The 110,793-nt window shown below is 40.6% G+C and overlaps 4 protein-coding genes and 1 long non-coding RNA gene across 9 annotated transcripts; 3 read left to right on the forward strand and 2 right to left on the reverse strand.

The window, feature by feature from the left end:
* Nucleotides 1-310: 310 nt before the first annotated feature.
* NDUFA5 (NADH:ubiquinone oxidoreductase subunit A5) lies at nt 311-3,589 on the reverse strand. 2 transcript variants are annotated; one of them, XM_065862546.2, is made up of 5 exons: nt 3,461-3,589; nt 2,965-3,009; nt 1,837-1,953; nt 1,071-1,136; nt 311-511 (listed from the first exon to the last, which is right to left on the reverse strand). In XM_065862546.2, exons 1-5 carry the CDS (start codon nt 3,479-3,481, stop codon nt 410-412), a joined length of 351 nt encoding a protein of 116 aa, XP_065718618.1. In that variant the 5' UTR covers nt 3,482-3,589; the 3' UTR covers nt 311-409. The 2 variants fall into 2 exon arrangements, with proteins under 2 accessions (XP_065718618.1, XP_065718619.1); XM_065862547.2 differs by lacking the exon at nt 3,461-3,589 and adding an exon at nt 3,187-3,302.
* ASB15 (ankyrin repeat and SOCS box containing 15) lies at nt 3,307-26,403 on the forward strand. 4 transcript variants are annotated; one of them, XM_071803368.1, is made up of 11 exons: nt 3,307-3,390; nt 14,141-14,245; nt 16,295-16,436; nt 16,910-16,962; nt 17,049-17,180; nt 17,570-17,728; nt 19,793-20,038; nt 20,670-20,841; nt 21,209-21,779; nt 22,337-22,490; nt 23,958-26,402. In XM_071803368.1, the coding sequence occupies exons 3-11, from the start codon at nt 16,321-16,323 to the stop codon at nt 24,128-24,130; spliced, it is 1,776 nt and encodes a 591-aa protein (XP_071659469.1). In that variant the 5' UTR covers nt 3,307-3,390; nt 14,141-14,245; nt 16,295-16,320; the 3' UTR covers nt 24,131-26,402. The 4 variants fall into 4 exon arrangements, with proteins under 4 accessions (XP_071659469.1, XP_065702093.2, XP_071659471.1 ...); XM_065846021.2 differs by lacking the exon at nt 3,307-3,390 and adding an exon at nt 11,149-11,235; XM_071803370.1 differs by lacking the exons at nt 3,307-3,390; nt 19,793-20,038 and adding an exon at nt 11,149-11,235 and having other exon boundaries at nt 23,958-26,403.
* A 9,113-nt stretch (nt 26,404-35,516) lies between these two features.
* On the forward strand, nt 35,517-42,355 carry LMOD2 (leiomodin 2). Its single transcript, XM_065856956.2, has 3 exons — nt 35,517-36,354; nt 40,217-41,563; nt 41,917-42,355. Exons 1-3 carry the CDS (start codon nt 36,082-36,084, stop codon nt 41,941-41,943), a joined length of 1,647 nt encoding a protein of 548 aa, XP_065713028.2. The 5' UTR covers nt 35,517-36,081; the 3' UTR covers nt 41,944-42,355.
* Nucleotides 42,356-53,679: 11,324 nt separating this feature from the next.
* On the forward strand, nt 53,680-62,446 carry LOC139826926 (uncharacterized). The gene is made up of 3 exons (XR_011737044.1): nt 53,680-53,746; nt 56,753-56,880; nt 62,381-62,446. It is a non-coding gene; the product is annotated as an uncharacterized lncRNA (long non-coding RNA).
* WASL (WASP like actin nucleation promoting factor) lies at nt 59,359-110,437 on the reverse strand. Its single transcript, XM_065843006.2, has 11 exons — nt 109,981-110,437; nt 83,139-83,273; nt 81,844-81,930; nt 81,203-81,299; nt 76,980-77,003; nt 72,309-72,477; nt 69,244-69,286; nt 68,683-68,836; nt 65,089-65,609; nt 63,499-63,607; nt 59,359-62,079 (listed from the first exon to the last, which is right to left on the reverse strand). The coding sequence occupies exons 1-11, from the start codon at nt 110,098-110,100 to the stop codon at nt 62,018-62,020; spliced, it is 1,521 nt and encodes a 506-aa protein (XP_065699078.1). The 5' UTR covers nt 110,101-110,437; the 3' UTR covers nt 59,359-62,017.
* Between the last annotated feature and the right edge of the window lie 356 nt (nt 110,438-110,793).

Raw genomic sequence — 110,793 nt, forward strand, 5'->3', positions numbered from 1 at the left:
ATGGGCAGGGACACCTTTCACTAGACCAGGCTACTCAAAGCTCCATCCAACCTGACCTTGAACACTTCCAGGGATGGGGCATCCAGTGTCTCTGGCCAACCTGCTCCAGTGTCTCACTCAAAGCACCTACAGACACTCAGGACTCTGTCAATAAACACAAGGCACAAATAACCTGTTAATAATGAAATAAAACAAGAAAATAAAACAAAGGTCGTACAAGAGCTGAAAAGAATTTGCTTAAAACTATTTTCACAACAAATTGGAAACAGTCTTTAGATTGCTAAATGTAAGTGGACACTGGGACAAAACATGTTTTTATGAACTAATCTCTTTAATTTAAAGACAATTGTCAGCAACAACAGATTAATTATTAACTTTTTTCTTTCAAGAGGTTACACCCTCTTGAAAATTATATTGGCCATCTCCACTGGTCAGAAGGAGGTTCTTCAACTAGAGGCTCCCATGGTTTCCACTGTATCATTTTTCTTGCCAGGGACAGCTCATTTTCAGCCTGTTAATAAACACCATAAACAAATTCTTAAATTCTATACAACTGCCAAAGTATTAAATTACCTCTATTTCAGTTCATTGTCTCAGTGATGTCACAGACTGCCACAAATTTCATCTATCCATATCAAAAGAAACTCTGTGTTTTGGGGTTTTGTTTTTAAAGAAAAAATACCAAATCACCCCCAAATACCCACACTGTTCACTTTGCCATTCCCAAAACAATTTCATGATATTTTCCAGTCTATTTGGATTATTCCTCAATATTATTCAATCATCTTCTGCATTTTCCACTGATTTAGACTCTGTAAGAAGCAATGTAAGTACACATGGTATATATGTAAGTGTAATACAGTAAACACACGTTAATTGTGTTAGCTTTCAGTAGGGTCATCCTAATCACCACATGATATTTCATTCTCAGATTTACTTTTCTGCAAAACAAACAATCAAACAGGAAAAAAAAGTTATGGAAAACTGCCAACTTTCTAAACAGCTCAGCCAAAGCAGCACTAAAAAACACTGCTCTCATTTGTACTTAACCTTTCGTTTGCCCACTTTACCTGTAGAATGACTTCTTCTATGTGACCACTATTCAGTTTGTCCTGTAGTTTTTCCACATCAGTCTCCTGTGTATTTGAATACATATAAACAAATGTTAATTTATACTGAGAAGTAGAAAGCCCAGATAAAACACAAAAACAATAATTCAACCAGATCACACTCTAGTCTTCCTCAGAACTACCGTCAAATTAGCTGGCTGCTGTCATTTTACGTTAGTAAAGAAATCTCACACACTTTTCATATTTGAAAACAAACATCAAATTTCCAGTGATAAATACAAAAGCCAAGTACTACTTAATGACATCCAAAGAAGCATTAGCAGCAAAGGACTTTAGTATGTATCTTGAAAGAAAATTCTGATCATAGCTTTTTATGAAATACACAATATCAGTATTGCATAGCTTATTGTACCAAAAAGTGCTCTGAAATGTCAAAGGCACAGATTGCGCTAAGATACTACACTGATAAGAGCACATGCATTTTTTTGTGCAAGATTGTGGAAATTACCACTGTCTACAAATCTTAAAAAAACTGTTTTCTTCTAATTTTCACCAAAAACACCAGTAAGAAGTTTACAATTCTTTTTAATATACCATCAAAATATTCCATTCAATAACAAAATTAAATCTCAAGACTTCAATTATTTCTGAACTGATATCTGAAAGCTACATCTACTTCTGAAAAACAGGTATTTAAAAAAAAATAATCTTTCTCATCTTAAAAATCTTTTCATGTGTAACATTTATGAACCAGACCCGTACTTACCGTTTGCACCAAATTAAATCGCTGATTTACAATATCCTCAGTGTATTTCCTATATGCTGCATCTTTGGGAATGTTTTGCAGGACACCAAGGATTTTTGTGTACAGTATCCTCAGGCGCTGAAGTGATTGCAAGACATGGTTAAAATACACAACTACAAGTATTTAACATCTGGTCTGTCTTAAGCTACTAGCTACAAAGACACAAAATATAGAGGGTTATGGTATTCAATCCAGAAATGCAGGATTAACAAAATAACTAAGTCTGAACCAGAGAACTCTGTCTTGGGCAAAACTGGCATTTATCAGGACTGGGAAATTTATTAATTTTACCCAGAAGGTGTCTGACAAAGCTGTAGACTGAGCTATAATAATTTGTACAGAACAATAATGATTTTTTCAGTGGTCCTTTTTGACACTATTCCTAACTTTTGGCGGCAAAAACATTTTTGAAATAGAATCGTTGCACAGTGGGAAATTTCAAAGCACAGAGAAATTAAATAAGTCCTTTCAAAGCTCATGCCTCCAGAATAAGCAAGCAAGATGACGCAAACATACTTTCATTACTGAGCCTGACGAGGTAAAAACCAAGCGCCAAATTGCTACAAGAAGCACCTAACATGGTTCCCAAGAACCACTGAAGTATGCCAGCCTCAACAGTGCTTGCCATCACAGGGCCTTGATGTGGCATTGCACCACACCTCCCCTATTACATAAGACCAGCCTGTCCCCTTTGTATGGTATGTCAGTACTTGATGGAAACATGGCATAGCAAGGCAGAAAAAACCTGTATGTTTGTGAAGTAGAAATCACATTTATGAAGAACTGAATTTAAAGAGTTTTTTGCTTTTGTAATGGAGATGAGAGAAATATTGCTTCATAAAAGTACTTACACAAAGGAGGTTTTTTAAATCAGCACATACAACAAAAACTACATGTCCAAAATAACCCCTAATTATATGAATTAAACTCTTAGGAACTAATTTTATTCCTTTGTCATTTTGGAATATTTTTACACCTTCATTAAGCTGGCACCACTTTAAGGTGCACAGTGTATCTACATACGCAAACACGTAAAAAAAAAAAAAAAGCATTTAATTTCCATTAAATACAGAACAAGACGTGACATACCTCATGAGGGTTTTCAGTTACAGCCAGTCCTACAAGTCCAGTGGTCTGCACAGAGAGCATGAACATATTTAATACACCCAACCATCTACTTCCATGCTACCTAAACATACACCTGACGGGGACCATTCCGTGACATGATCTCCACCTCCCACCGCACACACAAATCTGCAGAGTTTTGACCAGGGAACAAGAAGGTGAGAGTGAGGAGAGGGAGCAGCTCACAGTCCACATCAGCCGCCGCTCAGCAGTCCTGGAGGGGTGACCCTGGGCCTACCCGCATCCTTCCTCCCCACACGATGGGCTCGCCCCCTTTGCTAACGGTCGCTGCTGCCCCGCCAGCAGCTGCCGCCGGGCCCGCCGGGCTCCCCGCTCCCCTCGGCCCTTTCTCACATCCCCCCGCCCCGAGACCCGCCGGAGCAGCGCAAGGTGAGATCCCACCGCGGGGCGCGGCCACCGGGAGCTGCTCGCTCGGCTCGGCTCGGCCCCCCCGCCTCACCTTCCGCAGCGCCCCCGCCATGGCCGCGCTGCGCGAGCCGCCCCACGCCGCTCCGCCACCCACCGCCCGCAGCGCCGGACGCGGGGCGCATGCGCGGGCGTCGGTTAGAGGACATGGCGAAGGACGCGGAGCCGCGCATGCGCCGCTGTCACCTCGGCTCCCGGTCTCGGCGGGCGAAGGATGAACCAGGCCGGCGGCAGCACGCGCGATCCCGCGGCTCATGCGCAGCCTGCGGGTGGCGTGGTGGCGCGTGCGCTGAGCTGCGGGGGCGGCTCGGCTGTTGGGCCCTGGAGACAGGGGAGTGCTTAAAGATCTAGCACTTTGGGAGCTACACTTAACCCACTAACCCTTGACCCATTAACTTAGAGTTTTGTGTAACTTACTGTATGAGAAATAACAGTTCACTGAGGACTTCACAGGCCCCGCAAAGATTAAAAAAAACACCCTAGCTGCGTCCTTGGGTGAACTAGATAACAGAATCTTGGGCACGGGACGAGAGATGCCAGTTCTAACCAGCTCACCAGTTTGAGTCCCAGCCAACCCAACACACCAGGCCAGAGGTAAAAGTGTACAGTGAAGGAGACCCCAGTTCACGATCGCTGCACAGGCGCAACCAGGAGGGCCGGAGGTAGAGACTGTGGAAATGACTCCCCAGAACTCACTGTAATAAGAACCACCTTCTCGGGGACAGGTTATGAATATGTACAGGCACTCCTAGAACTTTTGTGAATATGTAATACTTTACAGCATTTAACCAAGCTCGCAGCTGCTGGAAATTTACACACATCTTAGGCGGAGCTATCCCTCGTGTGTCCAGTGCTGAATAAACATACCTTCTTTAGAACCTCACAGGCTGTAAAGTAATTTCTGCGCCTCACCCTGGGCAAAGCTGGGCCGGCCCAGGCGGGAGGGTCTCCTTTGCTGGAGAAACCCCATCCCTGCGGTGGAGAGGCAGCCAGGTTCCTGTCCCGGAACCGCCCAGGCTGGCTGGGCACTGTGGTGGCCCAGGAGTGGGTGACTGTCCAAATGCAGCCCAAGTTTCGGAGCCCGGTACTTTTAGGTGGGCTGGGTGTAGCATCTCCATACTGCTGTTTGCTTTGCTGCACTTAAATACGTTTGAATATTCCCTTTTCAGCATAAACACGTTTTCTGTTAGTAATGCTGTCTACATGCAATTGCTAAAGGCAGCTTATGATCAATTTGCAGAACTTTGCAATTTCCAAATAAGGAATACTCTTTGTTGCTAGAAATGCATCACACACAAGTCCTACGTGCCATATGTTGCAGTTCGATTTTCAGCATGTCTCTAGTAAGATGGAATACGCATTCTGCTGGTGGTCAGTATGGCTGGTGAGAGTACCTGAAACCAACTGATATTTGCCAAGTGATAGCTAATTAACTGCCAGTACTGAGTTTTCAGAACTATTTTAAGTCCATAGGGGTTAGGGGGTCTTTTTTGTTTGTTTTTCCAAAGTGTTTTGCAGAATCCAATCTTACTGCAAGCTTCAGAGTTGATTTCAAACCTCCCTTTCATGAGTCAAACAATTGTGTCAAGCCTTAGAGCTTCAGAAGTATGTTTGGCTGCTACTGAGAGCTGTCTTGTGTGTTGTGTGCTTGGAATTAACACAGCTTATGTCCACTCAGAGTGAGATTTTGGTGTAGCAGATGTGATTTGAATATGTGTCAGTTTCTGTCATTTTTTCACAAAACATATTTAGGCTTTGCAGAAGTTTCTAGTACATCAATTCTAGTTTTCTGCAAAGTATGTGTAAAAAATAAATACCTTCCAATTGATAACTGATGCAGTGTGTAACTAAGCATTTTATGTCTGTTCCATATGTCCGGGAATAGGGTCTAATTTAGAAATAATGCCCAGCTTATAAACAATTTAATTTTTTTGTTAAGAAAAAAAAAAAGAGTTGTATGTGCATGTATTTATCAGTCAAGTCCTCCTGAGGTTGGTAACTTTCTACCTCAGGGAACAGTCATAGGAATGAGTGTTCTGGAATTTGAATAATAAGCAGAAGCATGCATATGCTGCCTATGAATTTTAGCTGTGAAATTGGCTTGACCAATGAATTCTGTTAAAAGTAGCTAATTTACAGCAGATTAAAAAATAAGGATTACTATAGTAGGCAATGGCAAATAGGTAATTTCTGAGTTAATGTGATCAGTTAATAAAGAAAAAAAACCTAAAATACTGATGGAAAATAGAAAGCTTAATTAAGAGACTTGAGATAGATAGAATGAGAGAAATAAGCAATAAATGGCAGTTTAAATCAGTGGGGATAAACGTGATGTTCATTTGAAAATCCAGTTGACCTTGTATTAAGTCTTATCTTTATGACCTAACTACTGATTAAGGCTGAGTTTTGCATAGTGAGTAAGATTTGATAATAATTGTGTTTTAACTTTATATTGTATTTGTTCTGATCTTTTTTTGTTGTTGTTGTTTATAATTCATTTGGACTACTTTTGAGCTACTTTTTTCCATAACAGGTAGGCAAACCCAACAAACTGAGTCTCAGAATATCGTAGAGTTCTCACTGAAAGCCAGTCTTTTAATAAGATATGTACTACCTCTGTTCCATAACTAAAGCAAAGTGATTACTACAGTTTATATAATAATTTAGGGTTTATGCTCCTCCACTACTGAGTGTTCTTTGAGATTACATCAGAGAGACCTGGGATTTCTTTCCAAGGCATTGAGAATCTCTCTTTCCTATCAAAATATCATTCTTTAAAAAAATTGCCCTTTTTTATTGGGTCCTCCCTGTATTTTTCCCTTCTCTGTGATGGTCAAGCCAGATGATGTATCTCCTGATTACGCAAACCGACCACGGCACAAATTGTTCTGTGCCTGGCAATCTTCGTTAGCCAGATTAGCTCAGCACAATTCAAACAGTAGTTCTAACCATCTGTTTAGACAACCCAAACATATAGGTATCCTTGCCACATCCTACTACAAAGAGTAAAAAAATAGTAATATATTTTGATTAGACAGTTCATTAAATCAGTTGGAAAGTCATACTGTAGGAAGTTCCCCAAATTGCCAAACAGTTTCAATACATAGTTTAACATATAAAACTCCAAAACCTAAGAAGTACATTCAGTAATTACCTGCTTTTGAACAAACAAAAAACTCCAAACCATCCACATAGCATTTCATGGTTTATAATATATTTAGCACTGGGGACTCTGTGACGGGTGGTGTTCTGTGTGCTAATGTACAGCATGTAGGCACCCTGAGAAGGTCTTGGTATAGCTGTGGTTTCTCTTCCCTTTTTTTGTCTCACCAATGGATTTATCTCACTGTGAAGTCTTGCAAATAGACATATGATTTGGTATCTCGACAGGAGTCTTATTTATTCTGGCTTTACATGTGTGAATCATTGACCGGTGGGTTTCTAGTTAGTAACTATGTAAGAGTAGAATTAGTGTTTAAATAGCAATGCAAATAGTATTAAGAATACCTGAAAAGAAAAACAATACTGTGCCTGTAATGTGGATATGTAGTAGTTCTGCTGATATCCTGGTTGTGTAAAGGAAAGGAAAGAACTCAAGCAATTGAAACATTTGTGTTCTTTATATATTATAAATGCATATTGTAGATTTTTAAAAATTATGTAAGAATATATTTCTGTTCTTATAATCCCTTACCTGACAGTAAAGCAAGGTCTCAGTACTTTTCTGTCTGCTTCTTATTGTACTGGTTTGGTTTTTTCAGCCTCACAGTATCACACAGTATGTTTGGGATTGGAAGGGACCTCAAAAGATCATCTAGTCCAATCCCCCTGCTGGAGCAGGAACGCCTAGGTGAGGTCGCACAGGAATGTGTCCAGGCGGGCTTTGAATGTCTCCAGGGAAGGAGACTCCACAACCTCCCTGGGTAGCCTGTTCCAGTGCTCTGTCACCCTCACTGAGAAGAAGTTCTTTCTCAAATTTAAGTGGAACCTCTTGTGTTCCAGCTTGATCCCATTGCCCCTTGTCCTATCATTGTTTGCCACTGAGAAGAGCCTGACTCCATCCTCATGGCACTCACCCTTTATATATTTATAAACATTAATAAGGTCACCCCTCAGTCTCCTCTTCTCCAAACTAAAGAGCCCCAGCTCCCTCAGCCTTTCTTCATAAGGGAGATGCTCCACTCCCTTAATCATCTTTGTTGCCCTACGCTGGACCCTCTCCAGCAGTTCCCTGTCCTTCTTGAACTGAGGGGCCCAGAACTGAACACAATATTCCAGATGGGGTCTCACCAGGGCGGAGTAGAGGGGAAGGAGGACCTCTCTCGATCTACTGACCACCCCCCTTCTAATACACCCAAGGATGCCATTAGCCTTCCTGGCCACAAGGGCACAGTGCTGGCTCATGGTCATCCTGTTGTCCACCAGGACCCCCAGGTCCCTTTCCCCTACACTGCTCTCTAATAGGTCATGCCCCAACCTATACTGGAACTTGGGATTGTTCCTGCCCAGATGCAGGACTCTACACTTTCCCTTGTTAAATTCCATCAGGTTATCCCCCGCCCAACTCTCCAGCCTGTCCAGGTCCCGCTGGATGGCGGCACAGCCTTCTGGCGTGTCAGCCACTCCTCCCAGCTTAGTGTCATCAGCAAACTTGCTGATAGTACACTCAATTCCCTCGTCTAAATCATTAATGAATATATTGAATAATATTGGCCCCAGTACTGACCCCTGAGGCACTCCACTAGATACTGGCCTCCAACTGGACTCCGCACCATTGACCACCACTCTCTGGCTTCTCTCTTTAAGCCAGTTTGCAACCCACCTCACTACTGTATTGTCGAGACCACACCTCCTCAATTTAGCTGTGAGGATGCTGTGAGGGACTGTGTCAAAGGCTTTACTGAAGTCAAGGTAGACCACATCCACCGCTCTGCCATCATCCATCCACCTTGTTACATTCTCATAAAAGGCTATGAGGTTGGTCAAGCATGACTTACCCTTGGTAAAGCCATGCTGACTGCCCCTAATGACCCTCTTATCCCTGATGTGCCTTGAGATGGCACCCAGGATAAGCTGTTCCATTACTTTCCCAGGGACAGAGGTGAGGCTGACCGGTCTATAATTACCCGGGTCCTCCTTCTTGCCCTTTTTAAAGACTGGAGTGACATTTGCTTTCCTCCAATCCTCGGGCACCTCTCCCGTTTCCCAAGACTTGGCAAAAATGATGGATAGCGGTCTAGCAATGACTTCAGCCAGCTCCCTCAGCACCCGCGGATGCATCCCATCTGGACCCATGGATTTATGGACGTCCAGACTACTTAATTGTTCCCTAACCCAGTCCTCATCGACTAAAGCAAACTCCTCCATTAACCTGGCTTCATCCGGGGTCTCAGGGGTACAGGGTTCCCCAGGACATCCTCCAGCGGAGTAGACAGAGACAAAGGCGGCATTCAGCAATTCTGCCTTCTCTGTGTCTTCTGCCACCAGGGCACCCACCTCATTCATCAGTGGGCCTACATTGCCTCTGGTATTAGTTTTATCTGCTATGTATTTGAAAAAGTTCTTCTTGCTGTCCTTGACCCCTCTCGCCAGCTGTAATTCTAAGGAGGCCTTGGCTACCCTAGCTGCCTTCCTGCATCCTCTAACAGCAGCCTTATATTCCTCCCAAGTGGCCAGTCCCTGCTTCCATGACCTGTAAACTCGCCTCTTCTGCTTGAGCATACCCAACAGATCCCTATTCAACCATGCAGGCCTTCTGGCTCCCTTCCTCGACTTCCTACGTGTGGGGATGCTCTGATCCTGAGCATGGAAGAAGCAATCTCTGAATGCAATCCAGCTCTCTTGGGCCCCTTTTCCTTCAAGCAGTCTTGCCCATGGGGTTTCCCTCAGCAGTTGCTTGAAAAGGCCGAAATTAGCCCTGCCAAAGTCCAGGGTTGCAATTCTACTTGCTATTCTGTTCCTGCCACACGAGATGCTGAACTCCACCATCTCGTGGTCACTGCAACCCAGGCAGCCCTCAACCTTTACTGCTTCAACCAGACCCTCTTTGTTAGTGAGGATGAGATCCAGCAGTGCACCTCTCCTGGTCGGCTCCTCCACCATCTGCATGAGGAAGTTATCATCAATGCACTGGAGGAACCTCCTGGACTGTGGCTGGCTGGCTGAATGGTCCTTCCAGCAAACATCAGGGAAGTTAAAATCACCCACAACAACCAGGGCCTGTGACTGTGAGGCCACTCTCAGCTGCGCATAGAAGGCCTCATCAACTTCCTCAGTCTGATCTGGTGGCCTGTAATAGACACCTACAACAGTATCACCCCTACCAGCCTGTCCCTTGATCCTGACCCATACACTCTCAACTCGTTCCTCATCTGCTCCTGGGCAGAATTTAGTACATTGCAGTTGCTCTCTCACATAGAGAGCAACTCCACCACCACGCCTGGCTGGCCTGTCTTTCCTGAAAAGGGCATAGCCATCCATGACCACATTCCAGTCATGTGAACTGTCCCACCACGTTTCTGTAATTGCCACCAGATCATAATCTCCCGACCGAACATAGGATTCTAACTCCTCCTGCTTATTCCCCATGCTGCGCGCATTGGTGTACAGGCATTTCAGGGAGCGAGCAGAGCACACCAATTTCTCCCTAGGGGCACAGGAGGCCACCCGGTCCTCATCTGTTTTAGAATGCTGCCCCTCTGGGGCAAGCCCAACTACAACCCCATCCCCCTTCGAGGCTAGTTTAAAGCTCTCCAAATGAGCCCAGCTAATTCCTGCCCCAGCATCCTTTTGCCTCTGCGAGATAAGCCTTTCCTGCATAACACTGTCCGGACTGGAGTCTTATAAAACCAGCCATTATCAAAAAAACCAAAGCCCTGCCTGTAGCACACTTATTTGGATCGCACTGGCAAAAGAAGTTTCAATAAATTCCTGATCTTGTCTCCAAAGATGAGATGCATGTAGTGCCTTAGTTAAGCTTACAGTGTTACGGTTCTATACATGCAAGTGAATCATAGAGCACAGAAGTGTTCACAGTGTACATGTTAATTTCATCAGATCAATTAAAGATATGTTGGAAGTTTGTTGTTTCAGTTTGTTATGTTCCATTATTGTCTGTTTGTTTTGGTAAAGACAGCTAATTGGTTAAAACCAAAACAAGACAGAGGTTTTGCATCAGTGATATGTATCTAGCTTCTCCTTCATTTCATGGCTGGGATTTAACTTGCTGGGTACTGCTATTCTTGGTGTTACTTTTGGGCTGTCACTGCTGTCTGTGGTGTCATACCTTCTGCTTCTTTGTCTAATTTCTGGTTATTAAATCTAGTCAAATAAGAACCATAATTGGCTGTCATTGACTCTATAAAGCTTTGCATCTTATCAGCCTCAGAGAGAGAGAGAGAGATTAGTGATTGGTGATGTAATATTCCAGGATGTACAACTAGTTAAAGGCTAAACCTTCTCAGATTTGTGTAAATTTATGTAAATATGTTACTGGATTTTGTTAATGTAGCCCTTGAGACTAAGTTGGCAAATAACTTATTTTCTTAATGAGAGTTGTTGAACCAATCTTATTATACTGTCCAGACCTCATGTTACATTTGACAAGATTTTAGAGAAGTCATGTGTAATACTTTCCTGTGGGGCGAGTCTGCTTATGTTACAGTTGTACAAGGTCAGACCTTAATTTATCTAGCAACTGCGTATTTAATTTTAGAAGTATCACAGGACACATCAGCTCGCAGGGCACCATTCCTGGCTGTTCAAAATGCAGGCCCCAGAGTAACAGTGGCAAGATAATGGGTTGAAAAGGTGAGAATATATGGTATGCTTGCCAATTAGACTAACAGAGAAATAGTTTAAAACTATAATATTTAGTAGACTGAGTCCAAATTTAGACTGCTATTATTTTATTGCTATGAATAACCTCTTTGCATGCCTAGGGGCCTTCTATTTATAGACAGTAAAGCTAGGATTGTCTAGTTTATTTTAAGGATAAGAAATTAGAATAACATTAACACTCACATAACTTTAACTTTATACCTATGTGTTTCAAAGTGAGGAACACTTGACACGCTTCTTTCCAAGGAAAGATGCAACTTCCGTGATTAGCAAGTAGATGAGGTTTTTTTAAATTAAAAAACCAGTAGCTTTATTTAAGAGAGAAAAACTTTTTAATGGAAAAGAGAAAGAAGTAACATCTAGTTTTTCAGGCATAAATGGAAAAAAAAAATCAGAAAAATATTGGACTATTCAAAATGTTGTTTAAGGAAAATATTCTCGGTAATATAAAAAGTAAAACTTGTTTACAGTAAGCATTGGCAATTGTGTCTAGTGATCTAGTGCCTGGGTCTGGTAACTGCAAAATTTCACAGGTGAATGAGAGAGGATTTTGCTGCTGAGCTTTTGAGCCTTTTCATTGCCACATCAGGTAGTGTGGCAGGGATGTCTCTGCTGCTGCTGAGTATTCCAGCCATGCCGTTATGTTCCACTGTGGTCCGAGTGGAACATCCACGCTTCTGTCGGCCCATGTCACCTCAGCACAGTGTATTACCAGCAGTGATATAGCAAATCAGGCTCTCGAAGCATGTGTAGACCCCTGGCAATGTGTCCAGCACTTGGGCTGTGGTGAGCTGGTCGCCCTATACTTACTCTGCCATGTTGCAGTCACTTACTACCTTACTAACTTTCTCATTTTATAGTATATTACTAACTTTTGTGGGATGAGATAGTTTGAAAACAGTACACACAACAATTCTGAAACAATGCTTATCTGAGACCTTTCTGGTTAAGTCTGTGTTAAAGCAGAGCTTTATGGTGCCTGTGGCATAACCAGTCTGGGGAATGCAGCAATGCAGGAGATGATAGCTGACCAAAGGGGTATGCAAGTTATGTGAAAACAAAACAAGTTTCTGTGGTGCCCTGTAAACTGATTTCTTCCAGTAATCTTTAGGAGAGAAAGGAGAGGTAGAAAGGCAATACATATTTCTGAATATAAAAGGATGTTCTTATGAAATTACTATACTGCAAAGTGTTCTGTGCTCTTAACTCCTCTTGGAATCAGTGATGTTGGAGGGTGTTGATCACCCCACAGGACTAAACCTTATGTGACCATCTTCATAAAGATACTGTAATATATCAAAATAGCCTTCTTTCAGATAGTTTGCAGTGTGAGGGTCTAATCTAAGGCCTATGTGAGTCTTCAGGAGTCTTTTTTTCGTTCAGGCTCCAGGGTAAGTATAATACGATGGACTGCAATATAGTAATTTTCAGTTTCAGTTCTAAGGACAGCAACTTCATTAGGGTTTGCAGGGCAAGAAGGTCCATCCATGCAGATCTGATATGTTGAGCATGATTCATAAAAAACATGCTTCAAAAACTTCAGCCTTGGCATAAAGTCTTCAAAAGGAAGGTTTTCAAAACTTAGGGAGAGGTGGGAAGAAAGGGACTGTAGCTTCTGTTTGCCTTTAAGCTGCTGTGGAGGAAACAAGAGAATATGAATGTTACACATTTTTCCTTAATAGATTATCTTATGTAAATAAACTGTTTGGTCTCATTAGGAGCGCCTCTCATCTGCCAGTGAAGTGTTAATATATTCTAAAATATACTTTCCTTTTAACTAATAGCAGGAACATGCTGTAGATATTTTTATTGAGATCTACTTCTAAAACTGCCAGTCCAAGAGAGATTTTGTCTCTGCTGTTTAGAAGGTTTGTCAGTTTTCAGAACAGCGTATGTTTGTGGATTAAATGAAAGAAGCTTTAAGGTGCCATCAAAATTAGAAAAATGTTTATGAAAATGGGAAGATAAATGCACCTTGACTCAGAATTTCCCCGTCTGTCAACCAAGTACCAACAAGAGACGAGGAAGAGAAGCTCAGTTTCACGGCCTTACTGCTGATGAGGAAAATCTTACATTCTGGTTAATAAGAAACTTGTGGCAGCATTTAGATAAACATATGGTCAGCTGCTTTGTTTTGTTTAGCTTTTTGAAGTTTCTACGGTTTATATTATACCTTGGAAGTTGTTTGATGTGGGATGCCTTCCTTTCTGCATAAACCAAACTATATTTAAAACCCCCCGCTTCTTATTAATTTGTTTGGGTTTTTTTTTGCTACAACAAACTTGATAGGCTTTCCTAAGCTTGTTTTGATCATAAGAGTTTCAGAACATCCTTATCTTTGTTTTTTAGAATTATGGGGAAGTTTTTATTGTCTATCATGTCCAACAGGATGTCAGTCACTCAATATTCTCAGTCATTTCTGAAATCCTTTTTTGCATGAGAAGTTCAACCTAAACCACAGTATGCCAAAACATGACTTCCCGAACTTCTGCGCTTTAATGTGATGCACAGCAGATTTAATATTAAGTAGTATGTGAAAGATTTTGTTATCTGTGACTGCATTGTGCTGACCAGTTCATCAGCGTAGCTTGTGTATGAAATCTGATTTTGTAGTGTTATGCTGAAGCCTTGATTAGAGACTCAAAAGGAAGGAACAGAGAACACTCGAGAAAAGCAGTTTGTTTTGAACAGGTCTGTTGTTCTACACCAAAAAAGAAAATGTATCAGTTATTTTTTTTAATTTTAACTTTTTGTGGAAGATTTTTGGCAGTCAGAGGTTGCAATCAAGACCAAAGTTGTGTATTTTTTCCTTTGATGAAAATGAAACTGAAGTGGGGATTATTTCCACTTTCCTTTTCCTTGTCCTTCCTTGCAGATAAACACCTGGGCCATGGTTCCAGTACATACTGAAAGAGGTGGGAATCTGCATTATGTGGGAATCTGAATCCAAGAGACCTTGAGCTTCTGAGTGAATCTGACTGTAAGCCCTTACTAATTTAATTTTGGTTTGCAAGTTTTATTTTTTTAATAAGTAATAAAGTATTTGTGAATGTGATTATAATGTAGGCTATGGTACTTTGATTGATTTATTGTTTACTGGAATGATGCAGAAATTAGTCCAAAAAGAAATCTGGTGAACACTTTCCTTTGAAGATAATTTTCAGCAAATGGCCTCCAAATGATTTCTACAATGTTCCTTGTCTATTTGCAAATTTACTAGGACACCCCACAGTGATTGTTCTGTGAGAAACATAAAAGAGATGCTTAGTATTATATAATTGTTTAGTATTTCTGCAATACTTTGACAATGACAAAGTGTTCTATGTGGTAAATACAGTAAACAACTGCATAAACTGTGGGAATACTAGTTTTATTGTCAGAAAAAAATTCAGCATCTGGTATCCACAGTCATGAAAGCCACACGTGTTAGGCTACTGAGATTGAATCAAACAGAGAAATTCTGGCAAGATCCAAAGCTCACCTGGAAAAAGTTAGGTAGGCACAGTCATACATATATGAAGTTTTTATTCTTTATATAACTTTTGTGATAGATAAATACCACATTTCACTCTTCAAGAACCTGCAGGAAGATGGTTCAAAAAGCAACATTCCTGACTTTCCAATTACAGTTATAATTTACTGGCAAGGCATTGCATTGTTGGGATGTCTCTAGCAAAAAGCCTAGAGAACCTAAGCCACAGTTAAAGTTGGTGATATGAGCAGTCTGAATTTAAGCTGGTGACTATAATTAAAGGATTTGACATACTCTGTTGTTGATGCACTGATCCTAACTACTCTCACCGCTTGAGAACTGTAACTGGCACAGCTTGACCATCACCTGGGCTTGTGCACTGAGCTCCTGTGAGTGGCCATTAATCCTTGTGACTGCAGATGCAGCAGAGACTCAAAGTCTTTAGTCTGCTTTGATGGACCATGCCTTAGCAGTGCAAAAATGAGATTTGCAAGGAGGTTTGGGGTTATTTTTGTTTGGTTTGCTTTTAATCTATTGAAGTTGACTAGAAGTGATAATGACACAGGACTGTTGTAGTGTTTTGTTGTACAACTACCTATCCACAAAGTCCAATATCTTGTACATTATTAAATTAACATAAAATAGGATTTGCATTTGGTATCGTCTCACATCCCTAGTTTATCCCACCCACCCATACTGGGTTCAGCTCCAGGAGAGGAGGGGTGGATACAGGTTACAGCTGGAAACTTTTCTAGTAGAGTCTTTTTTGTAATTCAGAACTGAATGTTGTGTCACCACCTAAACCGTAGTGACATGCCATGGGATTTGTCTTGCTGAAATCCTGTGTCCAAATGGTGCTAGTTGGTGGATCCATCCTATATCTGCTCCCAGTGCCCTAGTGGGTGAAGGAAGTGGGGAACAAAATGCTTTTTTCCCATGCAAGAGTCAACTTAGTTCATAGCTTCTCTGAAACCATGTGATGCTTGTTTAAATACTGTGTAAGTACGATGTGTGATCGCCCTTAGAACTGATCCTGTGTTCCTTCTAAACTTCAAACCCTCTCTATAAATATTTCTCAATTTGAGTGGTTTTTGTTTCTATAATTATTTGGATGTATGTGTGTGTGTTTGTGTTTACATTCATAAAATCATTATGAATGCCTGTGTCTGATTAGGAATCATTCATGAGGCGATAACTGTTCATTGTTCACGTTTGTGTGGAAACCATATATTCACTGACTTGATGACCACAGCTTTCTAATGCAGCAACGTCTCTTTTTATGGTTCACAATTGTCCAGTATTTTTCTGTAGATGACAAACATAGCGTGTGAACAATAAAAAGAACTTTTCCTAAACGGTATGTGTAGTACTAAATGTTTCCAGGATTGTTTTCTGTCACCATTCAACAGCAATTTTATCATTTTTAAATAGGAATAAACTCATAGAAATGTTATTGAATTAGGCAAAATTGATGGAAACACCTGGTTTTAATTATAAAAAATACCTTAAGTGGGACATGATCCTTCACAGTATATTTTTGTGTGTATTTCAAAATAGGTTATCGTTATAGTTCACCATAAAAAATGATGGATGAAAGGGAAGATTTGGTTGAAGATCTGCTCACTGAGTATGCCATACAGCTTAGCATTCAAGAATCAAATGGAGCCAAAGCACCAACATCTTCCAGCTATCATGACAGGTACTCTAAATTCAATAGGTGTTAGAGATTATGCCTTATTTTAACAGTGTTTAACATTGATGTTTAGTGCCTTATATCATGCTTAAAGCAGTTCTTAGTTTGGCTGTTATGCCGCTTTCTCAGTGAAGCACATTACATTCTCATTTACTGTCTAAGGTTTCTGAATCTCAAGGGCTCATTTCTGTACTGTGGGGCAAATACAGTTTTTTAGTCCACATCAGAAGTCTTTACTAAATTAGGAGATTTATCAGGTCAACCTGCAGCAGAAATTGCACCTTGCTTGATAACTTTGCATACTCTGAATGTACACAGTACAGGGATAACTTAGGAGGTCAAAAGGCTCATCAAGATTGTAGCTGATATATTGAAAGAAAAGTTGGCTCAGATGAGAACCTAATGGAAAATATTGAATAAATAATATAATGCATCTACTTTTTGTTTATATTTACTATTTTCTGCTCTTTTTTGGGTAGTTTTTTACCACCTAGTGAGGAAAACAGGAAAATTGTAACAGCCATAAAGCAAGGTAAAAACCCTAAAATAAAATAGTCCCTTTGCTTCCCTTATATTATTTTTCCAACTGCATCTTACGTATCTACTGCATTTTTTAAGGTCAAGTATTTGGGCTCCAAGAACTTGTGAAACAGAAATATGCTTTGGATGAAGCTGATGAAAGAGGGTGGTTTCCACTGCATGAGGCTGCAGCTCAACCAATTCAGCAAATACTTGAAATAATTTTAGATGGTGAGTAAAGTAAAAATATCCCACAAGATAAGGGGAGCAGCAAAGAAACATAGAACAATAAACAGCCATCTGCGACAGCAGGCTAGAACTGGTTACTGGAAAAAGTAGGATCCAATCCTCCATGGAGCATCTTGCTTATCTTGGAAAAGTTGTGTCAATTTACACCAGCAAAGAACTTGGACCATTTTTAACATTTTATTCAGAAACCTACAGACAGAGCAAAAACTACTGTTGAGTATTCAGTGTGTTTGACAGTGCTAGTTAGGTTACGTTAAACATAATTGCAGGTAATTTTCATAAAGATGTAGCATTTAAGGATTTCTAATATATGTGCATCTGTTAACAGCCTTGTGCTTTAATTTTATCTTTTCTCACTTTCTTACTTCTAGCATCTTATAAAACAATGTGGGAATACAAAACATCTGATGGAGAAACACCATTAACTTTGGCAGCAAAAGCTGGCTTTGTGGAAAATGTACGAACGTTACTGGAAAAGGGTGTTTGGCCCAATACCAGAAATGATAAAGGAGAAACTCCACTTCTTATTGGTAATTGCCTCCTCTCCCTGGGTTTAAGCAAAGCGAATGGCAGTGCTTCACCTCCACTGAGTGCTCACCCGAGTACTCCTGTTGGTTGTGTGGTTTAGATGCTGGTCATCTTTTTAGATTAAACTAAGTGCTGAGCACTTGGTGAAATGCACCCAGCATTCTGTTCAGCTCAGCTCTCATTTTGCTTTAGGTCATCACTGAGCTACTGTTAAAGATGTTCCTTGTGCTTTAGGTGATTGTTGAGCTGCTCCTAAAAAAACCATGGGACCTATTGTTTTGTTCAAGGTACCTTCTTGGTATCTTCAGGTGCTGCAAGACCTTTAGCAACCTGGTCCTTTTTTACCATCTTAAGGTAAAACTATGACACAAGAATAAGCTGTTGCTTTAGCTTGAATGTACCTTTTCCAGAGATCTGGAGATCATTGGACATTTTTAGTTTTATCAAATTATTTCTTCAGGAGTAGGGCAGGTATTTTCAATTTCAAAATCTCCCATCTCATTTGGTTCCCCTCTGGCATTGAAAATAAACTTCAACGGTGTTTCTAAGTAATACCCCAATCTAAAGAAAGATAATTCCTTTGGAAGATTTTATGCTGTTGGTAGACTTAAATGAGCTTTTCTATACATGAGTAATTCAGCTATATCAGCTTTTAATTTCTGCCAAATGTGAAAACATCTGCATTCTTCTGAAGAGAAACCATCTGTGAAATTAATACAAGAAAATACCATATAAGATAAAGCAATATATAATACAATTATCAGTATTAAAATATTCAGTTATCTGAATTTTTGTTAACTTTCATCAGATGCAATTACTGTATTAACATTTTAAGGCCCTGAGGCAAATGTCTTGCTTTGTGTTGTTTCAGCTCTTTTCAATAATTTTAAGTCTGTGAAACTTTTAAGCCGTTTTCAGCCTTTGCTTTTAATGAATACTGCAAAGAGTAACTAGAGCTTATGAAAAGGGTATTTCCCCCTTATAATGACAATTTATTTTCCTAAATATTTCTCTATACAGACTCCTGAAAATGAGGTTTGTCAGCTATGTATTGTGTATGTATTGTGATGCTTTTTATGTTTTTGTGTCACTTGGCACTGAAAATGTGGATGTAGGTGCTGCTGTGTATCGTACATTTCCATCTTAGTCTCAGTGAAGTAGAGGATCAAGTGCCTGACACTTAATAGGTGATGTTCATGATTTAGTTGCTCTGGAGTAAAGAGCTCTTCACTACAAAGGTAAATGCTGAAGAAGTACCTAGCTAGTGGGATGATTTCTGCTTCCAGGTACATTTGATAATACTCTGCTTGAAAACAATTTTGGATAATTATGAAGATTGTTGCATCTTAAAAACCTTCTTACTTGTATAATGGGATATTCACAAAAGTTAAATTTGCTAATCCTATAACACTGATATCTCTCATCTGCCTCTTCAGTTACTGGAGAGATCTGCTATTCCAAAGGGCCATTCAGAAGTAAAATTAGACTCTTGCTCAGGATCACTATTTTAGATGTAAATAATTTGCAGGTGTAGTTACCCGTGAAAATTTCTAGCCTGGAACCTCGAAAGGGCAGAACATGGCCTTTAAAGGTGACAGATGTCAACTGCGCTTTGGCTAACGGCAGCCACTGAGTACATGCCTGGATAAGTGTTACCACGTGACAAAGTCACAAGTGAAATTTTCTGGAGACACTGTAATGTTTGCACCAACTTTAGAAGTAAGGACCATTATTCAAATACTATGCTTTTATTGTTGCTTTTCATTGTGATACACCTGCTTCTGCTTTCTCAGCATCAAAGCAGTGCTGCTTTTGCGATCCGTGCTCCAGACTGACATATTTTCCAACTTGTGTTGATTTACCTTGTTTTCCTGAGCAGCTGACATTACTGTTTATTTACCACTACATTGGATTCCCAGATTTCTAGGACTGCAAATATTTTTAATTTCTTCATATCAGTACACAAGGAAAAGCTTTTCTAAACTTACTAGATGCCTCTAAATTTCAAGATAACATACCTGAAAATGTAATCATATTATTCTCTTCCTTTTTAAAATATCTTCAAGCTGTAAAAAGGGGCTCTTTTGAAATGGCGTCCATTCTGATTAAACATAACTGTAGTATCCACCAGCCGTGCGTAAAACGTTGGTCAGCAATGCATGAAGCTGCAAAACAGGGACGCAAAGACCTTGTTGCTCTTCTTCTGAAGAATGGTGGAAATGTGAACCTTAAGGATGGATATGGAGTAACACCATTAGGTGTTGCTGCTGAGTATGGCCACTGTGAAGTGCTGGAGCATCTTATTCATAAAGGTATATACTGGGGTAAAAGGGAAGTACACCTCTGCCCTGGCATACATCTTGCCTGCTTGCTGAGGTGGTTTAGGGTAATCATGTAAAAGGAAAGAAAGAATAGTGATGAGTTAGAAGATTTGGTTTCCCATAAGACAAGGAAGCATATATGGGTGTTTCTGCTAGATTGGAGTGATGTTTACATGTTTCCATTATGCATGCGAGAGGAGCGGCAGAATTTATACCAAGCCATTTCAATCAAGGAGAGACTTACTGCTAGACATGCCTTTCTTGCCCTTCTTTATTTCTCTTTACTCCCCTCTCCTCCCTCCCTCCTTCGATTCCTCCCCTGGACAGAATTATATTGGTATTAATTAGTGAAATTAAGTATTTTTGTAATATGCCAGAATTTAAAAAATCCTCAGTTATAACATGGTAAAAGCAGATCTTGTGCAGTTGGGCATTTAAACTTGTATCTGTACAACTCTTGTTTTGCCTTTGAGTTTTAAATTTTCCACAAGACGTGTTTACTGTTTTAGCAGAGTTTTAACTTATTTACATTTGAAAACTAAGAGGAAAGTACTCTGGGCTTGTTTTTAAGGTGATCTGCAAATCATGCACATAATTTATAAACTCTATATCTTCCTCCAAGGTGGAGATGTCCAGGCCGTAGCAGATGATGGTTCATCGATACTGTTTGATGCAGCAGGAGGAGGTAATCCAGACTGCATCAGCCTTCTCTTGGAATATGGAGGAAGTGGCAATGTGCCTAACAGGGCAGGACTGCTTCCCATACACAAAGCTGCTTTTGAGGGGCATTACCTGTGAGTATGAGCTCAGACTTCACATTTTCATTAAGACACAGTGTGGTACAATGTCACATTGAACAAGTTTGTGGTAAACTTGCGAATATATAGATCATTTCTATTTCAGAAGTGCCTATGTTACATTAGTTTGAAGTAACTTTTAAGTATTTTTTAGCATAAACAAAGCAAAATGCAAAACATATTCCTTAGTGAAAACAACTGAAACAAACACAAGATCCTATTTAACAGTGCTCAAAACTGGTGTTTTGTGTTTGATCTTGTTGTGTAAAGTGTCTGGCTGGTAATTTAGCATATAGTTGTACGAGGGTCATTTTCTTCATGCAGGGAACCACTGCCTAATTAGTTTTATTCACTCTTCTTTTAGGGCCCTGAAGTATCTCATTCCGGTCACATCCCAAACTGCAATCCAGAAAAGTGGGTTAAGCCCTGTTCACTCAGCAGCAGAGGGCCAGAATTCACAGTGTCTAGAGCTCCTCATTGAAAATGGTTTTGATGTCAATACTCTCTTGGCTGAACACATGTCAGATAGTTACGACGATGAAAGGAAAACTGCACTTTATTTTGCTGTCTCTAACAATGACATTCTTTGTACCGAGATATTGCTCAAAGCAGGGGCAAATCCGAACAAGGATCCTTTAAACTGCCTCCTTGTGGCAGTGAGAGCTGGCAACCACGAAATTGTAAGGCTGCTCCTATCTTACGGAGCAAACGTCAATTGCTACTTTATGTTGGTTAATGACACACATTTCCCCAGCGCCATTCAGTACGCTTTGAATGACGAGGTGATGCTGAGGCTGTTGCTCAATCATGGATATAATGTCGAGATGTGTTTTGACTGTATGCATCAAGATATCTTTGGAAATTCTTTTGTGTGGTCAACTCCAGAGGAAGACATTCTCCCTGGGTGGACTTCTTCTGTAATAAAGGACAATCCAGTAAATACATAACCTTCCTTCCTTCTCTCCACTGTTTTCTTTTCCTTAGCCAGATTATCATGCAGAATTAAGATTAACACACTGGCAAAGTCCTTTTTTAGAACACCCTAAAAATAAAGCAGCCATTTTTCATTTTCTACTCTGAGATAGTGAAAATTATGTACATAGAGTTGTTTTAGTTTGGGTTTCATATATTGGAGATTTAGGAAGGAAGTTTTAAGAAATCATGAAGCAGGATTTTGGAATTTCTATTCCTATCCTAACCGATGGAATAGATGTGTGTCCAAAGAGATATCGCTGTCAAACAAAATAGTGCTGCAAATTATAGCAATAGTATGACAATTATTGGCCTTTGGGCCTGTTAAGACAAATTAAGGGATGACAAAAGTTAAACGTGGAAGAAAATGGTTTTTAAAGTAACCTACTTAGGCATCAATTTATGAGTGTTAAAGGTAGTTGCTAATTCTTTGTTTAAATGATCTTGAGTAATTGCTTTAAAATGTGTTCTTCCTCTGCACAGATTTCGAAATTATGACTTGATGTGTCTTCCCTTTCAGTTCTGTGACTTTATTGCTGTTCCTTGGTTGAAACATTTAGCAGGAAAAGTGATTCGTGTTTTTATAGATTACATGGACTATGTTCCTCTATGCACAAAAATTAAGCTTGTCTTAGAGACACAGAAAGAATGGACAGAAATACGTCAGATATTGGGTAAATATCTAACTTCCAGTTAATGTTATGGTTTATTATATGATAATTTAATTGCTTGTGTCAGGTAACATCCAAAGTGTTTCAGCAGTGCAAATGTGTACTAGCTAAGAACCAAGCTGTGCCTGTCATTCAGTCCTCAGGTTGAGACAGATCTTTATGTATTGTCACTCATCAAAAATGAGTCAATTGGACTAGAATATAGAAAACATGCACCTGGTAAGAATTAATCTCATAAGGAATGTCATTGTGGTGTGGGAAGCCTTTTTAGTTAAGCACCCTCTGAAGTACATCTCAAACGCCTTATTAACCCCTGTGACTCCAGTCATCGCACAGCATTGGGACACAACTTTTTTCATTGAGCAATATTGCTCACATTTCCCTCCTTCTTTTTGTCCCCTTGATCTCTGAAGTCTATTAGTCATTCAAAGATTATCGTAAGAGCACGTTTTAAATCCCATTGTGTTCAAGGCAGTAGGCAGCGACAATGAGTGTGCCTTCACGATCTGTGTACCATCCTTTCCTAACTCTAATTCACATGATAGACATCTAGAGTTGCCATTGCTAATAAATGAATAATATTTCTTTTGTATGTTTTACTTCTGAAGTTCTGCACTTTAGCCTGGACCCTCCACCACTGGTGGCACCAGAGATAGGTTTCACCCGCCTTAACTTAAAAAAAGCTGTTGGGGAGTATATTAAATGTTCTCTATGCATTAATTATTTTTGTTTGACTTTTGATTTTTAAAATTTTAACTAGAGTTTGATATAATATGTTAAAAAAACAGGTTTAAAACTGGTACCTTATGTTTAATTTTGTTTCAATATTTTACATGGGCATGCAGAGGAACTCCTTTTTTTTCGTGTCACAGGAACATCCAAATAATTTGGTAGTCTTTACTACTGATATTTCAAGTATGTTGAAAGTTTTTGTTATGTTCAGGAAGGCTAAATTAAACTGAGCTCTTTGATTGACATAAATTCTGATAAAAAGTATTTGTTCAGAAGACTCAGCAGGCCCAAGGTGGCAAAGTCTGGTTCTTGTGCCTTATTCATTCCTGAAATGGAAGGTGCTGTAGCTGACCTCAACATGCAATTTTTATAAGATGCACATAGGGAAATCAGAGATCATTATCCAATTACCATTGATTATGCTAAATGAAGTCCTAGTTTAGGTATTCAGATGACTGCTTTGGAGACAGAGTACAGTGTGCCTGTTTACAAAAGTGAGACAATAATGTTACACAGATATCTGACAGAAGGAGTTTAATTGATACCAGCATTGTGTATCGTCACAACTCTGAAGTGAAAGAATGGTATTTTATTCAGAAATGGCAAAATAATAATGCCCCAAGGTAATAGACTTCAATATTTATTTTATTAGAGCATGTTCTGAGGTTGTGAACTGGCTTATGATCATTGTTAATGACACTGATTTTTCCACTATTTATCTCTCACTGTTATTTTCAGATAATCCTCGCCCATTGAAACATCTGTGTCGCCTGAAAATACGTAAACTCTTGGGGTTAAGGAGACTCCAGAACCTCTCGTCTCTGAAGAAGTTTCCACTTCCACCAGTTCTCAAGAATTATATCCTATATAAAGAGTATGATCTGTATGGAGAAGGGATACGTTTAGAATAATTTTTAAAAATGACTGTGTGCAGTCTGTAATTTGACTGATTTCCTCACTATTTCTTTCTAGCTAAAGAGCTGCTTAGTGTTTCCTGTACATTCACAACATTCTGATATTTGTTGTTAATAGCTCTTTTATGGGAACAAACATTTCTTCAAAAATAGTATGTTAAAGCTTATGTTTTAACACAACATTGTGCTATCCAAATATAGGCTAAAATCAGAATAATGACACTATAATAATTATGTAGAATAGTGCGCTTGAAATGAAAATTCAGAAGAATAAAGGATAAAATAAGAATTTTCGTGGCAGACTTCCTAAAGAAGATGAGAAATAAAATTGCTGCTCTTGGTTTTTGGCATTAGTTTATCTGTAAAAGACAATAAATGTCTAATTTAGCTTGGCAAAGAAAATTAAACCACTAGATGCACATCTCTGTCAGGTAATTAGCCTGAAATGTAGCACATTGAAGATCATGGTGCTATTATAAAATTCCCAAAACACTTAAAATATTCTTTTTAGCTAGTTTTGCAAAGTGCTTGCTACCAGGTTTGACTGCTGTGGGTACCTGTACTGCACGTTTCAAGGGTTGGCAAAATTTGTAGGACTTTAAGTAGGCTATTTTGAAGAACGAGTAGATTTTGATGGACAAACAAACCAGGAAATCAAGCAGAATATTCCCTTGGTTGAGAAACATTGCAAGGTCATAAATTTAATTATGGTTCTTATAGACATTTGGCAGATCACTTCTCGACCAGACTGAGCAACATCCTGAGTCATGCCGTGATGCACTTGGCAGTATGCTTCTGCACGTCTAGAGAAAAGCACATCTGATTAAATATTCTTTAAATTATTCTGTTAAAAGTGAATTGCACTTACACCTTTTGCTGTTTCATCCTTTCATCTTGGGCAGAAAAAGAAAAAAAAAATAATCCAAACCCCCTAAACTAAGAAAATATTTCAGTTGGTGGATGTCAGGACTACATAGTGCATAGTCAGAGTTTAGCTAAGCATGTGATTTAAGAGATACGCTGGTTATCACACACATACACACACAAACCAAAAGCCAGCTCAAGCATCCTTTGCCCAGCTCCCTACACTGGATGTCCCTGTTCTTCTGAATTTCTCATTATTTACTGGATGTCATTGTCATGTTTAACTTACTAACACCTCAATCAGAGATGTAAATTCCACTGTGACGGCAACTGTATCAGTCTTTTGTGGGTCTGTCCTTCCTCACAACAGATTTACAGGAGCAAATGAAAGGAGTAAGAATTACTGGTCTGGGACATGTAGAGGGTTGAACAGAAGGCTTAACTGCTGCTTCTGCTCTCGCTAGGGCTACTATTTATGCGGCTTTCCAAGACATGGCCTCTGTTTTCTTGCCAGAAATTTTGACCAGGATGAAAAAGAAGAATTTCTTCGTTTGTGCAAAGTTTCTAGATATCTGGCATCTGGGATGGATCCCTGACAGGAGGATGTCCTGGGTGACTGGTGACTCCAGGCATCAACTCAACACGGTTGACCACAGTCAAGGCTCCACTGATCAAAACACCCTGGACATACCAGGCTAAATGCATGTATGCTGCATAACCTATAAGCTGATATTTCTGTGTGGGAATTCCTGAACAGAAATGTGAGCTTAATAATAAAAAGTCTTAAATAGTGGTAATTTTAGTGAATACAGTGAGCACAACACAAGAATCTGAGTGGTCACATATCTGATACAGCATGCTGCAACCACCAAAGGAAACATGATCAAACAGGGCTTTAGACAGGAGATTTTAAACCCTTTCTGTGGCTAGAGCCAAATTCCATTAGTAATTTTAGTTCATGGGCCAAGGTTTATATTTAGGACTTTATACACGCCTCAGGCAATAGTTACATTGCCTGTGGCATCAAAGCATGCAGCTCTAGGACAGACCATCACCCCAAGTGTTTAAAATACTGTGGACTAGTCCTTAAAATATCATTAGGTAAACTAAAAAGGCATGATATTATTGTGTTTATCTTTTAAACAATACATCGGGGCTCTTTTTGTTGTTTGGTAGTCTGTTACAGAAGGTGGCCTAATCCTGTTTCAAAGCTTTTCTGTCCTTCAGCATTCAAGTTGTTTATTTACTGCAGACTTTCCTGCCTTCCCCAGACGCTAAAGAAAGTACAACACCATGAGAAAGCATCTTTAATGCTTGCAATACACATGTGAACTGCATGGAGGCAAGAGGGACAAGATTTTATTTTAAATAGAAGATAAGGCAAGATAGACAGGGAAAGTGAGCTGTTTGCCCCATGTCATGCTTATGGCACAGCTAGGAATTGAATGCAAGTCTTTCAACTGCTGTGTTTTGCAGACAGACCACTGAAAACTACTTTTATGGAGCTGAGTATGTGCCGGTGGAAGCAGGAAATGTAACTGGTCCAGGACTGGTGGTTGTGTGAAAAGAGGCAAAGGCAACAGCCCCAGCTGGAAGATGAAATTGGTAGGGAAAAACTACACCTTTTTTTGCCCTGCTTGGACTATGATTGAACCCTTGCAACACTGAGATTTAATTTACTCTGCTATTTGGGTGTGACCCCTGGGGTGTTCCACCGCAACCCAATTCCATGGCATGTCCACCCCATGGGCAACTTTGGCTAAAAGAAATTGAATGCCCTGGCAGTGATTCAGGCATACTCTGGGGTAGGGACTCCTGTCGGTCTGGGGACAATACTTGAAAGCAGAGGTATCATTTGGTCTCTGTTTCTCATAAAATCTGACACAAGCAGCTGCACCAGCCTGATGAGCTCTCTGAGGAGCCAGACATTCAACAGTGGTTACATCAGCCTTTGCAGCACCAGTGAGATGGACTTTGTAGCTGTGTTTTCATAGCTCGGTGAAGGACCAAAGCGTAGCCATCAGTTCTGTATTTGAGCACCTGTTCCCTGTAGGGCCCATAAAGTCATGTGTGCCATCCATAAAACTTCAATACACTGGCTACCATCTGATCTTGGGGGCTGGCACAGCAGATTCTTGTTCTGGGTATCAAGAAGGGATGATTCTACTGTTTCCCTGCAGCAGTCAGTGTTCTGGCTTGGTCTCTGTGCCTGAGCTGCCCTTTCTCAAACTGTTGCTGATAGCCTGGGAGTCATACATAGAATAACAGTTGCAAAGACACAGACTCTTTTATCTCTACCTTGGGGTAGGGCAAAACGATTTTTCCTGACTCTTACTTGGGGCAGAAAAAGGCTTCTGAAATATCCAGCTGTGTAGTTATGGTTTGCATGAAGAAAAGTTGCATAAATTCATGATCGCTTATCTCTGGAGAACAGGTCTTGTCTCTTTGGCTTTTCCATCCCTCCTGTTAATGCGCAGCTAACCACCTCTCTCTTGCCTCCACCTCTCCCGTGCAGCCAGATTTGCCTCCCTGGTGTTCTGTTCTCTGCCTGATAAATCAGGCCGTTTAAAGCCTCCTCCCCACTTTTTTTTTTCCTATCAGTCTTAGGATGGATAGATCTCTGCTCAGGAAAATGCTATGAAGAAAAGTCATTCCAGCCATAGTGGAACACCCTTAGCAGCCCTATTCTGGTTTATTCTCTCCCTGACCTTTCCACGGGAAATTATTTGTTTAAGCTGCAACAATTAAAACTAACACCTTGCCACCCAAGGTGTCTATCCTTCAGAGCTGTCTTCTGCACCCTGCAGATAATGATCTTGATTCAAAAATACACTGTGTGTCTCCAAATGCATGGAACAGTCTTCATAGAAACCTATCCCGATTCTTTACCAGGACAATTGCTGGATAAATAAAAAATAAGTACATGGGTAAGTGCACCAAATAACTGTATAAATATTTAAAAGTGTATATTGCAATGGGAAGCATTTTCTCTCACACCAGCAAAATAGGTACTTAGACCAGCAGAAGTATTCTCCAAGGAAGCTGTGTTTTGTGGTTCTCCTGAAAAGCTGCAAAAAATATATCAGTAAATTGTTAGTAGTTATAAGATTGATAGAACAGTGTAGTTCTGGTGACATGTACAAGGTAGTTACACTTAACTATCAAAATTCACATTTTCAGTAGAAATCTTTACACTTGATTGAGTCTTTGGGCAAAATTGTTGCCTTCATCTGCATATTCTGCTCATGGTAGATATGGTGCCCAGAACTCCCATTGCCATGAATATGGGCCATTTGAAAAATAGACATATAGACAATAAAGCTGAGAATTTACTTAGTACTGCTGCTTTTATTTAATTCCCTATGAATTACATCATTTGTTTCTACTTCTGGGATCTACTTAAAAAAAAAATCTTAATAAACACACCCTGTTTAAAAAACTTGACAAAAAACAACAAAATGCTAAGTATAGAAGTAATACCTCTATTGCTGTCTGTGTATAAAGAAATAGAACATTTTTTAAATCTGAATGACAAACTGTAGGTTTGGCCAAGCTGCATGAGAGCACTGTCTGGGACTAAGGCATTAAAAAGGGATTAAATCCATGCACTTTTTAGAACCACTTATAGTTTAATAAGTACCTGACCTGGACATACAAATTATAGTGTATTTGCAAATACCACCACAAATAATATAATGCTTACACTGGCAGATGTTACCTATTTTGTTATGCTTTTTAGGGAAAGAATAGACTAACTGCAGATTCCTGAATCTCATCCCATTCGAACTGCACCACAAACCCCCACATTTTTTATGCATGCAGTAGTTCCTCTGCCACTTTCTTCTCTATACTGTGGCCTCTATACTTCCTGTCCAAACCCGTTGAGCAATATTGCGGTGTATTTCCAAACAGCTGCTGTGGTCACCCTATGTCTGTACATCAGTAGCGGGTGAAATGATTTCTATATATAGCTTGGAAATCTGTTGGCAACATTTGTACAGCACTCTGAGATTCTTCCTGAGGGATAAGAGCAGCTATATGAAAGCAAGAGCATTAGGATGATCACTGCATACAAAGCAGTTTATCTTTTTGGTGTGGCAGAAACTGGTAGTGAGCAAATGAGCGGCCTGCAGGGATGTGCAGAAGCACTTGCTTTGAGCAAAACCTGGGCAAGACTAGCTCGTGCTGTCTAAGATAAGCACGTTCATCTCGTGCTGTTTTTACAGAACATGACATTGTACAGACACAAGATGATTGAAAAATACTGGCGGTGTAGGAAAGAAAGAAAACCGGGGATAGGAGTGACGTTTGTTCAGTAAAATGTATTTGTCTCCCTCACCTTCACTATTTTAATGTGACTCAGGTAGGCAAAAGCAGCAATAAACCCCGAGCCTGGTGCACCCTTGGCACCCAGCTGCATGTCTCTCTATAACCAAACAGACCTTCAGGATTCATGGACGAAAGGCACACTGGGTGCCTGTGCAATGTGCACAGTGAGTCTTCCTTCTTTTATTCAAAGACTGAGGAATTTGGTAGTCCAGAAATGTTCTTATTTGCACCCAGATTATGTTTTCCTTGCTGCTTCCCTGCAGCCAGGTCAACCTCTTGCCTCCCAAGATGCATCCTAACGCTCTTCCCACCAGCAAGCACTGTCAGAGCCCATTCAGTTCTTCAGTACGTGTGACTCTTCTGTCTTCTTCTAAAGCAAGGCAACCCAAACACCCAGGCTGTCAAAATATGTTAGATTAGCTGTTACCCCATGGCTTGTTGGTATACAGTGATGTATATAGTCTTGTGATGATGTCCCCAGCAGCTGTTGGGAATCCTGTTTTCAAAACTAATCTGAGTAATAAGGCAACCCACATGCACATGTTTTTCTGTGAAATCTGATCACTGTTTGTGATGGTTCAGAGTTGTTAAGCTACAATCTGGACCTGGAATCTGCCCTCCCAGTAGCCTGGGTCTGCTGCAGGGGATCAGCAGGAAAAATCCATCTTTGAGTTAGAAAACTGAATCCAATTCCCAAGCGAAGACTGGTTTTGGATCAGGGTCATCTTTAAACTTCCCCTGCTTTTTGTTTCCCCAACGTGGATGAAGGGAAGGATCTCTTTCTCCCGTGTGACTCCCTGTTTATGGCATCACCAGGACACATGGGCTGGACAACAGAATCATCTGGCGTAGGGAAAAGCAGCTGAAAAATTGTTCCTTCAAATGCCTTCAGTGCATGCTTTATCCCGTTTGCTCCGCTGATACCGCTGTTAAATGTAGGTGATGACACATCCTTTTCAGGAACAGTATGGTGTCCACAATTTTCACAAGTTACGCTAGTCTCCCTGGGGGAAAGAGCTCCAGCTTGTCCCATCAGTCTGCCTCATGGTCCTGTTTCAATGCCAGGTTGCTGACCCTTTGTCTCTTCAGGCCAATTTGGGCTCTGCATTCCACCTGGGCCTGTAGAAGCAGCATACAGAAATTGAGATACATGTGTATATATATATATATATATAAATTCAAATTGTAAATAGAATGTCTATATGTGCTATATATAATTATTACATCTATAATTACATATAGTAGTTATATATGCAATGTGTGTGTGTATATACGTCTATAAACATTGACAGAGGCAGGAGGGGGAAGGTAGGCAGCGGGGAGCATGGGGCAGGACAGGGGATATGCAAGGAGGGGAGGGCAGGAGAGGTGAGGAACCAGGTGGGGGTGAGGGCAGCGAGGGGCTGTGCAGGGACAGGTGAGGGGTCCTGCATGGCCTGCGATTGCAAAGGCAGCACAGCAGCAGGGAGGTGGGAAAGGGGCAGGTGGGAGAGCTCAGAGGCTGCAAGAGGGGGCAGTGGGAGGGAAGGGGCTGGTTGAGGAATGAGGGGTGCAGAAGCCGTGGGGGAGACGGGAGTGAGCTCTGCAGGCAGAAGGGCAGCGGGAGAGGTGGGGAAAGCCCAGACATGCTGTGGTGCATTGTTTTTAACCTGCTCTATGGAAATTAAACCTGTTGCTGCAGTGTGGGACTGCAGCTTCAGTACGAGCCAACGCATCTGTCTGACAGGCTGTCCTCAGGAGCCGTGACTGAAATAGCCACCGTCCTGGGGCCGGCTGTGTCCCACGCTTGAGGACAAGGTTGTGCAGCCCTCTCTTTGCTTGCCTGTAGTTTTCCCTGCTCTCACCCAAGTGGAAGTAAAATCTAAGCTGTGGGGTTTGCTGCACTGGGGGCTAAACAGCATCCCACAGGTGTTGCTCACACCATGTCAGCAATTGGGCCAACATGCTCAAAGCAAGTGTTTCCTCTTTTAAAACCAGAAAAATAGATCACCCAGGCTGGAAAAGATTGAAAGTCCTGTCTGCAATCTGGCCACTGGTGAGTGAGCTCTGTCCCAGTCAAAGCCAGGAACCTGAGTCACAAGTATGGCAGAGGGAATCCTGCTCCTGTTAAATGGGTGCTTCCAGTTCTTATTTTCTTTTGGTCTTGCCCAGGTCACAGAATCACAGAATCACAGAATGTTCGGGATTGGAAGGGACCTCAAAAGATCATCCAGTCCAATCCCCCTGCCAGAGCAGGAACGCCTAGATGAGGCTACACAGGAAGGTGTCCAGGCAGGTCTTGAATGCCTCCAAAGTAGGAGACTCCACAACCTCCCTGGGCAGCCTGTTCCAGTGCTCTGCCACCCTCACTGAGAAGAAGTTTCTTCTCAAATTTAAGTGGAACCTTTTGTGTTACAGTTTGTACCCATTACCCCTTGTCCTATCATTGGTTGTCACCGAGAAGAGCTTGGCTCCATGCTCATGACACTCACCCTTTATATATTTGTAAACAATAATGAAGTCACCCCTCAGTCTCCTCCAAGCTAAAGAGACTCAGCTCCTTCAGCCTTTCCCCATAAGGGAGATGCTCCACTCCCTTGATCATCTTTGTTGCCCTGTGCTGGACTCTCTCCAGCAGTTCCCTGTCCTTCTTGAACTGAGGGGCCCAGAACTGGACACAATATTCCAGGTGTGGTCTCACCAGGGCAGAGCAGAGGGGAAGGAGAACGCCTCTCTAACCTACTAACCAACCCCCTTCTAATACACCCCAGGATGCCCTTGGCCTTCCTGGCCACAAGGGCACAGTGCTGGCTCGTGGTCCTGAAAGGACCTTTTAATAATTCTGTTGACTGAGTGATGAGTTTTCATGGCCTATATGTGAGAAGATGTACTTGCTGCATTCAGGAATTCAGCAGGGAATTAGGGAGGTGAGGTTGGGTTTTCTGTTAGGAGGTGATGAAGCCCTTCGGAACATTCATCCTGAATAATGGTCAATGAATCTGGTATAAACCTGCTCTCATGTACTACATAGAGCTCATGGTCTGCTCTTCTGCCTTCTCTGATGGAAGATCACTGTACCACCTCTCTAGCACAAGGTCTCTTCCTAAACTCTTTATAGTGGTGCCACGGTTGTGTGACCAAGCGTGTAGCCTGGGTTGTATACCAGGATGCTATGGCTGCTACTTTTTGCTTGTTTTTCTGCAGAAATCCAAACATGTAATGCCTGAGAAATAAGGCTGTGGAATGAGAACAAAAGGTTTCAGGCAGGAATGCTAATAAACACAATCAGCCCTTTCTTTCCAGTACTGTTCCTCTGGGAAGTTGGACAAGACAATTTAATTGTAATTAAATTATTTGAGTGATGATCTGTGATATGAACTGTCGAAGCAGTGGGCAGCTTCACCAGTGGCTGGTGCCCACAGTAGCTGAGCCCTAACCAGCTGAAGTGCTGCGTAATGCCAAATACTCCCCCAAAAAAGAATCTTAAACTCCTAATTAGTGGGTACATTCAATCTCAAGTTCTCTGTACCTCTATTCTTCCTCCTCACGAAGGTGGTAACACCTTCACATCTCCTGGGCTGCTGGACAAATAAAGCCACGGGTAGTCTTGATATGCTGAAAACCAGGTAAAACCAAATGCTGAAAGTTTGTTTATTAAATGTGCATGATTGCTTCTGTACACTGAAAAAGAGTGAGGGTCCTGAGGACTCATGAGTCCAGGATTAAAGTATACGATTACAGAATTATGGAACAAAGAACTGTATTTCAGCACTCATGAGTAGACAAGGACAAATATTATACCTACATTTTCTCACCTGTGAGTGCTTGGCTTTACAGCTTTAGCAACTTTGGTGCATGTGTAATTTGCCATGTGCTACAGCCTTATTACCTTTATGAAAATTGTTGAAGAGAGAGTTCATGGGTCTTCACCCTTGGCCTTCTCCATGTAAAGAATGGGTCCTAAATTACCATGAGTGACATGTACAGGATTAAGAAAGGACCCCAGCCTTTCTTAACCTCTCCTAACTCTGCCAATCTCCGCTCTGCTTCAGGGGAGACATTTACAATAAAATACCTTGTCCATATGTAGTAACATCTTAAAATTCTCTTATGTCATGGCTGGAATGGTCATCACGGCATTTTATATATGGAAAAATATCATCACTGGGCCAGTGTTGTATCATGCCTCAGCAAGGAGTAACATTGAAAGTAATATTCGTGTTGCTGCGAGGACTGGAATAAATTTTGCTTTGAAATACTGTTTAAAAAGTGACTAATGCGTGTTGGTTTTGAAGCTCTTTTGAGTTTGAAAAATTAGAATTATACATAGAAAACAGTAAACAGATATGTCAGGTAGCTTTATGCCTGGACTCTCGACCTAGGAAAATTCAGAGACTTAAAAATTTTGTTGTATCTGAGGAAAAAAGGAAAAGCAGACAGCTCAGAATTGTCTGTGAAACATTATACTTGAATAGATTTCATTTTTATCAGCATATTTTCAGTTTTAATATTGTATATCTCAATGCCGTACATGTCAACATTGTACTAATAAAACGTAGCACATTTCTAAAACCACTTCATTTTCAGTTAGCATTTTCAACACAAAATCTGTCCAGTACACATTTTCTAACCAACTCCATCCAAAAATGTTTGCAACAAAATATTGTCTGCAAAAATGCACTCAAGAAAAATAATTTTATCATGCTGCTTTTCCAGCTAATTTGAATGATAACAGAGTGAACCATTGTCCTAGACACACTGAAGAAATAAAATTGCTTGGAGTTCTCTTATATGTATTTAATTAATGCCAACATCAGCATTCACAATGCAAAGTTAAAAGAAGAAACACACTTATTTCTTCCTGCTGTTTCACATTTTACAGAATTTGGTCTAAGCATCATTTCTTCAAGTGCAGCTGAAAGAGTGAACAGAACCTGTACTCACACACTGACTTGTCCAGACACAGGTAACCCACGTTTTTTTCACTTATCATCACAGTGTCTCATACCATGAAAGTAACACTCTTAGCTCCATAAGCCAAACTATGTTGCATATTCTTCCTTTTTATTTTATGCAAATATTTGATCAATGTAAATGACCTGCAAATATTTATTTAATTTCATTACAGATGCACAATGTTCTTTAGTCTGCTTTATTAATATGCTTCATGTATTAGGAAAGCCTAAGTTTCTAAGTTTTCATTCTACCTCTTGAGCAAGGTAAACTGTGTGAAATTCATATAGAAAAATGATCAAATGAAAAATACATTTCTTTGCCAAATCTGTTCATGAAAATCACGCTGTCTCCTCTCCCCATTGCCAGTAAAGCAATATGCATAATAATAAAACTAAATTAACAATTTGACTGAACATCACACATCCGTTCTAGTGTTGAGTCCATACTAACCAAAAAGAGATGGTGCTGGACAAGAACAATAGTTGAAATTATTTCCACTTACATTTTTCATTAAATACCAACTTGACTAACTAAAAAATAAAACCACTGTGCCTTATAATTTAATAAGGTTGACATTTATCACCACAGATGTGTACCTACCTCCCTGTACCAAAACAAACCTTTTCTCTGTTTTTCTCTCTTCCTCCCTCTCTCTCTCATGACACAGGTTTGCAAATATTGTTGGCCTGTACATTTCAGAAAGCATCACTGGTTCACCATCATTCAGTGCTAATAGAAAAAAAAAAAAGTTAAAAAACCCAAACCAGTGTGAAGTTTAACCTTTTATTCTGTGGTTTCTTACACTGGAAGATAATCTGTCTATAAAAGTAATATCAGAATAATATATCATTTATTAGTGGACATGGTAATATAGATGTACTTTTAAAATTAGGCATTGAAGGACACTCTCCAGCTGCACATCACTCAGCTACAGCAAGCAACAGCCATTATCTAAAATAGCCACTAGAGGCCTTCATTTGCCAGGGGCTGTCAGGAGTGATGAAGACGGAGCCTCACTGCCCACCCAGGGCTGGTTCTGCGGCAGCTCTGGGTTCTCTGCTCACTCCCCCAGCAAAGCACAATTCTCCACTTGAAAATAAACCTCACAGGAGCTTCAGATGGACATGTCAAGTTGAGTCTTCCTCCGATCATCCTCAAAAAAAAAAAAAAAAAAAAAGGGGAAATTAATAAATAATCCAGTTGTGTGATTTGTTACAGGGGAAGCATGACAGGAGCCAGCAGACTGACGTCCTGCCTTCCCACCAACCCCAGCCTCCTGCCTTCCAACGCCTCAGCGGGATCACAGCGCGGTTCCACTCAAAAACCGTGAAAATGAGAGGAAGTCCACTGAAAAAAAAAACAGTGAGGGTGATTTATTTCCAGCCCCTACGGCAGCTCAGGATTAAATGGATTTGCAGTGTTCTTTCTCTGCTGCAGTTTGGACACGAACTTGGTGTAAATGCGCTCAGGGTTTTATTTGCTGCTGTCCTTCCAGCCGCGAGGCTGGTATTCTCCTGCGAGCCGCCTGCTCTAAATATGGCCATGGCCAGTGTGTCAATAATCCCCCTCTTTAAGGGACCTGCAAACACTAGTGTTGGGACATTCTTGCTGTTCAGATGTCTAGCTGACGTCTGATACTTAAAACGGAGCATGCTTTCATCGCTCCATGCATTGTCGTAAGCCCCCGATGATTACTCTTAAAAGGGTGCCTCCGCTACACAGGGAAACAGCTGCTGACCAAACGAGACACCGCTTGCTTGCTTCAGCCTTCTTGAATGCCCAGTCACTTCAGGTTTGTACCAGCCTGACCAAGCGGGACCATGTCTACCTTTGGCTACCGAAGAGAGCTCAGTAAATATGAAGACATTGATGAAGATGAGCTCCTGGCTTCTCTCACTGAAGAGGAGCTGAAGGAGCTGGAGCGAGAGCTGGAGGACATAGAGCCCGACCGAAACCTTCCGGTGGGACAACGGCAGAAGAGCCTGACAGAGAAAACACCGACAGGGACTTTCAGCCGGGAAGCGCTGATGGCCTATTGGGAGAGGGAGACCAAGAAACTCTTAGAAAAAGAGAGATTGGGTGCGTGCGACAAGGTAAGACGCTGAGGTATTCGCAGTTCCCTAGAAATATTTTGGCTTGTTCTTTCCTGGCATAATCTTGCTCCCTGCTTTCATTTTCTTTCAGTCTTTTGTAGCATTTGCAAGAACACTGTCAGCCATACTTTTGTGTCTGCTAAAGCACTTCCTGCTAGCTCAGGGAGGTTTTGGTCTCTCTCTGGAGGTACCTTAAAAGCTTAGTTGAGAACAGAAAACTATAAAAACTCTTGCTAGCGATTAAAATAGGAATGAATTTTAACAGGTACGTTAGAAATTATTGCCAGGTAGTGATGCAGACTTTGGGGTAACTTTTGATTTTGTTTAAAAGCTAAAAAATCGACTTTTCCTTTGCTTCAAAAAAAAAAAAAAAACACAACACAGTATTGAGTGCTGAGAAGCATGTCAGGAAGATAATTTTGAATACATGTTATGTCAGAAGTCAGGCAAGCGGCTGCCTGGCTTGGTGCTCGCTGGAAGGACGCTGCATTGCAGTGGGCAGCTGATGTTGCTTTGTTCCTGCTGAGGATCCCTGGCACAGCTTGGGAGTCTTCTGGAAACTGCTGTCAGAGGTGCACTGTAAATTATTTAAAAAGTGGCCCGGGGTAGAGTGATCAACCAAAACATTTATCTGTAATCCAAAAAAACCCCAACCGATAGTGCTTGTTACGCAATTTGTCCCCCCGAATAACAATTTTAATAAGAAAAGCTGTTCCCTGAACTGCAGATGAACAGGACAGCTGGGCAGGATGGAAGGGCTCAGTCCCCCCAGGTGATGAGTGCTCCCAGCCCAAGCTCACATACACATCGGCGTCCCCAGGGCCTTGCTAAAACAATTTGCGAGACTGAGCTCTATCAAAAAGCAACTTCTGTTTTCACATACATTGGCTCCATGTTATTTCAAGGCAAAGTGGGGACCTGGGGATGTGAGCAGCTTTTTGATTTTCAAGAACTGCTTCATACCAAGTTCTGGCTCTCCTTGAAAGGGCAAGTTTTCCCATGTTTAAGTGGAAAATAATGCAAAAAAGGTAAAGACAGCAAAACTGGATTCAGAACTTCTAACCGCCTTGTTTCAGGAGCTTGAGTCATTTGCAAGGCAATAATTGCCATTTGTACATTGATTAAATACTCTCTTTAAGAAAATTCACCTGGGTTAAATTAGCCTGTACTAATAATATCCAGGATTTCTTGACACTGAAGTGTTCTCTCCTACTCGTGAATGGTGGTGTAATGTCTTTGCAGACAGGCGCACAGACCACTAGCTGTCATCAGACCATTAGTATCGGCTTGCAGACGTTGACTTCACTCCCTGTTTGTCAAGTCCTAGGGAGGCAATGGCAAGATTAATGTTTATTTCCAGCTGATCCTGGAACTCAAACCTGGACACTTCCAAAAACCCCTCTGAACAGGTCTGGTTGGTGTCTTATGTAAAGGCACGGTTCTTTTTTTCTTTTTCCATGTCTATGCAGCATTAACAATGGGTACAGGCTAAAAATCAAAGTGCTAGAAAAAGCCTCTATAATTTTTGATTTGAGAAGAAACTTCCTAAATGCATGAAAATGCTGACACACTGATGTAGTCGGCACAAAGTCTCTCTCCACTGGAGGCAGTAAGAAAGCTCCTTATGAGTTTCTTGAATGCAATTTTCTTCTTGCCCTGAACTGTCTGAAAGTTAGACACCTTATCTAAGGTGTTTGTTTGTGCTCCTTCTATAGTTAGTGGTGAGAGATCAGCCTCTCCAGAAGGCAGACATCCTACCGATAGCCTTTTAGGGTGAATGACTTGCCCTCCAGAGATATTTACTTCTCTGCATTGACAATCTTAGTTCTAATTTTTCATCAAAAAACTACAAAGCAGTACTACAATGTATGTGACAGGAAACTGAATTCCCCTTTTAACCCCAGAAAAGCCACTCAAAATATAAAATCAAGTATTTTTTTTTTAATTAACCTAGTGTCATCAAGCATATTAGCAGTTCATTTAGAGACACCAACTTTTTCTTATCTGCAGCTCTGTTGAAGGCCGTAGTATGTATTCCTGGATAGGTAGAAGCATAACCATGATGGTGGGCTCCTGGATGCCTGGTGTTTTCAGCTTGTAAAAGTCTGCATATATATATACATATATGTAACCTACAGCTGTAAATCTTAGTCCCACAACAAAGCTAACTTAAACACAGCCCTGTTTCTGTATGTAGCACGGCATCTCTGAGGAGAAGGGCCTTCCCGCACATGATCCACAGGAGAAGCAATGGTGCTGGACCATGCAAGCCCTCCATGCGCAGGACAATGGGGACAGTCCCCACAAGTCCTCTGTGTGCAGGGCGATGGGGACAGTCCCTGCAAGCCCTCCAAGCACTGAACAATCAGGAACGACAGGCTGGAACAGCTCGATGTCCTTTCTCATTGCAGTCCTGCTCCTGCAAACATTGCAATTACCATCTGTTTTGCGTGTGTCCCAAGACAGAAGTCTGCTTAAGATTGTGAAACAGTGCTGTGCAATCTGTCTTTACAATGATTTTAACTTTTCCCTGCATTTTTAGAGCCAAATAATTAAACAAACCTGAAACTGCACCGGTTTGCTAAAAATAGGCTGTCATGTTTGTAACACTTTCGTTTTCCAGAAGCACAAAACAGGACTGCTGTGTCTCTGCAGAGTGTACGTGCTTTGCAAAATACCTTCTAGTATTTTACAAAGACTAAAACATGAACGTTGCTAAAGTTGTGGATACAGAACAAGTATATTTAATCCAAGATTTTAGAAACATTTACAAATGTAAACAAAAAGGCATGCACTATGGCTTGTCCAGTAGACAAAACAGGACATGGGAGATCTTTTTGGGTTGTTCATAGCATGTGTGTTCAGTCATGGCCTATACAATGCAGCCTGGCTTCTGGAGTCCTCCAGATGGAGACAGACTTCCCTGAGGCACAGGCCTTTTGCTGTTCCTGCACAGAGAATTGTCCTCTGCCACCATAACTGCTGAGGGCACTGGGCAGAGCTTTGAGAAGCAAATCCAAATTTGCTATTTTGGGACCCATCAAACATACTAAAATTACCTTGGGGTTTAGAAAAACAGCCAGTTTACTCTGTAGGCAATAAGTTATAGCAAGTTACCGTATGGCAGCTATCTGTGACAGCTGTTGGTGAGCACAGTCCTAGCTCTTGGCAAACATTTGGAAACTATTGACATGATTACTTGTTACCTGTGGGAATGTGTCTGAATCTTTACTTCACAAAGAGCTTCCCAGTGCATACAGCCCATACAGTGCATCCAGAGTCTTCTCGACATTACTCCTGCAATTCTAGATTATTTTGCATGTCCATATGCATGTTTACATGTGCAAACACTATTTGTATTCTAAATTATGGCAGTCTTTAGCCTTTTTAGATGTACTAAATATGCAAGGGAGTTTGAACATTGACACAGACGTCTAATCCTTATGAAATCAAGAAACTTGCTGCTCACAGATCACGTCCATTCTGAAAGTACAGTCTTAGGTTTCTGCTGGCAAGGATCCAAATAACATCTCCTTGTGGAGATGCCAACACACAGAAAACATGAAGTATGTCCATGTTGCAATATCTTGTATCAAATTTTCTCATGGTAGAAATCATTGACATCAGTAAAGCTGTTGCAATTTATGCTAAGCATTTGTCTTCTAAGGAATATGAAAGAAATGCTGTTTAAAGAGTGTTAGGTGCTGAAACATTTTCTGTTCTAAGTTTCTCTGTTTCTGGTGATTTATTTTTAGCTTTCAATATTAATTTATATAGTTTCAAGATAATTGTTTTTGTGCGAAAAGGCAGTAGCTACATTACTGCAATCATGTTTAACACCCACACCTACATTCCTGTTCAGGACTCTGAGCAAGAAGATGACAATTCAGAAGACATTCAAGAAGAATATTTCACAGAAAGCAATAGTGAAGTGTCTGAGGAGGCGTGTACTGAGGAGGATGATGATGAAGAAGTAGAAGAAGAAGAAAATGAGGAGGAAGATGAAGAAGACAGCGATGATGAAGAGGAGGAAAAGGAAAATGCTGCAGCTGGTGAAAGATCTGAGGATGGCAGGAGTTCTGACCACATCAGACGCAAAAAGTGCAATGGTGCAAAGGACAATGAAAACTTACTCAATGGCCATGATGGAAAAGACGCTGATAATCTGAGCTTAAAAAGCAGTGCCATCCACCCTTGTGGAAATCCCACAGTTATTGAGGATGCTTTGGAAAAAGTTAGAAGTAATGACCCTGACACCACAGAGGTTAATTTGAACAACATTGAAAACATCACTTCACAGATGCTTATACATTTTGCTCAAGCCCTGAGGGACAACACGGTGGTTAAGTCATTCAGCTTGGCTAACACGCACGCTGATGACAATGTTGCAATAGCTATTGCTGGTATGCTAAAGGTAAATCAGCACATAACTAGTCTGAATATTGAGTCAAATTTTATCACAGGCAAAGGAGTGCTGGCCATCATGAGAGCTTTGCAGAACAACAAGGTTCTAACAGAACTGCGATTCCACAATCAAAGGCACATCATGGGCAGCCAGGTGGAAATGGACATAGTTAAACTGTTGAAAGAGAACACCACTCTCGTCAAGCTTGGCTACCACTTTGACCTTCCTGGCCCAAGAATAAGCATGACAAGTATCCTGACAAGAAATATGGATAAACAAAGACAAAAGCGCATGCAGGAGCAGCGACAACAAGATTCTGGTTGTGATGGAGCCACCAATCCAAAGACCAAAGTCTTGCAGAAAGGGACGCCTCGGTCCTCACCTTACGTGTCACCTAAGAACTCACCTTGGTCCTCTCCAAAGCTCCCTAAGAAAGCACCACCAGTGAAAAGTCAACCTCCAGCTCCTGCACCACCACCTCCGCCCCCACCCCCACCTCCTCCACCTCCTCCCCCAGTTATTCCAGAGAAGAAGGCACCAACCAGGAATATAGCTGAAGTCATCAAACAGCAGGAAAGCTCAAAAAAAGCCTTACAGAATGGACAGAAAAAGAAAAAAGGCAAAAAAAGCAAAAAACATGAGAACAGCATATTGAAAGAAATTAAAGATTCTCTCAAATCGGTCTCTGACAGAAAATCAGAGGAAGGTTCACGACCCTCCACCCGTCCCTCCACCCCACAAAGGTCTCTCCATGATAACCTTATGGAAGCAATTCGGGCAAGCAGCATAAAGCAGTTAAGGCGGGTAAGCAAGGGGTCCTATTTCAGTAAATGATGGTGGCTCAGATGCAGCACAAGCTTAACTAATTTTAGTATATATATATATTTAATTAAAAAAAAAAAAAAAAAAGAGTTCTTAGAAAGGTGAGCATAAGAAGGCACTTGGGGGGAGGGTTTCCTCTGAGTGGGCTTTTCTCAGCACGCTGATATCTGTTCAACTGTGATTTTGACAGAAAGTGGGGAACTTTCCCAGGTTCAGGCTGGTTGCGGGAGATGGTGTGTAGCGGGGGGCTCTTGGAGGTGTGTCCCTGGTAGGAGTTTTGCCATCCAGACTGTACAGCAAATGTAACGAACGCCCTCCCCGCTCCCCTTTCATAGGTTGAGGTGCCAGAAGCCCTTCGGTGAAAGCCTGGGCAGCAGGAGGAGCAAAGCGCTGCGGTGGTCGAGCGGAGGCTACTCGTCTGGTCACTGCTGGTAACATAGACTGTTTAGCAAGCTGCTGTCAAAGTGCATTCTTAGTTTCAAACAATTTCTCTTTTATTTCAAAGAAATAAACCTGCTAAATACAAAAGAATGCTTTAAGGATACATTTACCTGGTAATCTGTAAATATGGAAATAATTTTCTTTTTTATTTAATGAGATTTCTATTGAGAAATTGCTGCTCATTGAGATATTCTTTTCAATATCTGATTGCACATCACTGGACAAGTTCTTCACACTGAGATGTAATAGTTTATCAGCCTGTGGTTTCTTCTTATTTTTTTCTGTTTTTTTCCATGAATTTACAATAAATGTGGTTTGAAGCTTTCAAGCAGACACATAGTCCTGGCGTTCTGTGAGTGAAAACCTACCAGATTTTTGTGTCAAGTTAATGAGCATCAGGGAAGTTCCCTGGGAAAGAACCTGAGATCTTTCTCAGCTGCAGTTGTCAAGTCTGCACATAGGATAGTACCTGAGCCCATATATTACTGAAGTTTCATACTAACATGGGAAAAAATGGTTCATAAGGCTATGTACAACTAAAATTAAGCTGTGGGCCGTGTCAGGTCACTGGTGTTGCGTATCAGGTCCTAAACCTTGGTCTAACAGAAGGGGACATGGGTGATGAATAAAGCTGCAGTTCATGTTGACTTAAAGGTTAAAAATTACTGTGGATATTTTAAGGATGCAGCAGAATTATTCAACCGAGATCCATTCAGCACAAATGCACGCTGCTGTATCTAGGCAGAGCTAACCCCAGTGCAGACATTCAGTCAGTCAGAGAAACCTGAAGAGCAGTTTAGCATTCAGGTGGAAAAAGACTTTCATATAATATCAGTTGAACAACAAGCAGAGTGTGAACTGTCAATATGATATGGTGGAAGCAGAGCCAATATCATTTGGAGCTGCATGGCTGGAGGTATCACATCACAGGCAATGGCACGAATAACCCTTCTTCATGTAGTACCAGACATCTCCCTCTCGTCACATCAGCTGTGGTTCTGGGCGCTTCAGCTAGTGCAAAGGCAGCGACAACGTGAAGAAAACTGATCGGTGGCCAAAATGATGAAAGGCAAGAGGAGACACATGTTTTGAAGCACTACTAAAAATATTAGTTTGCTCATTCCAACAATAAAGAACAGAATTAGTATTTCTTTTCCATAAAACCACATCAAGGAGAATTACTTAAGGTTACCCAACACTGCAATGGTACTGAAAAAATACAGGTAAGCTTGTAGCTAGAAGTGTTAATGAGACAGATTTCCCTAGAAAGAGGAATGAATTACTGGAGGGAATTGAAGCGTAATGGAGAGGGGATCCATTAGTGAATTGTCAGGAATGTTACTGTTATGGCAAGTAAGTGGTGAAGATACTGTTTTTGCTTTTGTATTTATTGACTAAAACTTATCAAAAGCAATTTATAACCAATGGGAAGACTTTGCAACATTTTTTCCTCTTGCCTCAGGATCCCAACAACTCATGAGTGTTTCTAGGCCCAGTGTCACAGGACATGTGGTATGTACAATTAGTCTTTAGCTGATTTTATAACCGTATAGGCTCCCATAGCAGAAAAATCAACCTATGGTCACTCTCCCATGAGCGAATGGAAGCTGGAGCTTGGGATGTTCTGAGGACAGAAGTAATGCTGGAATGTAGACCGCAGTCAAGAGACCTGTGACCTTGTTCCTGATAGCTTTGTGAAGGATGAGCAACAGCAAAATGTTTAATCAAATGCCAGAAGCAGCTGAGCAATTACAAGGGAAAATGAAAGATATGGAGGGAACTCAAGGAAAGCACAATGGAGAGGATTTGGAGGAAGACAAGTAGATGTTTAAAAATACTAAAAGCAAGCCTTTAAGGAAAGAGAGAGGTGAGAAGTGAGGAAACTATCTGTACGGGAGGTGAAAATTGATATAGAAAGAGATGAATTAAGAAAATGAATACTGAAAAGTGGCAGATGAGAAGAGAGGAGAATGTGGAAGAAGAAAACCTAGAAAAAGGAAAAAAGGAAGGTAAGATTCATCTTTCAGGTCAGTAGGAGCTTCTGTAGTTACTGTTTTGCAGAAGGAGCAATGGGCACAGCCTTTGTGAAGGCTCGGCCGGAGCTGCTGATTGCGGTTGCTGACAAGTGGCTGATGGGTCCTCTCTGGTGCTGGGGACCACTCTGATGGTGGAGATTAGTATTTCAGCTAAAATGTAAAGTCATGGAAGCAGCGGTCCTGTGGGGTTATTTAAGGTCCCGCAGCACACATGAAACATCAGTCCTGCACCTTAGCCAAAGTCTAATCTGGGTAATTACCTTCTGCCTACATAAATTTCTCACTTGGAGACATTTCAAGGCCTGTCTCCTATTTGCAGAGCCACGAGGAAGAGTCCTAGGAAACACCTTGTCAAGGTTTTGATGCCCTGCTGAAGGGAAAGGCAGCCTCTTCCCGCCTCAGGTGGGGGTCAGCCCTGCTGCCAACAGCACCAAGTTCCCTCCAGGATGCTTCTGAGGACCAATCTCCTTTCCTCTTGAATAGTCAAGAAAGCTCTGTATGACAACAATATGAAACCCCTCTGGGAGGTACTGTGCCACCTTCCCAGACTGGAGGATGGTTTAGCAGGAGTCAGGAGGTGCCCCAGGTTCCTGCCTGTGGAACAAAGACCTGCAACTGTGCATTTTCCCGGGGGCCTAGGGCCTGCCTGTAAGCTCAGTTTACTTTCCGTACCCTTCCCTTGAGTCACAGGGAGGCAAAACACCTCCTTGGAAGGCCTGACTGCCTCTTGTTTGACCTGTAAGGAAGGTGGCCCTTGGGGCAGCTCCTGCACATCCAGTGCTATGTCCCCATCAGTGCTGGATGTGGAGTGTGGACAAGGGAGCCTGGGATGCAGGTATGGTCCTTGTTTGGACTCACAGGGCTCCTTGCAGTGGGCAGCCATCCACCTTCTCCCAAACACCAGTCAGAGAAACAAGCATATCAAAATCTGTCACAATGAATTGGTCAGCAACAAAAGAGCTGCTAAGGATAAGCCAGTGCTTGCTGTCACCGAAGAGGAAAATGGACAGGAGAGAACAATGGGTTATAACGTCTTTAGGAACAGCCTGTATGTCCTTAGAACATTATTTATTTCCTCACGAGTTGCAGAAATGACCAGCCCATTGAAGAGCAGAATACTGTATCTTCTCAAGGAAGAAAACCAGCGAAGCCTGCGTCCATGTTTACACTCAGTCAACTCTCTCCCATGAGTGTTCCTCCGAATTCGGGCTGGGGGGGAATGGGTACTGCACAGACCACACAAGCTTCACACCGTGGTTGAGACTGACAGGGGGCCATCCCGCCGCCCCCCCAGCTGCCCTGCCCCATGTGCCACTGCGGCCCTTCCCCATAACACGCATCCATGTGAGCACCCATGCTGGATAACACAGTGTGAAAGAGCTGACCTACTGAAGCACCAGAAATATCAGAGTTTGTTACCTATAATTCCAGTATTTGGCCATTTATTTTGTGCCTTGTCACCCAGGGAAGTGTCTGAGCTTATAGAAAGAGCGGGAGCTCATAAAAGCCCAATAGATTTTTATTTCCATGTGTTCTGGAAGTTTCCTGCCACATGTTGAGCCCCCTGTTAGATGTTCTGGACAGTGACCCATGTTGCTCTGCAACTGGGGGCTTAGCTGGGGTAGAGGTGCTGGTCTGGCAGCCCTGCAGAGGTGCTTCCTTCCCAGCAAACAGGGCAGATGGCCAACATGGCTTCTTCCAGGTGAAGCCACATGCATTTCTGGAGGTCAGGTGTTCTGCACACAGCCGGGAAGCCGGAGGAGCTGGTGCATCTCAGTCTCAGCATGGCGTGGTGGGATGAGGATGTCCTGGGCCCTGGGAGGCTGTGAGGCGAAGGGGAGCAGGAGGTTATGGCCAAGGTTTCTCCTTGCCCACACACCAGCACAATACAGGCACAACCCTCCCAGCACAGAGGAGAAGCTGTGGGTTTTTAAGACCTCCACACCACTACTCATAGTTTCCTCAGAGGTTCATCAGATATATGGAAGTAATGATTAAGGCAGAGCAGCTCCACAGCCAAAACAGAACTTGCCTGTAGGTTGTTTAGAGAGTAACACATCCTAACTACCATGAGTTAGCTATGGAAGGGGGTACCTGCAATACTTGGATCGAAGGGAAGAGATAGCACCAAGAACTGTTCCCAGGTGCAGGCCCAAGAGAAAGAGGAAGAGTGTGTACAATTCTGGTAACTAATGGCCAGGAAAATTGTTTTGAGTTGTAAGAGGGGCAAAAAATGACGGGGATAACTGAGCAACTGGAGAGGCTGGAGAGCAAGTGGTGGGATCAATCTAGCCAAACAAAATCACAAAAGGATTTCACCTCATGTCTATAAATACTGAAAAAGGGAGAGAGCCATTCAGCTACAGGACACTGTTAGCAGCAGAAAAAAAGAAAGGACAGAAATCATCCATTACTGCATTTGGATCAGAAATTAGAATAAATTTCCTAACTCATAGAACAAGAAGGTTCCCATTAAAAAGGAATGAGCAAATTCATCAACTTACTGTTAAAAGAATGCAAGAATCTTGTGAAAAGGATTGTATGGTGTAGAGCTTTCAGCAGCAGAAACCTGAAACTGGTAACGCTTGATTTTCAAACCCATGCAAGTCAGATATAACTTTAGAAAAAGACTCACATGGAAGACAAAGTCTTCTACTAGATGGCGGCTAAATACCATTTATGCTTGATACCAGCAGGAACCAAATACAAGAGTGAGTAGAATTTGGTTCATATCTTGATAAGCCCAGCATCTTACTACAAATTGTAGGAGATTTTTACAACTTTCAGTATTATTCTGGATTGCAGTTTCTAGCAAAAGCCAGAACATGTATCCCAGAGCCAAAACTGGAGGTTATGTCTGAGGCTGTGCTTCTGCTATTTGCGCACTTTCGAGTGAATGGCTTAACTTCTTGTGCCTCTGCTTTGCCTTGGAGATATCAGGACTGATCTGCCTCACCATACTGCAGGGTTACTTTCACATGGACTCAAATGTACTCTGAGATACTCGGATATCAAGAGCTATTAGATGCACTTTTTTTTTTTTTTTTAAATTAAGCTAACGGGAATGTTTTGCCTTGCTGAATAGCTGAGTGAATATGATGAGTCTCAGCATATATAACATATTGTGATATTTCTAAGTGGTAAGAGAAGCACAGCCCATGACCCAGTGCAGGAAATTTTGTCAATGCAGAAGCAGCAAGCCAGGAAGGCAGGAATCCCAAGGCTGACTGGGCTGTGCAATGATGCCATCAAAAGGAAGACGTGCCATTTCTGTTATGTAGTCACCTAAGAAACAAGCATTTAAGGAACTGAAAGGACACCTCATGCACATGGAGGAGGATAAACTGGGGCTGTTTCCCAGGAGAGGCCTAGGAGACAATTTCACAAGACTAACCAAGTACAATCTGTATCCATCAGACTATTTTTCTTGTTTGAATTCCGTAGTTAAGAAGCTTGTCCCTTCTGCACCCTGTTATGCCTTTCTGCTGAGAGCATTAGGTCAATTCACCCATAAAGGGCTAAATATTACCTGAACTTTTATTTACAGGGCTTTTTCTGGTAAACATTCAGAGCCACAGCTTTGTTTTTTTGTTAACATGCTCATGAATGTTCTCCAGGGCTGTCAATGAGCCTCAGTGGGAGCAGTGAATTTCAGAGGCACCTGGAGGAAGTGTTTATGTGTACACAGAGGGGGCCACTCCTTTTGCTGGGTCTCAGCTTATACCGCTCTTTCAATCGGCAACGCGTGAACGTGTTGCTGTGTTCCACAAACAAGCTGCAAGGCAACAGTGATCATGTTTCATGGGCTCTTGAACACTTAGGATGAATTCCAGCTCTGCACCACGGCTGCCCTGTCTCCGTTGTGTAGGGTGGGCAGGTGCAGGCAAACTCCGCTGGTATTGAGAGCTGGTAAGATGGGCACCAACGCCAGTCCCGGTGGTGTGTTGATGTCCAGGCAGCACTCAGACAGGGCAAATATTCCTGCCTTTCATCCCAGTTTAGCACACAGATTTGGGTGCATCACTAGCCCCTGCTAAATAACTTTGACAACTCATGCCGGGCTTGTCTTCTGTCTAGCCAGTCATGAGCTAAACTTTTCAGCCTCTGCTATAGTTTAGGGGACCAAAACTAGTCAAAGTGAGATCCCATCACTCCAAACATGCTGATAGCCAGATTTCAGGTGCAACACCAGTCAGAGCAGCTCCAGGATAATTTTGCAGCTCTGGAAGAGCATGGCTGTGGTCCCTATTGCCCCCTTCATACTTGACTATCTGTGTGTTGCTGACCCTCCCTTGCATTAAACCTGCAATCAATCAGTTCAGGTTGGGGTAAACTAGCACTGAAAAACAAACAAACAAACAAACAAACAAACAAAACAACAAAAACCCAGCCAAACAAAAAGGAAAAGTGTTCTGGTTTTGTTCCCCAGACCTCTCACTGGTGCTGGGGAGGTGGTAGGAACCTCTGGCCAGGGACAGAGCGGGGACAGCATAGAGCAGCATGGGTTTGCCTTGGCTTAAATGGTTCTGTATCTGTACCCTAACCTCTTTGTCATGACAGAACCACGGATGTTGATAGCCCAGCACAGCTGAGCAGGCCGCATCACCCCTGCACGCCACTGGCTCCTGCTCTCACATTCCCACTGAGATGAATCCCACAGGTCTCATGGAGAACTCAACTCACAGCTGGATGTCAGACAATCCTGGGCTCTAATCCCGCTCTGCCAGCTCTGTGCTATGAGGCATCGTGTGCCTCAAGGGCACTGAGTGAGTTCTGTTAGCTTCCTATCTCTGTAGAGCATAACAATTAATTATAGAAAGCGCTTCCAGAGTGGCCTTTGCTCCAAGAGAAGGTCAAACATAATTAAAATGGTCCTTAAAAATACATAATAGATGGAGCTCCTAGTCTCCCTAAACATCCATCCTCTGGAAAGTCTTCCTTAGTGCTTTGTCATCTTCTCAGGTGGAAAGTAAGCCCATTACTTTTTGTATCAACCACTCTGGACATGCAGGACCGTTCACACTGGGTACTTTTCCTTTGGCTTCTTCACAGTGATGATGTGTAGCCTCATCTGTGAGTGCCTGTATAGTGTGTTAATACTACAAAACGCTGTATCTTATTCTACCACTTAACTGAACACAGGGTGACCAGACCTGTTCAGTGCTAAGGGTACTGTGTCCTCTTATGGTCATACATTTGAAAACTAAGAGGACCCATAGCTCACTGCACATGTTATCTGTGATCCCACCAAAAGCATGCTTAATTCTGAAGCAGTCACCTATTGCCCCTGCAGTGTGTTGCTCTGCAGCTCCTCAGCTGTATTCCCACCAGAAGAGACATAGAGGTGAGTAACTGGGAATATGGGGTTGTTATCACATTTGAGGATCTGCATGACCCAATATTGCTCTCACATCACTTACTTTGCCTGTCTGTTTTCTGATGCTGTTTCATCGTGTTGACACTACTAGTGCCACATGGGAGAAAGTAGCAACGGTGTGATAGATGTAGAGGTTGTTCTTTCATCAGGGATGGGGCCAACTGATCACTTCCAGGGTGGAATTTCTGATCAGAGTGAGAGAACCAGCCTGAGCCTCATCGTCTCAAGTTCTGCTGTTGTGGTGGGACTCACATGCCTGAGATCACTCAAAATGAAGACCTGAACTTCACTCTGTCATATTCCAATGAATGCTTAAACACCTGCTTTCCAAATCAGCCTCTTTCTGAGCTGATAAGTATTTATACCCACCTCCAAGTGAACTGGTGGTCTCGAGAGAAATTCAGTTTGACTGTAGCTTTGTTTATAGGATATTTCCATATTTGAAATTCAAAGTTAATGCATCTCTTAGGCAGAGTGTCTCTCTCTCTCCCCCATTTTTTTTTCATTAAAAAGTCTGGAGGGTTCATTTCTTCCTGGGGCAAATGATGAAACTGTTCAGTTCTTCAACAAGCCATGGAATGGAAAACCTCCACAGGACCATTCAGTCCTCTTGCTGGGGGTGGGAGAGTCTTTCTGCCAGCAAGAGATGCTGGCTGCTGCCCTGAGGTCATGGGAGGTCTCCAGGGGCATTGCTGACATTTGAAAGCAAGCAATGGACTTAGGTATGGCATTTCTGACACAGAATATCATACTTTAAAAGCAGCATATCTGATTTAGTTGAAACTGGCTGGGAATGACCTGAAGGTGGATCAGGAGTTACATAATCTATTACAGTCAGCTTTTAAGTGAAATTAAGGATTTAGTCTGGAAATGCTGTTGAAGCTGTAGCTCTATTCTGATTTCCTGCCTCTTAAAACAGACATTCCATAATGCTTCAAAACGCAAACACTAAGCTGACCAGTGGCAGAACTTCCTGTACGGCCGCCTGTGAGCAGGATCCACTGCAGCGCACAGGGGAAGGCTGCATAAAGATTTATGAGGAACTAAGGATGGTATGTCCCTTTATGTGCCTTCCACCAGGTGGTGTGTGAGGGGTCACCTTGCTGTGACGTGGAGGTGGGCACCACACTGCCTGTGATCTGACTTCTCACCTGAAGGGCTTTCTCACCAGCTTGGCCTCCACACTGCACAGCACCAAAAAAGGTTTAACTATGATCAGTTTGTTTTTCTTTTTCTTTCCATGTCTTTTCCCATTCCTCCAATTACCACTTCCAAAATTATGGACAAAGCATGCCCCATCACTTCTGTTTTCTTCTGCTCCCCTTCATTTCAGCGTTTTGCATAGAAGAGGCTTGCTTTTCTCCATGTTTGCTTTGGGACATTTGTCTGTCTAATAACTCCCTCAGAGACATACTCAGTGTGATCCAAGTGTTATCAGCTCAGGGTGCTCTCATCAATGTCAATCCTTTCATCACATTTCTGTGCTGGGTTCTGCATTGTCATCTCAAAAGACACCTTGCAACATTTTCTTTCTCCTTTAATCATCATCTGGCATTGCTCACGTCATGGGAGATGTAAGTACATCAGATAAGGAAAAGCCAAGACTAAAGCATGAAGACAGTATGAATCAAAGTTCCAGCAAGCTGCTTTTACCTTCCCATTGACTCTGAACAAGAACAGAGAACAAGACAGCTTTTTGTCTCACTACCAATGAAGAAAGTTCTTCCTAGCTTTTAAATCTCTGAATGTGTTCCAGGTAGAGAGTCCTGTCCTGGTGGCTGGAAGTCTGATAAACATGAATTGAGAGGTTTCTCTGGTGGATAAAGAAAGATAAAACTGAAACTTACACTATGAATCCAAATTAATGTTGTTCAGCATCAATTTTTCTAAAGAAAAAAAAAACCACAAAGCAGTCTTAATATAGATTTGCTGCTCTTCTGTGTTCTAAAAATATCTTTTACAGATTTTTATTGGAAAGCAGCTGCATAATCACCTGCATGACATATAAAGTGTATAGTTACAACTTTGAGGAGAAAATAAACTTGTTCTGGTATTAAACACTCTCTATTGGAAGAATTTACTAAATATAATGCAGTATGCAGAGTCAGCCTGATTTTGATTTTAAAAGCCTTGTCCACTACCAGGAGGGTACGTCCTTCATGCAGCTCCGGCCTCCAGACAGCCAAACAATTACCCCTGTTACAAAGGCCAAGAATTGCCAAAACTGTAATATGAACTTGTGGATCTCTCGATATATTTTTGTACACTCTTTCCGTGTAATGGGTCACTGCCTCAGATAGCCTAACAAATCCCATCTTGAGCCTGTAATTCCAGCCTTTGTTTCTGCCCTATGAGTTCTGCCAAACCCTCACGTGCCCCAGAGAGAAGTCTGGGGGCTTTGGCCACAAATACTGTGCAGATTGCTTCAGATGCTCCCATCTCCAGTGTAACTTTAGATTTTGTACATCAGCTACATTCTTCTCTGATACAGCACACATTTAAGAGGAAGCAGCAATGCAATGCAGAGACAACCCCTCACCATGTGTCACCAGCAGGTAGCTACGGTACAAGACAGCAACTCAATGAACACAATAAAAACTAAACCTGTAGGGACTCACTCTCTACAAACTAATATCTCTGTTCCTCAGCACACCTGTATCACAACAAGTAGACACTATTCTTTTCTGAGACAGAGACTACTGCTAGTTAAGCAGTGCTGCACCCATGCGTTTGCTGTTGCAGAGCTCCCAACCCTCCCATTTCTGTAACATCCCAACAGCGTGACTGATTGAGTCCATACCATGACTTCAATCCAGTTTGGTAGTTCTAAATACGACTTGGTGGAAAGGTTTCATGACTGGATAAAATAAATGTAATACTGCTAGAAATAAGGAGAAACCAGTAGAGCACGTACCTTTATCATGAACTTCTGCAAAAGCCTTTGTGCAATGAGCCTTCCCCATTTGCAACTTGAGCAGTAACATCTCATTGCCTGAACCCTTTACAGTACCTCTTACAGGCCAACCTGGTTAGTGTTCAGAAAATGCTGAGAAGTCCTGAAAAAAACACTGGCATACACATGGAGAGAACAACCAATATTTAAACTGAATGAAAAAACTTCGGGGTTAGTATGTCTACGAGCTGCCATTTAGCAGGACCTTCAGTAGATGCCCTGAGCAGAAACATTTTGCTAGTTACAGTCTAGTTAGCAACGTGACAGACAAAGGTTTTGCTTCTTTTTCTCCCTTTTTTAATGCTACAAAATAGATGCTGCTGAATTAGAATCCAACTGTACTCATAGTAACAAAGCAGGAGGTCAGATTTAAAAAGCTACATTTGCACATGTTTCTTGGACGACCTCTCTAAGTTGACAGTGCAGCTGTTCACTGAAAATTATGCAGAAAAATTAATAAAATCTTAGTTGGGATCTTAAATTATATGGCAAGTCCAACAGTTTTAAGTAAGCATGGATCACATTGTTCAGCTGAAATAGGTGACACATTTTAATCCTGTGGCTGCAGTATTTATCAAGTGCAAATAGTAAAAAAGAAATTTAATAGAGGAAAATAAATCAATCTGACTTCATCTGTGTCCAGTCGCCATTCCTCCCCATGTCCCACGATGATCCAAGAGGCTGGGGGTTACAGAGCGTGACTGTCATCCCGCAGCAAAAATATTATCACACACTTCAAAGCTATTGGCTGCCTTTCCTCAGATAAAGTCAGAGCTTTAATGTGCACCCTGATGGACACAGGATGGCCCCTTTCAAACTGAGATGACAGACACAGATGAGGCAGTAAGATGAAACCAGCAGCAGCCAGCCCTGACAGAACAGCAGTAAATCCAAGCCATAAACAGAATGCCTCCTCTATGTACAATCTTCCAAGGCTCCTGAGCTTTCTGACAGTGTGGCAGCTGCACTGCTGTACCCCTTGGGCTTGCACACTTGCAGGGATTCAGAAGAGGCAACAATTCCTGTGATTTTGTAATGATTTACACCCCTGAAATGCATGTTCTTCACATCTTTAGGGAGAAATGTGTGACTGTTCATGGTCAATCAGCAGGGAAGTCTGGTGCGTTAAGCAGGTGGAGTGGCCATACGATAGGGCCGTATGTTGCTGCTGCTGCTCGTACGAGCGCTGCCCGCAGGAATCCCGCACTTGGCTCGGGCTCGGGTGACTGCCCTGGCCAGGACTCCCTGTTCAGGATCAGTTAAGCTGCTGACACTGTCAGTCACAGTGAAGAGCTCCTGATGGGTGAGAGGGTGTGCTGCAAACCTGGCTTGTGAACCACGAGATTAGCAACAGCTCTGTAAGTCACAAAACTCATGTCTTTCAGATAGTTTATTAAAACTTTTTTCAGTTTATTAAAACTAAATCCACAAGGAACTGCATGATGCAGCTGGGTTTCCAGTGTTCTGGTCACACAGGAGACATTAAATTCAAAAGCACAATTTAAGGTAATGCTAGAGTATGACCCAATATTTGCACACACAGATAACTGAACTGCTCAGATTAACTGTGGTTTACAGATACGATTCAGGTGGGTTTTGTTTTTCTTTCTGAGAGCTTAAAAATGGCCGCTGGTTCTGAAAACCAGGCCTAGTAGAAATAAAGAAGTCTTAATATTTTTGTTCTGAGAACTGAGATAACGAAATTTTAACAAGTAAAATGCATGTAAGAGTATTTTAAGTATCACATGTCTGTGATGCAGTGTCATGGTCTGTATGTATTTATGTGCACTATTTTTGATACACTGTTACCGCCATTACCGGATGGACAACCGAGGCACAAGGCAAGCTGGGATGAGATGTGGTTTCAGATAAGACACCTACATCTAAGTGTTTGAAGTATGGATGCATACCTGCCCAGTGGACGTCTATGCTCTTGTGGTTTAACCCCAGCCTGCAACTAGGATCATGGTATCCACTCACCCTCTCCGCATGGGATGGGGGAGAGAATTGGAAAAGAAGGGAGAAACTCATGGGTTAAGAACAGTTTAACAAGTCATAGTAATTGTAATCGTAAACAATCACTACTAACAGTTTTACAATTGCTCATGAACTCCACTTGGGCCAAGCAGCCAGTCTTCACAGTAATAAAACAGGTCAGATGTGACAAGCTACATTTGCATGTGTTTCTTGGGGACCTGTCTCTGACAGTTCAATTGTTCACTGACAATTATGCATGGAGGGTGTTATAGAATCATTTAGGTTGGAAAAGACCTTTAAGATCATCAAGTCCAACTGTTACCCAGTACTGCCAAGTCCACCGCCAAACCATGTCTCTAAGCACCACATCTATACCTTCTACGACAAGGTGACCCAAACTAGTAGATGAGGGAAAGGCTGTGGATGTTGTGTGCTTAGACTTCAGTAAAGCCTTTGACATCATATCCCACAGCATTCTCCTGGAGAAGCCAGCAGCTCATGGCCTGGATGGGTGTACTCTGCTGGATGGCTGGGCCCAAAGAGTCGTGGTGAACAGAGCCAAATCCAGTTGGCAGCCAGTCATGAGTGGTGTTCCCCAGGGCTCAGTACTGGGGCCAGTTCTGTTTAATCTCTTTATCAATGATCTGGATGAGGGGATTGAGTGCACCCTTAGCAAGTTTGCAGATGACCCTAAATTGTGTGGGAGTGTTGATCTGCTGGAGGGTAGGAAGGCCATACAGGGGGATCTGGACCGGCTGGATCACTGGGCTGAGGCCCACTGTATGAGGTTCAACAAGACCAAGTGCCGGGTCCTGCACTTGGGTCTAAACAACCCCATGCAATGCTACTGGCTCAGGGAAGAGTGGCTGGAAAGCTGCTTGATGGAAAAGGATCTGGGCCTGTTGATTGACAGCAGCTGAACATGAGCCAGTAGTGTGCCCAGGTGGCCAAAAAGGCCAACAGCATCCTGGCTGGTATCAGGAACAGTGTGGCCAGCAGGACTAGGGCAGCGATCGTCCCTGGTGAGGCCCCACCTTGAATATTGTGTTCAGTGTTGGGCCTCTCATCTTAAGGACATTGAGGTACTAGAGAGAGCGCAGAGAAGGGCGAGGGGTTGGTGAGGGGTCTAGAGCACAAGCCTTATGAGGAGCGTTTGAGAGATCTGTTTAGAAAGAGAAGTGGAGGCTGAGGGGAGAACTTACCAGTCTCTACAACTACCTGAAAGGAGGTTGTAGCGAGGTGGGCGTTGACCTCTTCTCCCAAGTAGCAAGTGATAGGACAAGAGGAAATGGCCTCAAGTTGTGCCAGGGGAGGTTTAGACTGCATATTAGGAAAAAATTCTTCACAGAAAGGGTTGTGATAAAGTGGAACAGGCTGCCTGGGGAAGTGGTGGAGTCACCATCCCTGGAAGTGTTTAAAAGGCATTTAGATGAAGTTCTCAGGGATGTCGTTTAGTGCTAGAGTTAGGTTAGGTTATGGTTGGACTCTATTCTGAGGGTCTCTTACAACAAAAATGTTTTTATGATTCTACACATATTATAAATACCTATAGGGATGGTGAGTCAACCACTTCCCTAAAAAGGACCCTTTAAACATTACAGAATGTTTTTCACACAGTTATTCTTTGTTTCATCTTGCTTTACTACATTCTTTCGGCCCTCCTGCAGACTTATAATCAGGGTTTTTTTTTAAGGTCTCTGAACACTCTTGGTACATATTTGTTTCAATTTTGGCCCCTAAAAAACCCTATTTAGGCTGTGCCTTCTTACCAGGCAACTTGCTGGCCAAGGTCTTCAATTTTGTTGGTAACTTTCCTTTTTCCTGGTCTGATAAGAATTCTGCTTTATCTGATAGCTTGCGTTAGAATCAGAGTAATTCATAAGGAACATGCAGTAGGTTTTTAATAACTACTTTCTCCATATGAGTAATGCACGTGACAGGTTGCCCGGCTGAGGAGCACATTAGCAATGTAATGTGCCATATTCAAATGCTTTTCTAAGAACAGGGTCTGCGGGGAGACCTCCTGCCAAGAAAATCAGTATTTCCCTCTCCAAACCACAGTATACCATTCAGACAGCAGTTTTGGAAAAGTCATCTAGAAATACTTCTAAAGAAGTATTATTTCTGCTTGGCAAATTGTAGACATGGTAAATAAACTAAAAGGTCCAGGTACCATCCCGCTATGCTTTTCATCCAGAATTATATTGACTCACAAATGAAAAGGGCAGCACAGAACCCAGACAGGAGGCAGGCGGGATGCTGAGAACTCAGCAGCAGCATCCCCACTTCAAAAACAAACCCCCCAGTATCACGGTCTGCACCTTCCCTGTCGTGCTCTTGGCACCAACTTTGATACAAAATGAGTTTTCTATTTGTTTTTGTTCCAGATAACCCACTATTAACATGGTCTAAAACATAAACCACAGGCCTGAGCACTTTTTAACACAACTGACAGCAGCAAGGCTCACCTGTTCTCCAGAGCTCATCCTCCTCTTACCTGTCTTGGGGACAGTAGGTAAGTTGCAGTAATATATCCTCTAAGGATTAGGCACTAAAGCTATTACTGGTGAAAACTTTTAATTCTTGATGTAGGACCTGAAAGAAAATGCTAATACTACCTAGCAGATTTCTGCATTGCTCTTCACGCTTACACACATTACCCTCAGGAGGCTAACCACAGAAACCGTGTTTTAAGTTAACTGGGTCTAAACTGTTCTTTCCATTTCATTTTGAATTTAAATATAAGGACATGTTCTCTGCTAACAGTTGAACAGTCATAACCCTGAGAAAGGACTATATGCTGAGGATCATTTCTTCCCTTGGTCCAAAAGACTATTTTAACCAGAAAAATTCCATAGAAGCATCTACAAAAAAACCAAACCAAACCAAAAACAACAAACCAACAAAAACAAACAAACCAACCCCCAACTAAACAAACCAACAGATGCAGATTTCTCAGCAGCTTGTCAGTCTGTGCACTTTGTATCCTGGGCATCAGGGAAAGCCCCATCTACTGACAAAGGGCTCCCAAATTCAGCTCAGCTGCTCCGGCCGTTGCCTGTTTTTTGGTATCAACATCCAGAAGAGCTGATTGTTGATTCTGCATGCCTGCCAACGTCATTTAAGCAAATACTTTGTGTCTGATATATGAGACAAGCATTATCATATTTCTAAAGCTTTAAACTCTGGGTTGTATTGTGTCCCCTGGCTGGCACATACAAAAATATAATGCCATTGATGGCTGTTTCCAAACTTGTTCTGTATTTTAAAGATTATCTGAAAATTTTTTCCCTCAGAAAACCCTGCACCCCTAATCTGATCCTGAAGTAACAAGTTTAAATTTCACACTGTTCGAGTAACAAAACTCAGAAAAGATGATTAAGCTTCAGGGAGGGAAAAAACCACACATGAAGTAATGGCTCAAGAATTTAACTCCAAAGAGACTCCAAGAACACTTTAGAGAACTAGCAAAAAGGCCTTTGAGTATGATTGCCAGTACTAAGAACCACAATAAATGTAAAATATCAAGCTTCAGAATTTCAAGTGAGTATTAAGCTGTTTCCAGATGGGTAACTCCTGGAGTTGTTACACAAAACTATGCTAGAGAAAAACTTGAATAGCCGATGAATTGCTACTCTAGTTCATTTTAGCAGGTTCCCCCACAAATACTGTGAAATTCAGCAAGAAATAAAATCTGTCAGAAAACAATTTAATATTTTGACATTGATGCAATGCTTCTACTTCTCAAAATGTACCTGCATGAATTTCCAATCTGTGATTTCAAACAACCAATGGTTTATTTCTTCAAGCAGAAAATAGCAGACATGCCATAGCAGTTCAGTGATTAGAAAGAAAAAGTCTCTTCCACAACTGTATAAACATCCTCAAACTTTCGAATGCTACCTTAGAGAGGAGTGTCAGGCTTAAACAAGGGCATTAAACCTCCACAGCTCACATTCTAGTTCATAACTACTCTGCCCTTTCCTTCTCCTGGCCCACAAGAAGACTCCAGGCAGTAAACAATTTCATAGCAATAGGAGCCCTCACAGCAGTGCCAGAGGATAACACTGGTCCTTTGAGAGACAGAGCTTTAGTATCTTCTAAGCTTCCCTAAACCGTTTTCACTTTTCTATAAATAAAGCTGCTTATCACTGTACTTAAGCTTCAGGAACTTTAATTAGACCAGGAATTCCTCTAGTGATTAGATAAAGGCTGTTGCAATGGATTGGTAACAGCCTTAAACAAAAACAAGAGGATCTCTCCTGCTTTTTCCATTTTACATGCATCTTACTTGAGAAAGTAATCATTGTCAAATAAAGACAGACAAGCCCACTTTCAAAAGCATGGGTCAGGCTTCTGCTCACTAAGTGGAGAGGAAATAATTACACACCTCAGCACACCCTGCAAGTTAACAATTGCAACTTCGCCTTGTACTTGAGGCCTAAATAATCACAGAAGCACTAAACTCCAAAAGAAAATGTACACCAGATAAAAATTTGAAATGCTGGACTCTTCAGCTGCTTTAGAGGAGGAAAGCGGACGTCTGAAGTGTCCTGAGCTCAAACATTACAACATGCAAGACAAAGATTTACATCTATAAAAACTTCCTAGGTTACAGCCTTCATCAACAAGAGTTAACTATTTAATACTCCTCCTGCAGGAGCGTTGAAGAGCAAAGCCGTGTTTGTCTGACCTTGAACTGTTTGAATCATCGCGCTGCCTGCAGCAGTAGCTGTTTCCAGAGGAGCCGCTGAGCAGCTGTGACATCTGCCAGAGGGATGGGGTGTCACATTCTTACTCATTGTGTTTGTTCACCAGCACAATCCAACCTTCCAGAGTCAAGAAAACTACTGCGATTTGACAGCAGCTATTTACCGCTTTGTGAACTTGGCTACGCGACCAATGTTACTTTTAAAGTGTGCAATCAATATACAGATCTATTTTAAAAGCTGTGCCACAATTAGCACTTAAAAACCACACAGTTTTACACTAGTTGGGTCAAATTAATTTTATTATGCTCCATGATGAATTGCCACCAGTGCAACATCCTATTCACTGTACATTTCAAAAATTCACATACTAAAAATTTCAGTTCGATAAATGGAAAACTGAATGATTGAGAAGTTCTTACGGATTTCATACGTACAAGTGGCTACCTGATATTGTCTATGCACACAGAGTGTTGAGATACAAAAGCCTCATGCTAGCTTGTTAATTGCTAAGGCTATCTGGACAGTCATTTAACCAGAATATATAAGAGAGGCCTTCATTACAACGTTTAGCAACAATGCACCAGTATCATGAAACGCTGCTATCTTCTGCTCATAGTGCATGTGGCGGAGTGCTGAAGCATGCAGTTCTGACTAACTTAACTGCCACTGCAGTAGTTATGCCTGAATTTTATCATGTACAAACACTACTTTAAAGTCAATATTAACCTGGACACCACAGAACGTGAGTGTACTATTTGTATGAAGTAAAAGAAATAGAAACCCAAGAGCTTTCTTTGGCCAGTATCTACAAATTAAAGTTTTATTTAATAAGGTAACTTCAGAGCTTCCAAAACCTGGAACAGAATTTTGAATTCTGAGTTGTGATGCTTAATTATTAACTATGTTACAGAAATTCCAATTCTGGGAACATAACAGCTAAAGATACCCAGTAAGTAGCATGTTAGGAAAACCTCTAGGCCTCGTCTGCTTAATTTTAAAATGCCCTATATGCATTAAAAAAATGAGGGAGCAGTGCCAGAAGTTATATGAAAGCCATACAAATATTTTCCCTATACACAAGTTCTTAACTCCACTGCCATTAGCTGCCCCAGGCTGCCCTTGCACTTGATTCAACACTCAAGCCATTCCAGCAGCAAAGCGAGCAGAAGTGTTTCCAGCAGCAGAGGGCAAGGCAAAACTCACTGCAAGACAATGAGACCACTTGGAAATATTTTCCTCAAGTAATGTGCTTAAATTAGTCTTGGAAGGAAGTTAGCATCCTCTGAATAATTTAACTACAACCTTACCTCCCCCACTACTTTTCAGCAACTTTCCTTTCTTCTCATATGACTAAATTAATTCGCTAAAGACTAGGTTATAACTGGGTTAGAAATCCAAGCCGCATCATGCAGGTCCAGCCTGTCAAGATCAGGTCAACACTGGGTTTCAGTCAATACAACTCCGATAACTTAAATTTAGTTTGATAGCTTGACTACAGCCAAAGACCCAGGACACTATGCATTAACTACACTCCAAATATGACTGACTTAACTAAACATTCTGTGTCAGATAATGTGTTTTTTTAAAAGATTTTCTACCTGAAAGTTACAGTAAGTACAGTAATTAATGCTGCAGATATTGAATACCCACATAGCATAGATTAGTATTTTGTAATAGGCAGATATGCCAATGTTTACTGCACTACAAAGTACAACTTATATAAATGTGCAAGCTGTGAAATGAGAATCCCATGTGCCATCCACTTATTCAAATAGTATTCTTGTGAATCGGGTTCTTGATCTTCATCACAACCCTTAGTCTTAAAGCCAACACATGAAGACAGAACATCGCATAAAGTTCAGTACTTATTCAAAGTGTATATTCTGAGTTAATGGCTTTCCAACTTTATGGATGTAGGACTGGCGTTTCAGCATTTCTTGTGTACCATAACGCAAAGACTGCAAAGTAATACCACTTATGTTTACTTTATTAGTACACCAATGTCCTACAAATTTTTAAAAGTAATTAAACATTATTAAAGCAAGCATTAAACGCAGCCCTTCAGCCTGAAAACCACATAAAATTGATTTTAAAAATAAATCAAACTGTAGCAATTTGCAGCCTCCAGCATAGCCCCCAGTAATTTACACTTCTTCATTCTGCAAGTAAGAGCTGGGAAGGAAAAAAGACAACTTATCTGCATCAAAGATGATGCCACTATTTGCCTTTGCCACTATTACGAAGTAAAGCCACCCTGTTTAACTTCAGCTAGAGAGCTCCCTAATTGAAGGGTTTAATTACTACTGCTGTTCAATAGCAGTCAGTAGAGCTACAGCTAGGGCAAGGTATCTTCACAACTAGCTGTGCATTTCTGTCATGATTTTGTTTTATGTAAAGCATACTGCCAAGATTTGAACTGCAATGTTGTGTTGTATTTGAAACCATGCAATAGTATAAACCAGTTGTAACATTCACGTAGCATTGCATTTGAAATGAAGGGGCTAAATAAACTAAGAGCTGCATCATTTAAAGAACATAGTGCTATACTAGGTTTTAATAAGAAAATTTAGATACAGAAAAAGTAGGGTACGAAAATAGTGTTTTCCTTCTTGCATTATAACTAAATTACATTAAGGTTTTTGTCAGTCTCGCATATTACATTTAAACTCCCTTATTGATGGAATGGAAAGTATTCACATGTACATGATCATCCAGGTGTAAACTTGCACACATTAACAGGGAGTAGCTTTGTAGAGGATTATGACAAACCTTTACAGATTAAATGAGGTATTGCACAGATTAATAAAAAAGCAAAAGGCAACAAAAATATACAGCAAATTGATAGAACATTTACATGATAATTTTACAGATTCCATAGACAGAAAGTAGTGTTTAGTATATCATTCACCTTAAAAAATATATATATATAATAATATATGATCAATCATCCCATTCGTCATCATCCTCAAAGTCTTCTTCATCATCTTCATCCTCATCTTCATCTGTAAGACAAAACAAGCAAGTCACTTGCATGCACCCAGTTAACATGGCAAAAGTGTTACTGATTTCTCCCACAACTTTCTGAAAACAGCACAATCAGTTCAAGGAGGACATGACAATACATTTGGGAATACTCTATTTTAAGACTCTCAGACATGACATTTAGTTTAGATTGATACTGTCTCAAAGTTAAATCTATTTTTTTTCCATTCTCATTCCTTTCCTCAGATGCCTTGTTTTCTATTATGAGAAAACGAATCAGAAGTTCTCATTTAACACTTACTACTTATTACTCTTTCTTAGAGAATGTGAGAGTGGCCAGCTTGTTCCAGATTGGGTTTTAAACTTCAAGGAGAGACTTCTGAAATGTAAGAACTGCTTCTCCAGCTTTACTACATAACAAGATTTCTGTTTACTGTACAAGCAGATTAAAAAAATAAAAAATTGTGAGCTGAAGTCCATTGTGGTTACTGGAATATTCTGAACTGTGTAATGCACATCAACATCATTGTTTGTTGTTAACTTTATTCAGCCTTCCACTATTTTTACACGTATCCTAATTTAAAAACTGTAGCCTGTTAAAATTAAACTACTTACTTGTTAGACAAGAGCATTTTCTTCCCTGGGAAAATGCTGTGTTGAGCACCCTTCTGCTATTCAATCTATGTAAAGTACCAAAATTGGAAATAACTACATAGGGCAGGAAATCAACAAACTATATTGCACTTAATCAAATAGTCTGCAGACTGCAAGTGTAGTTTTGGTATGGGGGCAAGCTCTGGAACAAAAATATATCAAAGCCTAAACAGAAGAGATGTGACCAAACAGCTGTACTGCAGCTTCTAACTGCTTTAATTACAAGCAGGTATTTGAGAAATGCAAATCCTCTTACAACCTTATTTTTTCCAGGCACTGAAGTATGAAAAATTCATTCAGTACTCATACAGGACTAGTCAAGTAACACTAGTTATCTGATTATTATCCAGCAGGTGGCATCCACAGCACACTGGAAGCCACAGTTTTAAGAGCATGAATCTTTGCAAGATCTTTGGCTTCTAGAAACAAAAAACATTAAAAATCTTCCTTCCAAAATATTTTGACAACTTATTTCATCACAGATCTAGTGGCTAAAAATAAGTCAGTTGTAAAAAAAAAAAAAAAAAAAAATCTTTATAAGGATATTAACCTTGATTTGTAATTTTTAACTCAGTATTATTGCAAACTACTATACACCAGTAATTCAAAGTAGCATGAACCAAACATTCAGTCCATCACCAGGGGCCTGCCTAGACTCTAAATGCCTAGAGCATTTCATATCTGTCTATATGCCAAAATCTGTGCTTTTATCCAACAATATTTTATGTTGAATAGAAGGGTTAACTCTTGAAAACCTGAGGTCAGAAAAGTTCCATCATACTCACCTGAAGAATGAATGGCTTTGCTCCTTTTCTGCATAACTTCCATTAATGCACCCACGATTCCTGAGGTGGGTGCAGGTGTAGGTGGTGCACTCTCCTGACCATCAGATACCTTGGAAAAAAGGATACATTAGAACTAAACAATTAGCAAAACAGAACCTGTGTATTTTGAGACAAGCTTCCTTATATAATTAATGAGTTTGTTTTCAGCCAGAGGCGAGAAACTGCAGTTTGTTTCTTTAGCTCAAGCTAAGTTTTTATTCATAAAAAAGTCAACCCTTTTTCTTTTGCTGTAACACAACTGTAGTTAGTCCATACTCAAGATGAAATATTTTAGCTCTGACTATCATGAAGTGAGTGCTCAGCTAAAGGAAAGCTTCTTAATATGGTTGTGCAGGCATGACTTATGTGGCTGCATAATCGTTATTTATTTTATCCTTAGTATATACACAAAATAATTTTTCCTGTTTGGGTTTGTTAACCAAGTCTGTTTTGGGCCAATAATCCCTTCTGAAAGTAATAGACTTTGATACTGTACATCTGTAATGGCAAATAAATATTAACACGCCCTCACACTTCTTATATCAGAAGCTTCAAGTGCAGAGTGGCCAAAAAAAAAAAAAAAAAAAAGAAAATTAACTATAGGCAAAATTATTTTGAAGTAATGGTAAAAGCCTGAGTTGCAGCAGGAACACCAGAAACATCTCTCATGGGTGGCACTTTTCCAGACACAGGCAGCCACCTTCTTACAAACTTCAATATTTGCAGAGCACAGCTCCATTTTAGGATGGAGAAAAATACTACTACTACTTCTAAGTAATAATATAGTGTTTGCCTTCCACTACCATTACTGCTGAACTCATCTCCTGCAGTTCTTCAGATGATTTTACTAAGGTATTCAGGAAACTAGCAATCTTTCATAGTTCTTGCAAAAGTTCTTTACAGCCACAATACTGTGGTATCATCATTGTAGGATTAATGCTTAAAGCTTTACTGAACAGTGAGAAGTCAGTTGAAACAAGGATAATTTCATGCACTAGTTCTCATCTACAGCAAATATGCATTCTAAGCATATTTGACCTCATTAATGTTTATAAATATGTAAAAAGTGAGTGTCACGAGAATGGAGCCAGGCTCTTCTCAGTGACAACCAATGATAGGACAAGTGGCAATGGGTACAAACTGCAACACAGGAGGTTCCACTTAAATATGAGAAGAAGCTTCTCAGTGAGAGTAACAGAACACTGGAACAGGCTGCCCAGAGGGGTTGTGGAGTCTCCTTCTCTGGAGACATTCAAAATCCACCTGGACACATTCCTGTGTAGCCTCATCTAAGTGTTCCTGCTCTGGCAGTGGGATTGGATTAGATGATCTTTTGAGGTCCCAATCACTAATCGAGGTTCCAATCACTAACATTCTGTGGTTCTCTGATTTTCTTAGTACTACTGTTTAAAGCATCCCTTCAAAAACTCTAAAAGTTATGATCCAGCCCAAAACCGAGCCCCAAGTTACTGTTCACACACACTGCAGCCATTTCCCATAGCAACAGTTATGTTCCCAAGGGGACATAGATGAGAACCAGCTTTTACTCACAGATTTCAGCTGGATACCCTGCCGTATCTGGTCTAACAGTGCATCTCTTCCTGAGCAGGACACAGGTCGACTGTTCTGTTCTACTTTCTTTAACTGAGCTCCTTCTCTGATTTGATCCAAGAGTGCTGCTTTGTTTCCTGCAGGAACTGGAAGCTGGTGATCAACCTCTGAAGGAAGGCCTGGTGGTGGAGGAGGACCAGGAGGGGGTGGAGGAGGAGGAGGCGGTGGAGGAACAGATGATCCACTTGCTGGTGGTGGTGGTGGTGGAGGAGGGCCAGATGGTGCAGATGACGAGTGCACTGGTGGTGGTGGAGGGTACATCCTGTTGGGAGGAGGTGGGGGCACCGTGGCACCAGGGCGAGATGGAGGTGGGGGTGGAGGTGCTGCTGTGGGAGCTCTGGAAGGAGGAGGTGGCGGTGCCCCTCGGCCCCTGGCAGGGGGAGGAGGGGGCCCCGAGCTGTGGGGAGGTGGTGGTGGAGGTGGAGGGGGTCCTCCTCTGCACGGTGGTGGTGGAGGTGGCGCTGAAATGAAAGAAAACAATTTACAATTATGTACTACTCAATACACATAAGCCTTTCAAATACTAGAAGAAAAAAGGCTTTCCCTTGCCTTTTGCAAGGATCTCTGTGCCTGTGCAAATTTTACCAATTCTGGATTAAGCTGAATATAGCTACGTATAAGTTATGCTTCTAGGAATGCAATCAAACTGAATATAGCCCCCAGGTCTGTCGTGTATTTTGTAACAGAACCAACACTGCAGGAAGCGAGTGTAATACATAAAAAGACAAAAGTCACAAAGCAAGCTCGGTCATTAATTTTGCTTTGGTCCTATGGTAGTAATTTTCTACATAATCCAAGTGTATCTTAAGTTAGTGTTTTAATTTCTCAAGACAAAATGCAGAAAAATTCCCAAAAAAATCCCCTAAACTTTTGTTGAGCTAGGACAGAAGGCAAGAGAAAAGATGTTTTAGAAAATACACTTGAAGTAAAATAGAAAATTACCACTGTATAATCTATCCTTTATTTTATTGGGGAGTAATACAGGCAAATATTTTTCAAGCATCATCTTCTGGCAACAAAAAACCCTACCAAAGCATTATGATGCAGCATAAACTGACTCTTAGTTCCTTTTACAGAAAATTAGTTCCAAAAATACCTTTATGGAAGGGAAGAGACTGTAGAAAGGAAACAACTTCAGGGCTACCTCAATGCACAGGATCATTTCTATATGAAGTGGCCTTGAAATGGACCTGCTCTGCTAATGGCATTTTAAATAGCATCGTTTCATTTCCTCTTCCATTAAGCATCTAATGACTTACGGTACTTTAAGCTGTGCAGTTGCTGCATGTTAACTACTTAATAATCTTGGTGTCACACAACTGAGAAAATTCACATTTGATTTCATGTGCTTTGATAATAATAATTGTATTATACTCCCTCCTAAAATTATGTGTTATGTTCTTAAGTTCCAGAAACTGCTCCGTTTTTCTTTTCCATCCCTTCAAAAGAATAACATGGTAGAATCTCTGCTCAAACCTCATATTTCACAAGAGACATACTGCCACCATTGTTGATTAAAACAAAAAAATAAAATCCCACCACTTTTTGGCTGACAAGACTGCAGTTTCTCTTTCGGCCATTGGAGGCCAGCATTTTCAAAAATAACTTACTCAGCTGGCACTACTGACAGCTTTTCTGTATTACTGGAAAGATACATAACATGGTCATAGTCCAGAGGCTGTAGATTTTGAACACAAGGTTTCAATTTTCCTGTGGGAAAAGGTTTTATTTGCGTGGTATATAGAGAGATATGCCACAGCTAATCTGTGGCAATAGTTCAGGAGTTTTTATAAGGCTTGTCTGCACTCAGCTGGAGTGCAATGAGGGAGGAGGAGCACAGAGGGAGGACCATCACCTCATCCTCTCTCCCTCCCCAAACAGATGGTACAAGCAAAACCAGAAAATAACTTTTTTTTTTTTTTTATAAATGCACATTAAGCTGAACATGGCTATTAACAAAAAAGTATGTAAAATCTTTTACTAGTGGTACTGTCACTAAAAAAAAAAAAATAAACCAAAACAAAGAACACCCACAACAAACCAAAAATCAACCAGCAGTACTAAAACTAGGGAAAGGGCAGGAAAAAAAGAAAGTAACAATGTGTCTGCAACTCTCTAGTCAGCGTCCTAGCAGAGTGAATGCGTAAGCACAGAAATTCTTGCAATAAAACCCAGAAAAACATGTTTCAGTTGAGAAAGAACACTTCAAACAGCAATCAAGCCAACACATCAAATAACATAAATGCAGATAAACCCACTGAAATACTGGAATATTTTATCTACCTCTATCAAAGTACAGAGGTAGATTTTTATCATGCATGTTAAAGATGAGGCAGCTTTTCTTTCAATTGCATACATGCAAGTGGCTGTAACTGGAAGTTAACACATATGTAATAAAAGATAGGCATTTTTAAAGTATTTTAAACTAGTCACAAGACTCCAAGACAAGTCTTCTCAATCTAACTTTATGGTCAGCAGTCAGGGATCAACAACTCTGCAAGCATTTAAATAGAGTTAAGACCAACAGATCTCTTACTGAAAAAATTCATAACTGAAATTTTGCTTGCAATTTAACTAAGAAGTTTGACCATATTTTTTTATTGCAGTAAAACAGATACAGACTAAGTTTTCTCTTCTAGGAAAGAAATCACACAGCAGCATGAATACTTTGAAGCATATGCTCAGACACCAGCTCACATACATACCGCTCCACCGAGGGGGACCTGAGGAACAAATGTAACAAGTCATTCTACCCTGAATCTGTATCTCTTCAGTCACTCCAACAATTATTCACTAGTTTCAAACTGCTATAATTTCAATGGCATTTATATCCTATTCCTCTTACAAAGTGTTCTAGGCAAATTTTTGAAAGTTTGACATTGGCACTGTAATTTTCAGACCTACTTGCTGTATTCCACTAGATAACGCATCAGCTGAGATCACATTTCAAGGCTGGGCAGGAAATGGCTTCTTTGAGAATTTCCTTGCAGCAGAAGCCTGCTCAAAACTAGTACTTTTCACTTTAAAATAGAAAGAAGGTTTTTTTCCTGTTTTAAATATTTATATACATTTTTCAGGCCTCTAGCTGTTGCAAGGTTCATTACGCAGTGCTGCCAGGGTAAACAGGCACCACACATACACCTGTCAGACGTGCTACTACTGTAACTGAAAACAGCAATATTGCTTCTGAGATTTTAATTTATTTATAAGATTGAGATTATAAAGTAAATATGCAACATACGCAGTCTGAAAATAATCTACATGGAATATACTGCATACCCTTATAGTCAGATTGTTACAGGAAATTAACTGACATAGATAAGATCCTTAGTTGTTAGGGAACTCTCATGGGTCAAGCGTGAACATTTAACATAGCGTATGGTACACAGAAACACTGTGAAATCCAATGCAACTGCAGTAACATGAAGTTCAGAGACGAGAATCAAAAATTGCTCATCATCAACAGCATCTACTCTAATTCTTAAGGCTAAAAACGCCCTGGTAATTTTTATATGGAAATACAAGGAACCCCACCTTGTCTGCGCAGTTCATTTTTAACAGCTTCCACACCTCCTGTTTTTTCAATGAAATCATATATGACCTTTGAAGTTTCTTTGTCTTTCAGTTGAGCCTCTGAAATTCCACACATATCAAACAGGTTTTTCAGTTCTGGGTCTAAGTTGTTCACCTGCAAGTCAGATACATGAGTTTTAAGCAGCTTGAAATAAAATAACTTTTTAAAATATCATTTGTTTTGGGAGAAAAAACAAACAAATTAACACAAACTGTGTAGTTAAAAGGAACTGCAAAGCCAAGGACACATCTCTGGGTTGATTTTTCAGTCAGAAAAGACTATTTTAGGAGAGGTAAGTACCTTTCACAAAAACTCAAGTTTTGCAGGTTTTCCCCTCAATCTTGAATCTCTCCTATTTCCTCTACTCCAACATCTAGGTTTGAATTACATCATAAAATCACAGTTTATAATTATTTTGATGTGCAGTTAAGTTTATTTAATGCAAATCTTCAGAACTTACATTAAAAAACCTCTAAACTTTTAATTATTCAGTATCTTGAATAACTTATAAAATTACTTACATCAAAACCCGTGTTTGGATCCCAACCAACATGTCCAATATGTCTAAAAGAGCAGAAAAGTCCATTTAATCAGCATAAAAAGGACCTTGTTAACTAAAATAACAGGACACCGAGATAACTAGAGATTACTTCCAGCTTCTACCTCCAGGCTTAAAACACTCCAAGCAATTCTTGCTTCTCAGCACCCCACTTGAGAATGGAATAGAAAAACTTTCTTTACTCCCACTTTTTGTCAAAAAGACCAAGTGGAGAAGTTCTTTTCCCCCTTAGGTTATGGTCCATGGCAAAACATGAAGGTTCCACGTCACCCTGTACTGCACATGGATGGTGATAGAAGGACTGCATGGAGATCAAGGAAGGAGTTTGGCCTTTATATAGTAAGTGGACTTCAAGCTACTGTGAAAGCCTTTAGCATCATGCAGCTGGAAAACCTCCTCCCAACATCACTGTTTGTTCTCTCATCACCCTTCTCTCATTCACTGCCTTCTTCCAAAGAAAAGTCACAACTGTTTTCAGCTGCCGTCTTCCTAGGCTTCTACTAGCCATTTCACATGGCTACTCAAGTATTACTTTATGTGATGCTATAATCAGCTAAAAACGCAAAGAGTTTGAACCCCCTCCATGCTACGCCATGCAACTGCTGTTGGCTCTAGGAGACAGAACCATTGTGTCACCAGAACTCCATGTTTTGGGTTTCTTTTTGTCAATGATCAGTTCTAGAAACATAATGCAGTCTTCTGAATTGGACTTCCAGAGTTTTAAAAATACCAGGTGAACCGTTAGTAGCCAATACAGTCTAGGCTCTGCTTGTCAAATTACACAGTGCAACAGACCTTGCACTCCTGCTTGGGTCTGTTAGTACCACCAACAGCGTAAGTTTTTTTAACGCCATTACTGAAGTTCAGTGATCAATTTTGGTCTTGGTAGAAGTATGATTTGTTAACTACTTAGTTTGAAGGACAAGAAGTAAAAATTCTGGTTTAAAAGTGATACTACGCTACAGAAAAGGCAAAAAAAGGAAGACCTCTGTTTTGCCTAAATATTTAAAGGCCCTCCATTACCAAACCAGAGGATGTTTTATTGATTACAGAATCCTGGGTCCTAAGCTACAGCTTGCTTCACAAAAATTAGACATACATTTCCTAATACGCACCCTCATATACCATTGTAGTGTATTAACTGGTGTAGGGAAGCTGACAAATTTAGCAGCCAACACAATCTCACCCATGTATCTCTGCACATCTGTGCAATTCAGGATGCTCTTTTAACAGGCTGTGAGCATATGATTCAGAGCTTAGTGTACTTAATTGATATTAAAATTTCCATGGAGTAGTGTTAGCATTATTTCTCATTTATTTTTCATCCTTTGGAATAAAACAAGTTATTTGTACACATTGACTGTATAACACACTGTTTTCAGAGGTCTTTTCAATTAAAATGTCTATTTACCAGGTAAACTGCGACTCTTATGTTATTTAAAAGAACTCATACAGCAGTTAGTTATACTAATGTTAAGTATAGTTTATTTCTCAGAACACAAAGGCCACACCTGTCCAACAGAAGGCATTTAAAAGTTGTATCTACTGCTTGCAAAGTTGATCCAGCATAAACAAACAGCAATGAAGTTTGTCTTCACCAGTACCACAGTTCAAGTTACATACCAGTTACCCTACTGGCGTATTTCCCTAACACCACCAAACACCAATTCCCACACTTCTGTACAAAATCAGCAATTAAAGTATCTTACACAGTAAGAGGACACTTTGCTGCACTCTACAGGATACTTAACTAGACCTTAAGCTGAACAAAACAGCCTTTCGGTCTTCTTTTGCAAAGGTTCAACATCTAAAATTTAATGTCACATTTAATGATTTGGGAACATATCTTTTGGTTTGAACTTCATTCAATATTTTATCATCTTATTCTCAGCTTGTCTAGGTCTCCTTCAATATTTTATGAGTGCACATAGTGTTTTGTAATGGTCAGAACCTGACAGACTTTATAAACCGAGTCTCAAATTCATTTTATATTTGCGCTACTTCTACAAATTCTGATCAGAGGTGAGGCACACTAAAGCAAATAATTATTTGCAATTAAGTCTGCATATGCTGAAGTCTGCATCAGTAGAGTTACAACAGTGATCAGCTACCAATCACTATTTGATTTTCCTTCTTTTCTGTCCAGTAACATTACTGTAACTGGTAATACCAGCATTACTTTTATGGAGATTTTTTTCTGGGAAGGCACATCAGTGAAAGTAATGCAAAATAATGGTTCAAAAGACATTCTCTTGGCATGTAAACCTGACACTGGTTTTCTAGTATTTGACAGAAACTGAGCTTTCCAGTAACTAACTCACGCTCTTTAAATTCCCGTTGCTTTAACAAATATAGTACAGTTATTTTAGAAGGCAGAAGATTAAAATACCAAATTACAGTTCAGGAAAACAACAGTTAATTCAGTAAACTGACCAAACCCAAGTTTCATGAAAGCGAAACTTGAAATCATACATCATCACTATTCTAAAAGATCGAAGATACATAAGAAACGGTATTAGGAAAAAACCCCACCCATTCCTAAGAGGTGTACATGCACACTGTACTTGCATCACAAGATATGGGTACTAGCCCATATACCAGAATAAGTAAGTTTGTAAACAGAAAGCTAGAGATAAAAATATGGCTACATCATTTCTGTTGTTATGACAAGTCAGGACCCATGTGCATTTTGTACAAGGAAACACAGCTAAGCAGACACAACTGTAAGAATAACAGTGTGAAAGAGCTGACCACTGAGGCTAAATGAGTCTGCACTGACCGACCACTTCAATGAGACATTTTAAAATAAAACAAACAACAACAACAAAAAAAAAGCACAAAAACACCCACAAACAACACCACCCCAAAATCAAACAACAAACAATTCCCCTTCCTGTCCCCCCCTCCAAAAAAAAAAAAACCAAAAAAAAACCCCAAACCAAAATAAAACAAACAAAAAAAAACACCAAAAAACCAAAACCACAACCACCAACAGAATAAACCCAAACTCAAGAAGAAAGTCCTTACTGGAAATTAGATGGTGTTCCAATATCTGCCTTTGTCAGTCTTCTCTTTTTAGTTTTTCCTTTCTTCTTTTCTTTGGTATACGAAATATTGTTGACTTGTGGAGTATAAAATCTGTTAGTTGTAATTTCTGGGTTTTTGATATCAACAGTTGCCATTGGTAGATTTGGGCCTGTGAAGGTAAAGTACCAGGTTTTTACTACTGTGTTTCAACAAAGCCATATGTAACCTACAAATATTTTTTTTTTGAGTGGCAAAATAACTGCATCATAGCCATAGTTCTACATGCCACACATATCTGTCTGGGTTCTGGATGTCAGAAACAGAAATTAAGTGATTTGCTGAAGGAAAAAAAAACCCAACCAACCAACAAACCCAAAACCACAATGCTTAAGCAAAGCAATGGCAGAAAAATTTTGCTACACTAGAATTTGATTTTTGCAAACTTGGCAAAGACAGTAATTCTAAACTAACAAGCTTTCAGGTGCACAGAACACATGGAAACAGACATATTAAGGTACAGCCCAGCTACAATCCTGGACAATATGAAAGATGTGAGTGCCATCAATGGTAACACCCAGGACACCATCACCTTGGCAGCACAGCAAACTGATCTTAAAGGAGAAGGAACCTTTGCTGAAGAGCTCCCATACAGGAATGCTTTCTGCTAATGCACACAGAACCGGGACAGCACAGAACTTGAGAAGACTGCTCTGGACACACTAGTGTCTGCAAGTACATGTCAATATCTATGGAGCTATTCTGGATTTCTTATTTCTTACTCTTTGTCAGGTTTGCAAAATAAAGTCCCACATAAAAACAACGCTTGAAGAGCAGTGAAAGTAAAAACAGTACCAGGAATAGAAATTAAACGCTCAAATTATTAATTATGTTCTCAAACCTTTTTCTTCATTAAACAATTCTGAAGTACTACTCTTGCTATTTAAAATGCATCTGAATTATACTCCCGCCAATATTCACATTTTAGTATTAAAATGCTAACAAATGAATATATAATACCTGGCATGTTTTCCAGTCTTTTTTAAAATTTTGACAGAAGATAACCCTTGACATGAGTAACTAAAAGTAGGATTTAAATACTAAGAGGCAGTTTATGCATTTTTCATATCTATCTATCTATACACACATATACATATTAAAAAAAAACCAACTGCAAAAATGATATGTAATCTCACAGTGAAAAGTCCAAATCAGAAAGAAGGAAACAATCGATAACATAGCTGGCATTTGGAGTTTAACACCTCAGTGGGAAGGACTTAGTACAGGCCAGAACAAGAAACAAGAACAGAAACACAACATTGGGATACAGCAAAACTCATCTGAAGCCACATGACAACCCCTACACTACTGTAGGAGTCTTAAAGAACACGATTTAAAACTTCATTGAAACCGCAGGAAGATCTTCTGAAGTGTTCTCCACTAAGCAGAAATGCTTTGATCTAAAAGTGTTAATTTCATTAGATTCAAAAACAAACCCCAAAATACTGGAGGAGTTCATTTTCGTTTCAATCACCTACTGTGTTTTCTCACAATTACAGTGATATTTGCAGTTCCAAAAGATACACTGAAGTTCAGAAAGAAAGATGCACCTTAGCATTTCTAGAAAGTCCTTGATACTCTTCTGAAAATTCCTAAAATTCTATAAAATTACACCTTTTTGCATATAAAATCCTAAAGTAACCATACATGGTTTTAACCACAAAGCAGCAGCCGTTTGCAAATACAAATTTTATTCAGCTGAGCTGAAACTAAGGACAGATAGCCTGATACTAATCACTTGATACTAATTCATACCAGAGATCACAGTAAACTCTTAAAGATGAAATTTTTTCTTACCATCAGGTTTAGACCTTAGATGTCCACGAGGGATAAAACAATCTTGGAAAGAATTGTACTCTTCTAGAACTGCCATATTTATATCCAGTAAAATTTTTCCCATCACAAGACATGCACCTTCCCCATCAGGTGTAGACAGCTCAATAAATGAAGATGAGAGAGGCATATAGAGCTCATCACTAGGAAGCACCTGACAGTACAGTGGCCTTAAGCATCCACTGTTACCAGAATCTGTGACATCTTCAGAAGGGGCTCCAGAAAACGTAGTACAGAACATTTTGAAATGTTAATTATAATAAATTCTTTGTATTGTATTTAGAACCTCTCTAGGCATCTGTCCCAGACTACAGACAGCCCTACAATAAATGCAAACTGTTCTAGTTAACATCTGAAACAAAATTCTGCCACATCGTTCTTAAAGATCCCCATAAAACCTAATTCTCTGACAAATCCTTATTTCATCCAGAACTGCACTAAGAGGTCAGTTCAACCACAATAACTCTTCTTTATTTGCAATAAGAGACCTAGCCGTTACAAATGCGTAGAACACAAATCCCAGGAAATTACAGACTAATACATTTTACATAACTGTTAATGCCAATTTGATTTTAATCCTGCAATTCTACAAAAAAAGAAAAAAAATCTTAAATCTGTACCACTCAAAATGTCATATGAAAAGACAGAAGGCTTTTTCCATGCAGCTTCAATGTATGCAGAAAATCCAAGCAAACAAGCCCCACTAAACAAAAATTCCCCACAGCATTTCAAGCATGGATCATGTGAGTACAGAAATGTGACTGTTCTGGTTTTTCAGTTTTAAAGGTAATTATGCATTGAAACCCACTAAAAGAAGCAGGTGTTTCGTTTATTTTTTTTTCCCAATAGAATTTCACTGCATATGGAGAGTAAACAAAAACCTGCTGATCCTACATACTATCAGCATATAACTAGAAAAAAAAAATGTTGTATTTGCTCTAGTCTGAATTGCAAATACTGAAATGCAGAGTCTGTACAGAGTCTAACCCCTGAGGCTATAACCCATACCCTGACCATGTCTCACCTGTGACTACAGAGGGCATGACCACACTCAACTCTTTGCCAGCAGAGAGGCCAGCTAATTCTATAAGAATATGGCAGAATCAGACAAGGAAAATGAATAGGCTGCAAAAGAGTACATGGATGTCCCAGGGAAACAGCTCACTAAAGAGCAGGGATGTTCAGAGCTTTGACCAGGGATTATAACCTGAAACATTGGGCATAAACCTATGCCTTCGACAGAATATTCAGGATTGAGGCACAGGACCAATGAATGCAAGTTCAGCATTCTTCTCGGAAAAAAAAAAAAAAAAAGTTGTTGCCTGAGGTCTTACAGGATGAATTATGGAGACTATTTTGAGCACAAAAGTTTTTGCAGGGTTAGTTTTCTTAAATCTGTTCCAATCACAGATAGCAATCTAGACAAACATATTGTTTGTGTTACAGTTGCTACATTTTTGTGTAGCCTTTGTCTCTACTTTAAACGCTATGAACAGTGTAGGTAACACTACAGAATTACCACTGCTGCTTTCCTTTTGGGCTGCTCTGCAGATATTTCCATCAGAGATGCGCTGTTTAGGTGAGCAGAAGCAAATGTCACTCAAGACGCAAAACAGTTAAAACCTTCTGAAAGCTCAGAAAAGCTGGTAAGATGATCATGGATGGTATTACTATGAATGTTTCAGAACTAAACAACCCAGTCCCAGCTGAAGGAATCGATACTAAAAATGCCTGGTCTAAACTGATGATTGCCCAAACTTCCTCAAAAAAAGTTTACGAAAAAGATTAACTTTTTTTGAAAAGTATTGCGCATGGGGGCGGCGGTGGGTGGGTGGGGGGCTTTATTTGGATATAAAAGATATCAGTAGTTCCCATAATTAAGAATTAGTCAAGGATTACCTGTTTCGGTCACCAACCAAGATGCTTGGATGTCTTGGTTAGTATAAATTTAAGACTACCTCCTCAGGCTCTAAGGGGACCTCAGATGATCAGTTGACTGTACCCTTGCTCGAGCAGCAAACTAACACGATTCACATCACCAACAGAAATATCACAGGAGAAATCACTTTTTAATGTCAGTGTGAATGCAGAACTACAAAGACTCCAAACTTGATGTTCACAGATGGGCATTTTTCACTTGATTTTAGAATAGATGGTAATTTTTTTTTAAATCAAATTGATACCTAGTTTTGACTCCTTCCATCAATTTACTGAGAGGATCTCCAGAGAAATCCGTATCTTCATGCCAGTCAAATGTATTTCTGAGAGGCAAATAGATTCGAATAAGCCTTCATGAAAAAAGTTTCATACTGATAAACATATGACCAAAAGTCTGTGTTACACAGTTAGCTGGATACATTGAAATAGAAATTTTATTAATGTTTTATGACATCAGTCATCATTATGGCTGCCTTTAGACAAATAAGCTAACTTTTAATTTCAGCATTCATTTCTGTGTAGTGATCCTATGCACAAATACTCTGAAGACCAAGCAGCAAATGCAAGATACAAAGTTTTCTTCCCAGTTGAAGCTCAAGAGCCTCTGTCCTATTTGCAACAAAACATGCTCCTCCAAAAACATTCTTTACAAATGCCAGCTAAGCCACAAATCTTTCAAGCTACACCATAGAACAGAAACCAAACATATTAGCCTGCAGGATAAGTTTACTGCTTTTGCCACCTCATGACTATCCTGAACAATTCCCAAACAAAGCTGTACATAAACAGTAAGTAACAGTAGTAGGAAAAAATAAAATGCAGTGATTCATGCAAGAAGCTTACCATTTGGTGGGTCTCGTCTTTTTTCTGTTGAAAAAAAAAAAAATAAAGAAAGTTGTATTTATTCACAGGTATCACAGGAAATAATAAATCTAAATTTTAGTTTCCAGTGACCTCAAACTCAAGAATCTACTACTACCCTTAAAGCCTACTTGTTGTGCAACTGAAACAAAGCATTACAGAAAAATAAAAACTCAATCTTGGATAATAAGCACAGGTTTCAAGTAAGCAAACTGAATATGAACATAATGAGATAGCTACTGAGTTGGTTTAAAATATCTGACTCCAAATTAAGGTGAAATATTCAAAATGCAGCTGGTTTGGTACAACCTATCAATGCAAGATTTTTGAAACATTATGTGTTTTGATTTCCACTGAATGAGACTGTTCATTGATTTTTATTTGAAATAAAATAAGCACTTTTATACAATATTGTTCTCCCTTTGTTTTATGCGAAGAAAATAGGAAGGGCAAGACACTTCACCTATGTTATCCAACAGGTAACTGAATAATGTGGAAGAGAACCAGAAGTTCCTTAGCACTAATCTGATAGTCTCTTCACAAAGGTAAACTGTTTCACAGACCATGAAGAATTTGGCTTGATAGTTAAAAATGCAGTTGTAAACATTTCACACCTCAGTGCTCTCAGCCTACAACAGTAAATTCTCCTTTAAAGGAGATTTCCCTCACTATTAATTCCTAACCACCAGATTTACCTGCCCTGCAAGCGTCCTTCAAAACCCCCAGTAATTGTGTACCTACACACACACACTACACTATTTGTGCACCTACACACACTTGAGAATTTCTCATTTAGCAGTATCCATATGGGCAAGCAGTTTGCCATCTCACCACATCAAAAAACATGGCTGTATAGTCAAGGCTGTACAGTCAAGGCTGTACATCCCTCCCTTTAAGATCTGGAGTATCTGAAACCTAACAGACTTTCAAGAGTTTTGCAATAGGAATTTGTAAAAGACATTTTCAGCAAGGTATTCATAGGTATTCATAGAAGTGTTAAGTGGCACTGGGCCAAATAATGGGAATCCATTACGATTTCCATTAGAAGAAAGAGTTCAAGAGAAAAGGTAGTGGAAAACAAAGCAAGATGTTTTAAACACTTCCTGTAATTTCGCTAGGTAGATACAAGGTTAATTTATGGCCCATAGATACTAGACCTGTTTTTCTGTGGTTCCCACTGCTGAGTAGAAAATAGGAACTCCTGTTCTGAACTGCAGTTGACCTGAGTGGATAGTGGCAGATTTCTCCTTTTTTGAAAATGGAGATGCCTATTGACCCAAAACTGATCAACTTCACCAGCTGCCTATATCCAGAAAATACAGCTCCCTTTGGTAAGTAGTCCTGGAAACAAGATGGATCTCCGCTGAGACTTGAATCCAATGCAAGCTGAGCACTTAAGAGATGCCCCCGTCTCCCAGGCAGCAAAAACAAAAGCTGTGACCAAAGATGCAGAAAAAGAGAAGTCCTCTATATTAAGTATCCAGCTTGACGTTTATAAAGTGTGTTAGGAAGCACATCAGGAGTTAAAAGCTTGTGGAGGGAAAAAGCAGCATCAGAGAGGGCTAACAGAGCTCCCACCCATGAGCGGTCCACAAAAGTTAGTCAAGAAACTGAGTGCTCAGTATGTGGAAAGGACACTCGTGTGTGTGTACACACTGCCATTTCTGAGGCAAGATAATAAAAACTAATGGTACCTACATGCAAGAATACCCAAAGTGAGAATGTACTACACTGATAAATACTGAAAAAAGAAACACTGTGTTTACCCTGTTTACCCAGGGAACTATTTGGCATAGGCTTAAGGAGAGATTATTTAAGTAAATCTACCAAAGAAATTAACTAATTATAGTAATTTCTCCCTAACCTAAGGTTAAGAATTGACTTGAAAAGTAAATTATTAAATGAGAATTTAGCTAGATGAAAACCAGCCTGATATTAAAAAGATTAAGACAACACATCAATAATTATTTCTCTGCCTTTCTCCCTTATTCTGTTCTATTGGATATCTCGTACATTTACAAGCTTTTGTACATTCCCTATTTAGGGTCAAACCTTCACCTCTCTGGAACTCCAGATGCATTTACTCAGGAGTTGTCTGTATACTAGAGTGCGTTTCATGCTGAGTGAGGAAGAGCAGAATACCATTGCCTCCTCTTGCAGCTGTCAGACAATATTTTGTGTACTAGTCTTGGCACCACAACAGAGTTTTGAGATCCAGAACTGCTGTTCTTGCTACCTTCCAACAACACAAACTTTCCATAAGACTCCTGGAGAAGTCTCCTAACAAGTCCTGAACAGTATAACAGGCTGCTAAGTGATCACGTGGAGTACTCCTTCAGTTGAAAGCATGTCAGTCGTCATTGCTAAGAAATGACACATATTTTGGAAGCCATGGGAGTAAAGACCCCATTAAAACAGAGAAGCATCAAAACTACCAGACTATTTCCTCTGTTTTGAGAGGTTAAGACGCATTAGAATACACACACGCAATTTATACATACATTATAAATAAGATACATCTTCCATATATCATTTATTTTATCTATAAATTTATGCATAAATCAATGTATGTTTTATATAATCATTTATAAATAAATAAACACCACCAGCAAATCGGCTTTGACTTGGGCAACTGCAAAGCCCATTATTTTAAAAGCAAAATTCGATATAGTCACATTGATGACAAATACAGAACTCCATCTGGTGGATTGACTAAGTAATCTCATTACTGTTTTCAATTCTCATTTTGCAGCTCTTAACAAGCAAAAAAACCAAACTTGTAGGCTTTTTGTTTTGTTTTTAACTCATGTTGTCTTGAAGTTGTAAGCATTTGGGGAAGGGGAGCTGTTTGTTAGAATACAATGTATGGACTAAGCTTATCTTACAACATGAACTTGGGCACACAAACCAAGATATTAGCCTATGTGGAAGGACAGAGGTCAAGCTCTGTCCTGTGAACAGGAGGTTTGACTCAACAGCTATTTTCAAAGTTTGCTGTGGCCAATAATGCAAATGTATTTCCTCCGAAGTCAAGTCTATGCACTGTAGCACTGTGTTTTAGACACATAAGTGAGTGAAACTTCAGGAACAGAAGATGCAAACTGATGCAAGACTACTTTTACACAAGTATGAGAAATATTACTAATGCCACTTCTTAATGAATCCACTTCTCATGAACCCCTATGAACTTATTCTACTTTTGAACAGAAGGAATCTTAAAGAAGCCATTTAAGCTTCTCAAATAAATGCTCCGCACCTGAGTCACCACACCTGAATGAAATCCAAGTGAACACATACAGATCATGTACGTTCCCAAGAATACCTGCAAGGACGGCACTCCAAGATGAAAGCTTTCTCCCCTTACATTAGTCTACACTGCATTGCTAGGGCAATTCAATTCGAGAATGGACCACAAAAATGCATCCTGTAACTTGAACACAAATCCACGCTACAGCTTAAAGCAAGCCTGAGCACATCCATGTGTTCCCAGCGTATGTTTTATATCACCTTATTCTTCACAGACACATGGCTGTCAGACAGGCAAGTTGTTTATGGACTCCTTGGAAAAAGACCAACACGAGATCTGTAGGAAGTCTGAGCTCTCTTTAAAACACGGACCATGTTCCTAAGGCATCTTGCAGCTGCAAAAAGTGTAGTGTCCTTCAGGCTGTCTGTGCTGTTATGGACAGTATAGGTACATCATATCTTCTGTTCACTAGTTTTGAATAAAAGATATTTCGCTACTAAATGCTGGACCAATGCCAAAAACTCATTCACATAAACTACTGAATATACCATATGGTAAAATCTGTTACAACCCACTTGGGTTGAATTTAAACAAACCAGTTATAAACAGCCCAGAGCTAAAAGAGGGTTTAATCAAATGCAAAAACAGCTTACAGAAAGATTTCTAGTTTTCCTGCTGACAGCTTACCATTTTTGCTTCTTCCTGATCTATACTTTCAAACACCACAACCCTGAAGTCTCAGCTTACAGGGAAACTTAGAGCAAAGAGCACCAAATTACATTATTTCAGAAAAATATTATTTTTGCACAATAAAAAAGCAAGCTTTAATAACACAATTACTCCTAAACATAAATATGGCAGTAGTGCTGCCAGCAGCTTTCAGACACAGAAGTAGCTTCCTGCCTCCCCCCAAAACAACATAAACAAGCCTGAATTTAAGATTAATATGAATATTTACCAGATTTTCTCTGTCGTCGTCCAAGTAAATCTGTTACTGTTTTGCGGAATAGTTTAGCTTCTTCTTCATTAGCAAAATTAAGACCAACTTGACATGTCTGAAAAACATTAATATTCCCCCACCCATGACTAAGAAAATGTTTCAAAGCCTTTCTTAAATGTCTTCTTACACCGTCTGAAGGTGTTATCAGAAAAAATAATGACTGCAAATTCAGAACCAAGTCTTAGCGAGACTTTCTATCTTAGGAATGTTTGTCTACTAATCAAGTTTCTAGAGCTCATGGCTAACAAATCTGAGCAAAATCTTGTAGCTTGGAATCAAAGCAGGGAGAGGAAAATTTCTGCTTTAAGAACATATGACAGTTCACAAGCATCATCTGCAAGTCTAAATGCGATTTCATTAAAGGGAATTGAAAATAAAGAACTGCATTTTATGCTTTTGTCCTGTGGATTAAGTTTTCTAGTGGAGATACAAGAAAAATCCTTTTATAAATAAGCTTAAAAAGCTTAAAGGAAGACAGGTAATAGTTTACTTTCATAAATAATTTACAGAATGAAATAAAAACCTCAGTTATATTAGAAGAAACTACTGTTCAAATAGAAGGTATTTTAAAATAGGTATTCAAAGATATTGAGACTCACATCTCCAGCAAAGGTATGAAAATATCCTCTAGGACTATTATATACAAAATTATTGTACAGCTCCTGCTCCCACAGTAATTTCCCATCCTGAAAAAAAGAAAAAAAAATTCAAAAAACTTAGAAATTGCAGAGTTTAGCTTCTTTCACAATAGAATCTATTAAGAGTTGGAAGCTGCATGGCATTAAGAATCTACCTTGCTATTAAGCCAACAAATGAGCTCAATCAAAATAAAAAAATACTGGAACTTGTGGAAGTGCTGTGGAAGACTATTCTATTAGGTCACTGTTCTGTTTAAATTCCTACATGCTTTCATAAAATATCCTTCAAGTTCTACAATCCTGCAATAGTGATACTGAGAGCAGTAATAGTGACCAGCGACAGGAATACAGCCATAACAGCAATAGCAATAATAACAGGAAACTGGAAATCTTCTTTATCTCAGGCTTGAAAACAGTTAACTTAAAGAAAACAAAAAACTCATATTTTTAAGAATTTTTGTATCTTTAAATGTCATTACAGTCCAGTACCCAAGGAACAGGTTTCTCATTAAGTCTAATATTCAAGTGACCTAATGACAAAGTCAAATGCAAGCGCCAAGAGACAACCCTGAACAAATCTGAGAGACTTCAAGCACTGGATGCTGACAGATAACAAGCTGTTCCTGGCTACAGAGATAACAGGAAGCTTTCCAAAGTCTCAAAGTCAGTAGGACTTATGCTTCTTGGTATCATTTTTGTTATGAAAACACATGTTGGACATTTCATCTTTTAGTTTCCACTGGCTTGGGTGAAATATTACAATAGGACAAAGATTTTCAGTATGAATGTGTATATTGTGGTAGGGAAAAAAAATGAACACCTTGTTTGTCCTGCAGTTTCCACATACACCAACACACTAATCAAAAATATTGTTTCCACCTGTACAGAAGACAGCATCTGTTTTGCTAATATCACCCAAAGTAGTGACACCCACTATAATTTTGACAGCTATCCATATCAGTGACACTATACTTTCACTGGTTTGACTACTCGGAGGACAGCTTCTGCGAGCTGTAAGAAAATTGTATCTGATATTTATTTCATCCATAAAACCTGACATCTATGAAATAATTTAAATTTAGAATACCTGAGAAAGTTGCACTTGCCTATTAATAAGCACTGTAATCGCACTGCTCAAAGCACAACCATTATTTGACAATTTCTATGAGCTTGTAGCTACGGCAACCAACACTCAATTCAAAATGAAGAATACAACCAAGCTTAAAGAGTCTGAAAAATGAAAAAATGATGCTTACCTTAATATCAAATATTCTGATAAAATATGACCTCTGCGGATTGTCCTTTACAAGGCAAGCTACACCACAGCATTTCTTTGACCACATGCCATTGCGATCTGCTGCATATATCTGAACAACTGCTGAAGACATCGTCTAAAAAGAAAAGGTAGCTATTACTTTTAAGGTAAAAATCACAAATTCTACATTTTGCCTTTTATCAAAACATCTCTTACTTTTGTTCCTTGTTCTAGGCAACAACTCTGATGTTTTCCCAGGTGGTAAAGTTCAAATGACCCCAAATCACTTCTGTGCTTTAGATTTTCACTTCTACACAAGATTTAGACAGCTTAGGAACCCAACTGAACAATTTATTCATTGTTACTCATAAAAATCAGCAAAGAGACTTTAAGAGGCAGACCAGTGACTATGGTGGTCACACAGCGAAGCCCCACTGTGCAACTGCACTTCTTTCTATTCAGTACTTCAAAGTAGACAGATAAGCAATACTGGGGCTAGAGCTGTAAATTACACAGTGCCTGGAAACACTCCTGGGTACTGGAACTCAACTGTCTATGTTGCTCAGTTGCTCAAATGGCCTCTGGCATGATTTTAGCCTATGCCAACTAGCAAATTCTTGGGCACAGTTTGAGAATTCACATGAGCTAGGCTCATTCCCAGCTGGCAACTTGAAATCATCCTGTTTTCAAACTGAGAGTTTTTAATAAGAGATTAAGATTATTCCACACCAAATCGCTTCAGTCACTGGGAATGTTCCTCAGCATATTTTCTAGTATATATGCATCTGGGCAGGAACAACCCCAGGTTCCAGTATAGGTTGGGAAACTACGTATTAGAGAGCAGTGTAGGGGAAAGGGACCTGGGGGCCCTGGTGGACAACATGATGACTATGAGCCAGCACTGTGCCCTTGTGGTCAGGAAGGTCAATGGCATCCTCGGGTGTATTACAAGGGGGGTGGTCAGTAGATGGAGACAGGTTCTCCTTCCCATCTACTCCGCCCTGGTGAGACCCCATCTGGAATACTGTGTCCAGTTCTGGGCCCCTCAGTTCAAGAAGGACAGGGAACTGCTGGAGAGGGTCCAGCGCAGGTCAACAAAGATGATTAAGGGAGTGGAGCACCTCCCTTATGAAGAAAGGCTGAGGGAGCTGGGTCTCTTCAGTTTGGAGAAGAGGAGACGGAGGGGTGACCTTATTAATGTTTATAAATATATAAAGGGTGAGTGCCATGAGGATGGAGCCAGGCTCTTCTCAGTGGCAAACAATGATAGGACAAGGAGTAATGGGATCAAGCTGGAACACAAGAGGTTCCACTTAAATTTGAGAAAAAACTTCTTGTCAGTGAGGGTGACAGAGCACTGGAACAGGCTGCCCAAGGAGGTTGTGGAGTCTCCTTCCCTGGAGACATTCAAAGCCTGCCTGGACCTGTTCCTGTGCGACCTCACCTAGGCGTTCCTGCTCCAGCAGGGGGATTGGACTAGATGATCTTTTGAGGTCCCTTCCAATCCCAAATATACTGTGATACTGTGATGTGTGTCCTACCTTAAGAGTTCTATGAGGAAATGAAAATTGGAGCCTCTGAAGAATATTTGTTTAGCAGCCAAGTCATAAAGCTTAAAGGTTCTGTAATGGGACAGACCAGAGGCTACCTAACCCAAGATCTACTCTCCAACAGCACCAGACATCTACATAAGAATACAAGAGTCCAACATCATCCCATTGTAAAACTCATCATCTTGTAGAATCTTGGGAGCACAAGCTCAGTAACTGGCAGGTTCAAAGCTTCCTTGAGTCAGCACACTTGTTTTACAGCACACGTTGGATTTTTCCTTTGTGAATTTATCTCATCACTCTTCAGAGCCATGTGAACATCTGGGCATCACAACACTGGGCAGGGTTGTATTTCACTGTTCCCGTAGGCACTGTGTGAAGAGTTAGCTTTTTACCTAAAAGTTTGCCACGCTGCTAGTTTCAGTTGACTGTCCCTCCTTGTTCTTACATTAGGACATGGTGTTATTGGTTTCATAGTTGCCCCTCCATGCTGCACATGCTTTTATATATATTTATCACACTTCTTTGCCCTAGAAGTTCTCTACTGTTTTGGAAGTTACACTGGTTTTAAGGCAGTCTTATACCAAGAAAGAAAAATTAAAAAAAAAAAAAAAAAAATCACAGTTTAATTAGCCTTCTCATACATGGATCTTAGCTAGTCCTACTACATCCTTCTTTGACTGCAGATGAGACTAATGCTGTATGAATCCAGTCTGTTAGCCCTTTGAACACAGTGTCATAATAGCATTTTCTGTTTTGTTCTCTATTTCCCTGTAAATCAAAGAGTTTTGTTTTCCTTTTCACTATGAAACATTAAGCAGAAGTTTTCATAGATCTGTCATGGTTCCCAGACCCTTCTGGAGGGATCACACCTAGTCTGAGTCATGGGCTCCATATTAAATTTTCCCCACACGCTCTACAAGCATTACTTGGCCTTCATCAACACTGACTACTTGCCAAAACAGTTGACATCTAGAATACAGACATGTCTTGTTGCATTATAAGATTATCTACTAACTATCAGTATCACCCATGTCACACTTTTCAATGGGTTTAAAATAACCAAAAGAAGAACCTAAGTTTCATGGGAAAAAAACCTTCCAATTTTGTTAAAATAGAGTCAAAGTAATCTAGCCAGACTGACAGCTACTCCTTGGGAAAGCTTTATAACCTTTGACCAAGACTGTGATGCAACTTTCCCAAGTCAAGATATAGTTCTGTTTCTCTCAGAAGTTGTCAGACTGACTACTAAGCTTTCTGGTAACCTATAGAAAAAGCTAAAGCATGACTGACTGATGACAAGAAAGCTTTGCAGTTGTCTCCTCAAACGCTCTACAGCTAAGTGTAGAGTAAAACTGCTTTCCCTGTAACCTACAGTGCAATGTGAATATTTTAATCATAACTGGACTTCTCAGATGAGTGAAAAGGAGAGCCTTCAATTAGCCATACTACCACAACCAAACAGCTGACACTAAGTTTCAGGTGTAAGAGATGCCATTTTTAATCTTATGTTGCAATAGGCAAAGACTTAACTTTGGGCACAACTGGTCAGACTTTGTTCAAAACTTCTGCTAACAGTCTTTTCTCTCTCACTTCTCCATCATTATCCCATTGTTAAACCGATAATCTTGTAGACACAAGACAACAAAAAAGAGTATAGGTGGGACATTCTACAGTGTAACTAAGGCATCACATTCAGCCACAGCAATCATCCCATTGTCCATGCAAGAAACCTTCTCAACCCTCCAAAACAAGTCCAGTTCAACTACCTCCCCCAACAGCACTACCCACAGAAATGGGTGGTCGTGGCAGGAATTATGCAACTTAAATTCAAGGCACAGAAGATAGTGATCTGGGTCAAGAAAGGGCTCTCTGTGCATTGCCTCCTATCATATCTAGCAGTAAAAGCACCAACTGGATTATCTGGGTAAACCACTAACTGTTGTAACTGGATGATGATTGTGTATAAAACATTGAGCCAGCACCCACCCCACAAGTAGTCAGAAGAATATTGCACAAAACGAGCATGTCCTCATTCTGCCCAATCATAACAGATTTAATATACACTTGGATTCTTTATAAGTAGAGCCTAATTTACAAGTTAGAGAACAATTTCACTGAATCTAAAGTAGGTGCTGTTTTGAGGCCTACTAAGCTTGGAGTTCAATTACATTTTAACTTATTCATTAGCATTGTGCAAATTCCTAGCACTGACAGAGCACCATGAGGCTTTCAGATGTTAGAACATATAATTATGAATTCCACTGTTACACCACTATATTTTTTTTAGTGAAAGGACAATACAGGAAAAAAATACAAGGTGTATTTTTTGCGGGGAGAGGGACAATAAAATCCAACTCCTTTTACTTCAGCCACTGCTCATTTTCATCCTGCAGAGCAGAGGTTCCATGCTTTATGCTATTCAGCTTCCAGAAGACAGGTGGCAAAAATATTTAATCATTCACAGCCTTTGGAAGCTTACAAACTTATCAGCAAAATTTAAAACTTGAGAAAATACATGAACATAAACTTCATCTACTGCTATTTATTACGAATCCTAGTCACATAAATTAATAAAATGGTCATCTTTAACTGCACAGTTGCAGCATCTAAGAATGTTTATGCAAATATCATAATTTGAGTATTCTACTGTATTTTCTGAATAAGCATTCATTTTGTCTATTTTGAAACCAATTAATACACTCAGTTCAGTTTCTCACAGCATTCTTGAAGAGAATGTTATATTAATATTTAAAAGTATGGGTTCTTTAAAACTGTGTGGGGATATTTCATCACACAAGGTCATGCCACCCATTTTACATACAGAATTAGATTACAATTGAGTCCTCAAGGTAACTAGTGCATTCTTTCTGAGATATAGTAAATCGATCTGTTACTTAATGTCTGAAGTTAATACTTTTCAGGAGAAGAATTTTGAAGTTGCCATTACTGCTTTGCTTAACAGCTTCGGCAAGGACCTTGTCCTTTTTATGTATCTATATATCTGGAAAAGGTGCATATGGGAAAGAAATAAGGTATCTCACCAAAAACTGATGGGCCATGAAGATGAGAACTAATCCCCCCCTCAGCTCCCTTTATTTTTTCCATGGTCAACCTTTGGCCAGAGGACATGCCACTTATTCCAGAAACTTGTCACACCCCTCAAACGGATCAGCTATGAAGCAATGAGTCTGGTGCTGTCAGCTGTACACTGGCTGCCTCACTGGCAGAGCTGGTCTCATCCTTGGACAATCATACTGCAGGATATGTGGTTATCAACAAAAGGCTAATGAAAACACCTCCTGCCTGCAAAAGGTAGCCACAACTAGTCAGCACACGTTTGTAGAATGTGATCACAGCAGCCACCAGTGGTTTCCAACTGAGCAGCAGATAGCCATGTACTTTGATGAGCTTCTGGTGTGAACAGTTGCTGCAGCAGCCTGTAAAGTTAATGACTTGCTGTAATTCAGTGTTTCTCAAAAACAGTAAAGCAAGCCAACACAGACAGTGGGCACATCTCATTCCAAGCAAGAGCCATCACACTAGATCAGTTATGGCTGACATAGATTGTGAAAAGCTAAGAAATTACTGGAAACTAGACAGTAAAACATAGTGGCCCAAAAGTCAAAGAGCAGCAGCAAGATTAAGGCTGTTAAGAGGATGCTCAGTCATCTCAGTATACAGCAGAACAGAAAGCATTTCAAGGCCCATCGGGATGGTTTTTGTAGCACTCATGTAGAGCTGACAACTGCTTGCGGTACAAAGATCAAAGACTCTGAGAATTACTTCGGTCAGACATGACCCCTATAAGTCTTCCAGTCCAACCGCCTGCTCACAGTAAGGGTAAAAGTCTAGAGCTCAAGTTGCTCAAGGTCCTGTCCAGTTAAGTTTAAAGGCTGCAAATCACCTCTGAGGAACCTGTTCAGTGCTTAATCACTCCCATTTTAGTGCATGCAAAAACACAACTAATTTTGATGTATTATTTTAATGGCTCAGTATTGTTATGTGCTACATGTTGACAGTACTACTGAGGAGACACTAGCAGCGAGTTCCAATCTTTCTCCAATTTTAAGAGTCACATTTCTTCCAATAAATGTGCAGAAACACTGCATACATATGTAATTTAATCTCACATGATAGGCTTGCTTTTCTCAGTTACCCTGTAATGTAAAAATACAAATAGTAGCCATTGTTTCCATACAGAATAACCTATTGAAAATAAATGAACATGATGATACAATGCCTGTAGCTTCTTGAAATCATAGAACAGTTTGGGCTGCATGGAAGGGACCTTCAAAGGTCATCTAGTCCAAACCTCCTGCAACAGGCAGGGACATCTTCAACCAGATCAGGTTGCTCAGAGCCCCGTCCAGCCTGGCCTTGGATGTCTCCAGAGACGAGGCATCCACCACCCTCTGGGCAACTTGTACCACTGTTTTACCACTCTAATTGTAAAAAATGTCTTCCTCATGTTCTTCACTAAATCAGGTCTGAAGACTTTTGGTCTGAAAGTCACAGTAAACACAATTAGACACTGTAAGGCTTCTGTGAATAAAAGTTATGGTGAATAATTGTGTGCAACTCAAACCCTGTAAGAACAGAAATCAATATTTCTATTATATTTTTCTTAAAGCAGACATCTAGTAAAAATGGCCTGGGCAATACTACAGCTGATGAGAAGGTACCTGTGGCAAGCATTTTTTAAGACCTACTACAGTGGAAATCCTTATTCTGGTTAAGCCAATGTGCGAAAGCCTGACCAGGTGACGCTGGGTGCTCTTGCGTCACTCATTTCCTTTTTGATAACAGACCAGGAAGATAGCTCATAGTTTGCTTCTAGGGTGACTGCAAGAATCAAGGGCTGTCACTACTCATTGACATTAAAAACAGTGGTAAGTTCATGTCTTCCTTAGACAGCAAGATTCAGGAACAGAGACGTGCTAATGTCAAGTACCACTTCACTGCGGAAATCAATTAGGTGTAACTCTAATCTTGACCACAACAAGGACAGGAAGCCTCAGTACCACAGCAATCCCTAACAGCCTAGCATTATCTGAGTCACGGCAGAAGGTATGGAAACTCATCAAGACTCATGAATGAGACAAATAAGAAGCAGAAGTGAGAATACAGGGCAGCTAACACTATGAGAAATCAAGACTAATCCACAGAAAATGAGGCAATTAGGACTCAGTGGTTGATAATGGTTTCTGTAGATTACAAGCATTCTAAAGATAGAACTCCAGAACATAGCACTGACCAACCAAGCCGAAATATTGCTTGAAATCTTAGTTTATCTCAAAAAAAAGTTTGTTTAAGCAATTACACACTCAAATGTCAATACTTGAATAAATTTATGTTACTCAAAGCAAACAAAACTGAAGTTTGACAGCAACAGTATCTTCCTGTTGTTCTGCAATCCTCTTCAGTGTCATAAATCTATGGAGCTTCCAAAAAAATGTTTCTGTGCTCAACACACCTATGCATTTCATCTCGTCACTCTTAACACAGAAACATAAACAAAACCTGCTGCAGGGATCAGGTGCTGGAACCTCCTCCCCTTCTCAAGGGAAGGCCTTTGGTGGCCTACACAGCCACGCTCTGTTCACTCTTTCTGGCAGTTTCATTTTCCTTCTGCACAGTGGAGCTATTTTCTTGGCATTGAGGACATCTCCTGCCATGTGGGAACAGTGCGTTCCCTTCCTGCTAGGAAAGGCTGATAACCCACTTCCAGGGTGAATGTTCTCATCGCCACGCAATCCTACGGAAGGCACGCACTGCAATCTCCTCCAACAGTGCTTTTAAGTGAACTGAATAAGCCTGCCACTATTCAGATGATCCCTAAACTAATTAGGCCACATAAACAACATGCAAGTGTGCTTCCCTAACAATTTCCACCTAAGCAGCAGAAGCATTTCACAGAGTAGACGAAAATATTTCCTTGCACTTTCACAGTAACTTAGAAAACTTGAGTTTAATTAGGTTCTGAATTCTACAATAGTTATTAGCCCTGGATAACAGGTAATCCAGGTGTCTAGTATGATAATTTAGGTGCAAATCAGGCATAACAGCAAGAAATACAAACACAACTACACATTGCCAGTAAATTTTAAAGATCTCAATAAGTATGCACAAGTGTCAACTACTAATTACTTACTTTTGCTGTTCTAGACGGGAAGGGATGGAAATAGGAAGAAGCAGTAGCAGGAGAAAGAAAAGACTACAGACACTAAAGGCAGACTGCTTTGGTTTCCTGCTGACACCTCCATCTGAAGGGCCACAAGAATTATGGCCCCAGATGACAGAAGAACCAGTACAATAGATCCATCTGACTGTCTTTTTAGCCTTCTTCCCCTTCGTAACAGTGGAATGGGCTACTTACGTTTACTACATCTTGTACAGGAAAAAAAAAAAAAAAGTGTGATGACACTGTGTTGAGAGTACACACATACTTTCCTGTAGATAAAAATACTTTCAAGGACTCCACAATATTTTGACTATGAAATTGGTTATTAGTAGGTTAGATTTTGTAACTTTCAGACTGGCCTATCATTTATGTCTGTGCACCCAGTTGCCTCCAGAATCTTCATAAATTAGTCTGACATGCAACAGTGTTTGTCCACTGGGGATTTGGATACTTCTTTATTTGCAATTTGGGTAAACTGTAATTACTTCAGTTTTTAAACCTATTATAACTGTTAAAGATATATTTAACAAATCACTAATAATCTAATCTTTAAAGACAAACCTGTATTGCAAAAAGTTATCTTCAGATGCTACAGACAGGATTTTAAATTAGTTTCCCCACAGAAAGAAGAGATACAGAACCTCAGAAGTTTGTTGGCAGATTTCAAGAAGTTCAGCAGCTGGAAACAATCTTCTAACTTTAATTCCATTTACAGGACATTATTTTCAGAAGACAGACTGATTGCTTCACAGACAGGAAAACTAGAGCAAGATTTTCATTTATTTGACAGAACTGACATTAAAAAAGTCTTTTGTAAATACCCAATAATCACATGAGAAAAGCTTTATTTGGTGTAAGTTGAAAAATTACTCAACTGAGGACACTGAGGCCTCACCAGTTCTGTTCGTGAAATTATGTGCTACAATCACCAAGTGCTCAATTTTAAGCTTAAAGCTTGCATTTCATATCTTAATTTCCTATGATTGCTTACCAATTTAAAAAATGCACTATGCACAGATGCTAAGAAATTAGTATTTTTTTCCCATACACAAAGTAAGGCTATATTAAAAATAAAGCCACTGCCCAAGAGATGCTTCCATTTTTCTTATTTGAAGGGAGAAGGAAGAGAGGAAGTTTTTCTGAAATAGCAAAAAGCCATGTCAACTATTTCCTATCATTTCTGAAACATAAGAATCTTAATCTAAGTTAAAAGACAGTTCCACACAACGCAGAACCCAAAACACTTAAAGGATCAAGAGACCAAAACCGAAAATGTTAATACCCCAGAACAGATGCCCTGTCTTGTTCTGATCAGTACACAAGTCAGCTGCAATATCCTCACTGAAAATCTGTTACTGATGTGGAAAAGGTACTAGTGATCACTGTGCGATGTTACAACAAAAAAGGCATGAAACGTGGGGCTGCTCTTTAATAAATCTAAAAAAACGTAAGAGGGTTTGTCCAGACTTAAGTCCACAGTTGTCCAAAGTGATCCTTCTCTCCTAATCCTCATTCGGCCAGTTACAGACAGCTCACATTCTTCTGTGTGTCTTCAGATGCAATTTCACTTCACTCCCAGCACCTCCTAGAACCCCCAGTTCAGCTAAAACTGGACAGCTTGTTTTCAAACACTTGTTGCACAAATGTGGATCACAAAAGATGAATAATTAAGATGTGGGTAAATGGCATAGCATGTAAAACCAAATCAAGCAGCACATGATTAATTAAAAGAGACATGCTTTTATCAGACACAGAATAAAGTTATTTTTAAATCCTACAACCTCAGTTCAGACAACACGTGTAAGACTTCAGCCTTTCAGAGATGTGACATAACCACAACCACAAGCATGCTCCCAATTACAGTATTCCAAGCTATCTCAGCAGAGCAGATCATTTCCCAGATGACACACACAACCTGGGGTTTCATTGAGGAGCAGCTGAGCACGGTCACATCCTGCTGACCTGCAGAGCATCCCCACAGCTTCCTCAGCCAACTCTCCCTGCCCAACACTGCTCAAACCCCAGATGGCCAGGAATCAGCAGACATGTGACAAGACACAGTTTTTTCTGTTCTGTTGGTGAAGTTGTATGCTTAGTTACTTTCAGAACAACAGGCTGTCCACAAATTTGTCACTGTTGCTTTTTTAAAGAATTAGACCCACTGTAGTTCTTTATAGATCCACTTAATGGTATATGTATCATCATGTTTACAAGTAAAAATTTTCAGAACAGTTAAATTTATTAAAGAAAGGATGTGAAGCATAAGCTTCAGAAATTCCCAAATTATCCCAGTTCTGGAACACTAACTGATGAGCCCCTGAAAATGCCATTTAGCATATACTGGTCCTTCTAGGCCCAGAATTAAAAAAAAATCAAAAAGGAATATTTGCTTTGCATAGGTGATGCTTAGGTGAATTTCTGTTATGATCTTTATACTTGAGGACAGAAAAACAGAAGGAATTTTGACTTCAGATACTTAGAGAACACTGAAATAAAACACCTTAAGTTGTTTTAAAAGAAAAAAAAACTCTTTTATAAGAAAACATTAACTTCTTGCCAACATAAAACAAAGAACCCCTTCAAAATATTAACAAATTTCAGAAAAGGCTATTAAAAATAAAACCTCTTTGACTAATAGCCAGCACTGGTCTCACAACCGTGTATAGAACTTGTGTCCTGTCTCCTAAAGCAGCCTCAATCCACTTACATAAAGGTACTTAGGGATGCAACCCCCCCCACACTTCCACTGTGCCATGGCTCTACAGGTTTTAATTCCTCCCTCAGCAGTTCATGTTTGAACACAACAGTTATGAAAATTCAAGTCAGATATAAGGAAACTCATAACTGTACATAAGGTTTTTTTATACCAATAATGGAGTCTGCTTTGAATAGTTATTCACAGCTCGAAGTCCTACTACAGGAAAAAACAGCATGAAAATGTAGTTGTTATATGATCCCTGGTCAAATTCAAAGCTCATTCCAGGAATACAACACTATAAGCTCTTTCACAGTAGAAGATACACATAAAAGTGAAAGCATCACCTGAATGCTTGCAAGACTGCTATTTTTCATTTAGTTCTGGCAATAGCCTGTTGCATGAAGTTTATTCCTCCTCCATGTCCCAGTTTCCTTATCTGTAATACGGAAACACAGACGTCTACCTCTGTAAAGTGCCTTCAGAACTACTGATGAAAAAAACCAAAGTAGTATGCTGCCACAGACAGAAATCCATTATTTTGGGGGTGTATGGGATGTGTATGTCTACATTACCTTCTCTGCTACATCGTAAAGGTTAAACCATTTTAATTTCCACATCATTACTGTTAGTTTTCTTCCCAGTCTGTGAACATTACTTCTTGATAGTCTGGTCACTGTTGACTATTTCAGAATGTCCTTGACATGCTACAAGCATGAAGATAAGGAAACAGAGATACTCTTTTACCATGAGAGATGCCTCTTGAGTTACATCTAAGAGCTACAATTGTCACTGCCTGTACAGGTTCCTCCTTTGTAGGCCCAAAGCACTGCATTCACTAATGTACTGTGGAGGTCAAAAGCCACTTAAATTCACCCACATATAAACAAACTTTAGTAGTTTGGAAGCAGTGTTACAGAATGGCGGTCTCATGCGGCCAATTCTATGCAAATCTTGGGCTTAAGGTTAGTCACTTATTTCCAATTTAGACAAACCATAGCTGTAAATTCTTTGTAACAAATTTACTAATGCTTTGATAAGTCATCACTGACTTTCTAAACAGCATATTACCACCTGATTCTTAAGATGGAAGAATAAAGAGCACAAAACAAATGACTCAAAACTTAACGGCAAAAAGAAAGTTATTTTTATGAAATAAAAGTAATTTCCCACCTACCTGGCATTTCTCAGTTGTCTCTCCCATGATAACCTTGACCAGCAAAAACCCTTAAATCAGAGAACCATAGAATTGTTTCGGTTGCAAAAGCCCTTTGAGATCAAGTCCAACTGTTAACCTAAAACTGCCACACCCACTACTAAACCATCTCCCCAAGAACCTCATCTACACGTCTTTTAATCACCTCCAGGGATGGTGACTCAACCATTTCCCTGGGCAGCCCATTCTAATACTTGCCAACCCTTTTGGTAAAGAAACACAACTTGAGGCCATTTCCTCTCATCCTATCTGCTTGTTGCTTGGGAGAAAAGATCAACACCCAACTTGCTACAACCTCCTTTCAGGTAGTTGTCGAGAACAGTAAGGTCTCCTCTCAGCCCCACAAACTAAAAGCCACTGACGCTGGCAATGCCAGAGGAACTAGATAATCACCTGGCAAAAGCAGTTTTGAAAACTACACTCTCTACCCTTGTTCCCACACAGCCCTTCAATAAGAGCAATCATCAACCCATACATCTAAGTTTCTTTAATGAGGAATTAAGGTTACATAATAAAAAATTCTAGAGATAGCTTAGTTTAGTTTTTGGCATTACTACTTAGGTCTCTTAGAAACTGCATTAAGAGATTGGCCTCAGCAATATCCTGTGGCATAGGATCTGCAGCTCAAGATTTTTGTTTGCAGTACGAACCCAGGTATTATGAACTCCCAAATCTATACCATGTAAGAAAAAGCTCCCCATACTCAATTTTCAAGGTGAAAAAAGAAACTGATAAAAGTGACCTCTGCCAAGCTAGAACTCGCAAAAAAGTTCAGACGGAGAACAATCTTGAAGCCCAGATATGAACAACAGAGTTTACAATTTCCTTTCTGAACTTTCTACCTACTATGCAAAAATAAATGCACAGAGGGATGTTGAATGGGAAAACTCTTTCCCTGAAACAAAGATTCTTCCTTTGTAACTCTGTAAGGTACCAGAAAATTTCTTATCACCAGGTTCTGGTGGGCACAACTAGAATAGCACAAATTACAAAGAACTGGTTCATTTACAGTTAAAGTGTTTATTTATACAACAAAGACGGCAGAAAGATGGCAGCAGGATGTATTTTTCCTCTGTACTCAACACTTTGGTGTACATGTCCACTCACCAGTTTCCAGTTTAATACTAATTTTTTCCTTCAGTGCACAGCTAGTAGTACAACTTCATGTAGTGGTTCTAATGAGCAACCATAGGCAGAACTGAGGAACAGAGCCAGTGGTATTGCTCTCAATCTTTTATTCTTAAATATTCCTATGTTTGGATAGGTCAGAACAAAAGCATCCCCACAAAAAAAAAAAAAAAAAAGAAGATAATTAGTTCTCCAGTACTGCTCTGTTCCTGTTCATAACTTGTGAACACTGTTCCACAGCAATTAGAAATATGTTACATGAAAAGTTAAAAATATGTACCAGCCTGAATTTACAGATAATACAAAAATTTCTACTTTACTAACAACTGTACTGAAGTAGCACTATATTTTGTAAGAAACAAAGCTAACAATAAAGACAATCAATATTTATTAGATAAATAAGAGCTTAGAATCCACAAAGTCACACCAATATAATTGTGACATGAACACAGTTGTTCAAGATTTTTTAAAAACTCTTAAGACATAAAATTTTTGTTACAAAGAACATTTAGAAGAAATGTTAGGTCTGAAACAGTACTTTACTCTTTTTGGCGAGTGTTGTCTGAATTAATGTAATAGTGCAAGCTGAGTCAAAATAACAACTTTAATGAAAAAGATCTTAACACAGCTTTGCTTTTGATCCCAGTGAAAAATAAATACTGAAAACAATCAATCTGTATTGCACTGGCAGTGTAATCAGCCAGTATCATTACTCTAATCAAGCATCAAATTTGATTGCTATTCTGCAAGTCTCTGTGCCTGCTCTGGAGCTGCCAGTGAGGCTAAAATGCCCAATGTCACTGGTTCCTGCTGCCTGGGAGAGCTGGCAACAGCCCTACTGCCAGGTCAAGTGTTTGCCACTTCTCTGAAAACCTCCACTTGTGCAATGATAAGTTGCAATGCTTTTATGACACTAAAGACAGCAGGTATATTGTGACACCACACTAACAGAATAAAAATGTTAATTAATACTTGTTGTAACCATTAAATAATTTTTAAAAGGTTATTAGTGACATGCTCATTACTTTTTTCAGATGTGTAACACCTTCAGAAATTAGATATTCCCCCATAAGGGTACAGATATAACTTAAATCCCAATGACTGAAAGAAGGTCCCCCTTGTCAAAGCAGACACTGAGTTTCCAGTTTTTCTGTGGATATGCCTTTCCTTTGTGATCAACAAACTACACCAATAGCTCTGAGCACCTGAATGGCCTCAATCTGTTAGCATAAAAACAGGAAGCTCTTTATGTTGAGTATACAAAAGATACTATCAGCCCCAGGAGTATACAGTTTAGAGAAAACAAGCTGATCACTCAATCAAGACAGCATTCAAGAAAAATTACACCCTATTAAAAAAACTTTATATGAGTGTAGAAACAGGATCTCTCTTCCAGTCTCCTGGAAGAAATAAGGAGTGGGACCTACATAACAGCAATGCATAACGGGTTGCTACAGGTTCCATATAGCAAATTTTAGGAACATCCAATCGAAGCCTGTATAACTGTCTTCTCAAAAGATCTAGGAATTATATTGTTTGCCAGAAACTTCAATACTGTGGTACAAACAGCAATGTTCTCCCTACAGGGGTATGCCAGCAACACAGTCACACCTTGACAAGACCTGGGAAGAAAAAGGAAAGCCCGATTTCCTGGTAGTCCAGAATTCACTCCCAGGCACATGGACTTATTTACAAAAGATGAAGCAGATTTACAGACAAATTGCAAGGCTAGCTTTAGCGATGAAAGCAACCCATAGGACATTTATTATTCAAAAGTGCATCCTTCAGAAGACAGCCTCTGCCATCCATCATGTGATGTACAATACGCTACAGGATTTGAGAGTTTTATATTAGCTGATATGGAACTAAGATCTCTAAATCTGCCAACCCCCATGCAAAAGCTTCAGTTCTCTGACAAACGCTACAGTCCTCTGAAGAATCCCAGAGTCAAAAAAATGACATGTCACCTCACTTCAGGACTAGGTTACTCCAACAAACCAGAGCACCACGCTGCACTTCACCAAGTGCCAAAAGCACCTGATGTGAAAAAACGGCCTTAATGATGCATGGCAGACCTACTTATTTATGGCTGGCTTGTTTATTCGGAATAAGTCAACTACATAACACCCTTCACTAATTCAGACTTACATCATAGTGATATTGTCTGTATGTGGTGACCTTGGAGAAGAAGTTATTTCCAGTGACACAGACATGGGTACTGCGTCATTTCACTGCTAGAGCAATTATCGCAGCCAGAATAGACATGCAAGTCACCATCCTGAAATTAAGACTAAAAGCACTCAGCTTCTACATCCATGATGGATTGTTGTCTCCTTTCTGCTCTGAAGCAATGACTACCTGCTGTGGAAGAACTGCTTCTACAGTGCCAAGCATCACCAGGGGTGCAGTTCCTCCCAGTGCTGACTTACGAAACCAGACATTGGAAAAAATATGGCTTGAGTGGGAAGAAGAGATCACACTAGAGAAAAAAACAAAACAAAACAAAACAAAGAAAAACTTCAGGTAATTGTCTACAGAACTGAGGCATCTAAACACTAACAGAACTAATGGATGTAGAAGACAGAACTGAAAAGGTTTCAGAGCTCACACCTTTACCTCCCAGAGAGAATGAAGTTATTAAGGCGAGATGCCAGAACAGACAGAGTATGTGATGATTAAACTATCATTAATTACACTCCAACACCCCCCTGAACTATCTCTAGAGCTTAAGTGGGAAACAAATTGTTGTGTCTGAACTGACATAAACCTGCTAAAATGCTCCAAAACGCAGCAGCAGGGAAGATTCCAAGAGACCTCAGCACATCCCTGGAGTCTCTGAAGATGAGCAGTTCTCTTAAATTACTTACAAACTACTCATCAGAAAAGAAAGCTCTAGACAGGAATTCATTTTCTTGGTAGGCCAGTGCTCTGCAATCAAGAAGTACAGTAAGCAAAATGCAGCAGCCTCTAAGGTCGCGCCTGCTGTACCTAATGCAATCTGTAGAAGCACAGCTACAAGTTAGCCTGATCTCCTTAGCAGATTTTTCTTCTCCTGAAATTGGAGAAGAGGACCAGGAGCCCTACAAGCTTGTGTTCACAGCACGTCAGATGCAATTGTTCATTTGCCTACTGCAGTCGGTTGCTACAAGCACAGGCACATTTTTGTCTGCTGGAAACTTCCAGTCACCTGCATTTTCTCACGTTTCCAAAAGCAATTTCTGACAGCAGAGAGACAAGACTGAATTTCATTGCTGGCATGAAAACCAGGTTTGACTCCGGCTTGATGTCAGAGAGGACAGTTATGAGAAGAGCAGCAGAACTGACTCTTACTCTGTGATGTACATGCTACTAAAACACTAGAACAGACGGTTGACTTTGTCTCTCTATCCCCAGCACTACATTTGCTTTTGTCTCCTGGTACCTTTGACTGGTTATGCAAATATTAGTAACTAGAACCAGGGGCACTTTCTGGATCTGATGGCAACAGTACAAAGCATATCTGCACAGAGGAACTCACTCTCCTCCCAACACAACACCAATTGGGTAAGGATGGCCCTACCCATACCATCTATGTGGTTACACCATTCTGTTCCCAAACCCATGCTCATTAATTTGGGCGAGCACTAACTAGCACTACCCAAACCTGTGCCAGGGAGTGTGCCAACAAATTAAACACCATGGACAGTCACAGACAGTGCCTGAGTTCGTGCTACTGCCCTACTTAAGTTTGTCAGCATCAATACATTATCACAGCTGGCTGACCAGAGGTGAGAGAAAGGACGAGACACATACTTCTGCCACTAAGCTTCAATGCACCTTGGGTGGCAATCTCATACTTTGAGCCTGTCAGTTCTGGTTATCGGGAACAGAAAAGTATGGTCCAGACAGGTATGGCTAGCAGGAGGGATGGACCCCTGGGTTACACAGTGTGAAGCTGGGAGAGCAGCAGGAACACTTGTTCAATAAGCAACCCTCATCTAAACAGCACAGAGGGCACTGGAATAGATGGGATTTTTTGCTTACAGGCAGCAAAAGCCAGAGGTGTTCAAAGAGACTGTTAAGGAAAAGTCTCAATGAAGAACCGAAATCCTAAAAGAGAGCCCTTCTAAATGACATAAAAAGATGAGTGAAAACCATTACATGGAATACGTAAAATCTACACCTCCTAGAGAAATCCATCTCCATTCATGCTATGAAACAATAACATAATGCAACTGGGTGTGTTGCACCTTGTACATGCTTGAACTAAGACAAGGAAGGGCATACCCTGTGCAGAGATACAGATATAGCAACCATCTCTCAAGGATATATATGTTGGCACCTGAAAAGCATATGGGTAAATCTCTCAAAGACAAACTAAAACAAATTATTTTCTTAAATAGATAAGCAGTTTGTTGAATCACTACTGAGTTCAAGAGATCAAGCACAACCAGCGCCTTCTGTCACAATGACACTTTAAAAGCTTACAGAGTTCTCAGTTTAAAGTTCCAGCTACACAGAGAACAGTGCTAAAAGCGCAGTGTAACACCTAAAGAGGCCAACATTGTTTAAGAAAGGTCAAAATTACAACACCTACTGAATGGCTAAAAAATACTGGTTGATATAAAATTGCAGAAAACTAAGCCCCAAACCTGTTTTTTTTAAATGGCTAATTGCCAGGTTACTAAAAATATAAACACAAAGAATTCTGTGTGCCCAGTTATAAAATCTGTTTCATATCTGAGAGATTCTTAACTACAGAATAAAGGCAAATAAAGAAAAAACATCCCTGTATTTTATTTATCAGAAACTACTGCTTCCTTCTTTGCAAACACGAGGGGAAGCTTTTCCCTGTGCTATTGTACAGAACACATACCACTAACAGGATGTTCATAGTTTTCTTCCTCTTTTCAGTTAACCACAAAAATTAAGCACAGTTTTACAGAGAGAAGCCTATTTGGATGCCTTTGTGTATATTCTGTGTCATAAGCCAAGTGATGTTTCTATTTGCTTTGGCTAACTGACGGGGAGTAAAAGAAAAAAAATCTACTTACAAAGAATGACCACATCTTAGCTGTGCTCAGAGAGAGCTGTCACGTGGTTAGAGGAGCAGGAAATAACTTACAGTTCACTCAAAGCAGGACTGAGCAATTCTGTGGTTTCAAATCTGAGCCTGTAGAGTTGCTGAAGCTGTATCTTCCAGCATACAGTTTCTTAATATAGCAGCTTACGAACTGGAGAGTCTGGTCCTCCCTGGAGAAGCAGCAGTAGAGGGTGGAGCAGTGCAAGAAGCCTGAGGAATATCATACTTCAGTTTTTGCTTCCCCCTCTCCTATCTACCATTCTCTTTTCAGTAGCAATATTAACAATTACTTTGGGCCAGTAAAGATGAAATAGGAGAGAAATCTCTAATGGTCATATCTGAGGCTGAAGTGCACTCTGTGTACACAGCAGCAAACAGCTGGATGGCATAGAGACCATCTCCTCATTTCCTTCCTCGTGCAATGCTCTGTTGAGTTAGAAGAACACAAGCCATGTCTGTCCCAGCCCTGGGTATGGGCAGAACTGCATGTCTGACAAGACACCAAGTTCATCCCTGAGAATAAAGCACTTGTGGAGCTGAGAAGTAGCGGGAAAAGGGAGTGAAGGGAAGAATGGTGAAGAGGAGAGACAATTCTGCCTGGAGAGCTTTGTGTAGATTACAGTTGCAGGGGCTGGAGGGAGAACGGAAGATCCTGGAAACACCTGAGGTCAAGGGGGAAAGAGTAAGGGGAGGAAACCCTTTTGCTGGGACAGAAGAGAACTTGTTAAAGTGTGATAAGAGAGTGCAAGGACACACAAGATTCAAGGTACAGAGGTCACTGTGTAGGACTTTAAAGGACTTTAAAGCAAATCAGCAGGATGTGGCTTACAAGAGAAATAGTGGTTAAATTGATTCCTAAAATATCATTACCGACTTCACAGTAGTCTGCTGTATAAAAATCTAACAGATGCATTTTCTACCTAGAAAATAAGATTCTTTTTAGGTCAATAAATGACTGTTTCTGTTATAAAATATACAAAGAAAGATATAAAACATCTCTTGCATTTTATACCTAAAGATATTAATACAATAAATTAATATTATTTTTTATCCACATATCGCATACAGGTGAATAAATCTCTTAGCCATCACCTTGAGGGGGGAGAAAGCGTTTATAATTCAGTGCCAAATTCCCATACTCATATATTCTTCTTGTTCTTCAGTCTACACAGCAAGGCAAGTAACAGGCCTTATTACTTAATACTCAGAGAATGTTATTTAGGAATCCATATTTTAACTTAATCTTTCTTGTAAATAATCCTACCAAGCATTGGCTAACTTTCAGGAAAACCATCATCAATAACACTTGAAGTAAATGCATTTTTCAAAGCGTTTGCAATCTTAGAGACAAGAGTTATCTTTCCATAGTTTAAAATGCAAATAATGAAATACACGCCTTAACTTTTCGAAGAGGAGAAAAGACACATTTTCTCCTGTTAAGTTGGCATTTCTCAGATTGCAGGCATAGACCCCCTGCATACAAAATACACTTGGTGAGCAGAGACAGGTTCCTGTGTAACTATACCACCCTGATGCTGCATCGTGTTTAATTAACAAGGGGAGATAAAGGCAAAATAACACATTTGCTTTGAGGGGAAATGAGATTAATGCAGGGGAATTCTGATTTACACAAAGTTCTGAAGGAGAAAACGGTGCGTGAAACTATCTTACAGAAATGGAAACACGACCTTGACCAGCAAGCTCTAATGTGATCCTTCTGCTTTAAGGTAGACACACAGGAGAACTGGAAAATGCATTAACACTACTTCTGAGAAAACTTAGAATAAGAAAAACTGCTTTAGAGTGAGGATTTTAATGACAGCCAAATAAACAGTACAGGAAAAACAGTTTCAGCAAGGTGGGATCCATGTACGAAAGCAAGTGCCCAAGGTGAGCTGCAATCTGCATATCTGCCAGTGTGCCATGGAGCTCTGCAGCAACAGTTTCCTTGCCAGCAATGATCTTCTCCACAGAACATTAAGTCTACAGGAACTGAGTAATTCATTTAATGAACAACTTCTAGAATCATACATTCTTAACACAGGCATTCTAACCTGAGCTGCCTGAAGCATCATTCACTGCATAAACACAATAAGGTGTTAGGAAAATTGTCTACCTTTAACTCATGACTAGCTGAAAACACACTACTGAATTTGAAGAATTAAGCAGCTTTCCAAAGAAGTGTCCCTATGATTGCTTGCATTACATTTTTTTTTCCATTTGGCCCTCCTAGTACACTGCTCCTGCTCTGTGAAGGCCACAGCACACTTCAGGATCTTAGAATTTAACTGGAACTGTCCCAAAGGTAACTGCACACCTACTGCGCCCATTTTATTGGTTATCCAGGCATAAACAACATGTCTGGAAGCCACAGAAATTAGTGTAGCAGTGTAGTCAAGCAAATATGTTGAGAAATAAAACTATCTTGTACAGCACCTGACTGAGTCATGCCCTGGCAGAGTGGGCTGTTTAAAACCACCCATGAAGATATACTACTAGTTCTACTAAATCAATTTTGCATGATTTACTGTTACAAGGAAACCAAACTGGACAATAAAAAAAAATATCCCTCTGTGCCCAAGTAACACATAATGCCAACTCTCTTTAGGAAATTGTACCCTAACCTACCAATACGCAACTCTTTCTAGTGCCTATGACACATTTTTCTTAATTCCCATATTTTATTAACTAGGTATTAGGTCACGAAACCATATGTCTCTTGCAGTATCTTCCATTTTATTTCTGTACTTCAAAGATTCCTCAAGAGACAAGCCTAGGAAATATGTTCACTTGAAGAAAGGACACCATAAATCTCACCACACTGCTTAAGTGAACAGCAAACTTCCTTTGCCAGAGTGCTTTAAAGCTCACCAAGCCCCACCTACACTGCAGAGCTGTCTATAAAAGGTCAATGAAAGAATCAAGCCTTCCATCATGTTGGTTAAGGAACTACTGCAAAGTTCCTACATGACACTCACTCATCATATGCAAACCACTTCAACACTTTGCTCCATTCCAGCACTGAGCTAGGAGCTGACAGAGGCAACTGCTGTCACTACTTACCATTGTAGTAGCAAACAAGTTCGTAGTTCCAGCACTACTAGAGACAGTAATGGTGGAGCAATAAGGGTCACAAGCCCTACAGAAAAGACAGGGAAGTTTTTTCAGGCAGAAGTACAAGAACCCCACTGATGGAAGAGATTCAAAATCTACAGTTAGAACATTCTCCACTATCATCTTTTTACCCTGAAATTGCATGGAATAAGATGGATCTTGTATGCTCTACTTGCTACAAATCTGGCTTCTAATGAACCCTTCGAGAACCCCACAAAAAAATAATCATAGAGGAAACATTCTAGTGATAACATTCAAATAGATATTTATGACAAGGCAATGCAGAGAAACCACATCAATTATCCATTAAAGGAGAAACAAAGTAGAGTCTTTCCATTTACAGAGTTGCAAAAAATAGTAAACTCAATCTTTATCTCCTAACAAGAAACTACATTTTTAATTAGTGTTCTCCTAAACAAGTGATATGCAGACATCTTGGTGCAAATCTTGTAGTCAAAACATGGCTGTTTGTCTGAATCCTACATAAAAATTTTGCGGTCTTCCGAATTCCTTCACCTGACTCTATTGTGAAGAGCTGGTAAGTTATGACACAACAGCTTGTGACTACAAATTGTTTCCATCCTGTTTTGTCTGTACACTATATGATTCCAGGGCATGTTATCAGGAGCACGAGTGGTGTACTTCACCAGCAGATTAACTACGGAGATGCTAAGAGACTTCAGACACCTGACTACCTCCAAACCAGAGGGAAGATCTACAAAGTAGCTCAGAAGAGAATGTATGAGTGCTGAAGCCTTAATAGATTGACATACTTATTCCAGTCCTATATTATTAAATCACCTTTGGTTTAACAACTCATAACACTTCATAACAGAGATGAACAGTGACTGAAATTTGCAGCAGGACTCACCTTGCCTGTAAAGATACAAATTTTTGTGTCTAGCTTGTGAGCTACAAGCAGTCAGAAGAGATTTAACCACTACGGTCACTGAAGCAAAGACAGAAATTCAGCTGATAATTTCAAGTTTCTAACTTAAGTTGAACAGGAGATTTAGATAACAGCCCATAATGTCGAATGACAATGATGGAATTTTAACATCTAAATTTATGTTTCTTACTCCTGAACTGAATCCCACACTTTGTGACTTGATGCTTTGCCTCAAATATATAGAGCTATGAGATGCAATACCTTGTGGCGTGTTTACCTGTGGTCTCAAAACATCTCATCCATAAATCAATAATCTGTTTACTGCACAGTTCACCACCTTAGGTTAATAGCAAATTGTGAGGAAGATAAGCATGAGAAACACTTTACGGTAAGTAACCATAATCTAGATACTCAGAGGCAGTTTGAGGATGGTGGCAAAACCACCTGCTCTCAAGAGCTTGACCTGACCCATCCCTGTGAAAATCAGTTTTGTAGGCATGGATTTGGTTCAGAGAACTCTCAAAAGCCAATATGATTCCCTCTAAAATGGCAGCTCATTGCTGACAAGTTGTTTAGGGAAGTGACTGCAGTGGATATTAGTGAGGCATCTGAAGATGTTACATGTCTTTTGATAGAACAGGACAGACCTCAAAAGAAACCCAAGCGTATCTCTCAATATTCTTCCGTTTCACAAGACCCTATCATATACACTTCATCTTCCCCCTCTGCATCTCATTTAAAACCACATGCAATGATAACCAGCACTGATAACCAGCACTGAACTGGTGACTCAGTTCTTCCTATCTGTTCAAGAGAGGACTCTTCTCAAACTACAATCTCAACCTTCTTTGGATGTACGGCCTGCAGCGCAAACTCAAACTGAAGTCCCAACACTTCTTAGCCACATGAAGTTGCCCATTACTCAGACCTGCAGCCCACCTTCAAGCCTCACTTCATGCTGTTTTCATGCACACAAGTAATCTTGCAAATCCTTTCTTGATAAAACCTTTTAATTCTTATCAATTAAGAGCTATATCTGCCATTCTGGATTTTATGTCAACCATTACTGTGGCTCTGACATACAATATTATTCTGGTCGCATGCACTTTAAAAGTAGCCAAAACAGTTTTCTTAGTATACTGCTGTGTCACTTCTCTTTTTGCATTTTTTTTTCACCAGTTCCTGTTTACCATATCAAACATAGCACGATCTTACAAATAATAACCTAATCGTAGCCTTACTCATTAGACATTATCCAAGTGCTGAGCCCCACTTCTAAGCAGTATACAATATCCATACTCCATCATCTACTTCTAATGTTATCAAGTACACATTTCTCGTATTTCCTTTCCTAAGGCCTCTCCCAAATAGAAAATTATTTCTACAGAATAAACTAGTTTTCCAGTGACATTACTCACAAATATTAGTCATGAAAATTATAAAAATACCTTCCTTATCAAAAGTCATTAATGGGACACCTAGATTTGCTTTTCCTTACAAATCTCATTCATTACGAGAAAATTAAAGTGACTGATTTATAACTAAGCAGATTAAGCAAAAACTTCCAAGTTTGGCATAACCATGATAATACTTCACCAACATGCACAAAAGTAATCTCATAGTTCGTCTTAGCAGAAGTTGACATAGACTTTTATTTCTTCATTACATTAAAAATATTTACTGAAAAACTTCTACAGATAGTAAATTTTACACCTGACCTAGATAACAAATGTCATGTACCTGAATGAAAATTAGTTGCATGCCTAAGCAAGAATTAAAGTCCTAAAGGGCTACCTTATGCTGGACAACTACTGCAAGTAGTTCTACATTTGGATTCATATTTCAATCAAATTAACATAGTTGCAGCTTTGACTATTAGCCAGTGGCTTGGTCTTGAAAATCTGATCTGTTATGGGCGAAGGTATTTTAATTGCTTATAGATTTAGATAAGCATTTTACAGCTCAGCAAGCGGGGAAAGAAAAAAAAAATATCAGTAACCTGTGTGTACATTTGCCTACCAATTGACGAGATTCCCAGAGTATTAGTAGTAGTCCAGAAAGTGGTATCAGCCTCAGCAACACACAGAGCGATGGCTCTTCACCACTTCCCCCACTCCCGGATAATTTTTGTGCTTATCAGTCATCATTACTTAAGATGCCATTGAAATTATGTCAGTATTAGAGTTCATAGGTTGCGAGTGCTCAATCAAAATCAAGCTACTTGATAAATTCCTTTGCTTTTCCATAGAGCAAAAACCAAGCAGTTAAATCCTCAATGTTATTTCAAAGTAGCTGCCTTGTTATCAGTCAAAAACAGAGTCAAAGGAAAGACGGTTGAAATAAACCCGGTCCAGAGAGCCACTGGCTTTCTTGCCCAAGTCCCTCAGGACTGATACCAGCACTATGCTCTCCATAAGAACACTATAAATTATTACTACAAATAGAGGTTCTAGGATCATAGTTTAATGTCTCAACTGTTCCTCTGTCATTCATTTCACTACTGACATAAACGTAAGGTCAAGTCAAACATAACCTAAAATTGTGCCAATATGGCAAGTGTATGTCACATCCAATAGCATCCACACACCACACAGACAGAAACACCACCTATAGCAGCTGTGTAGCACAGTCGGTCCAGCTGATGGGAAAGCAAGCTTGTGCCATCCTTTAAAACTCGCAAGATTTTCCTTTCTTAAAAAGTAGCATTTACAGTCTGAAGTTTCACTAATGAATAATTCAAACACAGTTATTAAGAGATCAAATATCATGTACATTACAGTAAAAAGGTATTTATCAGCAAAGTATGCCAACACTGAGTCAGGCTAGAAGGTCAAGAGTACCATCAGGCTCTGACAGACAGACATTATGGATTCCAGTTAGACAGTCAAAGCTGTTACCATCTCAAGGTGTCCATTCCACTTCTCTGATAGACACTGCCCTCCAAGAGACAGATATGTTCAATCTGTTCATTGATTAGTTTCTGAATCGTCACCTTTCTTGGTGACCAAAAAAGCCTGGTTAAATATCTCTAGAGCTTCAATCCTTAACTCCTCAAGACTGAGCAGAGACCCTGAATTACAGCAAGAAGAGCCTAGGCTTAACCTAGAGAGCATATAGAGCTGGGAGAAAAGGGGAAGAGAACAGGCCACAATTAGAAGAACCTCAACTGAAAAGTCATCCAAGATTCCATGTAAACTGCAAGAACAGGTAGTTTCAAGAAAGATATAAAGTCATGTCTATGAAATTATCAACCCATCACAAATTGCATGACTACCAGATACTGTGAAGATATTTAACCTCCAAACTGTGCTTTCAACATGTTATTTATGCAGAAAAGTTGAGAACTTGAGTAGGTGAGTGTTATAGCTGAGCATAACAAAAACGAAAAGTATGTTCACTTGACAAGAAAATATGAGTTGCAGAAAAACAAACTCGAAATCAACTTACACAAATTCATGCACTGTTTTTGAATTTTGAGAAAAGTTTGGGGGTTTTTTTGGCAAATGAGCTAAACATATGAAAAGTGTGCCTGAAAGTAGTTCAATAAATTGAAGGTGAGTTATTTTATCAATGTATAGGTTTTCGAAAAGCAGACTCTCTTTACATACTTTATGGTCACACCTTCCGACCCATTTACCTTAGTTACTGTGACACCATCTTATTTAACCCACCCTAGTGTAAATATCAGCTACTTCCTGTTCAGCTACGCATTTTATGCTTTCCTTACAGCAGACAGTTCGATCAACAATGCCATTTCAAAGTCCAAAGAGTTGTGTGGATCCATTATGACTGCACGGATATCCTGTTTTAAATCATAATTTTAAGTTCATTAAATATCAGTGATAACATTACAGCAAGATGTACAGTGCCTGAGTATGCTAGGTGCTGGACACAAAGCATCAGAAGGCAGCCAGGTAACATAACTGTCAATGGTTACCAAATGGTGGTTTTCGTTGTTTTTGTTTTGTTTTGTTTTTTTTTTTTAAAAAAAGAAGCAGTTTTATTTTCTTCGTTTTTTCCAAAAGACAATTTTTCTAAAAGCTGTTTATTTTCTAAATAAAATGTTTAACTTTTGAGGGCTTCAAGTAGTTATTTAATACAGATAAATGCAGTTTTAATATAGTTCTATACTAATATGCAAGAAGGTATTCTGAAAACGAAGAACTTACTGATACACTTGGCAAGACATTTACTACACGGCTTTTTATTTTAACTACTATGTTGCCATATATATATAAAACAGGAAAAAATGTATTTGGGTCGTGTTTAGGTACACGAACCTGTTGTTTAGGCTAGGAAAAGCACAGATTAAAGCCATGGCAGGCCTAGCACTAATACGAGCCTTCCTGTTACTTTGCCAACATTGCTTTGTTATACCGCAGGTGCACCTGGGGCTCGTCCCAGCCTCGCCGAGCAGCTGAACTTTTGTCGAGCCCCGCGGCTGCTCCCTCGCTGGCCAGTTCCCCTATAGAACACGGGCGGGCTGAGCCCCGCCGGCTGCCCACCGGGAGCTCGATGCCGATGCACAAGGAAGCGCGGAAGGACAGGGCCCATCCCGGCGGTCTCGGAGTCGCCCCAGTGCGCACCGCTCCAGCTGGAGCCCGCACGGCGCAGGGGGCGAGGCCGGGCCCGGCGCTCGGGGCAGGCAGCCGGGCCAGGTTGGGCGAGGGGTCCCCGGCAGCCACGGCCGCCACCATTCATTGCCCCCGGCACCCCCCGCTCCGCTCCCACCGGCCGGGGTGCTACTGGAGACGCGGGCAGGGAGCGAGGCCTGCGGAGGCCGCCCCCGTCCCGGGCGCTGGGACGGGGCAGCGGAGCGGGCCGGGCCAGCTCAAACTTCCGCAGCCCGCAACTTGGCGGCGCCCCGACCGGCCTGTCCTCACACGCCCCCTGCCTCCCCCGGCCCTCCGCGCCCGGGGTGGGGACGGGCTCGGGCTCCCAGGCCCCGGAGCGCCGCGGGCCGTCCCCTCCGCTTCGCTCCCCGCCGCCGCGGGCCGGGACTCACCACGCATTTCTTGCCGAGGAAGCTGAAGAGGCTCTCGTTCTCCTGTGGGGTGAGCAGCAGGGACCCCACATTGCTGACCCGCCGCGGCTGCGGGGGCTGCTGCTGAGGGTTGCTGCTCATGGCCGGGGCCGGCCCGGCGCTGCCCTCGCCGTCCTGCGACCGTTGGCGCCCGCGGCCCCCTCCTCCTTCGCTGCCGCCGCGGCCTCACAGCAGCCGCATCGCGGAGCCTCCCTCTCGGGGCCGGGGAAGGAGGGAGCTGGAGAGGGGCGACGGGGTCTCGGACAGCTGCCGGCCGGCCGCCCGCGAAGGGGGCGCGGGGAGGGAGTGCAGCCGCGCCGGTACCGCTCCGCGCCGGCAGCCGATCGCACCCACCGCTCCGAGCGGCGCTAAACTTCCAACTCCAGCCCGGCTCCGGTGGCCGCACGATCCAACATGGCAGCGGGGGCGGGCGAGACCACAGCGCGCGGCAGCCAGAGGGGAGGTCGCCGAGCGCGCTGCCGCCGCGACCATGCGCCGTGCGGGGAGGGGGGGTGGGCGCCGCCTTCCGCTCCCGCCCCGCCGGGCCGCGCCCCGGCAGCCGCTGGCAAACGCAGCCGTCCGCACCCTCCGCCTCGGTACCTGCCAGGCCGGCCCGGCGGCTGCGGAGGTGGGGAGCAGGGGGAAGATGAAGAGACAGAAGAAGAGGAAGGAGTGGTCGCCTCTGTCCCTACCGCCGCCTGCCCCGGATGGGGTCTGGCAGGCTGCGGCCGCTCGGCGGGGGCTGGCGCGGCGCTGCTCCGGAGGATGCGGGAGCCGCTGGGGCGGGGCGGGAGG

Source organism: Patagioenas fasciata, chromosome 1 (assembly GCF_037038585.1).
Source record: "Patagioenas fasciata isolate bPatFas1 chromosome 1, bPatFas1.hap1, whole genome shotgun sequence".
Lineage (NCBI taxonomy): Eukaryota > Metazoa > Chordata > Aves > Columbiformes > Columbidae > Patagioenas > Patagioenas fasciata.

Excerpts from the sequence above, each read along its gene's own strand:
- NDUFA5 (XM_065862546.2), bottom strand. The coding sequence starts at position 3,481 with ATGGCGGGGGCGCTGCGGAAG. Across the intron at positions 3,010-3,460 it reads TGGCGGGGGCGCTGCGGAAG|ACCACTGGACTTGTAGGACT; the intron begins GTGAGGCGGGGG and ends CTCTCTGTGCAG. Across the intron at positions 1,954-2,964 it reads TAACTGAAAACCCTCATGAG|CGCCTGAGGATACTGTACAC; the intron begins GTATGTCACGTC and ends CAATCACTTCAG.
- ASB15 (XM_071803368.1), top strand. The coding sequence starts at position 16,321 with ATGATGGATGAAAGGGAAGATTTGGTTGAAGATCTGCTCACTGAGTAT. Across the intron at positions 16,963-17,048 it reads TGTAACAGCCATAAAGCAAG|GTCAAGTATTTGGGCTCCAA; the intron begins GTAAAAACCCTA and ends GCATTTTTTAAG. Across the intron at positions 22,491-23,957 it reads AGAAATACGTCAGATATTGG|ATAATCCTCGCCCATTGAAA; the intron begins GTAAATATCTAA and ends TGTTATTTTCAG.
- LMOD2 (XM_065856956.2), top strand. The coding sequence starts at position 36,082 with ATGTCTACCTTTGGCTACCGAAGAGAGCTCAGTAAATATGAAGACATT. Across the intron at positions 36,355-40,216 it reads GATTGGGTGCGTGCGACAAG|GACTCTGAGCAAGAAGATGA; the intron begins GTAAGACGCTGA and ends ATTCCTGTTCAG. Across the intron at positions 41,564-41,916 it reads GCATAAAGCAGTTAAGGCGG|GTTGAGGTGCCAGAAGCCCT; the intron begins GTAAGCAAGGGG and ends CCCCTTTCATAG.
- WASL (XM_065843006.2), bottom strand. The coding sequence starts at position 110,100 with ATGAGCAGCAACCCTCAGCAGCAGCCCCCGCAGCCGCGGCGGGTCAGC. Across the intron at positions 68,837-69,243 it reads ATCCAAACACGGGTTTTGAT|GTGAACAACTTAGACCCAGA; the intron begins GTAAGTAATTTT and ends TCTGACTTGCAG. Across the intron at positions 63,608-65,088 it reads AGGGTATCCAGCTGAAATCT|GTATCTGATGGTCAGGAGAG; the intron begins GTGAGTAAAAGC and ends CTTTTTTCCAAG.